The 144179-nt window shown below is 36.9% G+C and overlaps 5 protein-coding genes across 11 annotated transcripts in view; 2 read left to right on the top strand and 3 right to left on the bottom strand.

The window, feature by feature from the left end:
• The window catches only part of calret (calreticulin), a gene marked incomplete at its 5' end in the record, with an annotated part of 8794 nt that extends 853 nt beyond the window's left edge, over positions 1-7941 (top strand). The window contains 8 exon segments of the mRNA NM_214478.2: positions 276-380; positions 997-1200; positions 2591-2685; positions 3652-3861; positions 4697-4810; positions 5973-6116; positions 6992-7084; positions 7626-7941. Of these exon segments, the coding sequence (NP_999643.1) occupies positions 276-380; positions 997-1200; positions 2591-2685; positions 3652-3861; positions 4697-4810; positions 5973-6116; positions 6992-7084; positions 7626-7841 (1181 nt within the window). The 3' untranslated portion in view covers positions 7842-7941.
• Positions 7942-12291: 4350 nt separating this feature from the next.
• LOC115918984 (BRISC and BRCA1-A complex member 1-like) lies at positions 12292-23258 on the bottom strand. The gene is made up of 9 exons (XM_030996318.1): positions 23156-23258; positions 22016-22171; positions 21099-21321; positions 19150-19208; positions 18649-18769; positions 17957-18066; positions 14328-14451; positions 13355-13441; positions 12292-12790 (listed from the first exon to the last, which is right to left on the bottom strand). Exons 2-9 carry the CDS (start codon positions 22138-22140, stop codon positions 12623-12625), a joined length of 1017 nt encoding a protein of 338 aa, XP_030852178.1. The 5' UTR covers positions 22141-22171; positions 23156-23258; the 3' UTR covers positions 12292-12622.
• A 3975-nt stretch (positions 23259-27233) lies between these two features.
• On the bottom strand, positions 27234-39971 carry LOC588469 (membralin). The gene is made up of 11 exons (XM_030996130.1): positions 39744-39971; positions 37981-38378; positions 37203-37383; positions 36015-36287; positions 35266-35376; positions 34123-34245; positions 33518-33676; positions 33131-33214; positions 31160-31292; positions 30041-30140; positions 27234-29562 (listed from the first exon to the last, which is right to left on the bottom strand). Exons 2-11 carry the CDS (start codon positions 38353-38355, stop codon positions 28759-28761), a joined length of 2343 nt encoding a protein of 780 aa, XP_030851990.1. The 5' UTR covers positions 38356-38378; positions 39744-39971; the 3' UTR covers positions 27234-28758.
• A 4071-nt stretch (positions 39972-44042) lies between these two features.
• On the bottom strand, positions 44043-110908 carry LOC576159 (dual specificity protein phosphatase CDC14AB). Of its 7 annotated transcripts, XM_030996424.1 has the most exons (18): positions 110346-110908; positions 109418-109508; positions 107056-107131; positions 102059-102151; positions 99681-99760; positions 81602-81731; positions 76863-76950; positions 76157-76387; positions 75188-75326; positions 74278-74425; positions 71554-71675; positions 69162-69212; positions 67687-67713; positions 63310-63330; positions 58359-58487; positions 56206-56308; positions 51034-51098; positions 44043-47102 (listed from the first exon to the last, which is right to left on the bottom strand). In XM_030996424.1, the coding sequence occupies exons 1-18, from the start codon at positions 110392-110394 to the stop codon at positions 47054-47056; spliced, it is 1692 nt and encodes a 563-aa protein (XP_030852284.1). In that variant the 5' UTR covers positions 110395-110908; the 3' UTR covers positions 44043-47053. The 7 variants fall into 7 exon arrangements, with proteins under 7 accessions (XP_030852284.1, XP_030852289.1, XP_030852285.1 ...); XM_030996429.1 differs by lacking the exon at positions 51034-51098 and having other exon boundaries at positions 110346-110907; XM_030996425.1 differs by lacking the exon at positions 63310-63330 and having other exon boundaries at positions 110346-110907.
• A 4169-nt stretch (positions 110909-115077) lies between these two features.
• LOC115918998 (uncharacterized protein C3orf26 homolog) lies at positions 115078-120934 on the top strand. The gene is made up of 5 exons (XM_030996618.1): positions 115078-115200; positions 117080-117228; positions 117684-117813; positions 118200-118435; positions 119339-120934. Exons 1-5 carry the CDS (start codon positions 115125-115127, stop codon positions 119597-119599), a joined length of 852 nt encoding a protein of 283 aa, XP_030852478.1. The 5' UTR covers positions 115078-115124; the 3' UTR covers positions 119600-120934.
• Positions 120935-144179: the final 23245 nt, after the last annotated feature.

The raw sequence follows: 144179 nt of genomic DNA, 5'->3' as shown, positions 1-144179 counted from the left end.
TACACCCGCAGAGCGTCAAAGAAAAAAAGACGTCCACGAAAATGCGGACGATCCTTAATCTCGAACTAGGGCCCCTACTATGGATAGCATGGGGAAGGTAGATGTCGGTATTTCACACTACAACTGTACCAGTGAAGTGACAATGTGCACTAGCTCTGACTTTTCAGCTTCCCCCTTCTAAAAAATGCTCTTTAATTGTTCAGATTTGTCAATTATAAATCTAAAGTGCTATTAAGTATTAATTCATTTTGTTTTTCCATCCTTTTCTCTTGCAGCTAGTTGGGAATCTCGCTGGGTAGAGTCTGTACACAAAGGCAGTGATGCTGGCAAGTTCAAGTGGAGCGCTGGAAAATTCTATGGAGATGCTGAGCAGGATAAGGGTAAGCCTAAGGCCTTGTTCAAACATGATGCTGCAACATCAAAGCGTTTTTTCATGATGTAAAATGTAATACACATCTCATTTCTGTATCTTATGATACAGAGGCAGAGCTAAGTCAATATGCATAGGGCCTTTCACACTTAAAACAAAAACACTGCTTTTTTTCTCTCATCAATATGTTAATTTACATTGGTTAATCATTAACATAGTCTAAATGTTGTGTTCAATAGATGTGTAATGATGAAATGGCATTAACCAAACCATCTTTCGGGGCTGAGCAAATCCTGCTGAGAAAAATGCTTTCTGATAACATCTGTTTACCGGTATGCTAAATAATGCTAATCTTGACCACAGATGATTATATTTCATTTGTAAATTAGTGTAAAGTGATTCTTGTTCATTTTTAACTGGACCTAGTTTTGATGGTACACACACATAATAAGGGCGTGCAATTTTCAGTCATAAAAATTGTCATTCTAATTAATGATTCCAAATCCTCACCGTAAACACTGATTCATGTGTTCTACACATCGCCCATTCAAAGTTGTTTCCAGACAATTTTATTCACGATATTACCGCATGCCAAGAAGTCACCCTTATCTTTAATCAATCTGCAGGTATCCAGACCAGCCAGGATGCAAAGTTCTACGGCCTCTCTGCAAAGTTCACAGACTTCAGCAATGAGGGCAAGGATCTCGTCATTCAGTTCACCGTGAAGCACGAGCAGAAGATAGACTGCGGAGGTGGCTACGCCAAGATCTTCCCTGCCGACTTGGACCAGGAAGATATGCATGGCGATTCTCCTTACAACATCATGTTTGGTAAGGCCAATTCAGCATTTCGTTTTCTGCTCTGACTTTTGCCGTGGTGACATATTGTAAACCCAGAATAATTTGTGAATTACAAAAAAATAAGGTTACTTCAGGGCAGGACACTGATGAGATAATGCCTCGTGGCTCTCACCAATATGTTGATTTAGATTGGTTGGTTATTAACATATCCTTTATTTGGTGTCTAACAGATGTGTAATGATGAAATGGCATTAACCAAACCATCTTTCGGGGCTGAGCAAATCCTGCTGAGAAAAATGCTTTCTGATAACATCTGTTTATGCTTAATTATGCTAATCTCCAATTCAGCTCGTTTTCTGTGCTCGGACTTTTGCCTTAAAGACAAATTGTAAACCCAGAATCATTTGTAATGATACTTGGAACAATTTTGAAGTATTCCGTGCTGTGTCGCTTGTGATTTGATCATGTTATGCAATGAAACTGTCCCGAATCTTATTCCCTAGCAAAGTTTGTTTACAGTTTGTGCACACACAAGTTTCTGATGCTACATTTGGAGTGTAAGCTTATGACTAGGAATGCGCTGTATGTTAGGTTAATGTCCAGTTGTCAAGATTAACTTACTATTGGGTTCAATTGTGTTGTCTGTAGACTTTTACATCAATTAATTCTTGAATCTGGGTAACATAAGGAAATATCAAAGGAATTACATAAGAGCAATGTCCCAGACCTAACAGAAGAAAGAGAAATGCAGCTGACTGGTAGAGCTTTTACCTGTGGCCTGAAAATTTATCTGGTCCTTCCTCATGGACTTTTTACTGGTTCCTGGTCGGTTAAGTGGAAAGAAAGATGAGGTTGGGGTGGGGGCTACAGTAACCTTAGGCAGGAAATCACATCTTGGTAATCTCCAATTTCCTCATCTGCAGTACATCCTCAATAGCAGTCATAGGCTTTCAGGAATCCAGCTTGTACTTGGGCAACATTACAGTAGCTCAATTTATATATTTTTTAGCACTTATTACAGAGCCAATTCTTAATAGATTTGTTATGAATGAACAAACGGAAGCAATTTTTCTCTTAAACTTTGTTCCTAATGATGGACATATTTTTATTTATTTATTTATTTCTAATCTTTTATTTGGGTAGCCCATTCACCAATAAGAAGTGGTCTTCCATGGGGCCCTGAATAATTATGAACATATAAAGCAAAATGTTTAATACAGAACATATTGATATGTATCATATTGATATGTATCATATTTTATGTATCATTTTCATTTCATTGAAACAGGATGTCACTGGAGAGTAGTACTGCTATCCTTGTTAAATCGATTACAGCGACGCATTTTCAAATAGTTCACAACTTGACAAATTATTGACTGTGTTTGACTAATATTTGTGTTTTGTTCTCTTGAATAAACAGGGCCTGATATCTGTGGACCCGGCACTAAGAAAGTTCATGTGATCTTCAACTACAAGGGCAAGAACCTTCTCATCAAGAAGGACATCCGATGCAAGGTCAGTATACCTTCAGCTCAGACGTTCATTAATGCTGGGAGCACAAAGGACACTTAACCCTTAACTAACGCCCTTCTGGCTCTCAATGACATTTCATGTTGCATTACACTATGAACTTGATGGACAAAGAAAGCGCACAAAGTATACAGTTCCTCAGGTAGACAAAGGATCATCCCTTCACTGCTATTATGTAAAAATGTGTAGAACAGGTGTCACCTGTTCTACACATTTTTACATAATAGCAGTGAAGGAATGTTCCTTTATCTACCTGAGGAACTGTATATTTTGTCCGCTTTCTTTGTCAGTCATGTTCATAGTGTTAGTTGGTCACAGATTATGCTGAAAGTCAATAGAGCGTTAAAAAAGTATACACTTAAAGGTAAAACAAAGTTTTGGGGGATTTTAAATTTGGTAGATAGAGATTCTTTACAATTTTTATATATTTGGATGCCCCTGTCTATGTATTAAAAGCACTAGAAAATTTAGCCCCTAAAACACTTCTGCTTTCGAGAAAAGTTGAATATAAAAATGTACCGGTGCTCCCGGTAAATTTTGATAAATTTCAAATAGTGCCTACGGCAGTACAATGGTGGCTGCGACCATGAAAATCTCAGAATATGTAGTTGTGATATATAATTTCCAAACGGGAATAGCTAATTGGTCAATTTCAGTCAAGAATCATTGTTTATAGCTTAATTAATATATTGACCTTGAGAGGGAGCTATACAACATAAAAAGTTTATTATTTAGAATTTCATAACTTTAAACTCGATTTCAACCGTGGAAACGATCACTGAATATTGTAGGATCACATATGCTTCCAATATGTTCATTTGAACCAAATTCATGACCCCATACCAAAACTTAATTTTTTGAGAGGGGGGCATTTTCAAAACTGGTCTTTACCTTTAATGACGAGAAGAACTTTAATCATAAGTGAATGTCCTTCTTCATCTTTCACTACAGGATGATGAATTCACCCATCTCTACACCCTGATCGTCAAATCTGACAACTCGTATGAGGTCCGCATCGACAACGAGAAGGCTCAAGCCGGCAACCTGGAGGAGGACTGGGACTTCCTTCCATCCAAGATGATCAGGGATCCTGAAGCTAAGAAGCCAGAGGACTGGGACGACAACGAGAGGATCGACGATCCAGAAGACACCAAACCAGAGGTAGGTTCAGGGGGTTGCTTGTTCTGGAGAGGCAATGCTGTATCAATGACCTGGGCCCCATTTCACAAAACTTGTCATCAGTAACAAATGACAGTTTATTTTATAAGCTATCGAAATCCTTGCTTCTGAGTGGTTATCAGCAGATTTGTTACTGATTTTTGTCATTTGTCATTGAAAAAAGGCTTTGTGAAATGGGCCGCTGATGTTTTCTTTTGGGATATGAGCTCCTCTCTTTCATAGGGGTCCAGATTGAAATGTGTAAAGGCTTGTTTGTATGGGGCCGTGGCCCTGTTTCATAAAAGTTATTATCGATAACAAGTGACAATAACTGTTAAAAGCTACTGATATAGTGTGGTATTTGATTGACTGTGAGTACATTTGTCATAGATGTGTGGCAGTTGTATGAAAGAGGGCCCAGTTTGGAATATTGAAATTGTGGGGGTCTGGAGTTTGGATTAGGGGCACCATGTACATCGGGCTCCTGTCTAGCCCTGAATTAAGGTTGCGATTGGGATTTAGGTTAGCATTAGATAAAGTTGAGAAATCAATAAGTGTAGGACATTTAATGTGGAGCAATTATCACTGGATCTTGGATAATACCCATGCAATGTTGTATGTTTGATTTTACAATTGACTGTGACGTTCCTGGCCTTACTTTGTTATATAGATATAGGGGTAGGATTAGGTTTAGGTATAACATTTAGACCAGAGTTGAAGATGAGAATTTGTTTATTGACTATGGAATAATCATCCCTGATGCATGTGTTGTACAACCCACAACAACACCTCTACATAAAGATCGCCAATATATATATATATTTTTAATTTTGTGTAGGATTGGGAAGTGGCCGAATTCATTGCCGACCCTGACGCAGAGAAGCCAGAGGATTGGGATGATGAGATGGATGGAGAATGGGAACCACCAATGATCAACAACCCAGAATACAAGGTCAGTGAGTACCTATCACAAGGCACAGTCAAACATTATTCTGGAGCCAAGAGAGGTTTAATTAAGCCTTGTGTGGTATTCTGATAGATGTTATCTTTAATGTCAATGAGAAGTACAGTATGTTACCTGAATAGCTGCCAACTGTTTATATTATGGAGGAACGATTCCCTACGTTTTCTGACTAGTGTTAGGAACCTTATATTCCTTTCACATCTGTAGTAAAGCATTTAAAACACACTGTATTCCTTTTTTTGGCTTAGGAGATTGCTGTGGAAGGTTGGTAGGTTTGTAATTGTCATAAAACAAATCTAAAAGCGCTCGGTTTCTTCAGATGGTGCGCACTGTAAACGCACTGCAAGCGGCTCGTTCACAGAGCGGCACCAATCTAAAGAAACCTCGCGTGTACTGCGATCACCGCTATTGCACTCTGGGACATGCGTTATTTGTTTTATAAAATAGCGACACAAATAGCAACAAATGAAACTTTAGATCTTAAGTTAGAGTCTACGAGAGTTCGATCTAGATCTAGAGCTATGTTGGTTCTAGACTAAGACCTTGCAGGCTTACCAAAAAGTCAACGGGATTCATTGCCTTGATTAAAAATAAAATCTATACAGTGGGTCTAGAGACGAGTATACATCAGACAGCTGAAATTCCTGGCTTCATTATAAAATCCAAAAGTCAAAACAGACCTAAATCCAAGGCAAAAGTAAAATGAAAATTTGCTTTTTAATAATACCCCGCTCTAAGCTCTGAGCTAGAGCTAAGCTATGCGTACGCTGCGCTGGGGATCATGGTGGAGCATACAATATTAGCTACGCGTAGCCTACAATAATTGCAATGCACTCGAGGGAGCGCGTACTACACTTCCGCGCGCGCGCTGGATATCCATGGTAACGTGTATTATAACTTTTTTTGTGCTTTTTTCTGCAAAATCGTGCTTGCATCAAAAATTTGTACATGTCATGTGACGCGTATTGACCAATCACGATGCTTAAAATACTAGAGCCATTTTATAATACAAATTATTAGTCGTCATGTAGCTGGCTATTTATTTCTGTTTATGCATGTTGACAAGTTTTGAATTCACATTTTCTTAATCTATCCATCTATTCTCGATGATCGCAATATAATGTATGTTTTTCTTTTTTAAATCCCACAGGGAGAATGGGCACCTAAGAAAATTGAGAACCCCAACTACAGCGGAAAATGGGTACATCCAGAGATTGAGAACCCCGAGTATGAAGCCGATGAAAACCTTTACAGCTACCCAAGCTTTGGAGCTATTGGCTTTGATTTATGGCAGGTTAGTCAAAATGATGTCTCCTCGCCCATACGTTGTTTCATTTCGTCTGTTGAATGCCAGAAGGGAGTCGAGTCCTATTATCATTCCACACACCCTTCTTGCCACACTCAACCCAGGTGATGTAAATGGGTACCTGGCAGGATTTAATTCCTTGATATGCTGGAGCGCTGTATAAACGGCAGCTAGGCTAAAGCCGGGGTAATAATAAATGCGCCTCGGAATAGAATTATCTAGATAGACCCTGCTATAGAAATGCCTATTATTATTATAATTAACTGACGATAAAAGGTCCTGGTTTTATGATGAATGATGATTTGCAAACACCCCCCTCGATTCCGAAGAAATCAATCAAATGTGTAAAGCAGGCTTTATTAGGTGCCCTTGACCTTCACAAACTGAGTCTAAGGCCAAGTATAGTGTGCTCCTCATTTTCCTTGTTTTGAAAGTAAGGAGGGGGGTTCCATTTCATTTGATATTTTTTAATATTTTTCCTTACATACAAATGCCATTGCGTCAATTTTAACACCGATTTTGTTGAATCAATTCCATTTGTTCCACACTTTCACGCCACTTGTATGCTTAATCCCATATACACATTTCTGTGTATACTGTACAATACATACAGTGACTTACAGCAAGACTGAGTCTGTCTCTTATCACTTTGGTGAATCCGAATCTCGCAGTATACAGGACGTCAATTTTTTATTAACAATGGCTATGACATTAAAATTGTCAAAATTGCTTCCAGACAGTGTCTTTAACAATGCAGTCCCACAAACAGAACTCAGCGTTATCTTTGTAAGTCTCTCAAGATTCTAGTAGAGATGTCTAAGAGATGGTAACTTGTATCGCTTGTGATGCTTTCTCCCCCACAGGTTAAATCTGGAACGATTTTTGACAACGTTCTTATAACAGACGATCTTGAAGAAGCAGAGAAACAAGCAAAGGATTTATTTGAAGTCACAAAGGTAAATATTATTTGAATGAAATGAATCTATTAACCCTTAACATTTATGATTTTTCCTTCATTTCATAATTCTTATTTTCATTTCTTCTTGGTTGTTATAAAAAATGTATATGAAATGAATCGATGTGAATTTAAGATTGCCTGTTTATATGTGAAAAGAGTAATTATTAATTTTCACATTGTGTTGCGAATGTAGTGTCATTGATGATCAAATGCTTCTTATTCATGAATAGCATGATGTACTGCTTTCCTGCTCCTGTATAGCAATTATAGTTCAAAAGATATCCCAAGAGATTTAAAGGAGACATCAAATCAGTATTGTACAACTCTTCTACCCTAAACCTATCCTAAACCTATCCTAACACCCTATTTCATCCCAAAGCCTGACCCTATATTTTTAATGTAATAAGGTCCAGAGCGGACGAAGGTCGGATCACATAAATAGACACCTGTCCCGTTCGATTTGCAAGTGTTTGGTCTTAAATGTTGGAACGCCAGACTTTTGTAACCCCCTTTTTGATCCGGTATCTTTGACATTGCAGGTAGCAGAAAAGAAAATGAAAGATGAGCAAGATGCGGAGGAGAGGAAACAGCGAGAGGAGGAGGACAAGAGGAGGAAAGAAGAGGGAGGCGATGATGAAGAAGGTGATGAAGACGACGAAGACTTGGATATGGATGATTTAGATCTGGACATGGGTGATTTTGAAGAGGAGGAGGAGGAGGAAGAGGAAGAGGAATTGCAAAGGGATGAATTGTAAAATGATCCTTGGACTAAAAAGAGACTTTCATACATCAAAGGGAGATTCTTGCGCAAAGATTAATTATTCCTTGGTTTATCAGGATTGAACATGTGGGAGGGGGAAAGTAAGACGGTTTTGGGGAGGGGGAGGGGGTGAGGGGAGTGCACTTCATTTACATTCAACCTACTTTTGTATAGCAAACTTCAAAATATTTTATCAACTTCAAAATATTTTCTTAAAGAACCAAGTACTAATATTCAGTGGTAGGTTCCTTCATTGTAAGTAAGTCTGGGTTTTTGATGTCGATGATGCTGGGAATGGACCGCAAGTGTCCATGTTGCTCTAGAGGTGGGACGTATGATTTGTAAACTTTGTGACGTTCTTGCTCAAGAAGTTGTTACCCTCTAATAACACAAACAAAAAATATTCTCAGTTCTTTTATACCTGTTACAGATTATTCTTGATTCTTTTATAACTGGTATCGAGATCATTCAGATGCATCCGAATTTCAAATTTCCTGTGTGAAGTATGGGATTATAGGCTGTAGGATTGATGAGAAATATGTTCATTTAAGATATCAAAATGACTGATTGGATATTATGATGGTCCATTTCTACAGTGATACTATTAAAAAAGATGTTTCTTTGTATGGAATAATGGTAAATGGCATCATCGCATCGGGGGAAATTTTATTGTCCTTTATTGGGGATTTGGAAGTTTACATCACTTATTTTCTTTTTTTCTGAAAGAGCAATACTTGTTAAATTATTATCACATTTATTGTCATGGCAATTTTTCCATGTTATATGAATCATGTAATTTCTGGCACTTTGCTTTCTCTCCAGAGGATGATAACCTTTGGGATAGTGATCACTGCAACTCTCATTAATGTATCATTTCTACATTAAGAAGATGGGAGTAATGTATGCGCCTTTTTCGTTATGCATCCCATTCAGATTTTTGTCTTCTGCAATTGTCCAATTTTTTTATGCGTGATTGTTCTTTATTGAATTACAGATCTGTGATGACCTTTTTAATGATCTTATCACAAAGGTTTACATTTTAGTGTACCATTTTAACTTCAGAAAAAGGACTCTAAATTTGTGATACATATATTCCCCATAATTCATGGTATTTTCTTGTGTTTTAGAACTAGAAATTCTGTTGGGTCTCACTTGACCGATATTTCATTTTATTTTCTGTGTTGTGATTGCAGGAGAATAATTTTATGTAGGTATTTATGTTAGTTTTTCTTCTTTTTTTAAATTTGTCTACCAATCGCTGAGAGGTTATCTATTGAACAAGCTGCATTGTTCTGATTCATTCATGAATAAAATTTTATGTTAGTCTGGGAACTTGTCCCAAAATATAGTCGCCCCATTTCACTTATAAGATTCGACCCCTCAAAGTTTCTTAGACCAATAGCTGTAGAGTTTAGCCCCCAGAGCCCCTGAAACAGATGCCAAAGTTGGGTCTGTTTTGGGGCTTTGGGGGTTGAACCCCACTGCTATGGTTGGACTGATGACCAATTTGTTAATGGTCTTTAGTAACTTTGAGGGATTAAATCGTATGGGTGAAATGGGGCGACTATTTCATGGCAGGCTCCTTGCCTGAAAAGAGAAAATATATGAACTGTTCTTTTGTTTTCATAATAAATGGTATTGTGATCATTGATGATGCAGCATTAACATTTTCCGCCTGTTCTTTCTTTTGGAAGTACATGTACCTGTATCCCCTCCCGGTCAAATACCCCAACCCTGGTTTACTACCCCAACCCTGGTTTACTACCCCATCCCACCCTGTACAATTACCCTTCAAAAGTTACCCCAAGGACAGCCCCCCCCCCCATCTTGTGAATGGCAGAGAGTATACACTACACCCTATTTTCAAGACCCCCCCTTAAGGGCCCCTTTTCATATCTGGTGTCTTTTCTCATCCGATAAGTGCCCTTTATTATCGGTATTTAGCAATGTCAAATCTCGGGCTAGGAATAAAAAAAAAGCACTCAACGTTTTTAAAAAGGGGCACTGATCAGATTAAATAAGAGGCACTTCTCGGGGGTACTTTTGGGGGCACTCTGCCACCTTGCCTACAGGTAGCACTGCCTCTGCTCTTCATAAGATGGGAAAGGCAGTCCTGGGGAAATCGGCTCACTTTTAACTTCTTGTTTATTGAGCACTAATAGACCTCTAAATCTGTAATATATTCAATTTTTTTTCTTTATTTAAAACATCCCGATTACTGAGACTGCTCTGTCCTATTAAAATTTTCATTTCATCAAACATGTCATCCTTGCAATTAAATGGCGAGTATGTAACATGGAAATAGACCTAGAGTAAAAAGAGTACTTTGCCATTAAATACATTTATCAAACTACCGTAGAAATTGCTTTTTGCAAAGAAAAATTAGTGCCCTTCTAACGTCGAGTCAAAATGACATTCTGTGTAGTGTCCATAACACAAACAATCGTTTTTTCAGGGTCCAGAGAATATGAGGTGAACATCTGCTCAGGAAGTCGTGTATTAAGTGTACCTGTACGATCCTGAAGAATGTAATTAGAGAAGTTGTTTCTTTCACAGATCATGAATACCCAACTTGGTGTTTGCCTCGTATTCTCTGCTGTCAAAAAAACATTGTTCTAAGTAGTGTCGACAAAATTTTCAATTTACATTTCAATTCTATTTCAGTTTTATTATAAATTTGCTTTGATCACCATATAACTTTATAAAGGCATAGATGAGAAAATCCAAAGTACACTGTAAAGGGCTCTAATATAGCAAGGTATCTGCTATAACATGGTACTTTTACTGGTCCCAGCTCTTTGTTTTTTTACCCTGATATATAACAAGATTCCTGATATAACAAGGTGATTTCCATGGTCCCAACGACCTTGTTATGAGTTTCCTCTGTATTTGGTCATTGGCTATCCCAAACCTTACCAAGAATGGAGAGAACAAAACAAAAACGAACATTGAAGAAAGTACACTGTATCGTTTCCCTTGTTATTTGGTCTGATGCAAGCTCAACTTGATAGAATCATCTGGTATACTAATATTTAGATGAGTTTAGTATCAAACAAAATACGGTGGACTTGCTTAGATATCATTACACAACCTGAACATTATTCACTGTTTTTCATTGGCTAGCATAATCATGTAGAGAAAAAAGCAAATATAGAACTACAAATTATGCAACAGTCTGATTGTATGTACGGATAGAAACAAGAAAAAAGGAGTTTAGGAAAGTACAGTACATTAATTTATTGACGCATGAAAACACAATATGGAAATAGTGGGTGATTTCCATAATACATTTATGTATCAGATTACACTTCATTCAGAGCACTTCTTTGCCAAACAGCAAATTTCTGATAACCGGCTTGTAATGTTTGATTGCCCTCTACGTGTTGCACCAATTTTTTAAACATGACAAGGATTTTTCTCTTTATCAAGTTAATACAGAAGTAAACATGGATGGTAACTACCAAATTTGAGTAGTTGTGTATCAGATAAAGCTTATATCTTTAAAGTAAAAGGAAGTTTAATGCAGATAACTTTTCTTGCAAGAGTGAAAATCCTTTGTTTAGGAGAACAGCTACCGATAAACACAATACGGCATTCTGCCAGCCATGCAGCAACTTTGTAAGGATGGTTGTATGATCGTGAATTAGTCAAAACATATTCTTTTACATGATTGGTAATAAGAGCTTCAATTTCATTTTTTTAAAGGGGGGCGTTTCCAAAACTGGTCTTTACCTTTAAGGAACAATCCTCAAAAACCATCATCATAAAGGATGGCCTCAGCTGAGCTACTTGCTCTTCCCATCATGATCGTAAAAATGTCTTCTGTATCAAATTAATCCTCCAGGGTACCATGCAGCACAATGTCTGACCTATCATTTTTCTGTGTCCAGAAAACAAGAGGTGAACACCGTAAGTCTTCAGGTAGATCATCCATGGAAGTAGCAACTGCCTTCAAGGACAATCCTTAAGAAGCATCATCATCATGATTATGCAGCGAGATGGGAGTTAAGTCTTTGATGCTACTTGCTCTTTACCACTATGATCTTCTCCACCATGAAGGTATCTTAGGGAAGTCTAGCAATGTCTATCCTCGAGGACACCATGCAAAAAGAAAATGACCCATCATTCTTACGTGTTACGTGTCCAGAAAATATGAGGTGAACAACTACTGAGGTCTTCAAGTACATTGTAGGTGATCCATGGCATAAGCAACAGGTAAAATCCTTTAGACACCATACAGCAAAATGACCTGTCAATTGTTCCATATTCAGGGAATATGATATTAACACCTACTGACGTCTTCAGCTAGATGATCCCTGACAAAAGCATCAGGTTCAATCCTTGGACACCATGCTGCCAAAGGTCTTATCATTGTTCCATGTCCTGTGAATATCCGGTGAACACCAACTGATGATCCCTGACAAAAGAATCCAGTTCAATCCTTGGACAACATGCTGCCAAAGGTCTTATCATTGTTCCATGTCCTGTGAATATCTGATGAACACCAACTGATGATCCATGGCGGAAGCAACAGGTTCAATCCTTGGACACCATGCTGCCAAAGGTCTTATCATTGTTCCATGTCCTGTGAATATCCGGTGAACACCAACTGATGATCCCTGATAAAAGCATCCAGTTCAATCCTTGGACAACATTCTGCCAAAGGTCTTATCATTGTTCCATGTCCTGTGAATATCTGATAAACACCAACTGATGATCCATGGTGGAAGCAACAGGTTCAATCCTTTATAGACACCATGCTGCCAAACGTCTTTCTCATTTGTCGGTGTCCAGGGAGTACAAAGCAAACACTTGTTCAGGTCTCTGCAGCGGGTGAGCCACCAGCGATGCCATCCTGTTGTAAAGATTGGTTGTGTTTCGTCCGACCTCATGGATGTAGGATGTATTGTTCTTGTCAAGGTCCAGGAAAACATCATAGATATCCTGCAAAGGTATAAACATTACCCCCAAAAAAGTATCAAATCAACATCATTGGTCACTCACAATCACATACATTCAACCCTGCCTTAGCAATCCCCGTACAGAAAGACCACCTATCTAAAAATACAATTTTTGTTTAATTGTAGGTTTTCCTTGAATAGTGTTTCTCATTGAAATGCATAATAATGGAATGAATACATAATGACCAACTGTCTATAAAGACCCCTATTCTTTATCTCGCTTAATTTGTCTTTACAGTTTTTATTGTAATAAAAATTGTATATTTGGAACATGACCTACTACACAAAGCCAGCACATGAGGACAGTGCTGACTAGACCTTGGCAGTGCCATCTATAAAGTCTTGCACAAGAACAAGTATTTACAAAATTAAAGGGCCATGACAGAATTTACAATTAATAGTTTAACCATAAAGAAGCTCATGTGATTTGTTTTTTTTGTGGATAAAAGACAATGGTGTAAGGAACTCAGAAATAGAATAAATGGGATACTATTTTGATATGGGACCAAATCTCAAAGACTGTATAGCTGATTCTGAATAAATTTACCTTGCAGCAGTTTTCTTCGGACGGTGGTTCATGAAGATAAAACACATCAAAGAAGAAATACGGTGAGGCGGATAGCGCTACTTGAGCCTACACCAGGGGAAAAAAACAAACAAACATTTATACATCTTACAGAGTGGTTTGCTTATAAATCATAGTATTGTTAGTCTGTCATAAAATTACCTGCATGTGGTGGACAAATGAGCGTTCATGGTTTTGTTTTAAGTCTCATTCAAACTTCCAAATTTCTATGATTGTCCTAGCTGAGATAGGTTAGTCTAGAGTTGCCATGAATGTTAGAAAATTGACTGCAAAGAAATAATTGCTAGAGCATGAGTCATTAATGGTATAGACCAGTTTTGGAAATGCCCCCCTCTCAAAAAATGAAATGGAAGCTCTCATTACCAATCATGTGAAAGATTATATTTTGACTAATACGTGATGATAACAATTTTGCCAGGAAACCGCCTAATAATTGATATATTTTGTAAATTATCATATCTATCCGGCCTGGATAGATATCGCATTGTCCCATATACATCCTTCTGTGTACAGTGCTTGTAACTTTACCAAGACTGGGCCAAATTTCTTATCATTTTGATGATTCCAGAACCATGCAGTACACACCAATACTTATATGCTAGATGATCAACCTTTTCTTTCACAATGCAATCGCATGAACTGGTCTATAACTTTAAGCATACAAGTGTATTCAATAACTATTCACCAATCTACTTAAAATAATTTCAATTGAAGCTTTATAATGTGATATGGCATTATTGCGAAATATGGAAACCACCATGCACTCCGCACAGTAGCACTTCATGGCGTCACATGAATTGGTCTCCTATTCCCCACCCCACAGACTCTACACACATACCTATATATGTGTGTGTGTGTGTGCCAATGAATGAGCGGTTTCTAAAACTAGATATGGCTGCTTCTACACATACAAAACTGTTACACCGGCACTCACCTCTCGGCCGTTGTCAAACTCGGGTATGAGAGCTGACCTTCCGTAGAAAAACAGCGTTCTGACGATGTAAGGAGGAGGCAACACCTCGATGTCTTCAATCACTGGCAATTCTACTTTATGTACACTGTAGTAAAGAGAAGAAGATAGCTTTAAGAATCTAGTTCCAGTCATTCCTTTATAAATGCCAAGAAGAATATTTTCTCAATGGTAAAGCAGTGTCTTCTTTTCCATCTTACATCTGACACATCTACTTAAAGGGATTGGGTATCTTTGCCTCAGATTCTAAACAAAATCCTGGATTTAGCTCATGCTACAATCATAATTATCAACCTTTAGGTCAGTCAGGAACCCCATGACTTTTACAAGCCGATCGCCTGTCTGATTATCAAGATATATATGATTGGAAATCAAAATTTAAAAAAATGTTTTCCCAACGTTTTTTATAACACCACAGTCTATTGGGAAAAATGAGTATGGTAAAACCGGTCACTCAAAGACTTTTACTTTTTTGAGGTACTTCGTGATCATTTTGGAGCGCCATTTTTTAAGCGCTTCAATAGTACAGCATATAATAATAATATTCATTTGTAAAGCGCAATAACTATGTGGATATATTCTATTGTGCTGCAAGAGCTCGTAAATGCTGTGCTATACATACTATATGAACAAGTGAGTTTTCAGTTTTGATTTAAAATTATCTAGTGATGGGGCTTTCCTTATTTCTAGTGGTAATTTATTCCATAATCTAGGGGCAGCACAGAGAAATGACCGGTCCCCGAGGGTTACTTTGGTTTTATATGGGGGTATTTGCAACATAAATGTGTCTTGTGTACTACGAAGGTTACGACCATGAGTTTGAGACTTGATGTGCAACAATTCAGTAACGTAACTAGGAGTTTGACCATTTAGAGCTTTGTAGACTATCATTAATATTTTAAATGTAATTCTCTGGCGAATTGGCAGCCAATGTAGTTCCTTTAGAAGTGGGGTTATTCGAGAGAATTTTGGGAGGCTGCAAATTAGTCGTGCACATGTATTTTGGACCCGCTGCAACTTGGAAATTTGTGAGTCTGGCAATCCATACAATAAACTATTACAGTAATCTAGTTTACTAGTAACACATGCATGCATGATAGTTTTCATGCTGTCCTGATCAAAGTATTTTCGAATGCGTCTCAAATTATAAATCATGAAATAGGCTGATTTGCATATTTTAGTGATATGTGAATCCATATTCAGGTGGGTATCAAAAGACACACCTAAGTTTCTAACAGTATCAGATGGGGTTATGGTTGAGTCACCAACTGATACACTACGCGACCTAAATTTAGAAACCTGGCGTGGAGTACCAATGACCAAAAGTTCTGTTTTGTTATCATTTAACATCAACTTGTTTTGCAACATCCAAATCTTAATATAAACAACACATGATTCTAATTCAGAAATACAATGATCTTCAGCCGGTGTGTTAGGACAGAAAGATAGGTATAGTTGGGTGTCGTCTGCATAGCAGTGACAACTAATACTAGGAAACTCTCTATGGATATTTGTAAGGAGTCTGCTTGTATACAAGGTAAACAACAGAGGGCCTAATCGCGACCATTGAGGAACGCCAAAAGGCACATTGAATACATCAGAGACAACGTTATCAATTTCAATTTTCTGTTTTCTATCTGACAAGTAAGATTCAATCCATTCGATAACCTTGCCATCAACCCTAAAATGGCTTCTTAGAGTTTTCAGTAAAAATGAGTGATCTATTGTGTCGAAAGCACTGCTCATATCAAGGAGAAGCAGCAGACTTATTTTCTGGTTGTCCATTGACATAAGAAGATCACTTTTTATCCTAAGAAGTGCTGTTTCAGTACTGTGAAATTTTCGGTATGCTGATTGATTGAGCGGCAACAGTGAATGATGTTCAATGTGCTCAAGAATCTGTTGGGTAGCAGCACCTTCTACCAACTTAGAAATATACTGAAGATTACTAATGGGCCTTAAATTACTCAATTCTGTTTCGAGGCCCGGCTTTTTCAATAGTGGTTTCACTAGAGCGACCTTCCACAATGCAGGGAATTGCCCTGCTGATAGAGACAAGTTCAACATAGAGGTAATAACAGGTATCAATTCATCAAGACATTGCAGCAATAGTTTTGTGGGCATTGGGTCCAATGGACAGGACTTCTTACTGAGCTTCATTATCAATTTTCTAGCGTCTTGTTCGGACAGTGATTTAAAACTTGTCAGCGTCACTATCTGCGAATCGACTGGAACGTCATCATTGATCAGTTTGTCTACGTGTACATTGCCAAGTTTTAAATCTATATAGTTATGAATTTTCTGAACTTTATCCAAGAAAAACTTGCCCAAGTTGTTGACAAATGATTTTGAATCAACGTTACAAGGTACAATGGGTTGTTTATTTGACATGTTTAGCAAACCCTTTACAATATTGAACAACGCTTTCGTGTTTTCTTTATGTTCAGACACTAAATCTTTATGGTGACTCTTCCGTGCCTCATACAATGAAAAGGAGTAAGAGTTACGAATTGACTTAAATGCTTTCCAGTCTTTGTCTGTTTTTGATTTCATCCAAATTTTTTCAGCTTTCCTCTTTTTTCTCTTTTCTTCTAATATACTATCGGTCAACCATGGCGCCTTAGGTCGCAAAACAAAAGTTTTTGTTGCCTTTGGCGCATGCTTGTCTAAGAGGTCATTGAGAGTTGTGTCATATAACATCGCTAATTCAGTGACATCACTGGGTGTTCCATCACAAAGACGACTTTCAGTTAAGTCTTTTCTAAGTAACTCAGTATTGATTGCAGATAGTCTGCAGACACTGATAACACGTAGGGCCATGCATCTCAGATTTAAGATTGTTAAACGATGCCTTTAATGTACGCAATGAGCTTTCTAATTATTGAAATGCCATAACAGCTAAATGAAACAGTTCGTCACTACCCAAACGTGTACAAATTTGAATACATTACGATAATGGTTATTGACATTGAAATCAACTTCCAACATTTGGCATATTTTCTCAACTCCTGGGAAATTTTGGTTGTCAAAACTATTTTTCTATGTGTACTTTCATCTTTATTGACATAGATATAGATATATTTCCTGGTATAGATATTCTTGGTTACTACACATATTTGGGGTTCTTAGCCAATCACTTTGTGCCCAGACCATGCTTCCTCGAGAGGACCTTTTCCCAACTTCATTTTCTTGTAGATCCTCTTAAGAGCATTCCATTTTTACAAGTCAGAAACAAACTTTAAATTCTTAAAGAGCGTCCAACCATGCTCATATTGCACTCTTTCACAGAAAAGAAAATGGATTTTTGCCTTCACATTTTCAAGTTTTTATTTTATTTATTTATCTATCTATCTATCTATCTATCTATCTATCTATCTATCTATTTATTTATTTATTTTATTTCATTTTATTTTAATTTTTATTATCATTATTATTATTATTATTATCTTTTTTTTTTTTGAGGTGGGGGGGGGGGGGGGGGGGGGAACGCAGCATGTGTCCCCTTTGAACCCCACCCCCATCTGCCACTGATGTGTCTTTCCATTCACTACCACAAATGAGTTTTAAATGTTGAAAGCCACTGCTCAACTTACATGGTTTCAAACAATGACGTCAGGTCACATGACTCACAATCCCGCGTCTCACTGGTCAGATCAAACATCACGTTGAGAAATTCCTCCACATCGGACGTGAAGTCTTGCAGCTTTTGAAAGCAGAAATAAAAATCAAAAATCAGGATGAAGAGGATCGAGGAGAATGAAGTTATGTATGTAATCTTGACTATTCATAAGGCATACAAAACTTCAGGTTTACGTTTTGGTGCTTATTTCATTTCTTACTAAAGCAGGGTTTTTCTGACAGTGACATTGTACTACCAAGATGCCTTGCATGAAATAACTGATGTAGGGGTGATAGTGAGCACTAAAAAAAAGTATTTTCCCCCCCTCAACCACACCACGTACCCTTGAGTAAAAAAAAGAAGAAGAGGATTTGGGGGTAAAAATGGTATCTAACAACATTTGCCCCCTTTTGAGTAAGAAACATTGGGAAATAATAGGGAAGAATAGAGAAAATAAGGGAAAAATCTGGAAGAAGAAAGAAAAAAAAAAATCTGGAAAATTTAAATCAGGTTTTTATCAGGCCTGTGATGACAAGTTTACAACCAAATTATATAATTCAAAGACAGTTTGAACAGAATACAAAGAATTCAGTGCACCAACATTGTGCAACCTGTCTGATTTTTGACAATGCCATTTTTTAAAATGATCAATAAATGGACTCTTACCCATACTGCACTCTCCTGTAGCACCACCAATGCGAATTGGTGTCTGGGGTTGATGTTACTCTTGGTTCGTATAAACATACTCAGAGCCCGTTTTACCAGCTCAATGGGTAGATGTTTCGTCCTGTTCAAATGAAAGAGGGAATAATTGTATAACATGTACAGTATATGCAGTTCAGAATTATTTCCTTTTGAACTCTATGAATACATAAATTAATTAGATGTGATCTGTCTTTTTCCTTTCTATTCAAATGAATGATATACATGTATTGGTTTCATTTCAAGTAGTGAAATATGACCTTATAGTGAACAACTTACGATTGTTTTTTAATGAAGTATACACAATTCAAAATATAAGGGCAGCATTTCATGAATCTTTTGCCGACATCCAAATTGAAGCAATTCATTTTTAATACACACGTTTCAAAGAGATGTCGGAAAACTTGTACTTATGACAGTTTTGTTGAACAATGCCCAGGACGTTATTCCTTTGTTTGTACTCACCCATCTCTCTGTAGAAAAGGCACTCTGTTGACTTCACTTGCAAGGTCTAAACAGATAATCTATGAGGAGATGAATAAAACAGTTCAATTAATTTCCATTCTTAAAACACATTTGAATATTTATAATTCCACGATATATATTCCCAAAAGGGTATTACGTAGATATTTCAAGTGTTTTTGTAATTTAAATCTCATGATAGCTCATTGTTAAGAACAAGTTTCCATCCTCTGGACTAACAAATAATTCCCCTGTGCTTCCAAAATTATTTGCAACTACCAGAGCACTCTTAAAATTAGTTTCATCTCTTTTAAAGCCCGTCTGCACTAGTTTGGCCAGGAAGGATTAGACCACCCATCGTGGTCACTGACAGGTCTTTATCTCATCAACTCAGCTCTCTATCAACATAAGGAAAAGAGGATCATGGGGGACCAACATGCGCCGCTTAGGCATTGTTTTCTATATAGACGGAGCAAGTAGCTACAAGTAGTGCAGTGGGGCTTTAAACTGTTCCCAAGTTTACTCCTTCCCAATGTATAACTACATGTCTGTTGGATTGTGTGTTGAAACATGTCTTTCCATTTCCTTTCTCCTTTTGTAATGCTCTGTCTTGTTCCTTTTGTCTCCATTTTAAAGGGAAAGTCCACCCCCAAAATAAGTTTGTTTCGATAGAGGCAGAATAATAAGAAAATCAGGTGAGTAAAAGTTTGAGCAAATTCTGAATGAAAATAAGAAAGTTATGAATTATTGAAGTTGTGATCAATCAAATACAAATTGGCAACTCTGTGACTTATTATACGAGCTCTCCTTCATTTGCTTTGTGCATAATATTCCATAAAATCATGTTTTCTTCGTTATTGATGACGGAATATATATTTGTTCCTTGCAGGGGGAGTATAGAAACATATTTGCAATTATTATATTTAGGGTGCATGTATGGTTGAATTTTTCTTGAGGGAAAATGAAAATTTTAGATTTTTTTTATTACTGAGCAAATGGAAGTTGAGCTCGCATGATATGTCATAGAGTTGCCAATTTGTGTTTGATTGATCACAACTTCAATAATTCATAACTTTCTTATTTTCATTCAGAATTTGCTCAAACTTTCACTCACCTGATTTTCTTATTATTCTGCCTCTTTCGAAACAAACTTATTTTTGGGGTGGACTTTCCCTTTAAAGGGATCCGGTAACTTTGCCTTATATCCTTTAAAAAAATCCTTTAATTAGCTCATGCTGCAATGATAATTAATAGACCTTTAGGTTAATCAGGAACACCATGACTTTTACAAGCCAATCGTCTGTCAGATTATCAAGATATTTATGATTGAAAATCGAAATCAAACTTTGTGTTTGCCAAACGCTTTTCATAACACTACAGTCTAAAGGGGAAAACGAGTATGGTAAAACCACTCACTCCAAGGTTTTTACTTTTTTGAGGCACTTCTTGATATTTTGAAGTGCAATTTTTTTAGGGCTTCAATATAACAGCATATCACAGACACTGATAACGCATAGGGCCATGAATCTCAGATTTAACATTGTTAAACATACCCCTTTAAGCTCTTTTCGCTTCTCGCTCCCTCCTCCCACATAGCCTCTGCTCCCTCTCTCACTCTCCTCTTGACCTGTATATACAAACAATCTATATTTTCTCTGAACTCTTGACAGCCGGGAGCTTGGCCCCTTCTCATAGGCCTGCCACTTCCCTTCCATTTTTGTTCATCTCTCTCGCTTGCCCCTATTTCACTCTCTTCTTGTTGCTCCTTCCCTCCCCTTATCTCCCCTCACCTTTCACTCTCTACAGAAAACCCCTTACTATTTTCTCTCTCTCTCTCACCCATCTCTCCCAAATATCTATCTCTCTATCTCTCCCAAATATCCATCTCTCTCTCTCTCTCTCTCACTCTCTCTCTCTCTCTCACCTTTCACTCTCTACAGAAAACCCCTTACTATTTTCTCTGGACAGTTGACTCCTGGTAACCTTGGTCCCTTCACAATACTCCTATCACCGTCTTCATCACTGGCCCCTGCCTCCGTCTCTGATGGACCTCTTGACCTGAACTCTGACCTCCCAGCCTGGCTGGTCGTTCTCTTGGGTGGGGGCGGGGTCGGCCCCATCTGGGCTTCGTCTGCACTGTCTGCTTGCAGCCCACTGCTGCTGGCCTGATCAATCCTAGAAAAGAATGAAACAAAGATTTTAATAAAATCAGCGACATAACAAATGGTTTCTGACACATCAAATTAATGAAGTTGTTCTATAAAAAAACAATTTCAAATTAAATCATAATCACATTGATTAATTTACACTAAAAAGGCCAGCAGGACATATCTACATTTGGCTCATCATTACATCATTTCATCAGTTGGTGCTCCCATGGTGAAGTCTACCATACAGCTCTCCACTCAGCAGACAACAAACAGATTGTTTTCTACATACCCTGTATATGTATACTCAGTTGTAACTGTTTTCAAAATGTGTGGACCCATTGAAATAAACTTCTGTTTGAAGGGTAATCAGCCCCTTATGTAGACATTAAAATGGAAATAGTAAACAAGATCCCTCCCCCTCCCCCTCCCCCTCCCCCTCCTCCTCCCCCTCCTCGGATCCTCCTCCTCCTCCTCCCCCTCCTCGGATCCTCCTCCTCCTCCTCCTTCTTCTTCTTATCATTATCATAAGTAATTTTCCATCAGCTGCACCACCATAATCCCTAACTTTCTTTTTAAAAGATCATGAATTTGGAGTGACAAATACAATGCAACAACACTGACATTAACACTGATAAACAATCCAACAACTACAAGCACAAAAATAAACAAAGAAAAAACAACAAGCAAACAAGCAAGCAAACAAAATAGTAACCACTTACACAACCTCTGAAGCATTGTCTGGTTCCTGTCTGTCCCTGACATGATCAATGTTTCCTGTATTCTCATCATGAACATCAAAATTCTCTCCAGATTCAGCGGGCATTTCTTCTCCTTCTTTCTCCATTTTATCCTTTAAGGTCTGTCTCAGGTCAGTACTGATAATGAAAAGCACCAATAAAAAAAGTGGAGTGTCTTAATAATATCCTAACGTTAGATTAGGAGTTATAATGATAAAAATAAAACATAACAACAAATAGACTAAGGAAGAAAAAAAAAACACTAAAAATCAAATGAATCAATATTCTCATTTCTCGGTCACATCATGTGTCTAAAGACTAGCACATTATACGCAATGCATGAAGGCTCCTTCCAAAATGATGCAGCTAAACCGCGACGTTAGTTTAATATGATCTGATTCTGAAGATGTGAAGCCGTAAAGTGTAATACGCTCATATTTCTGCATGTTTTTATGTTAACACAGTCATCAATGACTATGTGAAAGTTCTTTCTAGCATGCAGTTACCATTCATTTACAAACCGCAGCAGCTTTTTGAGGCGATTTACTATGCCTTACCTAAACAAGCCGGGTTTGGTCGTGCTAATAAATTGGCCTTTCAAAGAATAAGGAAATCAAAAATACAACATTAGACCTAGACTAGTCTAGACCCTATCGTCTAGGTCTAGAACGTTGAATTAATCATTAACAGTTTGAGTTTTACTTTGCCCAATAAAATATAAAATACTTAATTAAGATTAAAAATGATTATGTGAAAAGGAATTAGTTACAAGGGCGGTGTTACATATAGTCTAAGCCGTCTAGAGCGCACTGTATACCGGAAAGTTTAGACAAGAACTCGGGTCTTGCCCCACTGCATTACAATCACCGGTTCAGCGAGGACAACGTCCCCCAAACCTCCGGGCACAGAGCATGCTCACCACGGTGGTAACCCCTACAAACCACGCCCAATTTCCACCATAGAAAAGAACGTTATTAGCTGCCATCACACACAGAAATTATTATTTTACAATAAAGTTATCGAAATTACACTTGTACTTCATACACAGGTAAACATAATATCACATACCTGTACAATTTAAACACTCTTCACTTACTCGAAAAAAAAGAAAGGGGAACTCACCCGCATCAGATTCTGTGTATGGTAGCGGTTTCGGTAAAAGTAAATGGGAAAAAGCTTCTCGCAGCATTATCCAATCTCGATTCTCGATGTGTCCCGACTCTAGGCCCGAATTCACAAAGGAGGTTTGTCGACAAACCTTGGTTTTCGTGCATCATATGACGCCTTTTTACGCGTTTTTTTTTTTTTTTTTACAAACCTGGCTTGTAAAATCGCGTCAAACAAAGGTTTGTCGACAAACCTCCTTTGTGAATTCGGGCCTTAGAGTTTTCTTTTCTGGCAAAATGTTTACATGTGCTTCCATATGTCTACTCCCTGATACATTCATATCTAATAATTTTTGTATGAGTAAATTTGATGCAGAATTTCATTCTTTGATGGGATTCAACCTTCATTGAATATCTTTATTTCTTTTTTGTTTGTTGCTCTCTTTCACTTCATATCAAATCTCTCCACAACTCTTCTTCCTTCCAAACTACTCCCTTGTAATAACCTCAAGGAATTTTCATCTTGATCATCTACTCTCTTTCTCTTCAAAACTTTCTCTCAGCATCAAACAAAATACAGCAAAATACAAAGAGTGTATGACATGTAATAAATGCATATTTTAATCAGAGGAGAATTAATTAAGAAACAAAGAAAAAGTGTAATATTAAATTTTCTGATATCATTAATTCTGGCATAATGACAATCTGACAAAGCATTGTTCAGTCCTGTGGAAAGCTTTAACCGCATGTAAAAGTAAAATAACTGACTTTTCATCTGAAGTAGTTTTATATAGTTACATTTAAAAAGGAAAGTTCCTAGATTAGGAACTCATCCGAATCTTAATAATGGCTTTCTCTTCTTTAATAGTGCATATTACAAGTCAAGGCATAGCTAAGAAAATGAACAATTTAAACCTAATAAGAAGATTTCTGAAAACCTGGCAGTAGCATCATGCAAGCTAGGTGACATGGAAATATGAAAGGATAGCATGTAAGATTATCTTGCAATTTGAAAATTCAAAATAATTAGTCCCTTACATTCAAAAGTGAATTTCGGTACATAATCAACTGCAAATACTATTTCTTGAAGGAAATCTGATATTTCTCAAATCAATACAATATAACCATTTAAAAAGGAAAACTAAAAACCAGTGTTTTACAAGAACTATTCAGTAGAATAGGGTGTATTCTGAAATTTCATCATACATGTACCGGTGCATGTACTTAAATATCAGTACAAATTGGCAGCTCTAAAATAGAGATGAGTTATTCATGGAGGAAAAAGACAACCACCTAGCACCTTTTCATAGTTTGGCACCATGCCAAAAATATCTCTGTTCATTCAAGTTAATCCAGTTTGTGTGCAGATTTGCATGACATCGAATCAAATTAGAACATGTCAGGTACAATTAAACTTGAAAGAGCAAACTCATGTATGGTTTTAAAAGTTCTGATTTATTCTGCACAAAACAGAGTTCCAGAATACTGTTATTCAGAAATGTTGTTTAAATACTGCCACTCTTTAGGGTGCAAATTCCATGAAAGTATTCATACTCCAATGGAAATTATGTATATATTCATCATATTACAACAAAATGGATTGCAGAAGAATTAATCACGAATGAGATAAAATCACATTGTGTACTAACTCTCCCTGAAAAGTAAGATTCAGCCAATGATTTGCATGAGTAGCCACAATTATTTGAACATGTTCAAAACAAGAAATATACCTTTTCTATCACACCACATACTTTGAGTGTCTCTTTTTATCAATATTTTCCTGCACCTACAGTTTATTTGCATGATAAAAGAATGGACAGCTATATGAAATGAAAAGACCGGTATATGCACAATGGAGAAAAAGAAGATGATTATATTCACCCTCGATAAAATATCTTGTTATTTTCTAAAGAAGGTGGCGGGGGGGGGGGGGGGCAGGCTATTTAAACTAATGAAAATAATCGTAAGAAGGAAAAGTATTGCCTCGGGCTTACATATACACTATACTCAAAGAGTTATAATGACTATTCAAGAAGCACCAATAGCAAAATTGCCCCAAGGCCCTGACAAATTTGGGTGTTGTGTTCTCCGATTCTTAACCTTGCTGTATCAACAAATTATGTTTACGTATACTTTATCTATTACAAGGTACTCTTCTTTAATACATATGCAAATGAAATATCTCCTTAAAAAAATACTATCTAGGGGCTGGATGAAATGCAAACAAATACAAATACTGTAACCTCACTTTACTTCAGGTCTGAAATACTGGAACAGAAATATATTTGAAGGCTTAAGCTATTATATATCCATTTTCCTTGTTTTTTCCCTTGTTCATACAGGCCGGTTTTAAACAAATAGAATACAAAAAAGCAGAAAGATTACACCATAATCTTGCTAGCACCATACTAACAATATATGAACAATTATGTTCAAACTTTTCTCATCTTTTCCATTTCAGAATTATATCACAGATTTGAATGCTGAGTATCTTATCCCATAAATATAGTGTATCCTTTACAAAAAGTAATTAAGAAGAAAAATTAATGACAGTACAAAAGACGACAACTGATAATTTTGATATTTCTGGTAACAGCTTTATCTAAAATTTTGTCCTTAAGAACTACGATTGTTATATTTGGACTTATATTGAAATAAAACCATGCCAAATTTTTCATACACATCATTTTTAGTTATCTATTTTTCCCCTTTGAATAGTGAATATAAATCTTAATTAGATGGTACGATATTCTGTCCTAAAACTGAATTAGACTCCATAGATTGTGTCAGTGGAATAAAAACGGACCAACAACAGATGGAGGGCCCTACAACACAATGTAAACACTGCCGGAAATGGAAAAGCCCAAGATGGTGCATCCAAAGTCAATGTTGCCAGTTAAAATGAACAGGACGTAATGTTGTGCCTGGGTCTTTGACTAAAAGAGAAGTTCAAGACTTATCGCGTAAAGGAAATGCACGACATTTTAATAAATAATTGGAAAAACTATAGTTTATGGAAAAACATTCCATGTGGTAAATTACTATGTTACACTGTGACAAAAGGGATCAATTTCTTGTGATACATACATCATACAAATGACAATATTAAACTTACTAGTACAAAGGGGGTAGGCAATGAATGATGTTTGTTGTTGACTTTAAAGATACTATAATGTCCCTTTTGCAGCAACATCAAATTCTGTAGAACTTTGCAGGAATTATGAATATGTCATGTATGTCCTATCTGTGAAATTTAAACGTTAGCAGTGTCCTAATATTCAAATTATGCAAGGAAACCTGTTTACTTGCTAGACTTCACTGTCAGACACTATTGAGTGACTGACTGCCTTTTTTTCTTCTTTGGTAATAACATACACAAAATGAGCTGTACATAAGCATTCGTCTACATCAATAACCCACTTCTTGTAATGGCCAAAATTAAAATGATTGAATCTTTGCGCAGCATAAAACGTACAACCATTCGGTGCAATGGTCTGAAAATCAGACTATTACCGTACTTACTGGCTCTATAGCTCTTAAGTCAATTCGACAACTTATAGTTGTTATTTCCCCACATTTTCAAGCCCTCCCCCCCCCCTTTTTAGGGAAGTTCTAAATTAGTATTCTTTCAAATGCCGTTGAATTTAACCTTTTCATTTTTTTGGCCTGCAAATGGGACATAGTACCTTTAAGAGCAGCATAAAGCTGGACGACCAAGCTTAAATGCAGGTATAAGATCTAACAATTTGATTTATGATAATTGCTTGTGGAAAATTCAGATCGGTGAATTTTGAATATAATATTCAAAAGAATCCAATGGCAATTAACAAAGTGCTAATTTCATGAAAGTGACAATACATCTTGTTTTTAAGCATGTAAAGTATGAACAATTTTAAAAGTAGAGTGTGAGAATGGCTTACTTATGAGCATCATGAGAACTTATTTAGCTACTGACACCTAATGCATTTGACACAAGTATTGGACTAGAAAATTGTTTTAAAAAAACGCATACTGGATGCAACCATTGCAGGTAGAAAGGCAAGATGCAAGTCACCAACATGATTCAAAACATGAACTCCAAGAAGATATATCTATTGATTTGAGGGAACAAGGTACCCTTTTCTGGTTTATTGACTTGTTAAGTGTTACTTACCACTTCCCTAAATGTGATTTGATTAAAACCATATAAATGTATTAAAACCTCAAAAGTATCGCTTTGAAATAAAGCTATCAATATAGCGTTTCAAGACAAATAAATGAAATATATCAAACACTGAATAGGAAAACTAAATGCCTCCACGCATTTTTACTTTTGACATACCGGTACTGCTTGGCATTTTTTAAAGGTATTATTTCATGCTGAAAGTACAGCTCCTTACTACAATGATAAGCATAAGGAAGTTTAGTGCATTTGTTCTCTTTTGAACAAATACATCATCTCTGTATTAAATGCATTACAGCCCGTTACCACAATGACAAGCATAATGACGATTTGGTGCATTTGTTTTCTTTTGAACAATAAATCTGTGTAATGCATTGATATAATTCAATGTTTATTACAATATTTCAACATTTAAATCCCCGGTTTCACCATCGTAATCAGACATCCTAGATTTTAAGCATATGAACACAGTAGAGTTCATGAATCTGTTTCTTCTCACTATAGAATAAATGCATCTTTCAATAACAAACAAATTATTTCAAATCCTCAAAGTTTCATTTCAAAGAAACGTAATTTGACTGGTTAGATATATATTTACATTCCCATTTCATACCTAAATTATCAATAGAGTTTATACTGCAGAAAACCTCAGATTAACCAATACTTTTAAACATACTGGTCAACTCTAAATACTGCTGAAGGCAAGGTATTACACTGACACTTCTTCAGATCTAAGTATACTGCCATCTGCTGCTCACAATGTCCCGATGTGTCAACAGCCATGTCCCACAATGCACCACTAACTGCATGACGCAAGCATGATGATGCTTAGGTACAGGAACCGAAAAATGGAGCTATTGAAAATACAACATAGCAGTGGTAGAGACGTCACTAAAATACCCTGTATATAAAGGTTCTAGTTTTAATTGACTCTTTTGAACTTTTCTTGAGTTAAAAGTCATTCTAAAAGAAAACTGGATATATATGATGAATCATACATGTATATATAGAGTGATCAATTTTAAGAAACTAATATTATTCCAATTGAAAAACAACATGACCTTTGCCTATATAAAAGACTTCTTAGGACTTTCAGGTATTTTATGTTTTTACACACAAAAGCCAGCTTGGCAAATATTCATTGTATGTCAGTTTGGAAAAAATATCACAGTTGAAATGTCCCCTGAAAATTATTGATCTTCTTGTGCCTTTAAGTTCAAAATATGACAACAAAGAGCTTCAATGTTTGGACTTTCAAGCCACATAGTCACATCTATCTATTTCTGTTTTCCCAATTGCATGAACAGTACTCAACTTTATCCTAAAAATAGTACCTTGGCAGAGAGCAGTATTGGTTTCACTGAGGTTTTCTGCAGCAGAATATGATCTACCTATTCTACAACCTAATCCCACGTTGTTTCCATTGGGACTGGCTTTATATGCACCTTGGAGTACTATCAGTGTTCTTCAACACTAGATTTCATGGCTGCAGCACTAGATGCTTGTGATATACTTTGCAATAACATAGAATCCTGAAGCGCATTACTTGGCAAAGGTTGAGTTGTAGGTAAAAGGTTTTCACACAACGGTAACGTACTGCTTCCTTTCGACGTATCAAGTCTACTAGAGTCTGATTGGCTCGTATTCGATGATGAAACGGGATTACTCGTTTCTAGTTGAGGGTTTTGCAACAACGAAGTGTTGCCAATTTCAGTTTCTCCTTGTGAGGCTTTGCTTTGATTGGAGTTACTAAGGTTTGTAGCAGCTCTGCTACCGGGGGATTCCCCATTTAGACTATCGTCTGTATTTGTTGTTGCATGAGTTGCTGAGTTTGTGGTTGATGTTTCTGCTGTAGTAGTAGCTACCCCAGTTTGCTGGCTAACCCCAGCATTGGCCGTTCCTTGCCGCCGATTTAGTAGCGCCCCAAGGTACATGCTGAATAGCGTGCGACGTTGCCGCCACACTGGACGTTGTACAGCAGCGACAGCAACAGGTACAGGCTGCGCAGCTTGTTGCTGCTGCTGTTGATTTGGCGTGCCATTTGGTGTTGCGTTACCCCCTCCTTGGTTGTTGGCCTCCCCTCCGTCAGTGGTGCCTGGTTGTGGGTGCTGTTGTTGCGGTGCATTCTCTCCAAGGTTGATGTTGATGTTGATGCGTGGATGCATGCCACCGTGCTGGTTGCGTTGCAGTAACACTTGTAGCCTGGCTTGCTGTAAGATGGCAGGTAACTCGTAGTGATGAAAGAAATAGATCATGGAGTGCTGGAAAATGCACAAAAAATAACAAATTTAGTAAAATTCCACAAAGTTTTTAATCTATTACTATTCTTATGATACTTCATGTAAACAATGACCTATTCTAAATTCTGATTCAAATCATAGTTTGAATATAGGATGCAGGTATTCTTGAAAATTTCATCTTCTCAACTTTCATATCACAGGTCAATCTCATGCAACAGAAATCAAAAGGTGATAATTTACTATTCATCATAAACAATAACAAGAAAAACATGGAGCAGACACATGACAAGGTATCAACAGGTATTCGAACATACTCAGCACAGAACAAATTCTATAAGCTTTGTATTTTAAAATTTCAATTTATGATTTCATAACTAGTCGCTGGAACCATAACGTTTTAAGTGCTGTCATCACAATCCCTTAAGCAGATACCATAAGTTTTTACATCATTTTATTCTATAGATGCTATCCATAATAATAACACAAAAAAACAAGTTACCTGAATAAAAAGCCAAGATGTAATGAGTGCCAAGCCACTATACTGCCCATTGAAGCGATAATGGTATGCATAAAATGCAAAATGGTATAGGTAGAAAAATCTGGAAAGGAATAATAGAACAGCACAGACAAGGTAAATAAATGGCAAGGATTGAATACTGGCACTAAAATACGATTTTGACTGTTTATGATCTACATATGACCAAACTCTAAATAAAAAGAGTGAGAACTGAAAAGGCTTGAAAATGTATTTTAACGATAAAGGTGAGTTCTGGTCATGTGGTTGCATTGTGAAAGAAAAGGTGTGGAATGGATCAGAAAAAGTTGAGCATGTAAGTATTGGTGTGCACTGCAAAGTTCTGGAGTCATCAAAATCATAATAAATTTGGCCCAGTCTTGGTAAAGTAACAAGCACTGTACATAGAAAGATGTGTATGGGACTACACAAATTGTGTCGGGGTTACCTACCTTGATTTCCTTATCTTTCTATGCTCATTACTCATCCAGTTCACATTTTCAACCAAAATTGTTTCGCAAATAACATTTATTTGTATTGTAACCTTGAACATTCAGTGTAAGTTTCGTTTGATTTTGTGAGAATTCATTTTCCTTTTTATACTAGAACTCAAGTATATCTTTCAGTATACAACACATTGATGCATAATATATTTACTTGGAACTATGAATACTGGAACATAAAGTGGGTGGTTCAGCAGCTCCCATGAGCAGAAGGTCATAATTCACCGACACCAGACTTGGGGGAAGTACCATTAATAGGTGTATACAAGTCTGCACACAGCAAACTCGTAGTCCACTCAACAAATTACCTCTCGTCTCGAGAAGAGTCTTTGGATGGTGCAAATGTGAGATAAGAACTTTACCAATATGGGGAAAAGACAATGAATAACATAAATCTACTTGGTCATAACATTGAAGGCTAATCTGGTGATTGATAACACCTATTATTTAGTGAACCCCAGAACGGTGTCAAATTCCCCACGAGACTTCATTTTTATGTGCCTTTAAACACAATTTTGACTGTACATGATCTACAAATATTCAAAGTCTAAACACAACGAGTGTGAAATAGACAGACTGGGATCTTGCCATCGGATTTTACCTTAGCCAGTGGCGCTTGGTGATCTGAGTATGACAACAGATGGCATCATACTGGTCAGCCACCCATACAATGAGAATGATGTAGAAGGCTGTGGTCGTATCATTGAAGAACTCGGACATGATCGCTTCCATACCTGATACACAATTAGTGGAAAGGAAGTGATCAATTTAATTATATTTCATGCAAGAGGATATACAATATACAGAACTCTGAAATGATCGCTTCCAGTCCTTATACACAATCACACAGTATGAGTATCTTCTCCGGTTCGGAGGTTAATAGCAACATCTCTCCATTTCACTCTATCTTCTGCCATTCTGGTGCACTCTTGCAGTTTTAGTCCACTCCAGTTCTTGACATTCTCTTCCCAGTTGATTCTGGGTCTCCCTCTAGGTCTACTTCCTTCCACTCTTCCTTCCAATACATCCTTTAAGAGGCTTTGGTGCCTTTTAACGTGACCAAAGTATTTGATTTTTCTCTCCTTAACTAATCCTACTAGTGCAATTTGTTTACGCCCTGCCATGTGCAATATCTCTTTGTTGGTTTTTATTCGTTTCCAGGATATTTTCATCATTCTTCTGTAGATCCAAATTTCAAAAGATGTTATTCTTTTTTCCACGGCCTTGTTTATTGTCCATGTTTCTGCTCCATACAATAGGACAGACCAAACATAAACAGTTTACTAGTCTCAGCCTAAGTGCGCGCAGTATTGTATGAATATATGAAGGGAATGAAAATAAGAAGGGGGTGAAAGCTCAAACTGCCTAGCATAAATCCCCTGAATGTCTGCCTTTTTTTATTCGGTCTACAAGTATTCATCGAAGGCCCTAATTCAACAAAAAGAAGAAAAAAACACACATCATATTTACAAGGTGTATGAATAATTTAGTTGCTAACTGTATATCAAAGGAACAACAACAAAACAAGAGTCACAAGTTACAATGTACTATGTAAGAACACCCCATGTACTATGTAAGAACACCCTATCTTGACCCTTGGGCCTATCGTATCCATAATCCCTAGCCCTAACCCTCACTAAAACCCTGATTCACTATGTATATGATGCGGGGTTGTATATTCTGTACTTAAAGATGAAGTTGAGTTCTGGTCATACGATAGCATTGTGAAAGAAACGTTGTGGAATCGATCAGAAAAGGTTGATCATCTAGCATATAAGTATTGGTGTGCACTGCAAGGTTCTGGAGTCATTAAAATGATAAGAATTTGGCCCAGTCTTGGTAAAGTTACAAGCACTGTAGACAGAAAGATGTATATGGGACTACACACACATTTGGCATAAAATTGCATCCCGATTTTTATGATACATGCCATATTTAGAATATTAAGGCATTTGAAGAGCCATGCTTTTCAGGAAACATTTTTTATCTGATGTTCTTCCACACTCGCATAAGGCAATGATAACGTTCACAAATTATTTTTCACCTCTTCCCAGAACTCAACCTTCTCTTTAAGCCAAATCAGTAGGAACAATCCAATGTGAGGGAGGTAATCAATTAGATTTTATTTCCTGTGACATAATGACTGAAGCTTCTTCTGTTACCAGGAGGGACTAATACTTACAACAGGCAATTACCTGAATCAAAATCCAAGTATTGTATAAGAACATGGAGGGGTGAACACTTACAATGCCACGCATAAATCCCTTAGATATCCGCCATTTTCTTTTCAGTCTGCCTTTTGTCAAACCTTTGAACTCTTGTAATTGTTTATGACAACGTATTGCAATAAAATCCACGCAGAAGATTTTGGAAATATCATTAAAAAATCTCTAATTATAACAGAATTTACAACTTTGGGGTATGTTTTTGTCGACGACGTGAGTGATTAATACAGTTTTCATGTGGCGACACTGATATGACAGGTCTGTGGTTATGACCAGAGATTTAGTCAGGTCAAGAATTCAATAGCATGTTTTGGGAAGAAAGGTTTGCATGAGGTATCCCTACTTACCAACTAAAGCTAGGATGACAGTGAGGAGAGGAGCAGCTGGGAAGGCAATTGTTGTATTCATCTCTAGCATCTGAAGAAGATCCACTGTACAAAAAAAAAAAAAAAAAAAAAAAATCAGTTATAAATCACAAATTAGTTGGAGCTAGGGTTCAATATTTGACAGACGCCTAGGATACGTGAAAGTGTCTGGACCGCATTATTTCCCAAATGTTAACATAAGGCCCAAGCATACAGACCAAAGAAATTTCAATCCGAATCCCCTACATCAAATGTAACTAAGCAGCCATCGGGTGGAGCTCAGGGAAATGAAAACATAAACAAGCAGAATTAGATCAATAGTTTACTATATATCTAAATTGTGAAAATTCCAATTGTGGTTCTACTCACCGATGAAGACGAAGATCTGGTGATGAGAGTATCTTAGCAGCATAGAGATGGAGATGGTGAAGATGAGCATGATAAACCCGGCAGCGATGTACGAGGAACGAGCCATCCACATGCTCACAAAGCGGTAGTGCTCTCCAGTCACAACATTGCGCAGGTAACCTGAAACGAAAATGTTTAAAAAGGAGAAGAAGCTAGAGATGGTGAGATATTTTTTAAATATTTTAAACTGAAAGTTGTGCAAATAAGAAACTGCTATTTAGCTAGAGGAGTAAAACAAGGTCCTAAAAATTCTTAAATAAAAAATAACTTGAGAAAGAAACTTGAATTAACCAACATAAATAAACTATATTTCATTTATGGTCACTCTGCAAGATCACAATTTTAAAATGATGAATGATAGCCTGAAAGCCATTGATAGCTAACAAGCTGAGCATAGGAATTTTTTTTAGAACTAAAAATTTAAATTTAACTGCTTTCACTTATGGGACCTGTTTACTAACTTGCCACAAAGTATTTAAAAGCCTTGGGGATCTGAATAGAAGCATTTGACTACAGGAATTATCAGACACTTGTTTCTGCTTTGCAAACATTCATTTTGAACATACCTTTATTGTCTTCATACTCTGCCAAGCTCTTAACACTGGACATCAGAATATCATCGTAACCAAGGAATTCATCCAAGAGGAATCGACTCAGCGAATCGCCAAAGCAATCGTCTTGTGTGGGGTCTAAGAATTGTCAACAAAGATTTTATAAGACATTAAGATTCCATGTTGAGCAAAACAGCATAAACTTCAGAAAATGTGGTTATCTATACGCTAGAATTATCAACAAAGAGATTTTCTGATGTTATTCCATTAAAATATTGAAGCATATAACTCTTGTTTCCTTTCAATTCATTACTTAATAAAATATTGTCATTCATACATAAAAACTGCATGATTGTAATTTCAAATCGAATCAAAGAAAAACAACATTAAAAATGACAAGTAAAAGTAATGAATCAATTTATGATAATCAAAATATTTGCTACACGTAGTCAAATAAACTTTCATGTATTGGCATAACCTCATGAAGCTGATTGCACGACAGAAAGCATATTTGTGTCCCTGAGAAATAAATACATTACATGACATACACAATGACATCTATCTATCTGACCAAATAACAAAATGATGGCTTATTTAAGATAATATGTCCTATCTGTAAAATTTAAACGTTAGCAGTGTTCTAGTATTAAAATTGTGCAAGGAAACCTGTTTACTTTCTAGACTTCCCTGTCAGACACTATTGAGTGACTGACTGACTTCTTTTTTTTTGGTAATAACATACATAAATGAGCTGTAAAGGTACATGGGCATTTGTCTACATCAATAACCCACTTCTCGTAATGGCCAAAATTAAACTGATTGAGTCTTTGTACAGCACAAACTATATGACCATTTGGTACAAGGGTCTGAAATCAGACTATTTACCTAAGTGATCGCAATCACTTATGTCGATTTGACAACTAATCATCGTTATTTTCTAACAAAAAGACATTTTCAAAGCCCTTTCGTTCAGACAGAAGTTCTAAATTAGAATTAGCTTTTAAATTCCATTGGAATTTAACCTTTTCATTTTTTTGGCCTGCAAATGGGACATACTACCTTTAAAGAGGGAAAAGCAATATCATTCTACCTCTATTCAAATACTATAACAAATTATCCAAGGTGATCTGAGGATGAGTTCTTTTCAACGAGTCTTACCCAGTTGAATGACCATAACAGGTATTCCTAGTCTCTCCCTTGTACCGGATGATAGCCTCAGGAAACCATATTCCAATGAATACTCCATGATGTACTCATCCACAGGCCAAACTGCATACAAAGAAAACAAAAAGACATTAAGTATATATAAGAAAGGACAGGATCTCAAAGCATCAGACAGCACAAAACTGTTAGAAAAATCACTTGGCTTATTACATGTATGTCCACACAAGTAGATGAAACTTGTCCAGGAAATTTGTAAAGATGGGATTAGCTGAAACTCCAGGATACCTCTAACAAATGAAGTTTCTGTATCAAGACCTACTTCAAAGCATTAGAAGTTTTATTTAAAAAAAGAATGAGTACAAAATTCATGTATACCAGATTTTTTTGTTAAAGCTTTTGGAAAAGTATCTAATACTGTAGGCCTAACTGTCATGTAAGGAGAAGAATAAAGAGTTTTAATTTTCAGTAAGATGACATACAGTATATTAATTTCTAGCAGTCATGTGGATAGTTCTAGTATTGTTTCAAAATCAGAGCTTTCAATTACATACTGTAGGACAAGAAAGCATGTAAAGGCTAGTACCTCAATCACACTGCTAAATCAACTTCAAACTGACTCTAAACTGACAAACTCTTGGCCATTACGGGTATTGTGACTTAATTTTCAATCTTTTGTTGGATTGGTGTCATATTCTTAGTATAATTGTGTTATTATTAAGAAAGGAAAAGTAACATGAAGTTACCTGCTCTTGTAAACATTTCAAACTCTGACACTGTCTCCTGGAACGGCTGCATATTCTTATCGAGCTTCTGCGTGGAGGGCAGATCGATGGTGATGTTCGTCGTCTGCCACGAGAGACCGTTAAAGAACGATGTCTGGACGGTGTTTGCGCTCTCTTCCTCCCGCCTCCGCAGCGCATCCTCCGCTTTTAAAATGTCCGGGTATTCCCAGTAAGGCGGCATCACGGTCATATTGGCATACTGCGTCTCGTCGTCTTCAATCTTTGTCATGCCTCCTGTAATGGGCGAGTTAAAAAAGAATATTACCAGGGTGGTCCACAAACAAAATTCAAACATGCAAATTTGTAACATATTGACTTAAAGAGAAGGTTGAGTTCTGGGAAAAGGTGAAAAATAATTGGTGAGCGTTATCAATGTTATTATGCAAGTATGGAAGAACATCAGATAAAAGATGTTCCCTGAAAAGCATGGTTCTTCAAATGCCTTCATATTCTAAATATGACGTGTAACAGCGTAAAAATCGGGACAGATTTTTATGCCACATGTTCATGGAGTCCCATATACATCTTTCTGTGTACCTTGCAGTACACACCAATAATTATATGCTAGATGATCAACCTTCTCTGATCGATTGCACACCGTTTCTTTTACAATGCAATCGCATGACCATAACTCAACTTTATCTTTAATATGTTGCATATCACTTACAATAAAAATAATCTACACATATAAGTTACATGGGACTACACAAGCATAGGGCATTCAAAAATGGTCAAAACTTGGTCAAAGTTGGGAACTATTTCTAGCAGTACAGGTATTTGCAATATATGAGTGCTTCAGGAGAAAAGACCCTTTTCATTGAATATAACTATTACAATATTTTTGTACATTGGAATGAAAATAATAAGAAAGCTCTATTTTTCACTTTTGCTACATGTAGTACACAACATTCTTTTGAACATGTCTTCTAGCTGGATAGATAGGAAATGTCGTTCTTATTGAGTAATTGTAGCAAAACAAACAAAAATTAACATACATGTACATAAAAACTTGGATATTACTTTTATCACTCTACCCCTTATGTTGCTCAAAACCATCCCATGTTTTCCCCCCAACATATTTGAATAATTTAAAGTACATCATTACCACACTAGAAGGCTTACACAAATGGCAACTTTAAATTCACATACCCAATTTTCTTCTCCCATACGAGACTTCGTAGATGGGACTTTCATCGCTGCGATTCCTCACGATTTCCACTCTAAGGATACCATCACGTGGCCACTTGTCACGATACTCCGCCAGGCAGTTGATTGGTGAACGAGAGAATGTTCGGTGAATGTACGCAAGGACAAATAGGGCTGTCAAGGCCTGTTTTAGGGATAAAAGTTAAACATCAGAATTGTTAGATTGCTGTCAATTAAACTGTCTGCAGTTATATATTTAAAAAAAATCCCAACAGGATCAACATAAAATCTTCATAATGTAAATTCCATGAGACTTTGGACATGAACGATAATGGAAATAATAAATTATAACATTTGGGTAATATGAAGGATATTAATTAGAAGGAGAATAAAGTCATTAATGTTTTGATATTTGAAAATATGTTTGGTTATGATAAATTGATAGATTCCTAACATGTTTGTTTCCTATGCTTAAATATCAGGTCTATAATTGCAAATTTCAAAACAAATCCCCCAGTTTTCATGGTATTAAAGCTTACATTGCTACCTCTAAAGATCTTGAATACCAAATAGCAAAATTGATTGACAAACTTGCCTCTCATTTTTTGTAAATAGAGGTTTGAAATTAAATTTCTTTTGTGGCTGCCTGCATCCCTGCTATACATATATCTTTGATCATTGTTACAATTAAGGCTCTGACATTTATTTGTCTTAAGTTTTGTATTGTGATACTCTTGAATTTTACTGACTCATAAGAGCATGTTAATTTATCTTACTGTACCTTGAGGAGGATAGCAAATTCAAAGAATCTTCGAATAGAAGGAGGGAACGCTCGGGCATAAGTGATAGCAATCTTGAAGAAGAGAGCATGAAAGAGACGATCCCTCACGTTGAGAAGAGGGTTGTTGTTGTTATTGTTGTTGGCTCGGGCGTTGTTTGCGTTCTGTGCGGCTGGGATGTTGGGCAACGCCTGCTCCGCATCGACTTGTGGTGCGGCGGTTTGTTGAGGAGGTGGTGGCGGGCTCTCCTGTTGTGCCTGTTGTTGCTGATTGCCAGTTTGAGGATTGGATTCTGGAGTGTTGGATGACGAGGGTTGCTGGTCCTGTCGTGGTGCATCTGGACCTGGTCCAACAGATGTATCAGTGTTTGCAGACATTGTTGAAGGAAATAAATCACACCCTGGAAAAAAATTGCAGAAATTTCGAGTAATTGCAGTTTCTTTGGGGGGGGGGGGGGGGGGGCACGGGGGGCACATCCCCCCCCAAATTTTTTTCCAAGATCAGTTGAACTTTTTTGAATACCTCCCCACGACGTCAATCAATTACATGTATGTGCCCCCCCCCCAAACATCAAACTCTGGCTACGGCCCTGTACTACCATTTAACTTCATCCACCCCAATCTGCATCTTCTAGCCACCGCAATCTCACATCCACCACCACTGTTTGTTGTATCCCCAAGATGACAAAACTTTTCAGTAGGGGCGCTGGTCCTCAAAAATAAGGATCGTCCACACTTTCAAGGACGATCCTTATTTCCAATCCACGTGTTGGCGATGCGAAAAACGGATTCCGCAATGACTTTCTCAATGCACTTCACATTGACTTTGTACAGAGACTTTCACGTTATGAGCGCTAAATCCTCGGGAAGACGGACAGCCCATAAAAGTAGACTGTGAACTGGTGGTATTTTATTATGAGGAATCTGTTTTTTCGCATTGCTAGCGTGCGGATCAGGAACCCTTCACGCGCAGAGCGCCAAAGAAAGAAAAAAACACTTTTTTTTAACGACCCAATTTGTGTGCGTTTACGAGGATAACCTCGTTTATGCGGACGATCCTCATTCTCGGACCAGCGCCCCTACTGCTTATGAACCTTTCACTTGATTGAAAAGTGATATATAAGATATAATTGATAATATTATTATGGATCTTGAGTTCTTGAATCCCTTAAAGTTAATTCAACGTTTAATTACTTTTCACTTAGCCTTGCGCAACTCACATGTTTCTGGTTTCGGAACAAATTTACTCAAAGGTATTCCCCCTTTTCATTGGTTAATTAATAGATCCAACTTAAATCTGCCTAACTCAAGTTAAAACAGTTTATGAACTGAAAATAGGCAGTCCTTGATCTACCCGATAAAATATCAATTTAATTAAAGAAAATAAAAACCATGAAAAAAGAAAGCAACAGAAAGAGAAATGATCCCCTGTCCCTGAATCCTGAGTTAATAATAAAAATTGAAATAGATTATTCATAAATCACATCATTAAAATTACCAGGAAAAACTGCAGCTGATCAGTTCTCTTCACCTGTAAGCTTTGTAAGCAATATCATCACTCAAGTATGAAGTATCAATTAATGATTAGAACGAAGTCAATAAGTGATTGGAATTGCATGACAATTTACGATTGACTTTATGCACAATGACCTGACACTGCACAGGCTGTGTAGTGCAACTCGCGGAGAAGGCGAGCAGTGTGTTTACAATATGTAGAATCTCTTCGTCTACAACCTACTGTGTGCGAATCAATGAATGATACGTACCGATAAGCCGATTGCCACTCCTCTTGCTTGTTTTTCCCGAATTACACTAAAAAATAGACTTCTGGCTTCGATAAAGTGGCACAAGATGAGAACATTTCTTACAGAAACATTTATGGGAGACTGCCTGAAATAGAGATATTTCTACTCAAAATCAGGTGCTTTGCCTACTACTCGTTCTAATCAGTGGCCATTTTGCGTGTGAGGACACTTCCACTGTAAGAAAAGGGTAGGCAGCTATATTTTGCAGAGGGATATCTATGTGACAAAAAAATACTAGAAGAACGGGAGGAGGAGAAGGAGGAGAAGGAGGAGAAGGAGGAGGAGAAGGAGGAGAAGGAGGAGAAGGAGGAGGAGAAGGAGGAGAAGGAGGAGAAGGGGGAGAAGGAGGAGGAGAAGAAGGAGGAGAAGGAGAAGAAGGAGAAGAAGGAGAAGGAGAAGAAGAAGGAGAAGGAGAAGACGGAGAAGAAGGAGAAGGAGAAGAAGGAGAAGAAGGAGAAGAAGAGAAGGAAGAGAAAGAAGATATTTAGCTCTTAAAATATTTGTTATCCCCCCCCCCCCAAAAAAAAAAAAACTTCACCTCTATATATATGAAAGATAAGATATATGATCAAAATATATTTGTCTTTTGCAACAAATTCTCCTTCAATTTGTATATTTCTTTTTCTCGTTCTTAAAAAAAAAAAATTCTTCATGTCCTTTATGTCGTGTTCCTTCGGATTCCTAACATTCTGCTTCTTAAATTGAAGATTTCTTTATGTGCCTATGAAGGTTAGTTAATCTATGTGGTATATTGTTTTCCCTATATAATTTTGTTCATATTACTTGCCAAAGGCATAAAATGGACTTCAAGTTACCAACTTATGTAATCCTGATTTCCCAACCTCCTTCTAGCAACAGAAATATGCGACACAACCACTACCAACATTACAACCACCACTTTCTCCAACACTGCAACCACCACCACCACCAACAACAACACCATCATTTACACCACAACCACCATTACCAATACTGCCACCACCACCACCACCACCAGCACTGCGGACATCATCACTCACATCACCACCACCACCAACAACAACACTATCATTTCCACCACAACCACCATTACCAATACTGTCACCACCCCCACCACCAGCACTGCGGACATCATCACTCACATCACCACCAACAACAACAAAAACCACCAACCCCACCAGAAGACAAAGTGTAAACATAAACAAAAAGACATAGACAAAACAAAACAGACAAACAAACACGACATATCAGATGAGAAAGAAAAACAAAGATAACTCTGATTAATATGCAATAACAAGAGCTTTGTTTAATAGCAAGAGTGATATTCACAATCAGTCTCAAATACCATATACAATTGCAAAAAATCACTGTTCTTTGTGATAACATGTTTGGAATAGAGCTTGCATGTTTCCTTCAATATTCTACAGAAAACAACACATTATTTGAAACATATCTCAGTCATCCCATCACAAAAACAATTTGCTCTTCACTTAGACTAATTCATCTGTTTATATACACATAATATAGGCATTTCAACTTTAATGGTACAAAAATAACCAAGTCTTTTGTGATCATTTTGCTACATCCTATTAGACAAATAACAATTTGCAATCAAATAAAGCATAGATTTACAAAGCACTTTAATTAAAAACCACCCAGCGTTACGTAAGTCCTTTAAAAACAAGATAAAACACCACACAAAGCCAAAATAAAAATATACGATAAACATATTCATACTGGTATGTGAACTTAAAAAAACAAACTATACATAAGATGTTTTTAGAGTCATGCATTGAGAGCCAGAAAAGTGTTAAATCTAAGTAAAAGTATATGAATTAACAGCCTCCTGCCTCTCAACAGACATGTTGGCATTGATAACAGAAGTATCTCCACCTCCCCCACCTTTTTTCATTATTGAACAAATTTTTTACGCCATAAATTCCTTTGCCCTCTAAGCATTTAAAAACCATCCTCTTACATAGTCTCAAACAATTCCAATAGAAATAAAACAATGTACTGTTAAAAAAAATATATACTTTTCAAGAAACTGCTTAATCTAATATATTATTAAAGTAGGAATAGTACACACGAAAAATGAAATTTTGATCAGTAAAATCATATCATTATTAATTACAATCATGGAATGATCTTGGCAATAATTGTTCCCCAAATTAAATGGCTCTCTAACTTCCTGTCGCAAACCAACACTGCAAATTTAATAAGGGTATTTGCGCAGACTTTCGAGAAATCAAATCACTGGCATTCTCAATAGCCTACTGAATCTCCTATCAACATAATATTCTGACTGTGTAATAAGTCATTGCAATGTTGACACGTTTAAAAAAAGTTACGCACAGAGCTATCATCACCGAGTCAACCTCTTGAAAGCCTTTGCAATTATATTCTATGAGGAAGCACAATTCTATTAATTGCATTCAAACTTCTATGAGCATCTTTTTCTTCCTTTTTTGCTTTCCTTCACAGCAAATGAGAAAAAGCCAAGCAAACTTTCTGAATTCCCAATGGATGCATAATCCAATCGGGTTATTCTACTGCTTATAGCTTGCAGGGGGGGGGGGGGGGGGGGGGGGGGTTAGAAGGAAAACACGATCGTAACTATTTTCCCCAAAATCAACTTAAGGGCAATATCAATACCCTATTGTATATCCAATCAAAATAAATTTTTGGATTACCGAACATGCCATTGTAATGATTGCAAATTTCAATAGGTGACGCACAAGGCTATTGAAATATGCCATAGGTAGATTTTTGGAAAGTAATTTTGATTGTGTTGAATGTACTCAATACATTTAGGATAGCATAAAGATGCAATAGTCAATGGTCCATAATCCATACTCAAAGTGGAATGGCAGAAATGGTCAGCTTAATTACCCATTTGGTCTCGTTTAAGGGAGTTTCGCACATTTTTTCAAAAATACTTTATGTATATTTCAAGATGAGCAGAAAAACAAAGGAATTGCTAAACACTAAATTTCAAGTCAACTCTTACATAATGAATATGAATATTTGAGGAAATCTTGCTGCACTTTTATTATTGAATAGCTCTTGCCAAAATTATTTTCATCCGCTACCGGTTTATTCAATTAAATCATACCCTCTAGAGGCAGTGAGAAACAAATTCCTTGTTTTACTATAACAAAAAATTTGCCTGTGTAATATAACAAAGATTATATACCTCATACATAGATTGCCATTCACTGATTGGTCAAGACTATATCACATGTCAAGGAGCATTTCGATCTATCAAGTATCATTACGTCAGAGGGGTTGATAGCTACTATCAAACCCTGGGATAGGACCCCTAACCCCTCCCGCGACTTAGTTGCGCACACAAATTTTTTGAGTTGCTAGGCTACCGCAATCGCGCGGTTACGCGCAGCGCGTAGGAATTCAATACTCTTGCCTTGGACTTGATGTTGGATTTTTCTTATTTGGGTTAGTAAATTCCTCTTGATCTCGTTTCCTATTTTTAGAGCTAGATCTAGACCTACAGCTAGACCTAATCATGAATCAATAAAAAGGATGAGGTATATAAAACAAATATGGACTGCTCTGTAATCGGATGATGGTGGGAACTACCACTCCCTCGGTGGTGTTCACACCGGCCCTTCTATCACCCCCTCGGCTTCGCCTCGGGGGTGATAGAAGGGCCGGTGTAAACACCACCTTGGGAGTGATATTTCCCACCATCATCCTCATGAGCAGTCAATATTTGTATACTATTGATTGTTAAGAAATAGTTAAGATACATAATTGTGTAATGTGATATATTTTAAGTTGATGCCATTGTAAGCACAATACAGGTGCTAGATATCAATTTACACTGCAATCTAAGCTTCGTAAATGTAGTTAAATGATGCTGAAATAGAAATAATACACAAATGAACATTGTAGTAAGAGATAGCATGATATTGAACTCTCTGTGAAAAAAAGAGAAAATAACAATACATCTAAATATTCTTTGGCATTGCAATCATGATCTACATGTATACCGACCGGTAAAGTATTTACTCAATTGAACATAGTACACGAATACACAAGAGAGAAGTGAAAAATTGTCACATGCAAACTACAATGCAGAATTGCAGGTAAGATTAAATCAGGTAGAATAAAAAAGGATCGATCCTATGAAATAGTTGAACTACAGAAGGGATAAAAGGTTTTTTACAAACTTTGAAAACAAAGTTGAGAATTTGAAAACAATGAGCAATTCTTGAATTCCTGAATAGAAGGTGAAATAAAAAAGAAGTCATCACGTCAATTGAAATAAAAACCAGTGAAGAATCACGCTATTAATTGTAGTTATTACCCACTCGATGTTATTATCAATAAAAATGAGCAAGACAAAGCTATTTTGATCTTACCCAGAAACTTCTCCTCTCTTGACTGTAGTAGAGCCAGTAAATACCACAATGAACATTCAATAAAACTAGTACCATATCAAAACTAAAATGATTTAACCAGCAACAAAATACATTTCAATTAAAAAAAAAAGCCATCAAGAGCAGAATACAAGCAATGTAACCGGTTTTGCTAAAAGCAAGTCTTACAAAAAAGAATACAGCAACAAAATTGAATAACATTATCTGGTCCTTTTTTGTAATACCATACATGTATGTGGACAAAACAAAAATTACGAGCACAATTATTGTACATCAATACTGGATGAACCCATAAAATTCTATTATTTCATGTTCTGCAAGTTTCTACATGTTTTTGATTCCCCTTCAGAGTAGACCTTTATATGTTATAAAAATATTTCCAAGAATGATACAGTATAGGACACTATAAACTCTACTTGAACAAAGTATTTTGACTGATTATGATATGTATATTCTGTGCATAGTCTGCTAAAGCTGCTACATGGATGGACATTATTTTCTATACTGCCTAACAATGATTAAACTCTCAAAATTAGACTTACTTTGAAGTTGAATAAAACACCAGGGATTACTGTGAGTATATTTTGTGGCCAGAAAAAAAAGTACATGAACGGTTCCAGTCCAAGTAGTAAAAATATTTGTTTTCTAAAAAGGACAGTTTCAAACTGTATGTAAAAATTGGCTATGATCTCATAATAGAGTGTATATCCAAAAGGGACACAACACCAAATTCCCTGGCTTTTTGAATGGAATTAAAGAAAGATTTCTGGTGTGTTTCACACAAACAAGCCCTGAAGTGTGTCCTCCACTATTTCAGTCAAAGAAAACACATTTGGTCACCACTCATCAAGTCATAAATAAACTGAATGTGGTCTCATGTTTCAAATATCTTCATCAGCATGCATTTAAAACATGGTCATTGTGCAAACAGTGTGTGTCTCCAAATACCGCAACATACAGCTTTACACCTCTTTGTTTCGTTAAAAAACACTGGCAGGTTATAGAGGCATCCTAAAAAAAAAACCTGCCTAAAAAACACATGGAATGATTCCAGAAGATCAAAGGCACTCAGAGCTATATTATTTCAATTGATCGCGAACAAGAGGTACCGGTACGTTGTCTCTCCATCTCTTCTCTGATTTTAGAATTTCAACCGTACTTCCACATCTTGCTGACATTATTCAGATGCGCACACTGTAGGTAATTTAGTTTCCACTTTATACATGGTTCACACAAGTTAAAAGCTATCACAAGTAATAAGAGAGCCAATGATTCAAGAAAGCAGAACAAAAAATCTTCAAAATGAGGACAAATCTGCTAAAATAACTTGCTTCTATGTCTTTGGCAAGAAACATAAGGTATTGAATACATATCACAAATTACCATTTATTGTAAATAAACTCAACTGAGAGAATAACTCTTAGAAGAAGGTTATACTACAGCCTACATTTGAATTTTCAACCATGGAAATTTCTAATGCAATGTGCTTGTTGCAAGTTACATACTACAGCACATACATGTATAATAGCCATAGGCTAAATCTATATGTGGGTCCAAACCGTGCAAAATTTGTGTCTAAAATGTGATTTAAAAAACACACACCCCTCTCTATATGTGTCTACTGAAATGTCAGGCAATCTTCTCTAGGTATCTGAAACACACACTAAAACACACACTATTCTTTGAGGCGTCTCCCGAGAGCAATAAGGACGTTAGCTCCATGCCCAAGGAAATGATTTAAAGTCTTTCTGGCTGGCTGGCTCTCAGCAGACGATGTTCTCTCTCTATCAGTATTCGTAATGGAATGTTGTAATATAACTTGTCAATGTAATAATGAAACAACCTCCATACCAAAGCTTCAAATATTTTCCAATTATTTTCTCCTTTTTAACAAAGTTTTTAAATTCCAACAGTAAACAGTTTCTCTTTTTGATGAAGGCAGTTGGATACATGAAAACTGAGCTTCAATCACACTGTATTCAGTGCTATTCACATCACATCAAGTTACCCATCTTCACAAGACTGAGGTATGTTGAATATTAAAAGGATGCAGTATACTATCCTTCTCCCTTTTTATGAGCCATTGTTGAAAAAGACTGGTATGAAGGCTTTCCATTTTTTTTTATTGGTCAAAGTTCACTGTTTATACAGCTGGAAAAAAAGAAGAACAAAAATGGTAACAAATGAAAATAACATGATTCTAAATATTAAAAAACAATAAAAATATACCGTCTATGTGTATTTCGATCACTTGAGCATTACAGCTGGAAATCTTAAAACAGTGCAATGAAACTTATGCCTGGAATGCATTAAGATCTGATCAGAAAATCAAAATATTTCTTTAAATCTGTTAACTCTATACACGATAAGCTGAAAATAGAAGCTAAAATAGGAATACACACAGCCGATAAATTAAGAATAGCCAGACGATTGATGTGATTTCATAAAAAGATCGAAAGTTCTATTTACAATGAGCAATACTAAAAAGTCAAATCATATATATATATATATATACACACACAGGCTAAGAAAATAAATACAAAACACTCTGATTACAAGAAAGGAATTATTAAAGAGGGGTGAAATGCGTCACCTAAAAACAGTCCTACACTAGTCAATGGTATCTCCAAAGAGAAAATTTCACAAGGCACTTTGGGCAATAGAATACAATTTCCTAGGAAATACACAATCCATAATTACGTAAAAATGTCTCAAGATAGTGTCTATTTTCTTGTAGAGGTTTTGTTTTTCCATCAAAATTCCTGAGAATGAAGCAACATTTTTTTTCTTTTTCGGTCATTCTTCGTAAAAGTCTAGAAGAAAGGCCACAGAGATAAAGATGGCGGATGGATGGTAACAAAGAAAGAGACGAGCGAGCGAGGGAGCCCTCTACCGAAGAGCAGCAGATTTAGTAGAATGAATACGTGGGCTTGTACGACTGGAGAGATAAAAGGGAAGATAAAATAAAGAAGAGAGAACATTTGTTAAATTAATTGTGGTAAAGTGGTTACTACAAGTAAATTCCTTTGAAGTATTTAAGTCAAATAAAAAGATTGAAAACAAAAAGTAAGAGCACAAAAGCAAAACAAACTGAATAATCAAACCTTGATATGCACACAAATCAAAGAGTTTAGAAAAATTACTCTGGCATTCCAAAGTGCAAGTTTTTTGCTTGCATGCAAACACTTGGATTAGTTATGACTTTTTTTTCTTCTCTAAAAAACAAAAATAAAAAACAATTGTGAATAGAAATTGCAAATTAAACAGAATGAGAAGACGAAAGATGAATAATGGATTTTACATGTATGTTGCTCATGAGAACCATTCAAATCCAATCAAAAATATATCAACAAAAATTCAATTGTGAATATAATTTTTTTTTAAGAGAAAAGGAAAGAAAAATAATGGATTATTTTGCTCATGAGAAACATTCAAATTCAATTCAGACTAAAAAGAAGCAAAATCAAAGTAAATTAACAGTATCATAGTACATGTACATTCAGTGACAGCAAAAGGAAAACAGAGGTAGCAAACTGAAGAGAAAACAAAAATGTGTCATGACAATTTGGCAAATAAAAATTTGCATAAATCAAAGAAAATGTTGTTTTTACATATTAAAGTAGCAACAGGGCTCAGCAGTAGTTGTTGCCTGCGTTTCTGCGCGACCAAAAACAGTCAAACAAGAACATTTGGTTGCTCACTCAGCCACAAATTGACTCACAAAATAGTATGTAAGTCAATTGTTTTACTTTGGGCACATTTATATTGTAAAATGTGAGCCAGGCAGAAAGGTACTAAGTCATGTGCATACTTTAACACAGATCTAATGCCCCTCTGGCTCTCAACAGACAATTTCAGTTTAGTGCTGAGCCCTGGGGGGTGTTTCACAAAGATCCTAAGTTGAACTTATCTCTCAGTTGGACTTAAAAATTATGGAAAGCCATTAGCATCTTTGAAAATATTTTGTAAAAGTTATTTTGAAAGGCATTAATTGTTTATTCAAATCATTCTTACTTTCTATCATCAAGGAGATTTCATGTTCTGGATGTGGAATTTATAAAAGTCTAAAATACTTGAATTTATGCTTTTAAATATATTTCTTTTTAAGACTCCAATGGCTGTCCATAATTTTTAAGTCCAACTTAGAGTTAAGTTCTACTTAGGATCTTTGTGAAACACCCCCCTGGGCCCCGTAGAACAAAGGTTTGCTATCAATTGCAGAATGACAATGGCCAATCAAGATCATCGTTGCATGCACATAATGTTCAAAAGGCTGGACATTAACCACTCAGAATCTTCGGTTTAAATATGCCTGAATTGATCGCAAACCTTTGTTTCACTGGGCCCTGGTGTTGGAAATTTTCACTGACTGAGTGAAAAAGAACATTTCCCAAGTCATAATTAGCATACAGTGAAAACCCATGTCAGTGTGAGAAAAACACACAATGCAAAAAATTCAGTTTGGTTTACAAAAATCAGATGTTATTATAAGATACTTGTAGCTGAGAAAAACAAAATGCAAAATGCTTATGAATGACTATACAACCTGTGGGAGAAAAACGGCTGAAATATATGTACGGCAACATAATAGAAACCAATGAAAACTGACAGCTATGGGTCACACCGTCACAATACACAATGTGTATCATGCATTTGCATAAAAAGACCCCTAAATAGTTATGACTATATCATCTGTTCAGAGAAAGAAGGATGTTTCATAATCTGATATACATGTAAATAAAGAGGTTAAACACCCTTCTCGCTCTAAATAGATGATTTACTCATGCCGATTTAACAATTAGCTTCCAAGTTCTTCAACTTCTAGCTTTGTTGTTGTACGGTGCTACTAGGAATACATGTAGAAGCATGAAGAACTCATTCTCACGTAGCATTTAACACTAACTTTAAAAAAGGTTCATGCAGTTGCAACATGAGGACCCCCCCCCCCCCACCCACACAAACATACAATGAAAACAAGTTTGATGGCAATATTGCAAGATGTTATTGAAAGAGAACTTGTGGAGAATAAATCTCTCAAGGAATCCAGTGAAATTCACACAGGAATGGTATAAAGCACTGAATGATATCTGCCTGACAAACTTCATAGAAAATGCATAATGGCAGAGTAGAAAGCAAAGACAAATGTAAACATCAGGGGGTTGTTTCACAAAGATTCTAAAGTTCCTAAATCCAAGTTAGACTCAAAAATTATGGAGAGCCATTTGTAGCCTTAAAATAAAATATATTCAAAAGCAGAAATTCAAGTATTTTAGACTTTTAATAAATTCCACATCAAACACATGGAATCTCCCATGATAATGCAAATAATACAGTTTACATGAATTATGTTCGTGTTGCTTTCCAGTATGCAACTGCAATTGGATTTCAACAGCAATTTTTCAAATACCGGCTCTACCTTACCTTTTTGGTATATATAAACTTATTCTTTGAAAAGAATTTCAAGAGCAGAACTTGAGATGACATTAAAGATAAAGACCAATTATGGTCATTCGATTGCATTGTGACAAAAACATTGTGGAATCGATCAGAAAAGGTTGATCATCTAGCATATAAGTATTGGTGTGTACTGCAAGGTTCTGGAATCATCAAAATAATAAGAAATTTGGCCCAGTCTTGGTAAAGTTACCAGCACTGTACACAGAAAGATGTATATGGGACTACGCGACACGTGCTCGATATCTATCAGGTCCAAATAGATATAATAAATTACCAAATATATCAATTAGTAGGCGGTTTCTTGGCAAAATTTGTTTCATCATGTATTAATAGTCAAAACATATTCTTTCACATGATTGGTAATAAGAGCTTCCATTTCATTTTTTGAAAGGGGGCGTTTCCAAAACTGATCTTTACCTTTAAGCTCATTATCAAAGAAGAGGGGGGGGGGGGAATCCTTCTGCATAACACACATTGTAGAAAGCAGATGTGATGAAAGAATTATCATAGCATGACATCACACACACAAAATAGACGTAAAATGAAGTGATGCCATCGTGTGAAAAATTTGAATGAAATTCATAGAAAGAAAGTCAGATCAATAATACTTATATATCTGGCAAGAGAAGAGTAGTCTATGAGCACAACCCTACCGGTATGTGGCTTTGAAACACGCACTAAGACATCTAACAGCTATTTGTCTCACTGCAAATACATGCATGTAGCTTATACAAAGAGGATGAAAGTAAATATGTTGTGCTCTATCTGGTATACCGGTATATGTAAACTTAATGTACTATGGAATTTTAATTGTTCTGTATAAACGTTATGCTTTTTGATGTAAATATGTTTAATCATTTGTATATAATGTATGGATATACTGTACATGTCATGATGGAATTTGTTTTGAAAATAAACAACCCTGTGGAAAGGGGGGGGGGGGGGGAGAAAGAAAGATAAAAGTTGATGTATGAATTGAGCAATATAAAGATGAGCAAGAGCAAACTATAGTGTGATACTGTGATAGTGTGGTGATCCGCAAAAAGTCAAATGAATAATGTGAAGAGATTTAAAAGAGGTTGCATATATTCATATGGTTCTATTAGATTTCTAAAGGGGATGGAAGTGCTCAAATCCAGACCAGTACAGGGTTTCAATCTAAAGCAAATAACGAGTTACAAGACAAACTTTATTTCCAATTTTTTTTCCATTTCATTTTGCGCATTTGCAACCAGATAGACACAGAAAATTTTGCATGATGCAGCTTCCCAAGACATCAAAAAAACAATTTCCCTTTTTTTTGGGGGGGGGGGGGGGGGGGAGGGAGAAGGTTCTTGGTTCTGGTTTCAGCACTGTATAGATCAAAGTGAGTGAAGATGATAAGAGGTTTGTGTTGTGATCTATGCACTCACCAAGGATACTTGACCGAAAATACCTTGTCTGTTGATGATGTAGTAGAGTATAGCTGCTGAATCACCTGAGAAACAATTCATGGATGGATGGGATACATGCCTGTTATCTTGTTATACAGTCAAACCTGCTTTAGTGACCACCTGTCTACAAAGACCACATTTTTTTGTTTCCCTTGAAAATGGTTTCTCATTGAAACATGCACCAAAGGAACCTGTACATAAAGACCACCTGCCTATAAAGACCACTTTTCTTGTCTCCCTTGGATGGTCTTTATAGACAGGTTTCACTATACTACACTGTATGATCTAGTGAGATCAGTCTCTCTCGGTTGTGATTTCTTCTTGTTTAGGATGCCTACATCGTAAGATTGTGTGAGTGTTGAAATAGTTTGCACACTATGGTGCGAGCATCACAACGTTACTATTAAACATTGTAATGTTTTTTTACCGTGATAGAAGGGCCGGTATGAACACCACCTTGGGAGTGATCATTCCCACCATCATCCTCATGAGCGAGCAGTTAATATTTGTATACCGTATGCTGTATGCTAGCTATCAAAGTTATTATGAAGTTTGGACTACAATGTGTCTATTAGAAATGATATAAATGGTGTTGCCGTGTTAATACATGTACATGTTTTGAAATATATGTGAAACATGAATGCAAACTACTGGGAAATTAATTGTGTGTTTGGTTGGAATGTTGTTTCATGTTTTCGTGTACACCCATAGCGTATTGAGAGAGAAAGTTGTGACACACGCATCCACGCATACGTGAGATGGGTCTGAGGTTAAATCATGTTGCTCAACATAGTTCTCTCCTGTACGTACAATCTCTTTGAGAGGGAACTATTTTGGAGCTTCGTGAAATGCCTGACCAATGAGAAGCAACTTCCGGTGATGTAACTATGTCTCTCAGGTAGCTACAGGTATGTGTACACCTACCACGCTGGCAGTTTAGTACTGAATTATTAATGCAACGTGAATGTCAATACTTGGTTTGATATGTCATCTCATACACTATGAACATGACGGACAAAGAACGAGGACAAAATATACAGTTCCTCATTCTACCCTCAACAATTGCTGTGGAAGACAAAGGACCCTCCCTTCACTGCTATTATGTAAAAATGTGTAGAACAGGTGAATATGCATGTGACACCTGTTCTACACATATTTACCTACTGTATATTTTGTCCTCTTTCTTTGTCTATCATGTTCATAGTGATACTACACAACATCATCACTTTGGTAACAAAAAAGATGTGTGTTCACATGCACATTCTGACTAAAATACAACAGCAGGACAATTTGTCACTTACACTGTACATGTATACAAACCCTACACACTGAACAGTACATTTTCAGTAACTTCTTATTACGTCTTAAGTATCCACACAGACTGCAACTTAAAGAAAAGAAAGAGCTTAAGAAGCACTGTATACTAAACAAATTAATGACTCTGTGATTGACAATCCGTGCTTTCTGTGAAAGCAATGAATGGATACATTCTGCGTCAGGCAACATGCTATAATACCGGATGCACATAAATAACCCATGCAAAATATACTAGCATCTTCATATCAAACAGGTTAGACAGCGTATGGCAAGCCATTCAATCATCTCACATGGAATGTATCGTCAGCAACCTGTCATCACCCCCACAACACAAGACTCAATAGGCCTGTCTTCATCAGCTCAAGATTGCCAAATTGATTTGAAAAATAAGCCCAGAGTTACAAATCGCGCCTTCATCAGCTCGACACTCAACCTCGAGCTAGAGATATTTTGAAGACGCAAATAGCGGGATATTTTGCAATATAGCCCAAGATATCTTGGGATGATTATCTCGACCAAATATCCTGCTAACTGCAACTGCGGGCTGATGAAGACGCACATTAGCTGGATAATTTGCAACCGGGATAGTTAAAATAGCGGGATATTTGGCAATCTCGAGCTGATGTAGACAGGCCTAATTTCACCCTTTCGATGTTGTGAGAAATCATGATAAAGCACAGAGAAAACATCAACCTAGGATCTGACCCTAACACATCAATATACATTTTGAAAGTCGGGTATATGCATGCGTGCGAGCAGAGGATCAATGGCCATGCTTCTTTGTTTTTTTACCAGACTTGGACCAATTCGTAGCAACGACACATGGCGGGAGCTATGCGAGAGCGACGGGAGGACTGTCACAAGGAGGAGAGAGGAAGCAACAGAGATTATAAAAATACATAGCAGAAGTTGGGTGCAAGGTTGGAATACCTTAAGCAGAACGCATCACAAGAGAGGACCTGAAACTGTATTTTCCATGACAACATGAACTCCGCATTCAATTCGTGCAGAATTTGGTACATTTTTTTAAAGGCTAAGGATGATACAAATTAATTTCTTATAGGAATAGTATTCCTGCTTATCAACTGAAATTTCTTATCTTAAAGTTTTCTAGAATCCGATAGTAAGTTTGGAATTAAAGTTTAAAAAAAGATACATTTCCATCACTTCTCAAGCTTACTTGGAAAGAATCCTTCAAAAGTAGCTGGAAATCTCTGATTAGCACATCCTTTCACCAATAATTTGTTTTTTTAAATGTCAATATCTGAATAAGTCTTATTTCTGTGTAAGTACAAAAAGCATCCATTTCAGGTCCCTTCTGGAGATTCACATTATTCCATACATAACACTGATAAAACATTCAAGAAGAACAAAAATGGCTAAACAGCTACAAAGTGAAATTGAAAGGCACTTCTTGTGAATTCTTTTAACAGAATTACTGTCTTTTCCTGACTTACAATGTCAGTAAAGAAAAATAATATTTAGAACAGGTGACAAGCAAAATGATCAGCTTCTTAGCACGTGCCATCTCTTATTTCTGTAAAATAAAATGCAAATTAGATCAGGTACAATGAAAATAAATTGAACAAAGTGGGTACACATATAAATGCACAATTCAAGAAACTGAAAGATAGTTTGGCAAACGGCGACAACATAAGCTACAATAAAATGCTGCCCTCATGAGACAAGAAAAGATGCTTTGTTGCTTCAACGAGCTGCAAGGACAGGAAGAAGAAAGAGTGTTGTGATCAAGTGCGCCATTACAAGTACATACACCATAGTTGGAGCAAAAGAAATCTAAATGCTGGATGACATGAAATTGTCACATTCTGGCAAATAATATTTATTGGGCAGCTCATGTTTGTTTTGACCTTTGAACTTTGAACTTTTCAAGGGCTGTTTCCATTGCACAGAATTTGTCAGGTGCAGTGCAACACATTATTTGCTGGTGATCGTGACATTGCCAATTCCACTTGCATGGCGGTATGATGCATGTGAGGTTGAATCGCTATTTTAGTTATATTCCTTTATTTTGCACAAAAGCAGAATTTTTTTTGCTCAGGAATATGAATTATTGACCTCATGACTCCAGATACTTTGTTTAACATCTAAAACCTTTTATTACTTTAGCAGTCATGTCAAATGACTGTAATTCACAAAAGTTCGATAAATGATGTGAGTGCTTGTTCATAAGTGCCCAAAACTCACATTGTAAATCGATATCCATCAATTTCCCCCTGTAAACTGGCATAATCTATTTCAAAATGTCATGAACACGGCAGATAATTGTATTGGAAACAGCCCTTGGTTCAAGTTTGCCCTTCTTTTTCAAACACAATTTGCAAAAGAGAAATGAAAGAAAAACAACGCTGATATCTGCCTGCCTGCCTGCCTACATGTAAATGTATCTCCTTGGTTGATACGCTAACTGGCTTTCCAGATACTGTAGCTTTCCGCTAGGTATTAATGGCTTCATTATTTGAAGAAAAAAAGACAAAAGGAAATAATGAGATAAGAGTGAGTTAGTGAGCTGTAGATATGATGTGAATATTTTAAAGAAAGCTCCTCAAAATTGATAGCAAACAGTCAAAGCCTATTTTTATATATAAAGACCTGTGATTCAACTTGACTACAGTCCTCCGATCAATCACATACAGGTACACGTACGTACAAACGCCTTCGGTACTGAATAATGATTGATATGAGGTTGCGCTCATTTTGAATCAATTGTAACTGTTTATAAGATAGGGAAGAAAAGACTGTTATTTTTTAAAACAAGTCATTTGACCCTGTTGGCATTAGTATTGTTGTACAAATACTTTTCCATCCAAAATCTAAGCTTTTGGAATGATTACATTTATAATATATAAGAAAATTACAACCATGAACATATTTTTGTCAAATCCAAGTTCAGATCTACATATTCCTTGCTATACAAGGAAACAGTGGAGTGAATAAATAAACACAAACACATCAATATATTTGTAATATATGCAAAATTGTTGGATTGGCATCAAAGCAAAATATCCAGTGAAGTCCACGGCAAAGGGATAAAAATGCAAGCAGAAAAAGGGGGTTAAAGAGAGAGAAATTTGAATAAATTGAAGAAATACCATTCTATTCATAGATAGTTTGATCTTTAATCTTTCAGTTCGTTCAGAATGGTAAATAGTTTAATTCAAAATTAGTAACAAATATAATAAACCAGTTGTTAGTGAAGTAAAATGTAAAATAAGAGTTAGAATATGATTAGAATCAACCACAGAAAACACAAATAGACTGAAAATTAACTGCATAAAGGGGGAGGGTGGGGAAAGCAAGAAAGATCAATCTGAAAACACCATAGATGGTACTTCAAATTATGATATGGGAGATGAAAGAGAGAGAGAGAGAGAGAGAGAGAGAGAGAGAGAGAGGGGGGGAGAGGGGAACAGAGACAAATAAGAGAAGGTAATTTTAAAGAAATTTGAGTGCTGCAAATTGCTGTTCAAGTTCAAAAACTAGGGTAAGGATCAATACAAAATACGAGGAAAAAAAAGAGAGAGAAAAAAAAAGAAGACAAGAAAAAGAACAGCCAGATTGACGTAGATATAAATAAAAATATTAAAAATCTATACGACAGATATTAAGAGAAACATGTACCAAGCAAAAAATACTGAAAAAGAAAGAAAAGCAATGCAAAGTTTAAACTTGAGTAGTTCTTCAGTGCAGGAGTGTGGGGGGGGGGGGGGTGCCAAGAAGGAAATATATAGAAGAGTGTAGGCAGAGGTGAATGGGCAAGCAGGCAGGGGAAGGGGGAGGGGAGGAGGAGGGGGTCATTCAAATCCTACTTACTGGTGTAGAGCGGGTATATTTGAGTGAAGAGGAGGTGGTGCTAGTGGTGTAGTCGCCTGCGTTGTGTCCTGTGCTATACTCTTTGTTAATCCTCGATGAGCCGCTGTGAGAGAGAGAGAGGGGGCGTAGCAAGGCGGCAGAATGAAGGGGGACGAAGGGGACGGAGAGGAGAGGAGAGGGGGCAATGTACAAAATAAAAAGAGTTCTTATAGGTTTAGAAAAAACACCCCACACTGCCCAAAAAAGTAACAATAATGTTAGTTTTCATATTCCTCACATATGACCTGTTATGATTGGAGACAGGGTTTTCTTATCTTTACCCCCTCCCCCCAATTAAAAAAAATTATTTAAAAAAAATAAAAATCTCACTCCAAATTTTGTGAATAGTAGCAGCCAAGTACAGAGAAATAATGTTGCATTTTCTTGTATTCTACAGTGCAATAACATGCTACTACATGTATATATATATATATACATGTATGGTAGATGTAATAATAACTGTCATTTTGCCAAACACTGATTTCATTCCAACTCTTCCTGCCCTTTATTCATTCTAGCTCAATTCATCAAAAAAAAAAAGAAAATACATGGCTACCCTTCCTAAAGACTAGTTACATGTAAAACAAACAATACAAAAAACAACTACACCTTTTTTTGCTTTGGACAGTGACATGCTTCTTCTATTTCTAAATACTGAATGTCGATCTCTACATTTGTGGGGAATTTGTGAGACATGAAAACTGCACTACTCCTGTTACAAGTTACACAAACATCAAACAGACAAGTAGATTAGGACAACTTTTAATCCAGCCACCAAACGAGAGTCTTGTCATGATGTTAACTTTCCACATAAATATACAAATTGAACACAAAAAGAAATGTACCATAGACATTGATGTCAACAGTATTAGAACATCACACTTAGATAGGGAAGGAGATTGGATAGTTTTACCTGTTCAGTGGTTTTGCAACCAGGGAAACAGTTACATGTAATGTATCTAGGTCTATGCCTTAAAACCCATCACACACTGTATGGTCCGACAGCGATGCAATTTCGAAGACAAGGCAATAAATAACGTGTACAGCACAAAGTACCACATAAATACCACAATACTTGTGCCGGAATTTCAACTAGGATTTTAAATAGAGCTGCTTTAATCTTTTTAAAAGAGCCAACACAAACTTGGTGCCCTCCACAACTTTGAAGAGGAAAGCAATGCAAATGGCATGAAATAAATACAGCATAAATAAGAATAGAATATGGTATGCCTTGATGCACAGTTCAAGAACTGCAATATTTTCAATTCATTTTGCACGTTGTTTGTTTGCTTAATTTTTTTTAATGCAAGATGGATGCTATTATAAATGGAAAAATGAAGAAGAAAAAACATACAAAGACCTCTTGCAACATTTATGTCCCATCAATTCAGGACCCTCGAAATTGCATAATTTTAACATGTGGCTTATAATGCACACAGAACCAAATTAATGAAATCTGGACCCCCTACAAAATAAAGGTTAAAGGGAACAATGCATACAATCCTATTTCGGGGATTGAATTTTCAATTATAGTACCCTGTCTCATAGATCATCTTTGTACAAAACCCTATTCTACCTTTATAAACTATGTACAGGATGTGCCTCTTCTACATTTGTTGAAGAACTACAAGCTGTTCTTGTCCCTTACTGTAGTACAAGAATTAACCCTTTGTTTGCTTCCTTTGTCTCTCTGCATGGTCCCTTGTTGGCTACACATGCAATTTTGCACAAAACGATAGGCACCAATTAATGGAAGGATTGCTATGTGCAACACAATGGCTTTGCAACATTACCCATTTTCACTCTTGATTAGCTCCATGACAACCCTTTCAACACCTGGGACCCATTTCACAAAGCCTTTTTTCAATGACAAAGACAAAAATCAGTGACAATTCTGCTGATAACCAATCAGTAGCAAGGATTTCAGTAGCTTATAACAAAAAACTGTCATTTGTCACTGATGACAAGTTTTGTGAAATGCCCTCCAGGATAGATTAATCTTGCACTGGACAAAGTTAGCTTATAAATCTTGAAGCGTTGGGTAGTTCTCTATCCCATGATGGATAAGGAGGGATATTATTTGCGTGGCATGGGAAGAGTCCAAGACCACTCACCTTTTGAGGCCAGTGGTTGCGGCCGCAGAGTGCCTGGTGGTCCGCCTGGTACTAGTGGAGGTGTGCGTAGGGGAAACCACTTTGGAAGATTTGACGGGGGATGTCGATGACGTGGTGGCTGAGGAAATTCTGCAGATTGTTGAAAGATAGAAAGATGGCATGGTTTGATTATTATTGTGTCATACACTTAAGTGTACAAAAAAAAAGAGTCTGCAAGCACAGACAGGATTCCAGTATAACAAAAACCTTTTACGGGCACCCTTTTTAGTTCGCTACAAAACAAAACAGATGTGAGTAAACACGCACTTCTGGGCCTCTTCTTAAAAAGAGTTGATATCAATTGCAACTTATTCGTAATTGATATCAATCGCAACTATGTACATACGAGATATGGGACTGCAAACTTGCGATTGATTACAGGACTTGCGATTGATTTGGATCAATCGCAACTCTTTATAAGACGGGGCTCAGGGACCCATTTCTCAAAGCATTTTTTAATGACAAATGACAAAATTCAGTGTCAAATCTGCTGATCACCAATCAGAAGCAAGGATTTCACTAGTTTTTATAACAGCTACATGTATCATTTGTCACTAATGACAAGTTTTGTGAAATGGGGCCCAGGTTGTTTTAGTTTGCAGGCCCACATGGTATTTGATCATGATGCAGGGATGCAAATTACTCATTCTCTGGCTATATTACAAGACTTTGAAATCAACCAGTATTCACATTAAGATAATTAATGGATACATGTATATACTTGAGAATGTATGCATTCATAGAAAATTTGCAGATGATGATGGTAATAACAGACTTACAGAGTCCAAGGTGTTGTAAGACCATGGAGCTATATTGTTAGCAATGGTTACAAGCAGTACATATTTAATATTTTTATATTAGAAAGCAACTCACAGTGAAGAAGGTGAATATATATACACTATACAGTTACTTACAATTTATGTTTAAAGTTTGAGATGCTTTCACAAAGTAATGCAAGAATGATTATAGTGATCATGATTATAGTATGATAATAGTTCAGTTCACACGACAGTTAGTAAAGTTAAAGATCAGGTATGTGGTTTGAAACTTTAAGGTTATATTGTAGGAACGGACAAACTTGTTGATTTGGGAATGTAGAGTTTACTCTAATTTTTAAACTGAGAGATACAGGCCTTAAATTAAACTAGACGGCAAGGCGCAAGTGTTTTCCGTGAAAATGCGCCCATAAATTATTAGAACAGAAAAAATACACGAATCACGAACAGTTTGCCGCCCACGAGCTCTCTTCTAGCTTCGTATTTAGTGCTTTAATAAGGCGCAAGTGCCGTGAAAATGCGCCCTTTGTTATTATATAGGCAATGCGCTAGCGCACGTACGTTCATGCGATCGCATGATATGCATAATTATGGTGCATGTTGTTGACGCACGCACGTACGTACGTACAAATCAAAGGCCAGGATCAAGAAAACAAATCGTCAAATGGAGAAATAAACAAGCATTCAAATAGTCATTAGAGATCTGTCGAGGTTTGTTTGTAGGTCTAGTTTATTATTTTATCTCAAATAGAATTTAGAATTATCTTATTAATAAGTTAAGAACACCTACGATGTTCTCGATCGTAATTACTCTCATTTTGCCACCAGCCGACCTCGCTTCAAAAAGCTACCCCGCCAGCCTCCCAAGACGAACGTTTCGAGTCCCGGTAAAATTACGCGCTGCGAGTCTCCGAGGGTGCATCGGTTTCGCTGGCAAACTTCCAGCCCGACAGCTTCCCACCAAAAGTGGCGAGAGTGTGTGTGCGAGGAACGATTTTGGTTTCGTGAATGCACGTTACGCAACTGAGCTGAGCGTGTCACTTTCAGCTGTCGAATGTCTATAAGGACATTTTTACATCTTATTTCATTAGTTAGGCCTATCTAGACCTTTCTATACAAGAGTTAAAAAGATAATTTCTTCAAATTTGCTCCTAGTCCTACTACCGAGAGAGTGGCGGAAGGTTTGTGTGTGAGGTGCGATTTTGATTTGGGATACCCGGCCCGGTAAACTTGCCAAGTCCTTCTGACTTTCGATGTTTGTGAAATTGACAATTTATTTATTCATTTGCTCATCAATATTTTTAGTTACTTTAGAATACTGTTTAATGTGCAAGTTTGATGTTCTTAATCAATCTTTCCTGTTCATATTGTTAAGATTAAGAAGTTATTAAATTGATCGTTCGATCTATTCACATTATGAAATTAACAACTCTCTTTGAACTTATGATTAGATAAGGGGCCTATCTGTTTTTGGAAAATTGCCCCTTGCTCTGGTAAATTCCTGTGGCAAAGGGCGACTTAAAAAAAAAATTGCCCCTTGCTCCTGGCTGCTAAATCTAAGGCTTGCGGGCCGCCGCCTTGTTTGTATGTACCGTAGACCTCTATACATTCTGTGAAGAAGCTGGTGCTAAAAGTCATGGGAAATTGATCCCACACAAGTTTCATAAAATACACATGACATCTAACAAAAGTAGAATCAATTTTTTTGGCCTCATACTCGATGCCCTTTTTGTAAAATATTTTGGCCTCGATGCCCTTTTTGTAAAAATATTTTGGCCTTGGTGCCCTTAAAAATATGAGGTACTCGAGGCCAAACTGGCCTTGCCCTAAAAATGACGAAATTTAAGGCCTGGAGATATCTTATGGTTAGCATGATAATAACAAGATGATGGGAAAGGGGTCCTCACTCATGTTAACCTGATAAAGTGTACGTTTAAAAGCAGCGATTTGATTTGATTTTGAATTCCAAATTCTGGCTAAGCAATGTAGTTCATGGAATCAATGTAGTTTGTACGCACAGACTCTTGTCAGTTTTAATGTGCAACTGAGTGTATGGACTGTTTACACTACCATTTCTGCATGGTATACTAGAGTCCATAGGCCCTGCAGTAGCTGCACCTGACACAACAGCCAGAAGACTGACAAATTTAGGCTAGGCTACGCTCAAGGTTTAAAAGGGGAACCCAACCTTGATTGCAAACTACTCTATATGAGGAAAGCAGAAAAGTCAGAGAAGTAGACTGGTGAAAGTTTGAATGAAATTGGACAAAAAAATGAGAAAGTTATGAATGTTTGAAGGTCATAATCCCTATCATGGGCATGGGCTCTTAAAATTGGCTGAATCTGTAATGTTCCTATGATGTACATGTAGTGGGAGACAACTTTCCCATTTGTTCCAACACGAAAATTAACAAAAATTTCGATTTTTCAAAAATGTTAGACTCTGGAAGGTCTTTTTTCTTCAGAAGATACATATATGTATGCTATCCATAAAATATTATGAGTAGTGCTCCAATGGAGAAGGCACTCAGAATAAAAACAGATATTGTGTACAAGACAAATGGAAGAGCTGCCGATATGAGATCCACAAACTAAGTGGTTTCATATTCAACCATCCATAACATTCTTATTTTCAGTCTGATTTATTTCAAACCTGCGCCATTCTGTTAATCTTATGTTTATGCTTTATACAAATAAACTTCTTAGAAGGGTTGGATTGCCCTTTAATGGAATCATGATTAAGTTTCATATTAGAGGCTGTGCCTGTAGACTAGATCTCAATGCTGACAAATCATATCTGACATATAATAATACAGGAACATGATTTGCTTCTGTGAGTGCAGCACAGCACAATGACATTTGAAAGCATTTAGAAGTACAGATGAAGAGAGATACACTCTAGCCTACATGTAAGTGGGAGATAGAGAGAAAGAGATAGAGAGAGAGAGAAAGAGAGAAAGAGAGAAAGAGAGAAAGAGAGAGAGAGAGAGAGAGAGAGAGAGAGAGAGAGAGAGAGGGCAGAGAGGGAATGGAGTAAGAGAGTGAGTGAAAAAGGGACACAGTGAGAGAGGAGAGAGAGACAGACAGAGAGATACCAGTAGATAGACAGATACTAGATAGATAGATAGATAGATAGATATAGAGAGAGAGAAAGAGAGAGAGAGAGAGAGAGAGAGAGAGAGAGAAAGAGACACAGAGAGAGAAAGAGAAAGAGAGAGAGAAAGAGAGAGAGAGAGAGAAAGAGAAAGAGAGAGAGAGAGAGAGGGGCAGAGAGGGAATGGAGTAATTAAAGAGAGTGAGTGAAAAAGGGACACAGTGAGAGAGGAGAGAGAGACAGAGAGATACCAGTAGATAGACAGATACTAGATAGATAGATAGATAATATAGAGAGAGAGAGAAAGAGAGAGAGAGAGAGAGAGAGAGAGAAAGAGACACAGAGAGAGAAAGAGAAAGAGAGAGAGAAAGAGAGAGAGAGAGAGAAAGAGAGAAAGAGAGAGAGAGAGAGAGGGGCAGAGAGGGAATGGAGTAATTAAAGAGAGTGAGTGAAAAAGGGACACAGTGAGAGAGGAGAGAGAGACAGAGAGATACCAGTAGATAGACAGATACTAGATAGATAGATAGATAATATAGAGAGAGAGAGAAAGAGAGAGAGAGAGAGAGAGAGAGAAAAGAGAGAGAGAGAGAGAGAGAGAGAGAGATAGTGAGAGAGAGAGAGATAGAAAGAGAGAGAGAGAGAAAGAGAGAGAGAGAGAGAGAGAGAGAGAGAGAGAGTGGGTGAGAGAGAAATAGACAGATACAGCTATAGACAGAGTGAAACCTGAATATTTGAGGCAAATGTTTTGTAAATCTCAAGTGAATTTTGCATTTATGCAAGGCAAACTTTGTGCAGTCAAACCTATAGTGAACAAAAAGGGGGGGGGAAAAAAAAAAATCACGTTTGCATCCATTTACAATCCACCCAGTGCAAAGGAAAAGGATAATACTTCAAACGTTAACAAAGCTAATGTTAAGTGTTCTATCTTTTTAAAAGTGGATAGCAGAGTGCTGGCAAAATGAGAATACAATAAAAGTATCACTCTGTAAGTTAGATTCTAAGCAATAACAGCAAACAGTTGGAAGTGATGCAGGTAGCTTACTTTTTACTACTTGCTTTGTTCCTGTTGCCATGCCGACATCATCAGTTGAAGGGGTAGGTTGGGATCGGAGTGATAAATATAAAGGGGTGGGGGGTGGTCGGTGGTATAAAATGGTAAAGGGGAAGGGATTTGGGGAAGAGGGAGGATGAATGGGTCAGAGAAAAAAATAGAGAGAGAGAGAGAGAGCATAAATATGGGATTTTTAAATATCGATCAATGCATTTCATGCCACACAGCAACTCAGGGGAACGTAAAAATCCAAAGTGCAGGACTTCCAAAATACCATCAAAATATAAACCTATTCCCGGTTACCATTGCAAGAAGATTGCAATTAAACTTTTAAATAATGCACCAATCAACACGAAGCAGTCAACTATTTGTTGAAACAAAAGGTGTTGATTGGTTGATATCTGATTGAGTAATGATAGAAAATGGAGATTTCAGTGAGAAAAGTGATTGAGCTACAAGAGCACAAAAACCCCCACAATAACACCTTTCTATTCAGTTATGACAAGGTAAACGGCAGTGGGATTTTCACGACATAAAGTATAATACGCTTCACTTTTCTGTATCTTATAACACAGAGCTAAGAGAATACATCGTCGGCCGGGTGGCAGAATGGCGTTAGCGAGTCGAAAACTACTTTTCGAAATATCCGCATTTAAAGATTTGTTTTATATCTAAACTGCTTTCCGTCCCGAATATTGGTTTAAAACATAAAAGACTAATAGAAATGTTGTAGTAGAACACGGCCACATTTTTTTCTTCTCGGAAATAAGTCAGTTTTATGAAAGTTTGAAGCGATTTAGTGCTAACGCCCTTCTGCTTAAAGTTTCATTATTGACCTGAAATTTGAGCTAACGCCCTTCTGCCAGCCAGGCAACGACATGTGAAACTGTTGTTGCGTGCAGTTGCCTTTCATTCACACGTTATAAAACAAAACGTTGTTGTTTTGGAGCAGTTTATCCTTTGATTCCTTTCATATCTGAATCAGCCATAAGAAACTGTCAGGCTTCAACACAAGTCTGTTAAAGGGAATCAATACAGATAACTTATTGTTAAAGAAATGAGGGTTATGCTTTATCTCTTTGTTGTGACCTCTGTATGAAGGGGTTACTGTGAATTTTAGATGGTCCTTCTGCCTTAGACTCCATTTTCAAGCCCTTGTTAAGATCAAGTGCTTTCCTCACATTAAAAAGCATTGGTTCGAAATCAAGTACCGGTGACACTAGAGTGATTTCTTTGAACCACAGAAAGAAATGGTTTAATCACGAGCAGAAAAATCCTGTTTAAATCGACATTCCCAACATTGAAACATCTACTTTAAGACCAGAAACTTTTACATCCATGAAATGTACATGAATTTAAAGTTTCTGGCCATGAAAATGGACGTCCTTAATAAAGGCACAAAGATGTCATGATCCAAAAGAGTCATGTTTGACTTTACTGGATGTGAAACTAATACAAGCTACATTTATCACACTATCAAAACATCAATGACAGATACACTTCATGTTCATGATGACACAAACAATCCATTCAAAAGCTCCTGTAAGATGTTAAGAGTACTTATAGTAATAAGTTAGACCTTGGCACCGTCTTGCGAATGATTCAAATGGATCACAACTCAAATTTTATTGCAACTCCTATCTCTTCAGTACACAGTTGTGATTAATTTCAAGTTGCAATTTATTTGAATCAATCGAAACTCTTTATAATACAAGGTCCTGGTAGTTGAAATTTTTGGTATTAAGAGCAAGCAACAAAAAGCCAAACCAACTGATCTTTATATCGAGCAGGATTCATTTCCAAAAGGTACATCCGTAATCTAGTATCACAAGACATGTCTGAAGGAGATTGTTATTGGTATAATTTCCTTTTGATATGTAATAGATTTATATTTACAATCATTTGATATTACTTTCAGTTTCTTTTATAGCACGAAGGATCTCAAACGGTTCTGAACTTGGAACTGATTTTCTTTTGACTTTTCAGAATATATTTTTTCTGTTTAATTATAACCAACAAATGAGTTTTCTGCTACTCGATCAGCCAATGTCTACAAGTAATTTTTAATGGAAATATTAATAAGGTTTGTTCAACAACAGAAATCTACATTTCTATTCTCTTTAACCTAAACAGTTACTCTACAGTTACATAAATTGGTCAACAAACTTGTACTTAAAGGCATTGTTTAACAATATTTCCAGTATTACAAATCTGAGACGCAATGGCCCTACGTGTTATCAGTGTCTGTGATATGGTGTAATATTGAAGCCCTAAAGAAATTGCACTTGAAAATGATCATAAAGTGCTTTAAAACAGTAAAATCTTTGAGTTACCGGTTTTACCATACTAATTTTCTCCAATAGACTGTAGTGTAATAAAAAATATTGGGAAAATGGTTTTTGAAATTTCGAATTCCAATCATAAATATCTTGATAATCAAACATGCGATCGGCTCGAAAAAGTCATGGGATTCCTGTCTGACCTAAAGGTTTATACATGTAATTATGATTGCAGCATGAGCTAAATCCAAGATTTTGTACAGAGAATCTAAGGCAAAGATACCCAATCCCTTTAACCACACATAACAGTTTTTCCCCATCTTTTAACACAGGAAATGTCTTCCTACAGCAATGCACTCCAAAAAACATCAAAGAAGAATAAAAGAAGATAAATTGAATTTACACCATTTTTGTACCAAAGAGTGTTCATTGATTTCATCTTGTATGACAGCACTTCAAATCACCACAGTAGCAATGTCTTTTGAGCCAGAATAGGTATCTTATATACATGTAGCCTTATACAGTATTAACAGTACAGTATTTACATCATCACTCAATAGAAATCCCATAGATATACAAAACAACGGTCCAAATCCATTGCACAGCAAGGCAGCTCTGTCATTCTTGTAATTGAATTTTGTCACTGCATGCCATGCAAATCTGTTGTGCATTCACAAAAAGGTTTGATGGAACGACTGATTTCTTTGAATGCTTGATTACGGCATACAACAATCAATATTACAGCATTTGCATAATATGTATTTTCTACTTTTATTCACACTACTGCTACTGCTACTACTACTCCTACTACTATTTATAACGATAATGCTGCGGCTACAACTACCACTACTATCACTTCTACTACTACTATCTCTACCACTATCACTACCACTACCACTACTATTACTTCTACTACTGTCATCATTACCACTACTACCACTACTGCTACTACTACCACTACCACTACAGCTAATGTTACTACTACTGTTACTTCTTCTAGCTTTTACATTTGTTTTCAATGTTACAGACAAACAAATTTCAACTACTGGGTTCTAATAAGAAATGTTAAACGTAAACATTACATCAAATTCAGAGCTGCCAACCTCCAGAACAGAAAATCAGTAATCACAAGGCTCAAAATCAGTAATTTGGGGTATAAATCAGTAATTTCTTATGCGGCGCTATGAATCTAAAAAAACGACACGCCAACACTGCGCGGACGCATGATTATCTGAAATTTTTGGTGATTTTACTCACACAAAGATGTTAAGTATTGAATTTCAGGTCATCACAACACAGTTTATCATGAAAAATGGCTCCTATTCACAGCACTCGCTACGATAAATCATATTTTATTCATTAAAAAAAAAAAAAAAAAAAAAAAAAAAAAAAAAAAAAAAAAAAAAAAAAAAATTTTTTAAATCCGTAATTTGAGACAACATTCCGTAATGGTCGTTAATTTCCGTACCAATTACGGAAAATCCGTACTAGTTGGCAGCTCTGCAAATTGTATCTTTACTTGGTCACTTCAATTGGCCTAAGGCAATTAGTAATACACCCTTCTCTTGTTTTATTAAACCAACACAAACATGACATAGTTGTTACAAAACAAGACCTCTAGATACTACAGGGAATAATTTTCCTGGTATCGCATCGCAATTTGCTATGCATTTTTGCATGACTGCTATACAAAATATCTTTTGTGTAGCAATTTTCTTCCATAGAAATGTACAGAGTTTCATTTGAAATATTTATCCATTGGCTGAAATTGCTAATCAAAAAATTTGAGGAAAATTATTCCCTGTACTACACTAACAAAGAACTTTTTGGGTCCGAATCTGGAAAACTATTACAGAGTCAGTTATGCTATAATATTAGCACTTCTTTAACGAACAAAAAAAAAAATGTGCCTTTTTATATTTTAAAATTAGTCCTGACTACCCATTCAAAGAGTAATGCAAGTTAAAACAAGAATATATGGTTATAAAGATTTGAGCTACATGTAGTATCATATTCACTGAGTTAATATTTAGCATATAGCCTTGCAAAATATGCAGGCAAGGTGCTATGTGATGCGATAATACGATACCTCAGAAACGTCCGCAGAAACTGAGGACTGCGTTGATATATTTTTAAAGGAGTGATGTGAATTTGATAAAAAAGGAAAATAATAAGATAAAGCACAAATATTATATACCGTAATGCATTTGAAGAAAATTGCAATTTGACTCACATTACAGTTTGAGGAGTATTTTGTGATAAAATATGTACTTTTATTTGGTTGAACAAATCTGGGTTAGTCATGAGTGTTTTTAAGCAGGAACTTAGAAAAGTATCAACAAATAGAAAACATGAGTTTCCTTCAAATGAATAAGCAAGGCTTGAATTTAAATGCTTCAATCAGTAAAATAGTTCAAAAGTGTAATTGGCAGATGTGCTTGGTATAGGATTCCAAAAATGTGTAGAATCAATAAAATATGAAATAATATTTTTTAAAGTTGACTTTGTATACTAATCCAATGACAAATTATTAGCTGATGAAAAGCATGTCACACACAAACTCTGAAAAGGCCATATGATAAAGAGATGATTAAAAACTCAAATCATCCCCTTCTCTACAAGATTGCTCACTCCTTAGCTTTTCTTCTTTGATGTGATATGACACCAAACTGTGGAGACGGAACACCTCTCAAAAGCAGTATAATTTGTACATTACTTTTACCTTGTACCTTTCACTCATGGCTGTGAAAGATAATGTGTGGTGTAAATCTATTGTCCAGGGCCGGTATTCAATTCAATACTTAGCATAAGTAGGAAATTTACTAAGTAAATGGCTAAGTTAAGTAATTTACTTATCTCGTATTCAAATCGCATTTTAGACTTATACTTACGCAAGACAAAATCTAAGTAAAATACTTTAATACTGATAAGCATTGTGACGTCACACGGTCAATCAAAAGTAATGCGCGATTGATGCGTTGCAATAAATGCGCGCTGATATAATTGTGCGCAGGTTTATAATACTGCGTAAGAATACCATATGCCTGCCGATCAAGGCCTCAAAATAATTGACTTAAGTCTTGTATGGAGTTGGCTTAGATTTAGAGTAAAATACTAAGTAAAAAGCTTAAATTTTGTACTAAGTATTGAATTGAATACGGGCCCAGGTCTTGCCTTTGCTCTAGTGAGTTTACTAGACATAAATGTGCCCACCGTCACAGGCTTTTTGAGATAGAACCTTCTGACAAGTTCTCTCTCATTTTTAAGCCTGCCACATACGATACTTCAATCTGATTTTGCAAGAAAGTGTTTTGAGCCATAGGTGTTTTTTTTTTGGGGGGGGGGGGGGGAAGGGGGTGTCATATATTTTGGACAGTTAATTACGCCGTCTTGTCTAAGAATCCTGGCTCTGCCACTGCATATAAACACAAGTTCACATATAACTGTATGAAGACGCCTTTAATAAGTAATGGGAAGAAACACGGTTTCAAAGGAAAGTTTAAATGATAGAAGTACAACTGGGAAGCATGTACATGTACATAAGAAACCATACATGGTACTAACCTTAATGGCTGTGAGGAGGTTGATCGGGTGTGAATTTTGCCTTCATCTAACCTACAAGAAGGCAAGTAAAAATAACAATACAATGACATCTTTAAAACAATTATTTCAAATGCATACAAATTCGAAACACCTTGGCTGTACTTGACATTGAGTGTAGTTTTAACACCCTCCTGCTATGATATTCCACATTTATATCATCACTGTTCACAAATTTAATAAGAAGTTCACAATTCCACATAAAACTTACAGGTGTACATGTACACAAAATTACATTGCAAGATTATTTGAATAAACTTGTAGATTGCTGTCTTCCATAAAATAAAAATGTCTTTACAAAGTTTACACTTTATTTTTTATTTTCAACCTATTCCTGAGTCCATGATAAATTGATTCAATCAGAATAAGATTGTAATAAAGAGATGATGGGTCAGTCTATGTTTAACATACATGCAAACCTGTCTATAAAGGCCTGCAAAAGGGACAATGAGAAAGGTGGCCTTTCCTAGACAAGTTATAAAAGACAAATTATCATCCGAGAGGGAGACAATTAAGGGTGACCACTACCGTATATACAGGAAGAAATGAAAGGTTGCCACTACGGCAGGCTTGACTGTGTTAAAATGTTACAAAAAGACAGTGTACACTTTATCAACTTCGTATTAAATGAAAACAACATTTTCAACTCCGTCTCTTCCCCTTTCTAGATATTCCCATCAAGTTTTCCAATGCTAATTTAAGGAACACTCTTTTAGATTACCATAGCTTGCATTTCTGGAGATCTTAACGGAATTAGTTTCAGGGGGATCTCACATTGGCTCCGGGGATAGGGATAAGTGCAATGAGGTTTAGGCTAGATTTAGGGTTAGGGTCGAGATTAGGTAAAATGCCAAGACCAGGGTGGACGTCAGGGGTTCGGTTAGTGTAAAGAATAAACCACAGAGCAAAACATTCTCGCAAAACTTGTACTGGAGAAACTTTTTCAGGCTGAGGAAATCGAGGGGTCCATGCAGCCACATATCAGTTACCTAATTTACCTCGACATGTTCATTTTCATCCCACACACACCCAGGCCCATAAAAAATATTCTCCCAGGTCTAGAAGATGGAGAGAGAGAGAACGAAAGGAGTATAAAGAGAAACAAATAAATATTATAAGAGACAAATACAAAGCACAAAATGAGAGAGAGAGAGAGAGAGAGAGAGAGAAAGAGGGGGAGAGAGAAAGAGAGGGGGGGAGGAGGGAGAGAGTAGCGAGAGAGAGAAAAGGAAATGACAAATACAAAGCAGGAAATAAGTAACAGAATGCAATAAGTGAGAGAGAGAAAGAGAGAGGGGGTGGGAGGGAAAGGGATAGAGAGAGAGAGAGAGAGAGAGGGGGGTGGGAGGGAAAGGGAGAGAGAGAGAGAGAGAGAGAGAAAGAGAGAGAGAGAGAGAGAGAGAGAGAGAGAGAAGGGGGGGGGGGGGGGGAGAGAGAAAGAGGAATAGGGAACAGACATTGGCTAACTCAAACCATTAGAATACAAGAATTATCTCGTTTTTCATTACTAAAAGTACCAGCATTATTCACTGATTTTGAGCTCTTCTACCTTACGATCCTGAAATTGCAGTATCAAATGACAACAAATGCCTATTTTTGTCTTCATATATTTTACCAAAAAAATAAAAAATAAAACAGTTATCACACTAATGGCTGCACCTCACAATGCAAAAGTTATCCCTTTGCTTCTCCAGGTATTCGCAGTATAAAGTATACGGGAATGATAAAATACAGGAGCCACTAGTATAACAAGATTATATGGTGTAAAATGAAGATAATGAATTTAAAGTAAATCAAATTAGTGTAAGTAACCTGACGCATGCTCTGGCAACATTGCACTGGGCTTTATCGAGTCCTAAGATGCTTAGGGTTACGAATAACATTTGGTACATGGCTGAAGTTGGGGATTCGGTAAATGTAGAAAATTGACTGCTGAACAATTATCACCAGAGCATGTATCGTAGGATCTCTTGCTCACATGAAAATGGATAGATTTTTTTCTTTTTCCCCCAATATCTGTGATATATGAATATTTATGATATAATAATGATAATAATAATATTGGATATTTATATAGCTCACATATCCACCCTGCAAGGTGTTCAAAGTGCTCCAATATTACCCTGGCTCTGCTAGGCTACCGATTTCGGTGCTCACAGCATTCAAGGATTTCCTTCCTACCGGTACCCATTTACTTCACCTGGGTGGAGTGTGGCAAATGTAGATCAATGTCTTGCCAAAGGACATTAGTGCCGCGGCGGGATTCGAACCGCGGACCTTGTGATCGACAGTTCTGTGACGTATCCACTCGTCCAGGACACCTCTACATATGAAATGTGATATGTGTGATTCTTACTTGAGACTGCCCGTGGTGGCCGACCTTGCCTTCCTTGAGACCTTGAGCTGTCGAAGCTTGTCCCCTTGGGTCATGGCTTGTGAGCCGCTCAGTGTGGACCGAAGCTTGTATTGTTCACCAGGCTGTGTGGTTGAAGGAATCAAAGATATTAATTGTCTTATTGAATTAAAATCAACAAAAATAATAGCATGTTTGATATCAAAGATTATGTCTGATAATGTTTTAAAAAAAATGTAATTCATACTACAGAAAGATCTTATGGATCTCAGCATACAACATGCTTTTCTCAATATATAACATACATGTATGAATGAGTCAATCTTTCAAACTGATAAATTATTAAAATATTGACAGACAATACACCTGTTTGCCCCAATTTACAAAACCATGTCATTGGACTAGATTAAGAACTTATAAGTGATGCCAATGCACTTTATTTAGATGATAATACAATGGCCTAGTTAAGGAGCTAAGAAATAAAGGGAAAGCCCTAAGAAGCAACAAAAGATGTCCTAGATAAGAAGAGGGATGAATTTTTTTTTTTTATGGCAAATTAGAGAGGGAGGGACATCCCCCCTCCCCATTCATGAAAGATAACATCAGCAGGTTTGGGAGAACATGTGAATTGTGACTAAAACCCTCTGTGATCAATGTTCTAAAACAGAGTGCAATAATGGAGCTGTCAGAAGATCATGCATGAGCTCATCTTGACTGATAGGATAACAATTTCACCTGGGGAGAATTTGTAAGATGAAGGCAAATTAATAAGATTCCCAGATTGATTTTGAACATTAAAATAAGACTGTTACAAAGATGTTTAATTAACTATTGTACTTGGAGAGAGTTTGGTACATAAATTAACCTCGACACAGCTCACAGAGTAATTTTGTACATTTTAACAAGACTGTAAAAAGGTTTTAATTGAAGATGCAAGTTTATAGACCCTCATCACATCCTCAGTAATCATCACGAATCCCACTTAAAATGCCTTTTCTCAAGGAGTTTCTATTAGAATCTCTACCCTTGCATACGATCGCAGGATTAATAGCAGCAGATCAATAATCAATAATCAATAGAGCTTGCAGGGCAGCCAACCCAGTCACAATAGACCTGGGTTCTAAGTGGGTGATTCTGAATAGAAGACTCAGACTACTACCTCTCCCTCTAAACAAAAGTGGGATACCAGTAGCTTAGGACTACAGTCAATATTGTCCTCATGTTTGGCATCATATGACTCTCCTACCATTGTCTCTTTGAGTTATATGGTGTATGTGATCTTTTGATCAAGAAATGAAAGAGAGAGATTCTCAATGGAGTTTCGGTCCAAAGATTGATTTGTATCATTTGAACAGCGAGGTGGCTCAGTCGGTAAAGTGTCTGCCTGTCGAACCAAAGATCTCAGGTTTGAATCCCACCCAGGCGGATGACTGAAGCCTGCATTGTGTGTTAACGTGCCCCTCCCCTTGTTTCATAGACGCAGGCTATGTTAAGTGGAAAACACTCTGTCCCTCAGATAGGATGTTAAATGGAGGCCCCATGTAAAGGAGAGTCACCAACCCTTGCACGGAACCCACTGCGCTATTCGTATAAGAGTAGGGGGGAAACCCTGGTGTGGTGGTCTACCTGAACACCCCAGTATATACAACTGCAAGAATCTTCAGGATTGAAGGAGGCAGATTATCAATTTGAAGAAGAAGAAGAACATGGAACAAGGAAAGAGATTAAAGATTCATTCCAGTTGATAAGACCCTGTGCTCAATAGTAAGTATTGAGGATGTGATGAGGGTTCTGTCTTCAAAGACAAATTCTACATGTATTTGAAGAGTTGCTCTGTAAAACGAGAGGGCGAAAATGTTGGACCATGCTCACATTGTACACATTTCGGGCATACAAAACTTGTATAAATATGTGTGCAAGTCATATGCAGAAAATGTATATGATCAGAGAAAATTGTAAAGCATAAATTATTGCGCACCATACATTCTCAACATGGACCGATTTGATCATGACAATCTTTATTAAATCACTGATATGTGACCAGCCTTTAAAGGAGGGTGGAGAAGAAAAACATTATAATCAATGAAATTCAAGAAATTTAGAATATTGTGCCAGATTAACACTTCATAAACAAGATTCAATTCAATTAATGATTTGAAAAAACCACTGACACTGAAAAAACAATCATTTAAACAAGCCTCCACGAGCGATTCGAAGCGAGAATGTGAAGGCGATCGTTTTTGGTCTAAGGGCTGTGACGTAAGAGGCAGCGATGGAGGTGCTACACAAATAGCCTTTGTTTGCCCTTTTCTAAGAATACTTCCACCTGTGTGTCATGGAGTGCACTGCTGGTGCATAAATGAATAATAATTACATAACTTTCATGAGCACGTATCCATTATTCTGTCTCCGTGTATTTCACAATTTGGTCTGCAATGACCTTTATCTGCTCATGCTCAGACTGCAACTATGAACTGGCTTCTTAGCGGCGGGTCTTCCCTCTTACGTCACACAAGTCCCGGATGTAAAAACAGAGTATAATACACAGCGGACAAAATTTAGAGTTGCAAATCGGTCACTTCAAACGAAGATTTCTTGGCTGGATGACATTGTTTGGCTTTCATACTTTATTTCATTTATAATACTTTCTTCTTTATATACATGCTAAATTTATCAAAATCTGACAACATTGTTTTTCTTCTCCACCCTCCTCTAAGCTGCACCTACCCCATAGGATATTCCTCTATCGTCGTTGATGGAGATATCGTCTACAGCACTACAGAGTATCCTGGACACGCTGTTCTTATTTGCAATCTGCCCTTCCCTGGCCTTCTTCCTAAAGATGTCTCCTTGCACCCACATCGCTGCTTGCTTCCTGAAAGATTGATCAAATTAGAAATTAACAATTAATAAATGAAGAGAGACTTACTACCTATTGATCATTAATTTCCAAAATATAAACTCATTGAAGGGGAAGTCCAAACTTATAATAAGTTGGCTTTAATAATAACAAAAAGAAACATATCAGTGAAAGATTGAAGAGAATATGATTAACAATGAGTGAGTTACAAATATATAAAATTGAAATTGATTACAAATGCAAATTGGCATATCTCTAACTCATGTATATAATAAGTTTGAGTACCTCTTTCATTTGTTTTGTACTGAAATTTTCTCAAATGACGAATTCCTCTGTTGCTGATGAAGGATTAGCTCTATTTCATAAATGAGTAGTGCAATCATGCAATAATCATAAATTTAAATTAAAAAAAAAAAAATCCCCCGTTCCACAGGGTTCTTTATTTTCAAAACAAATTCCATCACATTCAGTATATCCATACATTATATACAAATAATTAAAGACATAATTTCCATACACAATGGCTAAACACAGATAATAATCATCACGACCAAAAAACTTTGTGGCAGATGAAAATTAATGAAAATTAATATAAATTTTGATATTGGTTAAATTATTCTAAAAATCAGTTGCATAAGTTGTAGTCTACCAATACTTTTTCTACACATACATTGTATATCATACAAGTATAGTGTCGCTAGTTATAAAGCAACTCTCAACAATCAAAGACAAACAGGATACTAATGGAGTGTTCGGGTAAGAAGACTCTGCACTCACTCTTCCATGTAGTGTTGCTGAGGCCCAATGACTGAGCCTGGCCGACATATCCTCATCCAAGCTATCACCTCTGCTGCTGTGAATCTGAAGTGCTTCATGATGTAACATCCTATCAGTGTGCCCGTCCTGCCAAGACCAGCTGTAACAAGACAAACAACATCAAGAATACTGCTTTATAAATACAGTTTAACCTGTCTATAGCAACCGCCCAAGGGAAACACTAAAAGTGGTCTTAGTAGACAGGTTCATTTAGTACATGTTTCAATGAGAAATCATTTTCAAGGGAAACAAAAGATGTGGTCTTTGTAGAAAGGTTGTCTCTAAAGCAGGTTTGACTGTACAATACCAATTTCATCGTTTCTTAATCGAAAGAAAAAGAAAATCATTGCAAAAAAAAAAAAGAGTGCAGAACTATATGCCAACCTTTACATTCAGCTTTCAGGGAGGATTCATTCAGAAATCATGGAGGTTCTTATCAATTGCAAACAGCATAATAGGAGTAATCTTTCAACAAATCAGGAGGCATTAAAATTTGTATGGAGTGAGTATAATTTTTGTTGTTGTCTTTTTTGTTGAGGGAGCCTCCCTGAAAATCAGGAAGGGTTGGCATCTCTGAGAGTGTGCCATCTGTGTACGGGGAATGTTATCAAATTTTAGTGTTATCAAAGAATTCCCTATATCAAATGGTTACTTCCTAACTAATACCAATGGTGCAGTGGGCTTTTAAATGCATTTGTGATGACTGTCCTACACACAGGACCCCCATATACAGTGAAACCGGTCTATAAAGACCACCCAAGGGAGGCAAGAAAAGTGTCCTATACTGTATATGTACAGGTTCCTTTAGTACATGTTTCAATGAGAAACCATTGTCAAGGGGAACAAAATGTGTGGTCTTTGTAGACAGGTGGTCCTTCTATACAAGTGGTCACATAAAGAATACCCAGAGCATCAATACGAAAAGCCTACCTTTACAATGGACAGCGAGGGAACCTTCCGAACTCTCTGATATCGCAAGGAATTTCTGCAGGATCGAATCGCTGGGCGTGCTACCGTCGATAAAGAACAGGTCATAGTGATCGAAGCCAGCATCGGTAAAACGTCTGGCATCGTAGATCTTCTTGTTCAGTCGGACTATTGATGTGATATTGTGCTTTCGGAAGTAGGGGAAGTATGCCTCAGGTGCGTGGTATGGATAACCTGAAATTGGTTATAAAAGAACATCATTCAATATCTTCTTTATGGTTTTAATCATTCCCTACAAAAAGTAATATTTCAAACACTGGTCTTTTGCATAAAAAACATTTAGACAGTAATGAGATGATTCAGAACTCAACTTAAGCAGCTCCTGGACGTTACTTCGTTATATATATTTTTTGGTAAAAAAGAAGGGGGGTTTGCAGAAATATGGATTTACGTGCAGGTGGAGATTTTTTCCTCAACTTTCTCAAATAGAACTCATTTTGTATTCACAGCCAGCCTACAGTGTATATCTGTCTGACATTTGGTTGTGTCATACACAGCTGCAACATACAACAAATGTAAGTAAATGTAGGCATGTAGTCTACAGCTAAAACACTGCTCAGACCCATTAATGCTACTTACAGATGTACATGTAGATTGGAAAAGGGTGGAGAACACTACAATGATAATAACCAAAAGTTTTGAAAATTACCGTTTTCAATTTTGCTCTTTGGATGAGGCCCACTGAAAGCTAGGTACTTGTTGGGTACTATCCAATTGAAGTCTCCATTCTCTACTCTCTGTAAATATAAAGGATGAAAAGAAAAGGAATCGTATTAAATGTAAGGTTACATTGGTATTTGTACACTTCATAGTGTAAACAGAATATTACTCCAAAAGAAACGCAGAATATTTGTTTATTTTCACTTTTAAAGGATTCGTTTAACAACGCCAAATCTGAGATGAATGATCCTATGTTTTATCAGGATCTGTGATATGGTGTAATATTGAAGCCCTAAGAAATTGCGCTTAAAAATGATCATGAAGTGCCTCAAAAAAGTGAAAATCTTTGAGTGACCGGTTTTACCATACTCCTTTTCCCCATCAGACTGTAGTGTTATAAAAACTGTTACAAAAACGGTTTTTGGAATTTCGATTTCCAATCATAAATATCTTGATAATCAGACAGGTGATCGGCTTGTAAAGGTCATGGGGTTCCTGACTGACCTAAAGGTTTATAATTATGATTGCAGCAGGAGCTAAAACCAGGATTTTGTTTCAGAATCTGAAACAAAAATACCCTATCCCTTTAACACAAATTAAGGAGGAATACTGGATTAAATGATCAGTAATCATGAATCTTCTGGAACCAACCGAAAATTCAACCCAGATAGAAGTAGTCAAACCTGCTTTTTAATAGTGACTACCTGTATAGAAAGGCCACCTGTTTACAAAGACCACATGTCGTGTTTCCCTTTAAAATGGTTTCTCATTGAAACATGTATTAAAGGAACTTTTACATAAAGACCACCTGCCTATAAAGATTAATTTTCTTGTCTCCCTTGGGTGGTCTTTACAGACAGGTTTCACTGCATATCATTGGCAATGTCTTGTACTCTGTGAGAGGTTTATAATTATCCGATGTGATTTATTAATGTCAAATGTATCTCTTTAACACACAGAGAGCCATAAGGATATTCTTAAAAACAAGAGTTAACCTTTTCTCGTTCTCAATAGACGATATGAAGCGGAAAGCAATTTCCTCAAAATGAAACTAATATGTATGGGAACTTATTCATTCCCTTGCGATCTATGTCAACAACACATTGTTAAGTTTCTGCACAATACAATGATAATAAAGCTACATGTGTCAATGATTTGTGCAAGTGCACAAATGTATTGCACCACAGATCTGTAAACATGGTGAGAACAACGTTTTTCTGAAGGGGCTTGTTTGAACTTCATACAAAATATGTGTAGGAGATGAAAGAGAAACTGAACCAAATACTACATGTACCTACAATGTACAGTTTATAGAGAATAGTTTCTTTAAATATCTTGCCATACATGTAGAGTTTACTTGAAACTTCTGTATTCTAGATAAATTATGGAATATTCACTAATAATAGTATGTACATTAGTATTCATAATAAAATTCTTGCCATCAAATGTCAACATTTCCTTGTCAATGATATCTTCTTAATAAACTCAAATATCATGAGGGCAATTTCAATGAAAAATAGCAAGCAAAATACATTGACCTGATTATGGATGTACATGGTGGGATTTCATTTCCGTTAATAAGGATTTCGCTTTAAAATGTCAACATTTCCATATGATATGACTGAACTCATATATTATGAGGGCAACTTCAATGAAGAATACCAAGCAAAATACGTTGACCCGATTTATCCATAACAGTACATCAGACTTTAGTTCAATGACCAAGAAATATGCTAGAAAAGAAACATTTTTCATCTCTCCTCTCCTCTTCTCAAAAACTGCCTCGAGCGGAACAAACATCACGCTCCAGCACGTCACACCGCATCCCTCCCCTGTTCACGGGAGAAAGCGGGATGCCTGTCGCTAGGCAACGCGCAATGATGTAAATTTGCTGAAGGAATCAAATCAAATTGGCAAATCATACTCATGCATACAAATCAAGTGGCGCCGCCACCACGAAAACAACAAGGAATTCTCAATTTTGATATGGAATTCAAAGGGGTCCCCTTGCATGTTATTGCTTCTAGGGCATGGTTTTAAAACAAAACTGCTGAATAACAAGCTGACTGCTTTCTACATGGGCATATCATCTGCTGAGAGCCAGAAGGGCATTAGCTCATGTAAAGCGATACGCGTTAACGTCTTCCTAGTTCTCAGTTGCCGATCTCATGCATAAACCTCCATGGTAATTCTCGCTACCCCAAATAGCGATTCTGCCGAGATCCGGGGAAAATCCTGAAAACGCGCATTGCATTATGGGATAGCTTTTCGACATTACAGCTTCCTGTGCAGGCGCTATATTACTAGGCGCGATAGCGCAAACGTAAAACACAACGTGTATACACCGAATATGTCGTCTGCTCGGTCTTTTTTTTTTTTTTCGCAAATATTTCAACGTTTATTTGAACATTTCATTCGTTGTTTTTTGCGTCTTTTGACATCAGTGACGATGGTTTACTTTTGTGAGGCTGCACAGTGCTGGGCTCATGATTCCAAGCGTAAGAACCCTGATTTTAGCGTGCGTGAAAACTCTGCACAGCGAACACAGGCGCTAGCGCCAGCGGGATGGGACTCTATACCGGAAGTTGTAGTGACGACCCGAGAGAGTGAAAATTACCTCGTCTCGCGAATTTCGAGATTTTCGTACCTATTTAGGGTAGCGAGAATTGATACTTCATCAATTGACATTGTCATTTTGGCGGGCTCTATCTGTTTCATGGATTTATTCATGAGCACTTTTGTCATTCAATCACCCGTGCAGTCAATTTAAAGCATGTTTATCCCGATCCCTCTAAGAGATGGGACTACATGAATGTATGTGCAGCAATACTGCAACAAGAAATAATGTTAATCAAACAAAGTAGAATTAAAATGTTTGTAAATATACTCAAAGGATACGTATTCAGAAGATAAACATAGTTATGAAGAAGCATTGATCTGATTATTTGACAAATTAGTAACCAAAGTATCAAAAGCAACAGTTCTACATGTTATTCAAAGCGTTATTTAATATTTAATAAGCACTGTTTAATTATTTATTATTATTTACAAAATATAGCGTTGAATGTGTACCTGTTCCTACTGAAAATCATGTAGTACAGAACACATATTCTATGAACGACATAACTTGAGAAGAAATATGGCAAAAATTACATTGAATAATGCCCTTCTGGATGAGGCAAGTTCCCTTTTCAAATCATTGCCAATCTAAGCCTGTAATCCAAACAATTTAGAATGCAGGCATTACAAGAGATGCAGTCAGACTCCTCTGGATGTTGAAAATTGTATTTCCAAATTGGAATTTATTGGACTTCAATCAAAGCTACTACGGTCAAACAAGTCATGATTGTGAGTAGCTGAATTTTGAAAATTGAACCAAGTATTCATACAGATTGCTTTTCCTGCAACCGAACTGGAGTCATGTTAATCAAGGAAAAGAAATTGACTCAACTCCCTATTCAGTAAAACCTGTCCCCTAAACAACAACCTGTATTACCCAGCTGCACATTCTAGTTTCCATTGAGAACTTTTTTACTCCCACACAGACTTGACTCTTCTTTTTATCAAAATCTTTCAAGCAGTAGGCCTAACTAAAACCATATTTGAAAATTGGGAAATAGAAAGAGGCTCCAGCCCTCTTCCGTTTGTTTGAAGAAAAACAAAAATTCAACGTCCACCAAGAGCAAGAATTTAGTATTAAAAAATAATGCAAATCTTTATTCATAACTTTGACTTTGAATGAATAATCTAGGGCAATGATCATGAAAAAGAAACAGGCTCAAATAGTAATCTTGATGTATCGTAAACAAACAAACTTGTAGATTTATGGCTTTCCATTAGACCATAAAGGGATCTGACCTCATTTTTTTACAAATCTAAAACGCTTCTCTTTTCAAATGGATTCTTCTCTTCATACAGCGGTCCAAATTATTCCAACTCTGGAGGCCCCACCCCCCCCCCCCCCCCTTGTCATCTAACTTTACAGATGACTACAGATGCCTGTCCATGAGCGAGACCCAGAATGTAGGGGAAAAGAAGAAAAAAATACGCCCACATCGGTCTCGTCTCACCCTGGCATTGACCTTGGCGTGCCTCCGAGTCGACCTCTAGATAACCTTTAGATTCCTCAGAATGATCAGATATGAAATATTGCTGGTTTATTTATAACCATTTTGGAGTATTTTGTTATTGCGGTCTTGGTCGGAAACAATCTGATAGGAATGGGTTTTAAATAGTTGGGCTACTCTTGAAATTTAGTGCTGAAACTGGAGCTTTTAGGTATGATAGGACTGTGTGTTTAGGAGGGCAAAGATACTTGCCACCCAAATTCTAATAACAAAATAATATCAATCTCTTTCAAATGTAGGCGACTGAGGTACCAGTTAAAATCTACACAACTGGTGTGGGATTTATGTGTTTGTTTTTCTTGTGCTCATGAATTTAAAGGTTTCAGGATTTTCATTGTTTCAGATGGGTAAACGGAAGATCATCCACGATATCCAGTTGTTATGACTGAAATTGAAATCATTGTCGAACATAACATTGACTACATGCTTGTAATAGAAGTTTGAAAGAAACCCATGTTCATGTACAATGTTTGCTTGCTCAAGCGTTATTCCTGTGAAGCTAAGCAATAAATAATGGAATCAACACTTCAGCGATTGCACTCTGCGGTATCCCCAGACACGACAATCTGACGAAAGAATCTGAATATCAAATCTGGCGTACCTCGTAATGCTCGTACTCCTCCACATCAAAGTTCTCAAAGTCGAGGAAGCCGTGCGTGACTGCCTTGTCGATGCCCTTCAAGCAGTCCAATAGTGTAAGGTTGTACGTGCATGCACCAAACGAAGCGTCCCTGCATTAGAAGACAAGAAGAAAGATAGATGTTAGAGGCAGTTTCAGGGAAGTGACGTTTGTTGCACATGTAAGGTTAAAGTATTCACATTTGATATCAAATGAACATAAAAAAGAATACTGTTTTAATCCACTATATTTCTTTCAGGATGGGAGAACCATCATTTTAATTTAACACTGACCGGAGTTATGCAACAGAAAAATCTGGAAAAAATTGATAATCAAACATTCAAGGAAGAGTGCAAATTGATAAAAAAGAAAAGGATAAAATGGAATACCAGTTTTGCTGACTTTGCTAAACTTCAACTTTATACAATCATACAGGGAACTGAGAATTCCCATATGATCTCTCTGCTACAATGGCAAGTACATCAGCTGGTGTGGCGCTTTCTAACTTTTCAGAATTGTTTACAAGCCAATGCTAGCATATCTGAGAGATCGGGGATAGTCCAGCTACTCCAGCAACAATTACATACATTTTATGTTTTGCCCCATGCCACGTCAACACACACTATTTGAAACTTTGAAGCAACAGTCTACATCAAAGACTCCAATATCGGACTGAGTGCTGTGCCTATGATATTCCACAATTTTGAATTTTAAAGTCAATCTATGTACGGGTGCTTCAGCAGCGCCCCTAAATTAGGGCACAGTGTAAAATGACTTTTAGTCTTAATGTGAACAGGGTCTAGTGCTGGTTCAGCTGCAACCCTTTTACACCCACACTTATAAATAACTGATACAAGCAAACACACAAGAAGTACCTAATAAGGGCCTCCGTCAGGTAGAGATAATGATTATACTGCAAAAACCACCTGTTTGCATTGAACTTTAATTAAGGATCTAGCTAACCCTTCCCCCTTTATAGAAAGGCTTTCTTCATACAGTGCATGTACCTCAGACAACAGTAATACACATCAGCTACATGTATTAAAGACTATAAAGATTAAGTCAAAACATAAAGTGTATGTATAAATTGTCTATAAAGGCCAGAGTTGTTACAAATAGCAAAGAGTAAAAAATTCTATGAGGATCTATGACATACTCAAAGGTGGGGGGGGGGGGGGGGGGGGGGCAAAAACAGCACAGGTTTTTTGTAAATAATGCAGATCTCAACGTCTTTGTATCCACACCAATAGACTCTGCAACATTGTCATGAGGTTAACGTTACAAGTGGTCTGTATCAACAGGTGGTCACTGAATGTTTGGAATCTCCATATTATATGCCCTCTAACAGTTTGAACTTCAATAAAGAAAAGCCTACCCATGGGCATTCTCCCCTATTGGCCTGTACCCCACCACGCCCCCCCCCCCCCCAACCACCACCTTGCCCCATCTTCGTAACCACCTTCGCTGCAAAGTTTCAGTAGTCCATTAACTCATTATTTATAAGAACCCACTTCATGCAGGACCCCGTCCAGAAGCCTTGTACCCCATCAATATTCATTTCTTGCATGAAGATGATGACTGCTATGGTAAGCTGGCATGCATGCGAGCAGCTTGGCTTGGGATTAAGGGTAAAATCTATCAGCCTCTGTGAATGTCCCCGTAAATTGATTAGAGAAAGATGAAGGAGAAGAGAGCATACAGGTGCATCTTAGGGTTGGCTAGAATTTCCTGCAGGATATATAAGTTAAGTAGATGAGCGAGGTCTAGTGGTCTACATACAAAAATGGATTCTGACTGTAAAGAAGCAATATATTTATTGAATTTAAAAAACATAAAAGTTAAAACCTACCCCTTTTTCAAGTAACCTTTGCATTTTTTATATCTATCAATAGTCTATCCTCTTGGCCTTCTGAATAAAGTTCATAGTTTCTTGTTTTGAAAGTTGGATGGTATTCGTGACTACCGTTTAGAAGTACCTATAAAACCATATCGGTAAAACGTACATACATAGCCTATTTCTGTCATCGTATTGATGAATCTTGTGACCTTTTATTGAATTCTTGCACTTTTACATCTATGGAATGTTGGCTTTTTGTCAAAGTTTCTTGTTTTGAGAATTGGGAGGAAGATATCCCATGGTTACATTCATTTCATACCTTTATCAAAATGTCAAAAAAACTTTACAAAGGATTATAGTATGTACACATATATGCACACATAGGCCTTTCCTATTGGAAATTTTCTGCCCTCTTGCACTATTGCACTTTTTACATCAATCAACGGTCCACATGATCATCTTGGCTTCTTGTCAAAGTTTCTTGTTTTGAGAGTTGGGAGGAAGATATTCCATGGTTACTGGATGGGCTTATGGCAGGACTGCCCACTCCAGTGAAGCAGAAATAGAAATGATAGTTTTGATATTCAAGGCTCTCAAAAAGTCACACAAAGGTCTACATGCGCTATCTCCACAGTCAGTAGGTGGGGTCGTGAGTTCAAACCCCGGCCGCGTCATACTAAAAGACGTTAAAAGACGGGAGTTGCTGCTACCTTGTTTGGCGTTCAACAATGAGGATCGTACAGTGAAACCTACATGTACCCTAGCGAACACACCTGTATAGAAACTCCACCTGTCTATTATTGTTCCCCTTGAAAATCATTTCTTATTGAAACCTATACTAAAGGAACCCGTATGTAAAGACTACTTTTCTCATCTCCATTGAGCAGTCTTCGTGTACTGTAATCTTAAACTTTTATCATAGGAAATTCTTTATGTCCGTAAGTTGAGGCTTGCGAAAGTTACTGGCATTATCAAGTCCTTAGCAAATTTTTGTTCTCTGTTACCAGTTAAAATGAAGCTACACGTATCATTAACACAAAGTTACAAAGGCAGATTTCATGTCGTCTGTAACATGTACATCTTCTACTTTGAAGAAAAGTAGAGACAGGGAGCAGTTTATACTCTAGATTCTGTAATAATTATTTTCATGAAAAGTGAGAAAATATCTTTCCTGGAAGCCAGACTAACAATAAGATATCATAATGATCCTTTAGCTTGGGTATAAAACCACAACCGGACATCAGTTGAGTTAACATATATGGCACTTATTCCAATATCATAGTTGGTTATGAACAACTGCTGGTGGATTTACGAACAATAAAAGCCATCTTAATAAGTGAGGTTCACACGATAGTCATCTAACTTGAAATTAAGGTCTTGTTTTTTAACTTCAAAGTTATCTTGAACGTGGTTACCAAACTTAAATCAAAATTTACATCAACAGGTCTTAAGTTTAGCGTGATAACTAAAAGTAGCGATGGGGGGGGGGGGGGGTCTTGACTCAAAGTTATGTATAATGCCAATGCAATTAAATATGAAATTACACATGATTGTAATTAAAATGCATGCTTTCACAGACATTGAATTCTCATTCTTTCTGTCCCTTGTGAACACTCATCTTTGCTAGTGGATTGTCGTTTATAACTTTGAAGTTTCGCAAACGTAGAGTTTAAAACTAGGATGGTATGGTCCCGTGTAAACATAGTCTTTGAAGCCTAGCAACAAGCGATTAAAACGTAAAGTCTAGTATTTACTGTGATTCAACAACAATAGCCCCTTAATAGCTGAGCTCTTAAGTAGAAAGTGGATGTTTGCACAGAAGATTTTCTGACAAGAGGGTTGTAGTTTTGTAAATTTGTTCTGCTCAGTTCTTATTTTAGATTTCTTGCATACCGAATTACCGATATGAACAAATGTAAGCCCAACAGCTTGTTATTTGAAATCCTTAGAGGTAAAATAACATGCTTCAAACAAGTCTGTTTTGCCTACAACAGGATCCAAAGACTATATCTTCAGACATGTACATATACACCACATACCAGTACTTAAGGCTGTAATTTCAACATTTATTTGTTATCTGTTTTAGTGATATGTCACCTAGATGATTTACATACAAAAGCCTTTCAGACAGATCATCCCCTTTCAAGTACTAATCACAACTATGTAAGAAGCCCATTATCTTTCACTTCGGAGGACTTTTCGGGATAAATGAACGAGTGCCTTTAGAAACAAGGCTATAGCCACATGAAATTAATATATCAGATTCGAGCTAATCTAAACAATGTATCAGTCACAGACAAACACAGAAGCCCCTAGAGGTGACGCCACATTAGAGTTCATCCCTGTTTGACCTTGAATCCATCCAGATTCTAAGGTAACACGGGATTCAAAATAATCGACTGGAAGGCAAACGCGGCTAAAGTTTCTCTGCCATTTTGTAGATTCAATGTCAAAGGCACCACGAGAGATCAGCTTGAAATGTTTGTGAGGTTGTGATTGTACCAATGGGCTTTGGATTCATTTCAATACATACAACATGTACATGTAGGCTATTGTCTGGGATATTCAATAGAGTTGTTTGGAGATACATAGCTTCAAGATCTTTCTTTAGTTTATTACATGACATGATCAATTGAACGAAATGTTACAAATTATGTACAAAAACAATGACACTGATTTTAAAGGTAAAGACCAGTATTGGAAATGCCCCAATTTCAAAAAATGAAATGGAAGCTCTTATTACCAATCATGTGAAAGAATATATTTTGACTAATACATGATGATAAAAATGTTGCCGGGAAACCGCCTACTAATTGATATATTTGCTAAATTAGTTTATCTATTGGACTGTGAGAGATAAACGCATGTGTCGCGCACGTACACGTAGTCCCATATACATCTTTCTGTGAACAGTGCTTGTAACTTTACGAAGACTGAGCCAAATTTCTATCATTTTGATGATTCCAGAACCTTGCAGTACACACCAATACTTATATGCTAGATGATCAACCTTTTCTGATCAATTCCATGCACATCGTATCTTTCACAATGCAATCGCATGATCTATTTACAACTTTATTACTCTATATGGTATCAGTCTTGGAGTAGATATCAATGATGAGAAGAAATGAATTCAAAATATAAAAGCAAGTATCAAAATGATTGATACGTACTTTCTTGAAACTTCACTAAATCTGAACTCACATATGTACATTTATATTTGTGAGAAATCAGTATCCTGGGCCCTGTTGAGTTGATATTAATCGCAACTTACAGTACATGTATTTGTGATTGATATCAACAGCGACTATGTACATTAAGAGAGGCTTGTAGAAGACTGCAAACTTGCAATGGAGGTGAAAGAAAGAAAGGGGAAAAAAAAGTGGGTGGGATGCTAGTTTCTTGAACTTAAAGGTAATACAAAGTTTTGGTATGGGGTCATGAATTTGGTTAAAATGAACATATTGGAAGCATATGCGATCCTACAATTTTCAGTGATCGTTGTCGCGGTTGAAATCGAGTCTTAAGTAGTGCAATCGTAAATAATAAACTCTTTATGTTGTATAGCTACCTCTCAAGTTCAAGATATTAAGCTATGAAACAATTTTTCTTGACTAAAATCGACCGATTAGCTATTCCGGTTTGGAAATGATATATCACAACTACATATTCTGAGATTTTCATGGTCACAGCTACCATTGTATGGCCGAAGGCGCTATTTGAAATTCATCAAAACTTACCGGGAGCATCGGTAAATTTGTATATTCAAGTTTTCTCGAAAGCAGAAGTGTCTTAGGGGCTAACTTTTCTAGTGCTTATAAGACATCCACATGGGCATCCAAATATATCAAGATTGTAAAGAATCACTATCCACCCAATTTTCAAAATTTCCCAAAACTTTGTATTACCTTTAAGAGATGCATGTAGAAGACTGCAAACTTGCAATGGAGGTGAAAGAAAGAAGGGACAAAAAGTGGGTGGATGCTATTTTCATGAACTTAACCAAGTTACCTAGGTTCAGTGTCACAACTGAAACCGACATGAGAAACCACATTGCAGAGCCTACAGGTAAACATGAAGATTTCATTACTCCTAAATACCAACATGGACACGGGTCAATCTCACCGCTATGTCAATATCAAATCACTTTAGTAGCAAGTGTTGAAAGTTTGGTGTCTCTCCATTGAGAGAGAAAAAAGTAAGGCAAACAAAAAATGAGGCCACGACTATATCCTTATTCTATAAGTTCAAGTTATATTTATTACCGTATTTGCCGGCGTAAAGGCCGCACCCCCGATTTTGTTTTTGTTTTGTTGTTGTTGTTTTGCTGCCGAAAACCCACGCGTGGAAGGACCTTCATTTTACATCGAGGTGCAGTTAAAGGCGCTGATTTGTGCTTGTAAACTTGTCACAAATAATAGTAACAATGTCGTTTTTAGAAGAATGTGTAAGATCATTAATGTGAATTAAAAACAATAAAGTACCTATGGTACCAGTGGTGTACCTTGTGGTACACCATTTGTTATAGAAAAAAATTTGAGGAACTATTATTATAAACTACATATTGAGATCTATTAGAAAGATTACTTTCAAACCAAGATGACAGTCAAGTTTTAGTGTTGTTGTAGTTTCTGAGTGGTGAGTCAACACACTGATTACTGAGCTGGGAGACATTGCCAGGCATAGCGCCATAAATCGAAACTAAAAAAAAAAAAAAAAAAAAAAAAAAAAATTTACTCTTTCGCCGCATACATGTAGCCGCACCCCGACCTTTTGATATTTTCTCTTCCAAAAATACTGCGGCCTATACGCCGGCAAATACGGTACTGGTTTCTGATCCAGATTTTGAAAAAGTGATTAGGGGGCTTTCATGATACTGTACATTAAGGCTGTGCACAACAGTGTAATGAGGTTCCCGAGTACACTTCCAGGCTTACAAGCAAATACTAGAATATTCGGATGCCATATTTTTTTATAATTTTTTGGAATTTTTTTTTAACTTTTTGATTTTATTTGAATTTTTTGATTTTTTTAAATTTTTTGCCACCACCATACTACTGGTGCAATATCCCAGTTTCGCCGAAAACGCATGCAATTTTACTTCGAGTTGCCGATTTAATAATAATAATAACAGTAAACAATGCTGTTTTAAAAAAACAAAGATGGCAGAATAATCCATTGTCTTCCGAGTCCAAACAGAAATCCGGACATTTGGTCCCAGTTTCTTGAGTGGTGAGTCTGACAGTGCTCGAGTTGGGAAACATTTTTACCGACGGTACCATGCCAGCGGCCGCCACTCTCCCTGGCACAGGTAAGCATCGGCTTGGACAATTTTTTTTTGTTTTTTTTTTTTGCGGCTGAATATTCGGGTACAAGAAATCGTACCCGAGTAGTTGTCAACTGTGCGGGTACTCGAGCATTCGACTATCCGTTGCAGCCTTACTGTACATGTATTAATTATTATTCCTGAAAGTGCCGTTTTTCTTGATACATTTCTAGATTTTACAAACACATAAGAAAATATGCACTTAATATATGAATCTATTTCTCTTGGCCTAAATTCATGTATGTTTTAACAAAATACTATTTGCAATTTTTGCAATGAGGCTTGTAGACTGACATTATTATTATTATTATTATTTACATGTATTTGAACAATCAGAAAACATACAATGACAATCAGATAATACATAGACATTTCATAATACATTCAAACCTTAAATTAACTCTCTTTTTTGTTCATCTCTAGCTACATTTATATAATTATTTCGGCTTAAATTGAGTAGTCAAGATTCAATTTTCAGGTCCACTTCATAAAGAGAGCATGCATTGTTATTGACACGATTTTAGTACAGGGATCACAAAGCACGGATTTCAGGTGACAGAGTTCAACTAATTACAGTATCTCCTAGTCCCCATAGAAGCTAAATAATACATTGCATGATTGCCTCAATATCAATGGTCAAAGTGCAATAACGGCTTTCATACATGTAGGTAGATTCACTTTGGTTAATAGAGTATATAGTGTAGGATGAAATTATAATTGCCATCATTTACAAGCAATCCTGTATAATACAATTTCAATTGTTTATTGTTCGGGGGCTCATCATAAGACATTGTGAAATAAAAAACAGCTGTGAAAAATGAACTTCAAGAGGGGAGGGGGGTTCCTACAAAATATCATTGCTTGTTAGGTTAGTACACCACATTACAGCCTCTGGTTGATTACGATTACATGCCAAGATTTATAAAAGAAATGTTCCATTTCACAATTCAAGGACCAAAACACAGAGGGTAAAGTGTACAGAAATCTGTTGGCAAATGACTTTAAATTCAGCTAAGACCTAGGGCTAGGACCCCCCACACACATGTTGTATTTGTACAACTATTCAAACAAGTTGGATTGGGGGGGGGGGGGCAGGGGGGCTACATGTACATGTATGTATGTATATATGTACCAGGACATGCTTATTTCATTTTATTTTTTAAAGGATATCCTTAAATGACCCCATGTATGGAATCTTGTCATGTATAAATTATCTCTGGCGAAATGAGGACAAATAATATTTTTCTTTGATACAAGACAATTTTGCTTCCTCTTATAAACAGTGAGACCCAATATAGATTTCACTGTAACTTCTTAACTTCTTGCACAACATAGAAAAGAAAAGTGACCTTTAAAGGCAGGTAGACTTTACATACAGGTTTATTTTGTTTGGTTAAAAACAAAAACAAACATACCCTGTACATGTAACATGGTCTTTCCAATTTATACATGTATCTAGGGGGAAATAAGAAAGGTTATTAGCATGTTCCCCAGTACTTTACCTAATATATTTTATGGTAAAAGAATAATTTCATTGAAGAAAAAAAAAATTCATACCACTGTATGAATAACCTAAAAATTATAGCTTGCAGAATCATTTCAAAGAAATTCCAAGTTCTATACCAGTAACATTGTCTACATCTACAACTTGCACTGCCCTTTGAACAGATCTATACATTTACAAAAGTTAAATAGAACCTAAAAATAATTCTCTCAACTGGAGCATTGCCAAAATATCTTGCAAATCATGAGAAACAACATCCTTCTTTAAAACAAGGCAATTTCCTTCCTGAAATGTTAGTGTAAGTAACAGAAAATCATCAACAGTGTCAGATATGCATACAGTGTAGATCTTAATTCCTATCAAGGTAGGGGCATTGAGAAGGGGTAATTTCTGAAAGTACACTTGCAGAATTAAGACAGGCTACATTTGTGATAGGAGAAGGGGGGGGGGGACAAAATAAAATAAAAGAGAGAAACAAGAAAAAAAGTCTGCCAAAGGGCACATGCACCTGTCCACGTATCTATCAAGTTATCAAGTTGGCTCTCTTCTTTGCTATTGGTCAATCGCGGGCCATGATGGATGCCCTCAGAGCACTCCTAAAGGTCACCTAGCAACAAACATCCTCAAATTATCACTGATTGGAAAGCGAGCAGAGAGGGAAGAGACAGGCATCACGGATATACATGTATATGGAAGGACCACTTGACAGAGATAGACTAAAGACAGAAGTGTCCATTCCTCTAAGTACATCTAGAATATTGTCCTATGATTTAATAAACATTTCATTTTTGTATGTGTTTTTATAGAAAAATAGTGAACAAATAATTACCATTTCATATTGGGTCAATATTAGAATTCAGGATAATATTGTTGACCCTTCACAGTAGCTTACAAGTTAATGATGTTGCTCTACATCCATCTGTCATCATTTTGAGTAAAGTACTTCATACTTTTGCATCATGCATACATGTCTATTGCATAGTAATCCCAGAGTGCTTTATGGGTTTATTGTGACAGGAAAAGTTGACAAAACAAAATTGCCCATCTTCTTTCTTTACCCTTGTTTTAATACCTCTCTCTATCCATGGAACTACAGTAGTAGGTCCATCCTCTATCTCTCTTTTCACCTTTCTCTCTCTCTTGCTTTATCTACCTCTCTAATTCTTTCTCTCTCCATCTCTCTTATCATCTTTCTCTCTTGCTTCATCTCTCTATTTATTTCTCTCTATCTTCCTTTTCATCTTTCTCTCTTTCTCTTTCTCTCTATCTCTATTCATTTCTCTCTCTCTGGCTTCATCTCTCTCTCTCTCTTTTCATCTTTCTCTCTCTTTTCATCTCTCTCTCTTTTCATCTTTCTCTCTCTTGCTTCATCTCTCTTTCTCTCACTCTCTCTCTTCATCTCTCTCTCTCCCTCTTTATTTCTTTCCATCTATCCCTCTCTCTTTCTTCATGGGGCATACCATTTTTGGCAATTAAAGCACAGGATACCCGTCCCATAAGGCCCTGGACATCATGACCATCCTGATGCCCCTTGCTTGCAATGAAAATGCATGGCGACGAAAGATGGTCACTAACTGTTGCCTGGCATTCACGGCAACACGAGCTCTCGCAATTATGATGGCCGCACGGCTCGGCAATATTACCCCCTCGGCAAAACGTAATCAAAAGTGGTGCAATTCGGAGGGCCGGCTGAGGGATAGAGGCTCTCGAACAGGGATCTTCAGGTCATTTTTTTATTTAGCCTGAGATTATCTATTCTAACTATCTATTGCCATAAAGTGAACGAATGACAAAGCTTATTGGCATCGATATTAATTTTAGCATACTATAGTAGTATCACGTTTTTGTCCTCTTTTCAAGCAAGGCCACTCAAAATAAAATGAATAAATTCACTTTATAGAAAGGTTGTCAGCTGTAACAAAATAAATAGAGATTTCACTTGAGTTTGGGGTTTGATGGAAATATCCTGGAGTTATTTCTGGCGTGGTGAAAACTGAAAAGTTCATGAACTTTATCACTCGGGCTGCCTTGTGCTTAATGACGTATGATGTAAAAATCGCATGCTCCAGTGACATCTGAATAACAATACATGGATGAAAACTGAAGCATTGATTTCAATTTCCTGTTTACATTACATACCCAATAGATCTCTAAAGTAAATACTGAAATGTATTCATTTCTGTTTCAAATAATTATCTTATGTTAAATGATTTAAACAAAGACGCACAAGGCTTGTTGATCTAAGCTTAATATAGTGGAATAATGGGTAGGTTTACTACAGGTACGTTGTACAAGTAGAAGAGATAGACCTACATGTACATGTAGACCCAGTCACTCTAGTTTCAAATTCTGATACTCATCCATAGTAGAAAGAACGTTGCAATATTGATTCCTGATCGTGTAGTTACCCTCTATAAGAAAAGGAGTCAAGGATGTTGATGAATACATGGCAACTCAGCCAGGCATGAAACTGTGAAAGAAGACCTTCAACACAGTTTGAATCTTTTCAAACCACACGTACATGTACATGTAGGCAGGTGTACAGTATAAAAGAACCTCTTTGGAAACACCTTGACATACTTTTCCAAAACTTGTTGCAATGCAAGTTATGTTTATGGAGACGTTATCTGATGACTTATGAATTTACTGCCCTACATGTACATGTACAGTATCTGTCGATAGTGTAAACAGATCTGAGTTGGAAAATGCTCAGGGTGCAGAATTGTTGATGAGAAACAAGTGTGTACATGACCAGTGTGTTGGCTCAGTCAGTAGAGCGTCTGCCTCACAACCGGGAGGTCGTGGGTTCGAACCCAGGCCGCGTCATACCAAAAGACGGGAGTTGCTGCTACCTTGTTTGGCGTTCAACAGTAAGGGATAGAGCAACGTCGATCTGGCGCTGCTCAGTGGCTGCGGGGCTCACGATCAATTGGGCAAAAAGAATTTCCATTTTCGGTTTAACTTAATAAAATTTGGGGTGGACTTTAAAAGATTATTATTATTATTATTATCCATGTAGGCTTCCATATATTCATATTTGACTTTTTGTCCAACATCTAATAACATTTACTTTTTCTCATTTTGATGGAAGAACGTAAAGGGCCTACATGTACGTAATCTTTCCTACCCTTTCCCATTTTAAATGAAAATGTTTGTTTATACTCAGCTTTAGGGGTACCTACAAAGATGAAGAGACACTGATATTTACACCGTCTACAACCACCACCATCATCATGATTTAATCAAAATTTACCCTCCCTCCCAACATTGCCACTTGGCACTCAATTCCAGGTAAAGTTTTCCAGTGGTAGTTTTTTCTGACGCTTAAATGCAGCTCAGAGTATATCTTGTCAATATGAGCTTCACCTGTCACAAAATGGTATATCAGCTTGCTCATAAAGCATGGCTGAAAATCATTGGCTAGGATTTTTATTATTCTTTTTATAGATCTGTCATTTGCAATGATCGGCAGGGAGGGATTGGGGTGAGATACAGATCAAGACCTTGTTCTGACTGACAGTATGAAATTATTCGCTTGAAAAATGTTTTAGTAGAAAAAAATGCTGCATTGTTAAAAAAATCTAACGATAGGATGATATAGTAATGCAAACATGTACATGTACATGCGTCATACATGAGTACACATGTATATCATTAGTTTTATACACACGTAACAAAATTTGTTTAATAAAATGTGACTGGAATCATCCAAACTTGACGTGACCTTTCGCAACAGTGCAATAGTCCAATTACATGTAATTTGCTTATCAACATCACATTGTAATGTGACGGAACATACATGTAAGTATCTTACATTTATATACCATATTTCTTTACAAGAATACTTCAATACTATTTTACAATTCTATCACCAACATTACACCGGATTTCAAGCCTGCACACGGGTGTGCACCATCTCCAATCATTAGAGAATATGCCTACCATCCTGCACTGTGCATGCATGGATGTAGAGCAATGGAAAAAACACAGATTAAAGCAATATCCATGTCTGAATGGGAACGCAACTGTACAAACTCTACATGATCAGTCAATTCACGCCGTTCCAATCTGCCTTCCTGATCGAAGGGACAGTTGGTTGGATTGAAATAGCTCACATCACAGCAGCAGCGTGCTCACAGCCAGCCGGCACAGGTTGAAACCTGTACAATCACATCAGACCATCTGCTGATACATGTAGCTAGAAGGGCGTTCACACTGTATTAAATCACATGGGTTAACGTCCCTTCTGGACCTGAGCAGACAGACGCCATATCACCATCCATCATGTCAATCCAATATCACGCCTACCTGATTCCCACACAAATTGAATCGGTGTTCACACTTCACATGAAATCAAGCTCACTTTGCTCATTAGGATGCTGAACATAGTGGCAAAGTATCAAGCTCAATAGTATGACCATTACAAAATGTGCTACAGGCCCATAGGGACTTTGTGTGTAATTCAGATTCCCAACTGAGATTGTATATGTGCAAGAAGAAGCTCTTGATAGGGTAAGGTCTTCCTTTTTGCCCCCCCCCCCTCCCATACCACTGTAAAACTTGTTTCAATAATGACTTATTTTAATGCAGAGAACAACTACATGTACATGTATCTTTTAATAGGATCATTCAAATCATAATTCACCAAAGATAAGAACTAATGTAGGAAGGGGTACGTGTTGAGTAGGTTCATTTTTGGTTCGAATAAAGATTAAACTAATTAAGGTATTATAGCTTTTGAAATAACTCATTATCATTATAAAATTACCCCAAAATGACAACCTGAACAGTATCGGCTTAAAGATAAAGTTGAGTTCTGGTCATGTAATTGCAATGTGAAACAAACGGTGTGGAATCTATCAGAAAAGGTTGATCATCTAGTATATAAGTATTTGTGTGTATTGCAAGGTTCTGGAATCATCAAAATGATAAGAAATTTGGCCAAACCTTGGAAAATTTGGCCAAATCTTGGCAAAGTTACAAGCACTGTACACAGAATGATGTATATGGGACTACACAAGCACCTGGCAAAAAAAACCTACCCCCCCCCCCCGATTTTTACGATGTTTCATGTCATATTGAGAATATGAAGGCATTTGAAGAGCCATGCTTTTCAGGGAACATGTTTAATCTGATGTTCTTCCACCCTTGCATAATAACAATGATAACGCTCACAAGTTATTTCTTACCTCTTCCCAAAACTCAACCTTCTCTTTAATGATCACAGCATATTGTATTGCATTCAATACTGCAGGATTGTAAAACAGTGTACTGATATTTTAACAAAATGGACTATTCACAAACATCCATTCAACATCCACACTTAAAAACAACCAAAGAAAAAGAAAAAGAAGAAAAAGAAGGCAGAATATTTGGTATCATGAGAAAGATGGGAAAATAAATTTTCTAGCATGTGATCTAAAATATAACTGATGCATCTGTTTATCAAACGTGTAAGATCAGCAGTGCATGAACGACAAGACATTATGACCTTTACCGCTTCACATGATTTACGACCAGAATGCCCCCGCACATGTACAAGACCAACTCATCATTTTATCACTGTGAGCTGAGGAGTAGGTCATAAAATGGAACTCGTGTTAGAATAGATTCAATTTTTCTCTGGATCTCAAGTTGGTGATCATTGATTTCATGATGGGAAACTGATTTGGGGCAGAAATAGTCTAAATATCATTATCAGTTGCTTAAATATCTTACAAAAACTTTGTTGTTCAGACCAGCAGGCCATGAAAAGAAAGAAAAAGAAGAAAATTTAAAGAACATAACAGGTGAATGCCCCCCCCCCCCCCAAAAAAAAACACAACAACAACAACAACAACAACAACAACATGTACATGTACAGTAGTTATTCAACTTGGTTGCTCAAGGTGTAATTGGTCAATTTTCTTTTCTTTTTTAATACCTCATATATTTTTCTGTTGTGATCTTGTTGCAATTATCATTTATTTATTTAGAATTACAACCAACAACTTCTACAGGTGTATGCAATTTCCCCTTAAAAGATACAGTGTACAATAAAAAGGTACAGTGTACATTATACACTCTATTATCGGATGCATAACAGTTTGAACCCAAACAAATGAGGCGTAGGAATGGAGGATCCATATTAGGAATCACTGGTCTAAATCACACAAAAGGGCCTACACAGGATCATTCACACAATAGGTAAAGATTTGAAATGTAATCAATCCTATTGTGTTTTTATATAAGCCCACTCATTGATGGGATGTACACTGAGCTACATGGGGTAAAACAGAATGCAAGGCAAATAATCAAGGCTACATGTACATGTACAACAAACTAAAATGTGCAATTTTAGTGCCGTTTTGCAATTTACATGTACATGTACATCTCACATACCACTAACAATAATTCTGATCGCTGTTCAAACTTCATTTTTTAAATCTCACAAATTGCTGAGTGAATAACCCTTTTTCAAATCCCAGACTAGACTATCAGCTGTGGTGAGCAGAGGGAAGAAAAGTATAACAAATCCTGATTAGTGCATCAAACACAAATAGCTTAAAATATACATGTATGCCAGCTATTTTGGATTTGATGGGTAATTATTAATTAACAATGTCCTTCGCAAAACAGAGCTGAAATTGTTCCCTTCATCCAAGTGGATAAACTACATTGTACATACATGTACTTGCAGACTACAACATAAAATATCAGAGTAACTTGTGATAGTATACAACTATACTCAGCTATGACTAGTTGATTTCTGTAAAAATGTCAGTTTTGAAAAATCAACTCAGGGGAAATTTCAAGGACCTGAGCATTGTATATCCCACAAAAATCAAATTCAGATGTTGTAATTTGGCACTGGCATTGTTGCACACTTCAATAGGTAATGGATTGCCTTAGGTTTATTTGTTGATAGTCTTTGCAAGTTTAAGTGTTTAGTTGCAGAATTGGCTAAAAATAAATATGACAATAATATTGACATAAATGCATGACATTGCAACTTTCAATCATTCAATGACATGCACAAGTGTTTTCATATTTCAAGTACATGTATATGTAGCTCACTCACATGACCTAATCACAACTGACTTTCACTTTTAGTCTCTTTCTTGTTTTTGCTTTTATGAAGGACTATAGAAACTATAACTATTACCACTTGGGGAGTCTTGTTTTCCTCTAGGCACACACAACTATAAAACAGTATGGGACTACAAAAAGTGAAAAGAATCATGGCCAATTAGCTTCACAATCCAGCTCATCTTATATTAACACAGTAACCAAAGCTAAATGGATAATAATACTCCCGTTATATTTAAAATGGCTATTGTGTGAGGAGGAGGAGGAGGAGGAGGAGGAGGAGGAGGAGGAGGAGGAGGAGGAGGTAGATGAAGGAGAAGAAGAAGAAGGAGGAAGAGGAGGAGGAGGAGAAGAAGAAGATAAACACACACTGAAATTGAAAGAGAATTATCACTGAAATTACAATAATTGCCAATGGGTCATTTGCTAAATTGCAGTAAATCATTTATAAAACAAAATGGTTTTACTAAAAAAATACCCTTTGTGAATAAAATGTCAATTTAGACTCTTTTGAAAACTTTTTTCATGAACTTTAGATCCATCTTGCTCCAAGCACACAACATTCTTCACCCATCATTTAAGCCTACTACTAGTACTATTCATAATACCACTTCTAGAAACTTCATTCTGGAAGGGGAGAATTCCAATTTATTTGCGGAGGAAAGCAGACGGACCGTCTGGAAATGATTGAAGCCATCTCAATAGCAAGATTAGATGCATAATAAATTGATTAATCCGCCACACTAATCAATATGGAGAGAAGGCAATCTTCGCATCCCTAAAAATAACCAAGGAGATATCCACCGTCTGAATGGAGTAATCTTAGTTGAAAGTACTTTTTAATTAATACATCATCCAAGTTCATGAAGAAAGAACTATATCGTATCTGTAATTCATTTTGCACAAACGACACATGTTAACCAAGCATGTTATTTTGTTGTGTGTTCACAAAACTTTGTCTGATATTATTATAATTGGAAGACTGGAGGCTTGTTCAGACATGGAGCGGTAAATCGTTGCAAAAAAGCATCCATGTTCTTTTAACGTGTAAATGAACAGCAACAAATGATGTGTGCGTACACTGTGCACAGAGCACTGTGTCATAAGATAAAGAAATGTTAAGCATATTACACTTCATTTTTTTTAAAAAGCAGAGATTTTGCAACGTCATATCTGAACGAACGAGCATTTACATGTATTGCACATGTAAAGGTGAATAACAGAATTTCAGACGTTCTTATTTTATGAAAATACAGGCCAGAGAATATAGTTTTTAGAGAAAATATTTAATCGTGAACTACATGTACATGTACTTACTGTACATGAATGGGAACAGATCATCATACTGTATGCAGTTTACAGAATACAGAATGATACCCTCATCTACTGAACACAAGTTGAAAAACATCTTTCTAGTTTACCTTTCCTCTCTCACTTTCTCTGGTTTTTATGTCTGTCTCTCAAGATTTATCATTCTCTAATCTTCCTTTTCACTGAAAAAGTACAGTAATTTTCCTAATGCCACCTGCCTCCCTATCCTCTCTAACCTTCCAAACATTGATAGTACTCAGTCGGACCCGTAGGAAAGTCCATTGACCATGGCTGGCTCATGTTTACTAGGAATCCCAACTGTTACAAACATTAGATTGCCTACTACATGCTAGAGGATCATCTATATCAATCAACCACCTGAATGTCAACAAGCTGTACAGTGAATCTCCCCCCCCCCCCATCGCCCCTTCCCTGCTCTCTACATGTATCTTGCTCGTGCATCCTTGCAAAATTGCCTAAATGCTACCTTCAGTATAAAGAGTTCTACTTCTTAATCTCTCCTCTATCTGCTGACCCACTAATCTGACATATTGTATGTGTGTAAACAAAAACTACCAGTCATCATGATACAAGCAAGAATACTATTACTACTATGTTTTATTGTAGCCCATCCAGGCCGTCCGCTCCTCTCATTCCACTTTGATGTTGTCAACCTATCTCGCAGGACGCCTACCAATTCAACACTTCCTTCCACATAAAAATGCTACGACCATCACAATCATCAGCATATAAAATTGCTAGAAGTGTATGGAGGGGGAGGGGGGACATTCTCCCCTCCCCTTACATGTATGCATGACCTCGAACATCCATCTGAATTGTACATATTGCTAATGGTTCCCCTCCCAACCCTCATCTTTTTCTTACCCCCCCCCCCCCTCCCCTTCTCTCTCTCTCTCTGTCTCATTGTCTTTCTCTACTCGGACCCCCCCCCCCCACTCCAAACCAATAAAATGTTCATCCCTCCCCCTCCCAATGAATAATCACATACACCCACCTGAATGGTAAATATGGAGGATTGGTGCCTGCCACCAGCGGCCTGTACGCCTCCTCAGGAATCCTCCTCAAGTAGATTACCTGTAATGAGCAACGTTAATCACTTTTATTTGTGGATAATTCAATACAAGTGTCTGGCATCACACACATTCATCAATCTAATTAGCAGGTGTGTGTGTGTGTGTGTGTGTGCAAGGGTATTGGGGCCATTTGGGGGCTTGGTATTTGGCAGTCGCTTATTTACAATCTGGGAGCTGAGAATAGTTTAACTTAAGCACCGTAGCAATTTGAGCTTGTAAGGTACAAGCCCATATTACAGCTCATGCATAATATTTGCACAACAATTACAGTTTTTTAATCAGTGTTCAATTTTCATGTTTCCTTGTAAAGTGCTATTAAAGTATATCTTCATTCTACACAGGTGCTACATGACCTTCAAGAGTGGGAGCATAAACACAAAGAGCTGTTCTTTATTAGATTAAAGTCGTCCATGTGTGTTGTGTGACAGTATTTTTAATGTCATTTGACAGATCTCATAATGCATTTCTAAGGCCTCACCATGTATTCACAGACAAGGTGTGAATAAGCTAATTGTATACTACTGAAGAGTGTAAGCAAGGGCAACACCATCACCAGGGGATATTACATTATCATAAATTGTGGCATTGAACATTTGTCAATGCCTTGATGAATATATGAACTGCTTAATGCATTAAGTGATGTGCTAAATCTTGAAAATTAAATGAATCTATTTGGGATTCTGAAATTTGTATTGACTTTTCACTCACACATGTACATGTACATGTACATGTAGTGACATATCCTTTACGTAAATATTTCATACAAAAATAAAGTAAGAGAGAGGGGAAAAGTGAAGGTGGGGAGAGGGAGGGGAGGGAGAGGGAGGGAGAGGGAGAGGGAGGGAGAGGGAGAGGGAGAGAGAGGGAGAGGGAGAGGGAGAGGGAGAGGGAGAGGGAGAGGGAGGGGAGGGAGAGGGAGAGGGAGAGAGAGGGAGAGGGAGAGGGAGGGAGAGGGAGGGAGAGGGAGAGGGAGAGGGAGAGGGAGAGGGAGAGGGAGAGGGGGAGGGAGAGGGAGAGGGAGAGGGGGAGGGAGAGGGAGGGGAGGGAGAGGGAGGGAGAGGGAGAGGGAGAGGGAGGGAGAGGGAGAGGGAGGGAGAGGGAGAGGGAGAGAGAGGGAGAGGGAGAGGGAGAGGGAGAGGGAGAGGGAGAGGGAGAGGGAGGGGAGGGAGAGGGAGGGGAGGGAGAGGGAGGGGAGGGAGAGGGAGGGGAGGAAGAGGGAGGGAGAGGGAGGGAGAGGGAGAGGGAGGGAGAGGGAGAGGGAGAGAGAGGGAGAGGGAGAGGGAGAGGGAGAGGGAGAGGGAGGGGAGGGAGAGGGAGAGGGAGAGAGAGGGAGAGGGAGAGGGAGGGAGAGGGAGGGAGAGGGAGAGGGAGAGGGAGAGGGAGAGGGAGAGGGAGAGGGAGAGGGGGAGGGAGAGGGAGAGGGAGGGGAGGGAGAGGGAGGGGAGAGGGGGAGGGAGAGGGAGGGGAGGGAGAGGGAGGGAGAGGGAGAGGGAGAGGGAGGGAGAGGGAGAGGGAGGGAGAGGGAGAGGGAGAGAGAGGGAGAGGGAGAGGGAGAGGGAGAGGGAGAGGGAGAGGGAGAGGGAGGGGAGGGAGAGGGAGGGGAGGGAGAGGGAGGGGAGGGAGAGGGAGGGGAGGAAGAGGGAGGGAGAGGGAGGGAGAGGGAGAGGGAGGGAGAGGGAGAGGGAGAGAGAGGGAGAGGGAGAGGGAGAGGGAGAGGGAGAGGGAGGGGAGGGAGAGGGAGAGGGAGAGAGAGGGAGAGGGAGAGGGAGGGAGAGGGAGGGAGAGGGAGAGGGAGAGGGAGAGGGAGAGGGAGAGGGAGAGGGAGAGGGGGAGGGAGAGGGAGAGGGAGGGGAGGGAGAGGGAGGGGAGGGATAGGGAGGGAGAGGGAGAGGGAGAGGGAGGGAGAGGGAGAGGGAGGGAGAGGGAGAGGGAGAGAGAGGGAGAGGGAGAGGGAGAGGGAGAGGGAGAGGGAGAGGGAGAGGGAGAGGGAGAGGGAGGGGAGGGAGAGGGAGGGGAGGGAGAGGGAGGGGAGGGAGAGGGAGGGGAGGAAGAGGGAGGGGAGGGAGAGGGAGGGAGGGAGAGGGAGAGAGGGAGAGAGGGAGAGAGAGAAAGAGGGTGAGCGGGAGAGAGGGTGATCGAGGGAGAGAGGGGAAGAAAGGGAGGGGAATTAAGAAGGAAACATAACGTTTGACTGCTTCTTTTTAAAAGAACATTACGGCAGCCAGAAATAACTCTTTAATACAACATGCCATCAATGTCCTTCTTGCCCTCTGGAAAACATTTAAAAGGATTTACTTACAGCATAGCATCCTATTAAACAGGCTGCATTGGTTCTCTTTTTACTGTCGAATGAAGTGTAGTGAACAATCTTCTTGCGGCTGAGTGATGTTGACTGAAATTAGAAGAAAAAAAAAAACACATAAAAATATTGATTAATGCGCTTTCGGAAATAATCAAGAGTTGCATTGATTTGCATGAAATTTCTATTAGCAAAAATTGATTACAAGGCAACATTCATGTAAATGTCAATATTTACGTGTAGTACATGTATATGTATTTGGGCATGCAGTACAGTTAATGAACAATTAAAATAAAATCAATTAAAAATTTTAAATGAACAAATAGAATAAAATCAATATAAATGTACGCCAAGACAAAATCAAATACTGTATATGTTAGTACAAAGACTTCATATTCAGATGGTGTACAGTGTACTTTAAAACATAACTTTGTACAAGAATCAAGAAGTAATTAACAAAACAAAAAGCCAACTGACTTCAATAAGGTACATGTACATGTAATTCCGTCCAAGAGTTCAATAGCTCCTAAAATCTTAAAAAATGAGAATATGAAAACTAGACTGAATAGACTTTAAATTTAAGAAAAATAAGAATGGATAGTTGACATGGTCATGTACATGTGTGTGTGTGTGTGGAAGGGTGGAACTCTGCTTTTTCAAAAACAATCTCACTGTAGCTTGCCATTAAATGAAAAAAAAAACAAGTGAAACTGAGCATATATCGCAAACTGGCATGCATTGCCTGTACTGTAAGCCTATATGGTAACTGTACCAATTTAATTATAACCAAGCAATATCAAAGCTCGCCATCAGAGCATCAATTCCCTAGATCTGACCTGTTGGTTCGTGGGGTAAAAGAAAGTTGCATGGTAACAACGACGGTTACTACAGCCCTGCAGCTACAGCATGTTATGCTATGAACAACCGATGACCATGTCCAGGCAGACCTTTTCAATTTCCTCTATATTAAATCAAACTAACTCATGATGGAGAACTGAAGCAGAAACAGCCCACATGCAGGAGCTGATCATTTAACAAAATTCATCGACTGCAAGCATACTCAAATAACTAAACTATAAATAGTGTCTCAATTTTACAACTTTATCTTTTAATGGATATTATCTACAGTACTGTATGTACAGGTACATGTAGGGTATACTAAGAAATTTAATTGAAAATTCAGGTGAAATTGTGAATGTAGAAATTGTTTTGTAGTACTAGTACTTCTTTCAAAAGTCTTATACAATTTCATGAAAACAAATTACATGCGCAAAAGTACATTTACACTTCTTTAGTACACTTCTTTGTTTTACCTTTTAAAAAAACATTGGTTAATTCAGGTTTGGGGGAATCAATTCAAATCTCTTTATACATGTAGAACTGTACATGTTCATGTTCATGTACAGTATACTACACATGCAGAAATAAACCTTTCCTTTCAGTTTCGGGATACATTGCAAGTATTTGCAACTAAAAATATCTTCTTCCACATACCAGTATTATACAATGTACAGGTATGAACTTCATTATCACTGTTAAAGGTACTATGTCCCTTTTGCAGCCAACCTCAAAAACCTGTAAAACTTTGCAGGAATTATGAATATGTCATATACTGTATGTCCTATCTGTGAAATTTAAACGTTAGCAGTGTCCTCAAATTCAAATTATGCAAGGAAACCCGTTTACTTGCTAGACTTCACTGTCAGACACTATTGAGTGACTGACTGGCTTTTTTTCTTCTTTGGTAATAACATACATGAAAAGAGTTGTAAAGGGTACATGAGCATTTGTCTACATCAATAACCCATTTCTTGTGATGGCCAAAATTAAACTGATTGAATCTTTGCGCAGCATAAAACGTATGACCATTCGGTACAATTGTCTGAAAATCAAGACTATTACTTTTTGGGCTCTATAGCCCTAAATTCGATTTGACAACTAATAGTAGTTATTTTCCCATTTGAAGACATTTTCAAGTCCCACCTTTTTTAGGGAAGTTCTAAATCAATTATCTTTCAAATGCAGTTGGAATTTAACTTTTTCATTTTTTTGGCCTGCAAAAGGGACATAGTACCTTTAAGGCTATGCACAACAGTGTAATGAGGTACCCGAGTACACTCCCAGGCTCAAAAGCGAATACTCCAATATTCGGACGCCATGTTTTTTTATAATTTTTTTGAATTTTTTTGAATTTTTTTGATTTTTTTTTTAATTCTTTGATTTTTTGCCACTACCATACCACTCGGCAGTTTCCCAGGTCCCTCGCCGAAAACGCATGCAATTTTATTTTGAGCTGCAGTTGAAGGCGCCGATTTAATAAGAATAATAACAGTAAACAATGCTGTTTTGAAAACCAAAGATGGCAGAATAATCCATTTTCCTCCAAGTCCAAACAGAAATCTGGACATTTGGTCCCAGTTTCTGAAAGGTGAGTTTGACAGTGCTTGAATTGGGAAACAATTTTACCGATGGTACCATGCCAGCGGACGCCGCTCTCCCTGGCACAGGTAAGCGTTGGCCTGGTCATTTTTTTTTTTTTTAACTTTTTTTTTTTGCGGCCGAATATTCGGATACGAGAAATCGTACCCGAGTAGTTGTCAACCGTGCGGGTACTCGAGCATTCGACTACCCGTTGCAGCCTTAATCACTGTACAAGTGTACACACTGTACATGTATTTCAGCATGTACATTTAAGTACATTGTAGACTCTGGACTGGGACAATGCTTTGCCAAGTGTAACCTTTGACTGTGTACATGTACATGTACCTGTACATGTAATGTTCATGTATTTGCATCTTTCAAAAAGGATGTAAAATAACATTTTATCAAATAAGAGCAAGATAATCAATCAAGGAGGTAAGGGTCGGCCAGTAAGCTTAATATTTTATCAGCTACAAAGTACATGAATAAATGTTCAAGATATTGGACGTGGTTCAATTACTTGTAATTTGTAAGGCATCCCTAGATTGACCATGCATTCTCTAATTACACAGATTTATAGGCTTTCTGAATGGCTAATCATCAATTCACTGGGACTTCATAGTCATTTGCAAGCAATAGTATGCTTGCATTCACAAAATATATACTGTCTAAAGAGGGTAATCCCCTAACATCATTATTCTCAGTGGGAACATTCCAGTCCCTAGATACATGCACATCAAGCTTTCCCTGTTTTCACAGATCTATAATTCTGAATAGCTAATCATCATTCCACTGGGACTTGCAGACACTAATGGTATTGGATGAATGACAAGAGTAAAATCATCTGAAAGGCTTGATCATACCAGGCATCCTTTTTGATGATTGCCATGTATTTATTTTCCTAATTTGTACATGTAATCAATTGTACAAATTGTACATACATGTACAGTACTTAAAGGGCAAGTCCACTCCAAAAATAACTTACTTTCAATAAAAGCAGAAAAATCAGACAAACCAATCAAAAAAAGTTTGAGCAAAATCGGATAACCAATAAGAAAGTAATGAATTTTTGAAAAAGTATGTAAAACCATGGAACAATGAGAATCACAACACAAATTGTCAAGATGGTTATCAGTTTGTGACGTCATGTCCTCACAACTTAGTTTAATACCATTAATTTCCCTTTTTATCTCCCAAAACTTGATTTCCCCATGCCTTTGCCCAGGTTATATGATTTGTATCATATTGCGTGCATGACATTTCTCAAAAACTTTTATGAATTTTGAAGAATTGATGCTATTTTCTGAATATTGTATTTGATAATTATTGATTTTTATATAAATAGTTTATCAAAATTCGATTTTTCATGATATAACTGGACAAAATTATTTGTGCATCCACACAAAAACATATTACTTTTCATTAAACTTGGATGCTGGGTTGAAGAAATAAGATTCTTAGGGGGAAAATAGGAAATTTATATTATCAATATAAAGAAAATAATTAGTAGATAGTGAAGACCATACGTCACAGACTCATGAGTGAGTTGCCAATTTGTGTAGTGATTTTCAAAGTTTTTCATGTCATTACAAATTCATAACTTCCTTATTAGTTATCCGATTTTGCTCAAACTTTTTTTGATTGGTTTGTCTGATTTTTCTGGTTCTATTGAAAGTAAGTTATTTTTGGAGTGGACTTGGGCTTTAAGGAACAAATAATGCCTTTGAAGCTCCAGCACCACCTTTGGTGGCAGAGGCATCAAAACTTGTGCACAACTTCACAAGAACTATTCCAATACATAAAACTTATCTACACTGAACTGTATGCATGACATTTATCATCAGGGTAGAACATACAAATCACCAATTCTACATCAAAATCTCTGCAGCAACCACACATTAAAAAAACGCACAGGGCATGGAAATAATGACAGGTTTGAACTGAAGTTCAAGAGTTCGGCATCTCATGCGCAATTGCACATCATGACTTTTCCACTTTTTTTTTTTGTAGTACACCCCTGTATGTTCGTGTCTGCCAGCATGATTGATGTGCATGTTATCTTTAATATAAATTGTCAGAGAAAGAAATGTACACCATGATGAACAACCAAAGCATGTGTAGTACACTTCATATTCACAGCTTCCCCGTCAAATTTTCATCGAGCTATTAAATAGTCAAGGTGAAAAAGAATGAATTCCTATTTCCTTTTAATTCCCGTTATTTGTCAATGAATGAAAACTTTAAAAAAAAAACTTCACTGTTTCCCAGGCCCAAAATGGCAAGAAGAGGAAGAGCTGAATAAGAACATCCAACAAAAGATGCCATCACTACACATACTGTACGTACATGTTGTAACATAATCATGGACAGATCAAATCATGACGAATTGAAACTGAGAAGTTGACCAATATTGAAGCAATATACTGAACATTAGTGGACAATTATCTCCTTGAGCTGCAAGATAATTTATCATACAGTGAAAGGCATGCCATAACAGCAAAGAGGAGTATTCAACCAGCCTTCTGTGATCAATTTTGATAATCTTTCAGACTTCAGAATTGTGATGCAAATCTCACCTTTAATTTCTTGTTGAGCTTACAGCAGTATCTGTACAGGAGAGCTAGGTTTAATGGTCCAAAGTCTGCGTAGAAGCTGCAAATAAACAGGAATCAAAATATCATGTTTATCACCATGTTCTGAACACTTAAATAATCAATTATGGTTGATTGGTTATCAAAGACAAATCTGGCTTATCATCATTCAGTTACATGTATGTTGAATATTCAATCATATCTTACATGTAATCTTTCATCATAATTGCGCCACAAAAGGGGAAAAAGGAGATGATGACAACGACTTGCAAATCCAAGCATTTGCATACATGTATAAGAAAGGAATGAAATAAAATAATGTGATTAAAAAGAGAATCTTGATTATCAATACTGACAAGAGATTTCATAATTGTGGAATGTGTGAAACATTAAAACTGTCTTGTTTGTGAATTTTTCTTCAATGTTCCAATGTTGCTGACATTTTCATCAAATTTCAACTGTTTCAAATATTATCATAACAAAGAGAAAAATGATAAAACCATGCATGCAACTTCCTGTTGTGTATAAAGTGAATGTATGCCATACTTGATTTATAGAAAATTAGTGGTGGACTGGAGGACTCAAACTTTTACACATCAGTGCATTAAGTGTCAGGATTTAATCTACTGTAACTAGGTCGATGTTTTTGCTGTGTTAGTTCATATACAATGCAAGGTGCACTGTGCATAGAACAGCTTAGTAAATAGTCAGCAGGAAAGCAAGCAAATACAGAAACCTATGTTTGTTTTAACAGTGCATTCAGTGACCTAATAACAAGGTTCTTTACAAACAAGTCAAATAGAAGTTTTGGGTTGCAAATGTAAATGTATGTGTGTCATTGAGTACATGTATGTCTTTTAACTTTTACAAATTTATCTTGATAAAGGAGATCTCTGTGTATATGTACATGTACATGTACTACATGTATACCGGTTTATGTATCTGAGAAGTGAAGGAACATCGAACACGAAACATTGAATTATTCAATGTGAACTAATCAGAGAGCAAAAGGAATTTAACAAAAAAGAAGACATTTAAATAATATACATGTCATGTCCGATACTGGGTGATTAAAGTTGTCACTAGATGACGAACACAGCAAAAGAATGTGAAGTAAAACAGCTTGCAGATACACATGTAAATGTGGGACCAAGAAATATTGTAAATGTGATAAAGTACTGTAAATTCAGAAGAAATTTTAAAAAAAGCTAGAAAGGGAGAACTAGACTGCAAATTCCAAAAGACAACGAGTCTGGTAAAAGAATAGAATGAGATTAATTGAGAGAGTGAAGGAAGGAATAGAAAAACGAAGGAGGAAAAGGAGAAGATGAAAAGAAGGAGAAAGATGAAAAAAGGGAGAAAGATGAAAAAAGGGAGAAAGAAGAAGAAAAAAAAGGGAGAAAGAAGAAAGAGGAGGACGAGGAGCAAATAAATAAAAACAAGTTAGGAGAGGAAGAAATACAGAAATAGAGAAAGAGGAAAATTTGAGTAAAGAGAGAACATGAGAGAAGAGAAAGGAGAGAAGAGAAAAGAAAGAGGGGAGATATACAGAGAGAGGGATAGAGGAGTAGGCGAGGGAGACTGAACGAGAGGAAGAAATGGGGGCTGCGTTGAAAGAAAGGGAGAAAGACCTTGCATTTACCCTAGAGAGGTGGCCGTAAATGAGCCACTTCCTGGCTAGAGTACACTGGGGTTGGGGTATCCTGTTCAAATTTATGAGGGCTGAAGATCTGGCACTTTTTTTTTTTCTTCTACATCTCCATCCCTTTTTCACAATGTGTACACAATACATAACTGTGTTGCAAGCGCATTGACTGGATTGCACTCAGGGATTTTTAATCACTGAATTAACTTTAGCAGGTGGAAGTGTTCATAATTTGTATACACACATATTGTACATGAAGGAAGTTAGGAACAATTTTTGTTTTCCACTAAATGAAGAAAGAGGGAGATTTGTTTTTACAAACATTAATATTTCTCTTTTCTAATGATGTACATGTAGGCCTACCTTAATTATAACTTTGGATAGATAGGCCTACATGTACATGGATTGGCCTAAAATATCTTCTGATTTTCTCTTCACTTACTGCATTTGACACTTGTTTGTGACTTTGTGTAAAACTACGGTCACAAAGGTTTGTACAAACGATGTGTTCGTACGAATCTCTGTTTTTCCATTGTCTTTCCGAATTTCCATTGTCTGAAAATTGTTTGTACGGCGTTCTTAATGGCATTTGTGACCGAGGCTTTAATAGTTTGAAGCATGCATTTCTCTATTTTTTATACAATTTTACATTGTAAATCCCCCATGAAACTACATTTGACATGAAACAATCGTTCAGCTTACTTTTCATATTGAAATTCATCATCAATACAGAAATAGTGTGTGTTTGTTGTGCTTCTTGGTTTGTTCCTTAGTGTTGCAAAGTAAAGGCGATCTGAAAAGAAAAATTGAGAACATGTAGTTAAAAATCATTCTTATCAATACAAGCTAACAGTAACACAGGTACATGTACATGTACATCATGACATGTAGTATTATACTGTAAATGTACATTCCTGTTCATGTACATGTAGTTTAACATAACCTACTGTACTACGGTAGATCTAGAGTCTACGGTAACTAAAGCTTTTCGACATGCACTCATCAGACTCAGAGTAAAACGCAAGAATGAAACAAAGCCAAAATCGATCAATATAAACGGAAACTAAAAGGAAACTAAAATTTATGTAGAATCTACTTCACAATGATGGTGCTCAGAAACGTTGGTAGACTACTGTAGATCTAAATGCTGTTATTTTTGCATGATTAATTTTTACGCGCTGAGCAACACAGAAAAATATTCGCTGGTTCTTAAATTCGTGTTGCACACAATCCAGCCCGTTCAAAGCACGCATATATTTTTTCGAGCGTTCTAAAATTAGCGCTTGCCGATCTTAGTGCAAAATTCGCGAAAATTTCTAGATCTAGATCTATTTTTAGTTTTAGTTAGACTAGACCTAGGCCTACAGTAAATTGTCTCTGGATGATAAAATGTTAAATTCTCTTTTGAAAAAGTTTTATTCAAAATCTATGAACATCTCACATCTGTTTTACAGTCTACTCAATTATTTCTCAATTATAATTCTTCAGCATTCATTCTTAATTAGATTCAAACCATGTACATGATGCATGCAAATTGCAAAACAAACAACACACTCTTGAATTTAAAGGGCCAACGGCAGGATCAGCAATGAGCAAGTCAACTGTTGCACACTTCTCATTCAAATCTCACCTTGAATAATTTCTGATGCACTCATTAATTCGTTATCATCTGCCATCATGATTCCAGTTTCCAATTTCTGTGTTATTCCTTTTTCTTTTATTTACACGCCACCAGATGGGAAATCGTTAGGTGTTTCTGCTTGAATTTCAGTCTTGATGTTGATGTTGGTTGCTCCAAATTTTTAGTCGGTTGCACGCAAAGTTCACACACTCAGTTTACACACACAGAACACAGTGCAAGCAATCGGCCCCGTTCGTCCAGTCACAACACCAATTCATTCATATGATGCGGATATGACTGCGGTAGATCTTGGCTCGTTTCCCGTGCAATTCTGGCGACGAACAAGGTTCAAAAGGGTCCCGATTTGAGATAGCAAGGTCTTTATTGCTCTTGTGACACCTGAAATTTTCGGTAGCTAAGATGTTAAGCCACCTAGATCCTTGGCAATGAGTTCCGAAGTGGTCCACAAGTTATGTTTCCTTCATTTTAGTTGCGATTATGTGTTTTGATACGTACTGCTACCTGTTCCACTGATCAGCCATGTTTGAAGATTGAGGGTAATATGTGACGTCACACTCACATGTAGGCGATTTAGCCAATGGGAAACTTGGATACCAAACTTGTGTAGTGATATGCTAATTAGAGAGCTCGACAACATAACAAACCACACTGAATTGAATGGCATTATGACATATATACTGCAGTAATATAACACTTAACATCATTGCATGCTTAATTTCACCATAATTATTCGATTGTTGAGAAAAATATTAATTTACAACCCTTCGGTATATACTAGGCTGCAAATACTTATTAAAATTACGCAGAGATTAACAAAATAATTTTGGTCGGCATAAACCACGTAAACTATTAAAAGCAATGCCGAAAATCAGAAACGCCCGAAACGAATTTCTTAATCGTGATCTATAGATCACGATTAAGAAATTCGGGTGAAGCCGAGATATAAACTCAGATTTAAAAATTGGACGGTACATAATGAAGTCTGCATTTCACTTTATAACAGGGGGCTTCTTTAGATTAGGTTTTGTAAATAGTAAAATCAAATACTAGTAGACAGATATATAATCAATAATTTATTACACTATGGATCACACCTCCATGAATAGACTTGAAAGTTCCCGTAATACTTTTGTAAAACATTTCTGCATGACAGAAATAGGATCTGAAGTTGATCAAGCATAGTAATCTCCATGTAAATAATTATTGTGTATATCAGGAACAGTGGCTGGCATAAGACCCAATGGCTATTACAGTCGCACTGTAGAGGAAAATGAAAAAGTTTGGAGAGTATATTCTCAAAAAAAGTTGACTGATACACTAAGTGAAAATTAAAGAAAAAGAAGAATGATAATAATAACAACAACAGCAGCAATATTAATAATATCAACAATAATCATCTTTAACAATTCGGTAAGATGGACAACAGAACAGTGAAGGATAACATGAAAATCTTAAAGTTTAAACAAACCTAACGTCAGTAATTTAGAAAAACTAGAAAATGTTTACAGGGATATAAGAAGATGAATTAACAAAAAGTTTATCGTTTTTAAGAAAACAAAAATAGATAGTTCTTAATCATTGATTGTTCCACTGCCACTGGCTGACATGATCATGCTTAATGGGGACCCCACTGGAAATAGGCTCGAGTTTTCATGGGTTATCCTGTTCAAGCTGACTTAATTTTGATCTGTTATTATTGTGTACGTTGGACGCTTGGCGAATATCAATCAATCAATCAATAAAATGTTTATAATAAGCGAGAGATGGCGTGAGTTCAATGCACCGAACTTTATACAAGGCTAAGTAATGTATATAGTTGAGTTCAACGCAGCACTTTGACTGACTATTATGTATTAAACAAAATATGCCGTTAAACCACTTTCAAGGCAAAGAGATTTGATCCTCCGTATTTATAGGGCATCTCTCTTACGAACTTCTGCCTGCCTATTATGACCTACTCGATATAAGGTGGCTCTTTTTTTAATTAAATTTTTTAGACGAGCGAAATGTAGACACTATACTACCAAATATAACAACTTTTTAAAAAAAATCCCGAAAAACAAAATTTGTTTTATTCTGCTTCTTATTTTGGTGTGCTTTTTTGAAGACTGCCACGCCTTTCAGTTTTGCTCATAGGGGACGTTCACCTTAATCTAAAGTTGTTTTCAATAGAAGCAGAAAACGATTAGAGAAGCAAAACAGTCAACAGTGACAGTTTAAGCGAAACATTAGGGAGTTTTGGATTATCGAAGTTTTAATCAATCAAACATAAAATGGAAACCCAGTGTTGTATCTTGCGCGGTTAACGTCCTTTTGAATTGTGTTGTCCTTGCTCTGGAATTAAAATCTCTTAAACTTCAATTTACTCTCGAGAAAATATTTATCAACATGCCCCCTGGATATAAAATAACTGCACATACGTTTCTTCACAACTCCTGTGTTAAAAAATAAAATTATTGCTTCATCAGTAACTCTGATGAAGTAAATCTGTTAGACATTCTGGCCCGGACATCTGGAATGATTTACCCGACAACATAAAGTCTTGTTCAACCATCTACTCCTTAAAAGCTACACTTAAACGACAAATAATACAATCATATGCTCCCCCTCTCTAAATTAGTATAACAAAACCGTGTCTTATTTATTCTTTATCATGCAACTGCTCACTGCACCTGCACTTGCACCGCACGCTCTTGATCACTCAGTTTTTCGAAGAGAGTTATGTCGCCAATTCTTTTTACGAGGCCGCCATCCATCTCCAGCCTAACCGCTCACGATGGTGGTATCCTGCGTTCCGAATTACCTCTCTAATTTATTGAAAATATTTCATATTTCTTATGTTATTGTATGCTTCGTACATGTTTATCGAATGATATAATTGTACATGATTTTTCATTTAATTACTTTTGTAAACATTGTATTCATTGTATTTGTTATTGTTCGAAATTTTGTACTTTGACTTTGAATTTGTATATTTTTGAACGCAGAAATAAAATCAATCAAACAAACAAACAAACTCAGAAAATTGATATTTATGAAATTTTCTGTACATGACAAAGCAAATGGGAAAGAGATGACTTCAAAATACATGACGGTATTGCCCATTTTTGTTTGATTGAATATAACTCCATAAAACTTCATAAATTTCTTATTTTGGACCGATCTGTTCGCTCTCACTTTCTGCTTTTATGTTTAAAAACACTAAATGTGGTAAACTTACCCCTTAAGAAACATTTTTTTTTTGTGATCAACTTAATTACGTAAACGCGACGATAAGGTTTTGGAATCACCAAAGGGTAATGTAAATAAAATGACATCATCATTGGATCTAGAATCTAGAAAGAATCCAAATAACTAATGAAAATTCACGAAGACATGAAATATCCTTTGAGGGATATATCTAAGATTTCAGAAGCTCTAGCATATCAATTATTTGTAAAAGTCAAGGTTTTGTGATTCATTTAGTTGTTTACTTGATTGACTAATAATTGTAGGACTTCTGCACTTGATACAAATAGATTTTAATACTGACGTGTAAAAATATGCGTCATTAAACAAGAGCTGGCGCTATACCAAATATTAGGTTGACAGAAAACCGAAAAATTGTACGCATTCGATTCACTGTAATGTTTAAAACAAGAGATGGCGCTATACCACTTGGAGGACACATCATGCATGATCAAACGTTGACTTGTTAGCTGCGAAATCATATGCCAGTTTGTAATTATCTACTAAATGATACAGAACAAGAAAATCAAATAAGAATGGAGATACTATGCAAGAAAACAAATAAAAAAAAAAACAACTGCAGCAACGTTAAGCAGAAATATACATTTTCAATGTATTCAAACTTTAAAGGTAATTATAATACAAAGTTTTGGTACAGTCAAACCTGTCTATAGCGACCACCCAAGGGAAGCACAAAAAGTGGCCTTTGCAGACAGGTGGTCTTTGTAGACAGGTTCCTTTAGTACATGATTCAATGAGAAACCATTTTTAAGGGAAACAACAATTGTGGCCTTTGTAGACAAGTGGTCTTTGTAGACAGGTGGTCACTAAAACAGGTTTGACTGTAAATGAATTTGGTTAGATGAACATATTGGAAGCATAAGCGATTTTTTTACAATATTCAGTGATCGTTTTCGCGGTTAAAAGTCTAACGTGATGAAATTGTAAATAATAAACTAACATGTTGTCCCTAGAATAAAGTTCTGAACAAAGTCCTGAAAGCCTGTACACAACTTTTTTCAAGCTACACATTCATTATACAAGTGCATGCTCCCTTTCGGGTGCTCCTCATTTTCACAGTTTAATTGACTTCACTTAATGCTCATGCATTTTTAAAATGAAATGTCTATTTTGGGGGATGCAGTTTACATTCATTTCATTTAGGAAGTGGCATGCTGAATTGCGACTACCAACTTTGAAGTTCGGTCGATCATATTTTGGGTTATGCGCGTTGCCAGTCTAAAAATTTAACTCTTAAAAAAAGTGTGTTTGTAAGGTATTTATTTCTGATTTTGCTTTTTATTTATTAAAAATAAGTACAATTAACTTTTTTAATAATAATAGATATATTTTCATTGAATATAATAAAAAGTTAAATTAAATAAATGCCTCTTAGAATTTATTTTTATTTCACAAACATTTAATTATTACTAAAACTAAAATTGGCAACATCTAAAGTCAACCTGAAAATAATCGACAAAGCTCAACATGTATAGCGTAGTCTAATTTCAGCTACAATATTTATTTTATGTTAGCAGCATGGCAGACGATCTTGGCGACGAATATTGGTTGGATGGTGACACAACTGGAGGACAGGGCGATATAGAACCAGATGGTACGTTTGCACGTCATAATAACGTATTCACAGTGTTCATATCAATGCATATTTATCTAATTTCTGTGATTGTAAGCACATTTACTCTCAGACATTGGGCTGCGTGAATTTAGTGCAGTCCCACATCGTTTAGAAATATGTTGGTTGAACATAAAAATTGGGTGTAAAAATGTAAGCGACCAATGCAATGATATATGATATTCGGTATTAGGTTTAACTATGTTATCATTTGTAACAATAATCGGGTCTTAATCTTTTGGTGTTATCATGAAATAGGAAACTACTATTTGCTCTGCACAGTAGCGTTCATTGCGTCACACGCAATTGGTCATGGTAGACTCTAGGACTAGATTCTAGGCAAATTCATGCAAAAAAATATAGAACTAAGTTAGACCCCTATTCAAAAAATTGACTTGAAAACACATCAGACAATTAGTCTGAACCATGTCAGGAGCAGATTTGAAGAAATTATATTTTTAAATGTTGTAAAACCAAAGATATAAGAAGAAAACTGACCAAGTAGACTATCTGTTCTAAAAATCGTACATGTAAAATTGGTCGTACACATTCGACAGCTCTAAATGACGCGCACGGTTGCGTTACGTGCGTTCTCGAATCCAAAATCATACCTCACACACACACTCTCACCATACCGCGAATGGTCCGTTGTGGGGAGCTAGCCGGCTGAGAGTTTGCAGCGATACCAACGCAGCTTCGGAGCTCCGCAGCGCGCCATTTTAGCGGGACTCGGAAAGGTTCGCGGTGGGAAGGCAGCGGCCTAGCTTTTTGCCCAAACAACGCTAGATCGGCTGCTGGCAAAATGAAAATAACTATGATCGAGAACATCGTCGGTTTCTTAACTTTTCAGTGAGATAATTCTGAATTCTAATTGAGACTATATAATAAATTAAATCGACAAAGAAACCTCGGTAGAACTCTTATAACTATACAAAAGCTTGTTTATTTCTTCATTTGACATTTTGTTTTTGACCATTTTTTCGTGCGCGAGTCAATGCAAACTATGTATTACCAAACTTTCAACACGCAAGGAACGGGGAACACTCGCGGACCTCGTATCAAATTCGTTGCAAAAAAAAAAATCAAGGGTGATTTTGAAGCAGTGAAGAATATTGGCGCTGCAATGCGCAGAAATATAATTGAAAGAAACTTAAAAAATCATACCTGAATTTTCAGAAAATCGTATTTGTATTAGTGTACCTAGATGTGAATTGTTTATAACTCAGATTTTATGAAGATTTGTCGGGAAAAAATGTCAATTTTTTCCGTTTGGTGGTCATTTCTAGGCTAATATTTTAAAAGTTACTTCAGTAATGGTCCCGATGTTTCTCTTATCGTACTCGCATGTTATTTCTACATAGATTAAACATAGGATGGTTAAGGGTAAGACCGGATAACATTATAAAAAAGATATATCCTTCCAACCTCCCATATCCAAGTTTTGGGCTGATTATTGCCGACCCACCGCAGCAAGGCCATTCAGATTTTCGTACGCGACCGAAGCGCCCTCTAGTGCCCCATGAATGTGCCTAGTCATGGTCTTTAGTCTTTCCCCCCCCCCCCCCATTCCAGTCTCCTCACTCGACACACAACTCTGTCACAACGGTGTGCATGCTGACGAACAAGTGGTTCCCAAAACCACGATATGATCAATCTTTTTATAGATTCAGCAAAATTCAATTGTTAAAAAGATATGATTCTGTCTAAATAATTTAGACTAGAAGGAGAAGAATTCCTACAACTTACAAAGTATCCATATTCTTCACCGGGATGGCATGGCAGGTGGCAAATGTTTTTTAAAGTAATAACTAAAGCACAAATATTCTGATTTCGTACTATATGATTAATTTCTCAATCACAGTCCCTCCTGGAGTCAAACATGGACAGAAAAAAGCCTCAACTTTGAGGAAGGAAAACAAGCAACTAAAGAAGAAGAGGAAGCAACCCCCTACCTCGGAAGAACAAGAGAACAAAGAACAAGCAAAGAAAGCAAAGAAGAAGAAAAAGAAGGTGCGTTCATGAAAAAAGACGTAGCAGTAACACTCAGATAGTTGGCTTAGGACAAACATTCAAATATTTTGATTCAAGTAGGTACCAATGATTGGAACAAGATACTCACTCAGAGTCACTCTTGAGTAATATTTATCCGAATGAAGTGGATACTGGATAGTAATTAAAACATATATTTAATATTCAAATATTATGCAAGAAATACATTTTCACAGAAAATAAACAGGATGAAATGACTATAAAGTGATAATTCTCAGAAAAAACTGTAGAGGTTCAAGAAAATTGAATAAATGCCATATAGAATTTTTAAACACATATTTTAAGCACTTGCCAGAATTTTTGCAAAGTTCATTTGTGAGAAAAATTGAATGTTGTTGATTTTTGTCAGTTTAATTGTTAATTTTCCCATGACTTGGAACTATTTAAATAGTTTACTTATATCTTAATTCCAACAGAAAAATTTGACCACTCATTTAGCATCAGTAGGTGACCAGCCAGGAACCAAAGATGACCTGCAAGTATCCATGGCAACATACTACCATGATGACTTATCAACCGTTGAGATGGAAGAACTTATACTTGATGGTATGTATATCTGGAAGAATGAAAGGAAACTCTGCTTCTTTAAATTCTCAAGATAAATCAATACAAAGAAGACATATATTATAAGAATAGGTTAAACATTCCATAGTAATTGATAGTTGTCTTTTTCGTTCAACTGAAAATTTCCACATTGCCCCCAAAACTTTCAATAGCTAATAATTACAAGCCTTGCATACATTTGTAAAGTTCATGATTACATACTAAAGCTTACAGAAGAAATTCTGCAGACGATGTGAGTTTCCCGAAAGGAAAATTCTGAAAAAAAGTCTTTAAGGACAGAGGAGAAATTCGATGAGAGAAAGCTTGGCAGACATGATGAGACATCCCATATCCATAGCATCGATTTGTTTCCTTACTTTCCCATTCAGATGACTGCTTCTTAGCGCCCAATTATGACAAGGATCCAGTATCAGGCTACCTCTCAAGGAATATACCCACATGGACGGACATGGTTGATGAACACAAGAAGGAGAAGACCTCAAACCATTCTAGCATCGTTCTACTTCTAACGTCTAGCGCAAAAAGGGCAGTGGACCTGAATAGAGATACGCAGGCGTTCAAGGGAACTTGTGTCACGGCTAAGCTCTTTGCTAAGCACTTACGGGTAAGTGGATATTTGGTATCATTTATTTTCGCGGCAGACTTGTAGCCAGGAGAGCTGCTTTCATTGCATACATCTTCTTGAAGATGCCCTATATATTTTTTTTTTCAATTTCATTTCATGGATGCTCTCTTTCTTTTTGATGCCAGGCTGAAAGCCTGTTGGTAGGGGATGGTGTACTGGAATACCAGAAACACATGCATGCTTAATGAGATAGTTAATTGTATAGCATCACAACAATGAACTGAATCTAATGAGCCAGCTTGTAAATAGCTTCAAAACGCATGACCCCAAAATATCCACAGATCTTTTACCCGATGGATATGTCCCACTTACGCATTTTAGCATGATCACTGCAAAGGTGATGGAGTTGCTTCATGAATACCTTTTCTTTGCCTCTTGAGCAGAATACTTCCACCTGTGTATCAGATAAATGTACTGTCGGTGCATAAATGAATACTGATTACATAACTTACATGAGCACGATACCAGTATTCCTTTCGAAGTGTTTTACAATTTGGGAACAAATGACCTTTTTCAGCCCATGCGTAGATGGTATTTACGAGCTGGTTTATACCTGAAGTTCTTTTTTCATTACATGCTAGTATGAAATCGCTCTCTAACCAAGATAACCAAGATATTGAACCTGTGCTCTAGGGTTGACAGTGATCTCAGTTTTCCTAGTTTTTTGCCAATTTTCAGGCTTCTGTTAGATTCTAAACCTCCGATACATTTCTGTTTCGAGCTTTTTCAAGCTTCATGCTTTTCAGAAAGTACAGGGCTCCGACATGCTTGGTTCTCTTTTTAGAGGAATTATGTGAAACCAAATAGTATCCCCTGCTATGAAATAACCTAAACACTAATCAATCAGTCAATCAATGTATCCATTTTCTCTCTCATTTTCAGATCAGCGAGCAAGAGAAATACCTGAGCAGTCACAGAGTCCAGTTTGCCGTAGCGACGCCCCACAGAGTCTCCAGCCTTCTTGAATCTGGATCATTTACCATGGAAGATATGAAGTATGTCGTACTGGATTGGAACTGGCGCGATGCTAAGCTCAGGAGGTTTGTGGATATCCCCGAACTGAAGAAAGACCTCTTTGATTTGTTGAGGAAACATTTAGTACCGGCAGCCAACAAGGGACAACTCAGCTTTGGACTGTTTTAAGGACCCTGCATGGTGCTTGAACTACTTCGCTGGCTCCAGGTCTGTGTTTCATTCCTGTGCATTCACACATGAATCTTACAACTGAGTTGGAGTCATCTAAAACGTGTCAGAATAAGATGGTCCAGGAAGCTCAGGAAACCCCATTCAGGATTTTCTGTATATTGATCAGCTTGGATGAAGGAGAAGGTCTCACAAGGTTCACATTGTGCTGCAAAAGTTTTGTGTCCATCCTCAAAAACATTGAATGAAACCTCTCTATAAAATTGGCTATATTTATAAGCTGCTACTGGTACAAATTCTTCAAGGCCTGGGCCCCTCTTACAAAGAGTTACGATTAATCAAAATCAATCGCAAGTACTCTATCGCAAGTTTGCAATCTTCTATTTTTTATGTACATAGTTGCGATTGATATCACTTGCAAGTAAGTTGCGATTGATATCAACTCTTTGTAAGAGCCCTAAATTTCAGAAAGTATACAAAGTAATGCACTCTGAGGACTCAGTGATGGAATGAGCCTATGGATGCCATTTTTAATAATCTTATATTTTTCAGTCACTACATGCCCCAAAATGGCCAGTTCTACTTTGCAGGAGACCATTCATTAAATTTGTTGCTGTCTATTATGTAGTATATCAGCCCGGAGTCATTTGTTCACAGAGTTTGGCCAACTTGGTTTCACTTGGTCACAACATGGCTTATATTCTCTTGTTTTGTGCTTGCCCAACAAAGCAGTATTTCCCATATTGTGCCCAAACTATCCTTATCAATGGCTCATTACCAGCTTGGGGTCTAGCGCCATCTTGTGTCCCTTACTTTGAGAGATTCCCAAGTAATTTTGTATTGATAGCAGTATGTTACTGTGAATGTACTATGAAAATAATTGAATTAAAACAAAACATAACCTATTTTTGTTTTAAAAAAACTACTAGGAGTTGCATAAAGAGGAATAAGGATCAATCTTTAATGAGGAGGAAAAAAATCTTTGGTTTCCTCTTCTTGGCAATGTTTCTCCAAAGGTCAGGATTACTCTAACTTTGTCATATGAGTCTGAAGTGAAATATTTGGGGTTGAGTTACACCTGCCCAGTTTCATTTTAATATTTGAGTGATAATGATAATGTTTCTGTCTTGACCATGTTACTCAAGTACTCTTAAACACATGTCATAAGATTAGAAGTAATTTCCATGGAAATCCATGATTTTGTCAACATCCTCATTTTTTGCTTCCCTTCACTAACAGTTGCTTTTTTTAAAAGTTAGAAGTACATGGAAAAAGATGTGTTTCAATGGAAAAGACTTGCATACTGTGATACCTCAAATAAAGTGAAAAGATTTTTTTAAAAATGTGAAAAATAAATAACTGAAATAAAACATATTTTTTAAATTTCGCAGTGAGTCAATGGCTTTAACATATTGAAGCGTGCAACTGTAGGTGTCAATTGGTTAATGAATTTGGGTAATATTCCTCTATCAAGTTAACACTTATATGCCTTATTTTGGCAGAGGTGTCATGGTCGAGTGGTTAAGTCGCCAGACTGTCGATCACAAGGTCTGTGGTTCAAGACCTGCCACGGCACTAATGACTTTATTAAGACATTGATCTACATTTGCCACACTCAACCCAGGTGATGTAAATGGGTACCTGGCAGGAATTAATTCTTTGAAATGCTAGAGCGCCGTAATGGCAGCACAGCTAAAGCCGGGTAATAATCTCCAAGGTTGGAAGCGCTTAGTGATTGTAATAAGCGCTATATAAAAACTGAGTGTTATTATCATTATTATTATTATTATCAATTATGCAATTCAGACTTGATGTTATCTCTCATTATAGTTGTAGGGTGTTTCATTTGTAATTCCTTGCCAAATATGTGATGAACAAAAAATCTTTCTAACATTGCATATGTTCAAGGTACATATATAAGAGACTCTTTTGAACTGATAACTATTATAAAAGATAAAGAGTAATGATTTGGCAACAAGATATCCTGAGTCCAAATTTCTTTGAGGTAAATGTAAGGGAGCTTAATAATAATAATAAATAATAGCTAGTTCTTATATAGCGCTTTTCTCAAAGCGCTTTACAGATATATATATTATTACCCTGGTCATATAGGATTCAGGCTTACCCGCACACAATGTATGCACATTCTCCACTCCCTGGGGAGCATTCCAGCCAGGCGTCTTTTTTACAAGCACACACTTGCTAATCTAACCACATTAGCTTTCGCATCCTACCGGGTAGCTTGAATAAGTATGCATAGTATTAAACAATATTTTTTGTTCATGATCTTCTTGTATTACTAACTGACCTAGGCCCAAAATGAGATGGAAAGTTTCGTCATTGAAAACCTAAAGCAGATTGAAAAGCTTGCATGCATTTGAAATTACATGTACATTGGAATACAAACATGTATCAAGTATCTTATTGATAATCGTAATCATTCATCACACATGAATTTTCATTGCATATATTTTCTTTTTCCATATATGTAAAGAAAGAATTAACAAAATGTATTTTGAAAACCATACACAAACTTCTCTTTTATGTGAGTTGAAACCATTGAAAGTGCCGTTTTTAATAATAGAATGCTTAGTTATTTATCAATGTATAAATAATAAAAAAGGACATCTCATTTCCTGTGTATATTGTTATTTGTCTTGTAAAGTTTTTATTTGTTTAACTTCTTCCCCCAACCATAGTCCCTATCACTAACTAGGCAAATCTCTATATAAAATGGCCTTTTAACCCATATGGTGTAAGTCGCAACTCTTTAATACTTTTTTTTTTAACATCGGCAAACTTTTTTTAAAGATCTGTCTCATCTCATGATTTGTTTGAAATTTCCCAATAGTTTTTTTTGTGGTAATAATTGTTTGCTACAAGCATTTAGATATATGGAATTTCTAATTACATTAATTTCTCTTATGTATAATGGTAGCACAAACTTTGCAAGAAAATGCTTAAACATAGATTAAATTGAAATATATGCAAGTGTTTCAGTCGTTCACAACAAGCCTCGATAAAAGTCAGTTCATGATAATCTTCCTGCTGTTCATTCCTAGCTTTGGCAAAAAACAAATAAAGAAAGAACAACCAAAACAAAACATTCAAACGAACAAACAAATAAAATCGGTATCAAAGGTAATGTTCTTAACAGTAATTCACTCCTTCCATCCAATCAGTCTGCATATAGACAGTTTCATAGTACAGAAACGGCACTACTCAGGATCAAGAGTGATATTCTGATTGCAATGGACAGACAGAAAATCACTCTCCTGTTATTACTTGACTTGAGTAGTGCCTTTGACACTATTGAGCATTCCAGATTACTAGATATTTTGAAGATATGTTGCGGTATCGACGGTGTTGCTCTCGGCTGGATCGAGTCATACTTGTCAGATCGGCATCAAAAAGTTAAAATTGATGGCATTGTCTCTGACTCTTTCCAGGTGCCCTTTGGTGTGCCACAGGGCTCTCGGCTCGGCCCTTTGCTTTTTATGTTATAAACGAGTAATCTAATCAAGAGCACTCGGGATAATTTTCCTGAAGTCTCCTGTCACTGTTATGCAGACGACACACAATTATTTTTATCCTTTAGACCATCCACTAGTACTCAAGATGCAAGTGTTTCAATGTTGGAAAAATGTGTTAATTTTATTCATAGATGGATGCTTAACAATAATCTTAAGCTAAACGATAATAAGAGTGAATTTTTGGTTATAGGAACTCCACAACAGATCTCAAAAATAAGCATTGACGGTGTAAGAGTTGGATCCTCCAATGTGATACCCTCTGTTACAGCAAGTAATTTAGGAGTATACTTTGATACTAATTTAACCATGGAAACACATGTTAAAAATATATGCAAATCAACATACTATCTTCTGTACAATCTCAGACGTATCCGCAAATATTTTGATCAAGAAAGTATGAAATCGGTTGTACATGCTCTTATCACAAGTAAGCTTGATTATTGTAACGGGTTGCTGTTTGGAATGCCTGATTCTCTGATAGCTAAGTTACAAAGAGTCCAAAATGCATGTGCAAGACTTGTCTATCGTCGGTCGAAATTCACTTCAACCGCACCTCTTCTGAGAGAACTCCACTGGTTGCCAGTCCGTCAAAGAATCTCATTCAAAATACTGTTAATTGTCTATAAATAATTGAGTGGTCAAGCCCCTAATTACATCACAGAATTACTTCAACTCAAAGTCCAATCACACAGTCGTAGCCTGCGCAGTTCCACAGATAAATTATTGTTTCAGATTCCCCATGGCAAAACTAAAGTAACTCTTGGGGACCGTGCTTTTGCTATTGCTGCCCCCAAACTATGGAATAGCTTGCCAATAGAAATACGAAGCACTCCATCTCTCAATGTTTTTAAATCCAATTTAAAAACTTATTTGTTCAACTGAGTGATCTTATTTTGTAGAATTTAGTAAAAAGGAGCTCTTAACCAGCGCAGCTGAATATATTTTGTATAAAAGCTGCGCTATTTAAATTTATTTTTATTATTATATTTAGTCCATAATCTTGAGTTTTGGTTATGACAAAAGAATTCTCAAAGATTCAAATGAAACTTGCACGGAATGTTCTCAACTATTATGGTAGAAAATACAATAACTTCGAATGATTCACTTGCTAAACATGGCCCCGTTGCATAAAACTTAGCATTGATGATAACTTTGCCATCAATGGTAATTAGTAACATGGAAACCTTGATTTTGATTAGATGTTGAGCCCTGTTTCCATCGTAGTTACCATGAATGGTATGCAGGGGCGAATCTAGCTATTTACCAGTGGCGGATCCAGGATTTTCCAAAAATCGCACCGTTTTACTGTTTTACATCCCCCCCCTTTTTTTCCCTTCTTCCCCCCTTTTTTTCCCTTCTCCCCCCCCCTTTTTTCCCTTCTTCCCCCCTTTTTCTTCTTCTTCAATTTGCCGCCCAAGAGGGGGTTTAAACCGCCGAACCCCCTCCCTAGATCCGCCCCTGGTATGTTTTATGAAACGGGGCCCAGCAGGTATGTCATGTATATGTGTTGTGCTTTCCGGTACATGCGGTTTCTAGCAAGTATTTTTGGTTAATGGGGACCCCAGTCACACAATCGAAACCAACCATCTGTGCCCTGTTACATTGTAAAGTGATTATATGTTTATAAACAGAATATTGATGTACTTCAATGAAGTTTAATAAATACAATACATACATACATGAAACTTGTTATCAATAACAAGTTGCAATAACTGTTAAAAGCTACTGAAATCGAGGCATTTGATTGGCAAAGAGCATATTTGTCATAGAAATTTGTCATTTTTTTAATTGATATAATTTTTTTTATGAAACGGGGCCCAGAGCAACGATAGATCGCTGAAAATCAAATCGCCACGAATGGAAAATAATCGGTCGGTACGGGATGTGACTGGAGTATCAAACCTCTGTCACACCGCCAACCCGATTCCGAACCGACCGATTCTGTTGTCCACTTTTTTTTTCTTTCATTCATTTCGGTTTATTGAGTCAAAATTCCATGTTAAAACAGTCGTGAGACTGATACAAACAAAGATTACAAAGTTTAAAAAAATAAAGAGAAATTACAAATACATCAACATGGAAACATCACAAATTAGTTCAAGGAATAAATTAGCGATAATAATAATGGAAATTTCAATATATTGCACAGCATACGTAAAATAAATCGAATTTACATACATGGATGAGTGGGGGAAAAGAAGCTAAAAAAGAGAGAATGGACAAAGCATTTCATTTCCTTTTCTCGTAACATTTAGAATTTGAGCATTTACATTTTAAACACAAAATTGGTATGTAAAACGTGATGGTGATAATATCGGATATACATGTTTTAACAATAAACAAATCTACTAGCAAATTTAATAATAATAATGATATTTTAAAGCCCACTCCAAATTTTATTAAAACGAAAATGGAAATTCTTTTTGCCCAATTGATCGTGGGCCCGGCAGCCACTGAGCAGCGCCAGATCGACGTTGCTCTATCCCCTTATTGTTGAACGCCAAACAAGGTAGCAGCAACTCCCGTCTTTTAACGTCTTTATGAAGAATATGAAGAGAGTTGGAAATTAAGAAATGAAATGGGCACCTGCAGAAGATCTAAAGAAATAAGCGTGTGTAAATAATGTATACACAAATTTGTAAAAGCTAACAAAATTAAACGCAGTGTCTCATTCTGGCATTATTATACTATATATATATATATATATATATATATATATATATATATATATAGAGGAGAGTAGAACAGTGGGAGGAGAAAAGACAACAACAACAACAACAAAGACAACAGCTAGCTACGGCTCCAACAGCACAGCCACAAATGACTTTTATCTGCAGCAACTGCAACAGGACCTGTCTCTCTAGGATTGGACTGTTCAGTCACAGCAGGAGCTGCACACCAAGAAACTGACAACTATATAGCGCAATATTCTATTGTCTTTCGAGACAGACAGATGCCGAAAAAAAAAATATATATATGCTACAAATTAAAAAGTTGAAATGGGTGCATAAAGCATGTAAACGGAATAAAGTTGTTTCATTAATATATGTAGGAACATGAGTATTAACAAATATATATGTTTAAGGAATTTAAGCCACGTGTATATTCAGGGCACACCACCAGTTGTAGATCTCGATCGTGCGACCGGGTTATTTGTTTATATTTTGCTGATCATAACATCCCACGTGTCAACGTAATAAACAATTAAAACCAACCTTGAGCTACTTTCTCTCGAAATGAAATTCAATCATCGAAACAAAACATTGGCTTTAAAAAGATGCTGCTGATTACTGGTGAAGCAAAAACGATGTCAAGTACGTGTCAAATTTCATTGTGAATGGCCGAGTCAATAGTTTTAGGTAATTAAATAATGGTGTATTGCAAGGTTCTGTGGTCATCAAATCCTAATTGACTTAAACTGACATTGAAAAGTATTGAAAACAGATTTGGGTATGCAAAGGGGTGAACAAACACGTGATATCAACATTTCGTCTATTTCTATAGTCATGTTCCAAAAATGAGATCATTTCAATTGCAGCCCTTTTAATGTAACTTCACGAGGATTGCTACTATGGGAATCCTAGACATGGGAAATAAAAACATTGTGAAAGCTCATATTTTGTTCATCTCCACCATAAATCACCTTTCTCGTTAAAGCCTATCTGTACTAGTTTGACCAGGAGGGATTAGACTTACCTGCGTGGTCATTAGCTCTCAATTAACATAAGAAAACGGGGACCATGGGACCAATAGTTACCGATTAGGCATTGTTTGCTATAACGGGGGCGCAAGTAGCTATAAGTAGTGCAGTGGGGCTTTAAATAACACCCTGTGCCAGCCAAATTGTTTGTTATTTGCTCATTGGCCTTGACCTAGACTTTTATTCCACACACATTGGTTGAAATTGCAATAAAATAACAATTCAAGAACTTATTAAGGTCTAATTACTGTAACAAAAAGCACGAAAAAGGAAACACAGGATTTGATAACAATGACGTCGATATTGAATAGGATATCTATTTATCTCCCTTGCGATTGACTGCTTCGATGGCTCAGAGTATGGAAGAGCGACAGTGACCTTGAATAGTACAATGGATACAAGTTATTCTATTCTTTCTCTGATAACAATCTTCCCGTCGATCATCCCCTTGATCCCTGCACTTGAAATGAATCTTTTGATCCGGCCGTCTAGGTTACGTGACTCCTTCCATGCAATACGAAAAGGATATTTGTATTGGCATTTCTTCAATGAACTGGATCGGACAAGTTTTAATTGACTAATTAACACGATTGAAAGAAACTACCTAGCAACAAGAAACGGATAATAAACACGCTCTTTTGTCAGCTATGCATGCCTAAAATTCCGGGGGTTGGTTTGGTTTCAGTACATCAGAATGATATGCAGGCCCTAATAATTCGTCCTTGTTTTCACGAAGTGACGGTAGTGAGGCAAATCGTTACGCAAAGTGAATGCAATTTTTGCCAATTTTTGCAATGTGACTTGCCATTTCCTCATTGACGTTACATCTATCGATAGGCCATTGTCCGTCCAAAATTGCAAGTTACTAAACAATTTCAAGAAACAATGTAAACAGTTCTCTAACATGCTTTAACAATTATTATTTTTAAAAAACACGAAAAAACAAGACAATCTGGCTACTGGGGGGGGGGGGGGGGGGAGGAGGGGGTCCCGCCGTACATCCAACGTGCGCTGCATGAATAGTTAATTTAAATGTAAAAAGTTTTTACAAATTGACGTGTATTTATGTTTTAATTCATGTGTGAAGGGCTCGGTTGGGAATCAATTTCTTTGAACTGAATCGGACTACCCTCCATAAATAATAAATAATAATAAGGCCAATATTGAATATCTCGGGGAAGTAAATCCAACTGAAATTGTCGGTCCGTCTAGTAACTCCTCTTGTGGCTACATAAGAAGGCCCGAGAGACTGTCGGCCTAGTGGACTGTAGTCATGATGAAAGGACCGACATTGGCTCGTTGTCTCATCGACTTGCTTGGTTACAGAAAGTGGTATGAACCATGCTTCATAAATACAACGGAATGGCTGCTACCGTTTGGAAAATTCTGGCACCTGTATCAAAGTTACTCTTTCTTTTACACTTCAAGTACACGGTCACTTCATGTTTTCATGATAGACTGAGAAACAAGAGGGAGAAACACAACAGATATGCACCCTTTAAAAGTAGGGTAATACACAACATTATTGTCGATGGTTGTTTGAATTTGTGATGAACCACCCTATCAATGTTTCGTGATATATTTCAGTTTCAAATCGACCTCACAAACAAAATAAAAGATTGAACACCAGTAGCTCTAGTTTCATATCTAAGTGAAAAAATTAATCTCGGCCATCAGAGTGCCCCACGCCTGAGGGCAGACAAAGAACTGTTATGGGAATATCAAAGGCTCTTTTTTAAAATACTACAACATCAGTTTTCCTATTGATGACAGGTCAATACAAAGTCCCTTTCTTCTTTAACACAAACACGTTCCAAACTTATTGACCTGTGCATGTCGAAATTCCCGGTTTACCTTTCAATATTTTTCTTTCAAACGACACGGCTTTATAAGAGTGCTCCATCAAAGTAAATAAAGATCTTACGATAGTTTAGCAGATAATAAATGGGCAAAATAATAGCACGTCGTGTATAACGTGACCGACATAATCAAAGTCTGTAATGAAGCATTACAAGGAGTGCCAAATTTGAAAAGCAGAATGAAAATCAGTGGTTTGAATTCTTTTGGAAGATGTTTACTTTAATTATATACAGTTTGTTTGAAATGTCGAATAACAAATTTTTGTGGGAAGAAATGTAGGTTGTCGGATTTCAACCTATAGACATGTCATCGTTTTATATAAAGTAATCAATAAAATCTTAGAATGATCAATAAAATGACACAGCTCCACTGTACTAAAAACTATTATATTAATTCAGACTAGTTATAAGTTCTTCTTTTTCCAGCTACCAACCCACACAACTCATATTCGCGCCGACATATCCTTACATAAAAACTCAACATTTATATTAAAGAAATTAGAATTGGAAGAAGAACACTAATCAAAGATGTATTTATTTTGGGAAAGCAGCCCCAAACAGAAAAGATATTCATAATTTATTGCGTTATTAACACATGCATTCTTTTCCTCCCCCTTCCCTTTCCTCCTCCTCCTCCTCCTCATTTTCCTCCTCACACCTTCCCCCTCCTTTCTCCTCAGTACCCTCCTCCTCCTATCACTTCTAAATTAGAACCTCGGGACCAGATAAGTTATGTTATATTGAAACCTTTTGCATGTCGGGGCCTTAAAACACTACAGAGTTATAGAACTAATCGACGGGAGTTCATTTCATTTCATTTATTTAACCATTTAAAAATCATTTAAAAACTTTTTTTTTAAACAAAGTAATAAAAGTTAGGAGCCCTAAAAAAGCAACAGCTTGTACCAAGGGCCCCTTGAGCAAATTATACATACATAGAATACATCTTATAATATTACAAATATTCAGTCATCAACACACATACAAATACAAACATTGGCACAAACACAGCTAGAAGGAAAGAATAAGAAGAATAAGAAGAAGAAGAGAAGAAGAAGAAGAAGAAGAAGAAGAAGAAGAAGAAGAAGGAGGAGGAGGAGGAGGAGAAGAAGAAGAAGAAGAAGTAGTAGTAGAAGAAGAAGAAGAAGAAGAAGAAGAAGAAGTAGAAGAGGAAGAAGTAGTACAAAACGAAGAAGAACAAGAAAAGAAAGAGAATTGTATCTAAATGCTGATGACGTCATACAGTTCAATACTTCATGGTCCCAATACATGACTATGACCACTGCAGTGTTAAAGGTAAGAATCTATAAGCCTTGTAAACAAAATCTAAAGAAAGGTTACTCGGCCAGTCTGTACTACAATTATGTCAACAAGAGATTTACGTCAAAGCGTTTTGAATATTGACAACGTACTACCCCGAATATTCAGGTCCAGTTCACTGTTCATTCCAATTCATTCGCAACCCACATCATGACGGCCTGTATTTGTTGCACTCTTACAAGTCTTAGAAATATTACGGAAAATAATAAATATATTAATCCGAACACACGATATAAGATAACATGATAACTTTGAATCTTTTTTTTCATTATCCTTCATTTTTAAGTAGGGCAGCTAAAAATTAGAAAAGGGTGATAAAAGAATCTCGTTACATTTTCACAATGAAAAGTAGGCCAGCTTTAGAAATGCTACAAAAATTCTCATGTAATCTTTTAGAATACAGCTCTCTTCGTTGCGACCGCACATTCTGCAAACATGAATGACGAACAAAACACGAATTTACTGCCTCTGGGCCCGTCTGGGATCAAGATGACAAAAGAGCATGCTTTCCTTAATGGGGTGTCAATTTTGATTTAGCGACGTTCTTTCAATTTTTCTTTTCATTGTTTCGATTGATTGTCCTGTAGGACGTGATCTATTCAATTAATATTCATGAAAAAAAGTAATTCGTCTTTCAAAAAGATATACATGTACTTCCTTTGTATCATTCTTATTCCTGTTTTTTTTTTAGATAGGACCATTTTTCAAAGACATATTTAAATAAACATTAAATAATGTACCGGTACCACAAAGATTTTCATATGTAACGATAAACCCAGGGAAATATATTAATAAATTAATCGGAAAATAGCAAAGCATGGTACACATGTAACTGAATCCAATGACGTGGGTAATGTAACACCGTAACAATGTTTTGATGGTGATAGTAAAAATATGAATATTCTTGTTTTATATAACGCTTAATATATCAACAATGTCTCTATGCGCTTTGCAGATACATTATTAACCCGGCCATCGGATTCAAGCTTACCCGCACACAATATATGCACGTTCTCCACTCCCTGGGGAGAATTCCAGCTGGGCCCCATTTTACAGGTGCTCACTATATGCTGATTAAACTACACTGACTTTCACATCTAACCGTGTATACCCATTTAACACCCGGACAGAGAGTGGCAAATGAGGATTAATATCTCGTTAAAGGACATTAGTGCCAAGATGGAATTTGAACCCCAACCCTTGGTTTGATTGTCAAGTGAGTTAACCACTATACCTCCACATTTAATCACTTGCTCGTAACTGAGAAGGTGTTTCATTTCCGAAATTGCATTGAGTTTGTACTGAGTCCAGCAGCCTGATTTATGAACGTATTATATTCTATTGGAGACTAGCATAGCCTATTATTCATAATAAATTGTTTGTAAACTTTGCTTAGATTTGATACCAAGCCTTTCATAAAACACGTGTATGGACTCCATTAGAAGATTCTCAAATAATGATTATGTGTATATGTAATACTGCAGTGCATCTGGATTTTTTCCCTTCTCTGTAATGGTTATAATAACTGTTTCATGTGCCCTTTTAGAAAAATAAAGCACCCTGCTAGTTAGAAGCAACTGATCATACATTATTACCTCGGTCATTTGATTCAAAATACACACTCTTCACTCCACGGGGAGCATTTAGGCCAGGCGCCATTTTACAAGCACTTACTTGCTAATCTTATCACATTACATGTTGCATCCTAACGGGTATCCATTCTTTAAATATGGGTTGAGAGAATAAGCGGAGGGCCTAAGTCAGAAAAGAGAGGTTTGCCTGCTATTACCGCATAAACTAAGCACACCTTGTTTATTCGAAAGATTTCATCATAATACACAATATTTCAGAGGTGTTTATTTTAAATTTGTAGGGGACACTCCTATATTGGAGGGGGCGTCCATAAAAAGCGGCTCTTTTGACGAAAAATAGTATTTTGCAAACTATATTTTAAAAGAACCTTAAACTACCATGATTTTGTTGTCATATGAAAGGAACTATCATTCTTGTGTTCCTTGCTGTTATATCTTATACCATTGTTTATGTTTGATTTGGTTCGAATAACCTTGAACTTGAATATCTTGAAGAAAAAAAAACCTCAGATTATCTACATTTCAATACCAATTTCAACGAAATTTGGATGAATTTAACATTGCGAATTTAAGTAAATAACATGATTTTTGGCAGTGATTTTTTTCGAAATATTAGTTGAATTTTATCAATAAACGTTATTTTCCATATATCAAAATCGGAATGGTGCATTTTGGGGTAACTTTCCATGAATTTGCCCATATACAAGGAAAGTTCTCTGTGAACAGGACAGATTTATATCTCTTTTCAATAAAAAGTTATAGCAACCCAAATATATTGATTTGATTTCCACAAAAACAACATTTTGCCCACAAGTCATGTGTATTGACTGTATGCATAGACGTGTATTAGTGTATTGAGGGCCTGTTTGGTGTGTTTACATCGAGTTTTAAAGATAACTTTTAAGTGAAACCTCTAATCACCATGGATATGGTGTCAAAAGATGGGTAATTAAAACAATTTCAAGTTGATATCAATTTCATTGAGTTATGTAGAGTGGGAAATATAAATTTTGAGCCAGAAAGGTGCATTTTGTAGATATTTTGTTCTCTCTAATTTTGCCAGTATCTCGGTATACAAACTGGACAAAAGTGATCGGACATATTTTAGTAGTGCAGAAAGTTCAAACGATTTGGAGTGATGGCTGCAATTGATAAGTACTGCTTCTGTACTCTGGGATGTTTCAGGAAATATAGGCATTGGCAGTTGACCCCCCCACCCCTTCCAGCCGCTTGTTATAATGTCAGAGATGGGAAGTGGGACAAAGAAGTCTGAAAATGGGTTAGGTCCATTGATGCCATATCTTGTCATAACTGCAGCAAACCTTTCAACAGATGTACCTCAACAATGAACCCAAACGTCAAACTTGAATACTAAAATATGCGAGCGACACAGATAAGCAACACTTTGTAGAGGGAGAATTTCAAAGGATTGACAGATCAAAACTTCTACCCCAATAACAGTTGTCAATGTCGATGAAATTCCGTCATTAGGGACTTTTAGATTTGCGTGGACTGATACGTGTGACGTCCATTCAAGGCAGTGTATTAAAAGGACGTCGACCGTAGCAATCCCCATTGTCTTCATGCGTATCTAAAAGTCCCTATTGCGGTTTGTGGGTCACACCTGAAAGGCAATTATTCAAAGGTGATTAAGTACGTCTATCAAAACATAAAGGCCCGGTCACACAGAGGGGACGCATGGGGGACGCACGGCCGGCGCATGGAAAATTTGCAATTTTGGCCAGTGCGGTGTCGTTCGCTAGGCGTGCGTCATCACTCGTTACTCGTTTGTCGAGCGCGCTGGACCCACGCTATGCATTCGTCGTCATTCGCTGTGTGCGTCGGGATTTTTTGAGCATGCTCAATAGTGTGCGCGGAGCTCGACGCATGAATGTACACGCCAAAGGCACGCCAGACGTGCGTTGAGCGCGCTAGACCAGCGCCAGACACACGCGGAGCACATGCCCTGTAATAGCTGTATACGCACAGCGCGCTCGCTACATGCATTTTGTGTCAGCTCGCTGGCTTTTCCAAGATCATGAGAAAAGTTAGGCACACGGCCTTTTCCGATTTCCAATGCGCTGGCCGTGCGTCATAGCACGCGGTGCATGCGTGGACCATTCGTCCAGCACGCTAGCAACACTCTGTGCATTCGTGGAAGTTGTTATCATGTGCGCTCTGGGTACGGTCTGTATGCGCCCTGTATGCGCTCAGCGCGCTAGCATCACGCTATGCATTTGGTGTCAGCTCGCTGTGGCTTCGACAAAAGTTGGGCGCACGACAACGCACTGGCCAAAATTGCAAATTTCCCATGCGCTGGCCGTGCGTTCCCCATGCCGCGTCCTCTCTGTGTGACCGGGCCTTAAGCTACGCAGTCATTATCATTATCACCTAGTCTGCGGGCAGACGCCATTTGACTCTTGTCGAATGTAATTCCATAAAACCTTGAGCGGAGGCTAACTCTGTCACTCCGTTGCTGTGTCGGAAGAAGCTACAGTATAAAGCCTAGAGAGTGCATTAGACCATGTAGTAGTCTACATGGTTTCACAGTTCAGACATGCAGTTACGCACTAGCAAGGGTTTGTTCCTGCAAACTATTGCACGTTTAACAGATCATTACCATCAAGTTCAAGGAAGATTGATTTTAATCGTGAACAAAGAAAAGCATCGTCCTATTCATGAAGCCATTAAACTAAATATAGCCCGATTGACGCTTGAGCGCTGGTAAAGGTGCAAAGTAATATACCAATTCTCACAATTCTTTTATTCTCAAATTAAAGGAGTAAAATAATATCACAGCACCAACGTCCCATTACAAATTATTGCTCTAGAAGTGCAGTTCTATGACATATGACATGAAACTTTTTACAAATTCTGACTAAATTCTGATGCCACATGTCTGTGTTGTCCGATATTTTAAAAAAAATCCTCAGTACTTGTAAATTTTAGGGAGATTTAGTTAGTTTATTTCAGATTTGATGATCCAAAAAGGCCACTTTTTCAAGTTCCCTAAAAGAGTCCCTTTCTACCTAGGAAAAGTGCCCCTTTGACTTTGTAAGAAGTGCCCCTTTTTACAAAGGAAAAGTGGCCCTTTTACTTTGACAAAGGCCCCTATTAATTTGTAAAAGTGCCCCTTCCCTTTTTCACTTTTGATAAGTGTCCAATTAACCTTTGATATTTGCCCTATCGAAATCTGACAGTTGACCCTTTTACTTAGACAAGCGGCCCTTTTCCTTTGTAAGAAGTTTCCCTTCTCCTTTTGATAACTACCCCCTTTTTAACTCGGATAAGCGCACCTTATCTTTTTACATGTGCACCTTTTCCTTTCTGATAAGTGTCCCCCATTTAAAAAAGAAAGAGCCCTTCCCCTTCTCGTCATCTCAGATGAGTGTTCCTTTCCACCTCTAATAACTGCCCCTTTTTAGTTTGACACGTGCCCCTTTACCTTTTAATAAATGCTCTTTCTCATTCTTATAAGTGCCCCTTCCCCTTCTCATAATTACCCCTTTTTATCTCTGATAAATGCCCATATTACTATCTGATCGGTGTCCCTTTTCTTTCAACTAATGCAAATTTTCCTTCATTATAAGTGCCCCTTTTTCATTCTCATAAGTGTCCCTTTTCATATTTGGTCAGTGCCCTTTTTCAGGTGCTATAAGTGCATTTTTGTACTTCTCTAATAAGTGCCTAATCCCTTTCGATAAGTGTTCCCTTTTCCTTTCACCATTTAAACGCGCCCCAAATGTCAGGCAAATAAGAGCAATTTCCCCAAAGTATGCTCGCATTTTTAGATGATATAATTATGTTACTTATCAACAAAGGACGTTTAAGTCTACCGTTATGAGAATGTGCTTATAACCCCATCAGGCTTGTTTTTCCCCTCTATACAAGATGTAATTTTTTCGCACTGCGACCTCACAAATCTATTTTTTTTATCGCTCGCTTCGCTCGCTCGCAAATGGATCTTCAGACCAACAGACCAAGCAGCAAAGTATGGAGTATATACAGAGAGAGAAATACTAAAATCATCCCTAATATGTATTCAAAATGAAGGGGTATATACCATTGTCTAACAATTTGTATGTTTTTGCTTTGAGATTTCCCTTTGAAGGTGCCCTTTTTTAAAACAGAAAGTGCCCTCTTCTGTTGGTGCTCCCCCTCCCCATTTTGGAGGTCACTCCACCACCCCTGCCTACTATATAATCAACCATTTGGAATAGCTAGTTTCTTTTAAATTTATATAGCTTTACCAGATATATAAAATATTAAACAAGAATGTCTTCATTCTAACATGTCTAAGTCTTTGCAACGAGAGTTATATGACCTTGAACCCCTCAAGAGAAAATAATGACAACATAATTTCTTTTCACTGATATAGAGATATACGCCTGTGAAATCGGGAGCTTTCAAGTATTAATGTTTTTTGTATTAATGCTCTAAATTGTTGTAATACTTTTAAGATGATAATATTGATATCGAGCAAATGAGCATTGTGTTGCCGTAGAAAATTATTCCCGATAATGAAAGGCCCAATTACAAGGAAAGGAAGGAGAACGGTGAAATAAAAAGATGATTGTTATTCGAAAAAGATTAAATAAATGATGAGTGACTACCTGCTATCCATCAATCCACAATAAACACCACCGCAAAATCTTTCGAAAAACCAGCTTAAGTCGATTGCCCTTGAGTTGATTTTTCGAAAATAATTGCGATCGAGATGATTGTAATAATTATGATAATAATTAATAACAACAGTAATAACTACAACAACCAACTAAACACTAACACACACTTCAAAATACAAAAATAACTTTATAAGAATACACGTTTCTGCCTTCATTGCCTTGAACCTTATCTTTGTGCTGTAGAGTAAACATGATTGATAGAAGACATTTATCTAATCTTGTTGTTGCTCTGAATATTTTCATATTTTCGTCTTGTATAGTTGAAATCTCTTTTATTTTTCCAATGTTGCAAGGAATTGAGATCATACAAAAGTACACATCAATCATATTGTGTTATAAACTAATTCTTAATTGACATGATAATTTATTTTCAATTATCTAACTGAATCACCTAACTGAATGTACGTGGTCAATTATTTTTCCTAATCTTGTTGTTGCCACTAAAATAAGACACTGTATTTAGTAATCTATATCAAGAAGAAAACACTAACATAGAGTAAATTCTAAACCGATGGATTAAAACGGTCATGGGAATTCTGGTATACCCATTAAAAATCAAATGGGTTTGGACACGGGTCTTTACACAAAATAATCGACCATGCACATACATTTAGGGGACAGACGATAAATCGACACAAACAGTTAAGATTACTTTATGACACCTTATGAATGATGTATTGTTTTGTATGATTGTAATTCCATGCAACACCTCATTTGGTACCGCTCATATTTATTAGTTTCCCCAAGGTATAGACTAACGAGATTTCCACTATACAAGACAGAAATACGAAAATATTTTTCATATCTCAATAAAGATACATGTTTACATAGTTGCAATGATAGATATTTATTCATAGGTGAATTTCGCAATATATCAACGAATAATATTCCTATTACTCGTGAGACTAACCCGTTCTCCACTCATGTGGCACAGGGCCTCGAGATTCTCCCCGTCGAATGATGGCAAAAGGGGAAGAAATAAAGAGAGGGATTGCGTTGGTGTGCGAGAGAGAGAGAAAGAGAGAGACAGACAGAAGAGAGGGAGGGAGAAGAGAAGAGAGAAAGAGAGAGAGAGAGAGAGATAGAGAGAGAGAAAGAGGGACATAGAGAGAGAGCAGGGGAGAGGGACAGATAGGAGGAAGAGAAAACTTCATATTTACAAGAAATCCTTTTCTTCAGGCTAATTTAAGTCTGGATAATTTCATTGCCAATTTCATGGATGGCTAACCACTGACATGTTGTTAGGAAAGTTGCTTAAAAGTAAACAAAAAGAAAGAAAGATTGCTACTGAGCGAAAGATATTGACACTACATTATACAAAATGGGAACTTTTGAAAGTATCACAGATCAGCATGAAACGAAAACATACAATGGATAAGGAGTGGAGGGGTCCTCCAAATTCGCGATTGTGTGGAGTTGGCCGCTCTCTGTCGCTATAGACTCCCTTCTTCTCTTCTCATCTCTTCTTACTGTTTGAGTTTGTTTTTGTTCTTTGTCGGGGGAGGGGGAGAGGGAGGCTGTGTATTCAACTATATCATGTATTCCTGAGGGTTGTACAATTTTCTTTACATTTTGATATGTTATGTTTATCAATGAAGATGAATGATCTTGTCAATTGTACTGAATGAATGCAATAAAGAAAGCTAAAAAAAAAAACTTAAAAAAAAAGAAAACAGAAAGAAAAAAGTTTTGAGCTAACAAGTTATTCAGATCTTCTCGACAGATAGCTTCTAGGAAAACGATCATACACTGTTGAAAAATTGATCTATTTTTGAACATGTTCCCTCGACAAGCGCAAAGAGCAAATGCTTCTTGAAACCAAGGGAAATAATCTACAAATGTACTTATTCAAAGGAAAAAAATTATCCTCATCAAATTCTTGCATTTATGTACAAAGGTATTATGCGTATAGTACCATTTCAAATACATATCAATTTCTTTGTTTGGTGACTTCAATGAGACAACTTTTAACAAATTTAGTGGAATGGCCGATGTTACTCTGTTCTTCTCCTCATTTATTATATCTCTTGTCTACAGTATTTCTATAATATGATGTTCCCCATTCTTTTGAGAATTTATTTTCAAGCAGTCATGATATTCATTTCAATTCAGAGCAAAAAACATTTATTACCCACGGACTGCATAACTTGTATTCGTCAACCTAAACAGCGGGTGTCGACAGTTGACGTTGATTTTCGTTGTTATCATTGTTCCCTAGGGAACAACGAGGGTACAACGAACAATAACATCTCTTGAATCTAGAAATGTCAGCATTAAACATGTCAGTCTGTCTGTCTGATTCATGCATTTTCTTTCCCTTTCTAATACCCCCACGATCTTCTTCAATCTTTTATAACAGATCATAAATTCCGATGTCTCGCATGCCACATGAACCAGATTTCCTCAAAGAAATCTCTCCTCATGTTTGGAAGATAAATATGAAAGGTCTTGACATAGGAGAAACACCTTTTTTTTTTAGGGTTCGAAACCTGGTCGAATCTTTCCAGCGATTCACTTTTAAGGTTGACCCCAGACGTAATGGATCAGATCTAGTCGATACACGTCGGTAAGAATCCATACCTCACACACACACCCACACATTCGCTAAGTAGATTATGCATCGCCTTCCGATTGCTTTGATAAGCGCCTCTCCGCCGCTGTTTTGTACAAACACAATAGTCACATCATCAAATAGATATTGACATGTAAACAACAATTCAAAGAAGGTAGTACAGTTATTGATTTTGTTGCATAGAAAGGGTGAACGAGCTATTGAAAAGACATTCGCAACGTACTAAAATCAAGCAAATATTAATATGAATGCAGGGATTGTAGAGTATTACCTCCCCGACGGGATCCTGTGGTGCCTTGCATTGATACCGCGTAAAACGAGACACCCACTCGGCACTTGCGATAAAAGGCCACCGGGTCGAAAGGTACCGGAACAAATCTTTTCCCACCTCACGACAAAAGCAGCACTTATTACAAGCGACATACATTGTAAACACACTGTTTGGCTTTGCATTAAGGTGGCCCTTAAACTTAACTTGAACTGTAGTTCCTTCTAACGTTAGTTTGGTTGGCTTGCTCGAACCTTGATTGTTTTAACTTGTGGCTAATTGGCTAATTGAGATAAAAACTTTGAACCTTCAAGACGAAATGGAAAGTACATCTTTGTCACATCTGCCCATTCTAATAATCGAAAGTTCAAAGTTAAATACGAGAAATACATGTATCCTACAAGTAGCCCTTGTTTTTGTAAAAGAACTGTTACAATTGCCACCTATGGAATTATAATATAGGGAATCTAATTATCATTCAATTCTACAAAAAAAAAACCTGATGGAGTTGTAGGATGATATAGCTACAGTAGTTCTACCACATAAATAAGAACAACTAAAGCTACAATGAACCCAAAAGCACACACACAAAAAAAAAACAGCGATTGGATCAACAATAAGTATACTTTGATTACCGAGTCTGAATAACAGTTATTTCACATAAACTACATTCAAAACAATGTGAGGTAACAAAATAAAGAAATTATATTTCGCAATATCATCTGTAATGACTGTAGACTGTAGATAATGTACATACAGTTAGCAACTCAAATATTTATAACCCTTATAAAATTGAAATAGAGCATTTGTTGAATACTTTTAGATGTGAGCTTTAATATTTCTCATTCTAAAGAAACATAAATCTGGACAAATCAATTTATTCAAATACTTTTAAAAATTACAAAAACTTGGTAAGGGTATGAACTATTCATTTGTTGACTGTATCTATTTTACTACTTCATACCTGAACATTCAAGAGACTAAATCAGAAGGAAGGTTACCATAATAAATCATAGACTTCCTTCGTTGCACATGTCACAGAAGCAATATAATGGTGATCACGAACATCGTTCTATGAATACAGAATTATGCGATTCAATTACACCATATTTTTTGTGGGTATTGTTATCGAGATACGTTCAGCCTATAAACGGTTATGACATTTTGTTGTAACCGGTGTTAACTTAACGCTTTTCTAAGTAATTCGGTAAGAAGTTGAAATTGATAACATAATTTGATAATAATGATAATAGGCCTAATAATGATAATAATAATAACAATGCAAGTAATGAAAATAACTATTATTATATAGCGCAGCTACCAGATCAATATACATTTATAATTGAAAGTATCATATTATTCCCCGGCTGTAGCTGAGCAGCCATTATAAGCCTTAAAGCATTCAAGGAATTTCTTCCTGCCAGTTACCTATTTACTTCACCTGGATGGAGAGTGGCAAATGTAGATTAGACTCGAACCGCGAACCATGTGATCCACATTCCGGTGACGTATCCCCTAGACCACGACACCTCTACATTTAACGTAACTTTGTGAGTGTGTGCGCGTAACGTGTGTGTAACACTCACTTTGTGAGTGTATTGAATGTTTGTGTGTGAGTGTGTGTGCGTAACGTGTGTGTAACACTTACTTTGTGAGTGTATTGAATGTAACTGTGTGAGTGTGTGTGCGTAACGTGTGTGTGTAACACTAACTTTGTGAGTGTATTGAATGTAACTTTGTGAGTGTGTGCGCGTAACGTGTGTGTAACACTCACTTTGTGAGTGTATTGAATGTAACTGTGTGAGTGTGTGTGCGTAACGTGTGTGTAACACTAACTTTGTGAGTGTATTGAATGTTTGTGTGTGAGTATGTGTGCGTAACGTGTGTGTAACACTAACTTTGTGAGTGTATTGAATGTAACTGTGTGAGTGTGTGTACGTAACGTGTGTGTAACACTAACTTTGTGAGTGTATTGAATGTAACTTTGTGAGTGTGTGTGCGTAACTTGTGTGTAACACTAACTGTGTGAGTGTATGTGAGTGGGAAGGTGAGTGTGAAATTAAGATTGTACAGACGTGTAAAGAGAAGACTCGACGTCTAGGGACCGACCTTTCACAGAACCATCCAAAAGATGGGACTCAGGCTGGAACCATCGGCCGTAGCATGAATAGACCAGCAACCTGACCACTGAACCAACTCATGTCCGTCGTTTTCATCTTACTTTACATTAAGGATCTACTACGCATCTTCCTAAAGTACCTTCTATATATATTACAATCAACCGATACTGATATCTAGTTTGCCAATTTGACCACTTATCAATACAATTGAATCATACTTTGTTATCAACTACTAAAAGCCTTCCATTTCAACACAATATATACTTTAAACAGTTTAAGTTTTGTACTCATAGCGATATAAGCACCACCTATAAAATGGAGTGCAAACATTGACCACCTCTCTTTCTTAAAGATAATTTTTTAATTAATTACTTTCTAATGCCCGCACAAGGCTACTACTGCGACGTAACAATTCTCACCAATTTTTCTTAACCCTACAAAGTTGTGGAATACCAAAACCTTTCTTTTTTATTTGCTCAAATTAATGTCCCTGAAAATTAAACACACACAGCATTAATTGACGCACCTATCATGAGCGACAGACACACAGTCTGCCGACCGAAAAAGAACATAACTTTTTCCCACAAACGTCTGATTGTATTTATGAAAGGATCGATTTATCCAAATAGAAGCAATCAACATATCATTGAAATTATACTTGTTGAGTAATAAACGCACTAATTATACTTAAATTACTCAAACGCATCCACCGAATCCTGCTCAACGGATCTCAACGGATCACCTGGAAACAAGTTTCTATACACCTATTGGATTAAAGGTGCACATCACTAAAAAGCGGCTATGTCGAGATTTCGCAGTCGAGTGGTTTAATCACTGATCTTTGGATGCGAAGGTCATGGGTTCGAGTCACAGTACGTCACTAGGGTCCTTTTGCAATACCTTAATCTACATTTGCCAATCTCCACCCAGGTGTTAAATGAGTAACGGTAGGAAGGAGTTCCTGAGATGCTATAAGCATCGAAATCGGCAGTCTAGCTAGAGGCAGTGTGATAATGGTTACCTTGCTTAAGTTTAATATCATTAATATTATATCAACTGACGCATCTTAACAGAAAGTGTATAAGGCATTTGCTCTTCTCGGAATGCTTAGCGAAATATATACGTGAAAAAGTGGAAAACAATCTTGAAAAGCCAGGGATATCAACGCATTCATTTCTAGCGGAAGGAATTCGTAAACCAGGAGTTAGTCGCTTTCAGAATGCATCTCCTCATTAATATTAATGTTTTAACCTGTGGTCTCCCGGTTCGAGCACAATAACACTAACCACATAGCCATTTTATTTCAATTCCTCTTTCAGATTTTAGGTTTAGAATCGAGGCTTTTTGAAACAAAACACCCTAAGCCGAGGTCGCAATGGCGTCTCATGGAGTTTGGTTAGCACAATACAAGATTGCAAGTATCAAATCATGCATTTGTCTTACGGGTCATCAATACTACTGATAAAATCTTCAGATTACAAAATGATTATTGAATAATAAAGAGAAACGGACATATTAACCAATTCTTATCGAGGTCTCACATAGGATATCAGGCAGTCTTTCCCATATTAAGAAAATTAAGGGAACGTAGATCTTTGCCTCTGTGTCCTATATTCAATTCAATTCAATTCAATTCAATTTTTATTTCGAAATATAAAATCAAAATATACAAAGTAAAGTTAAATTTTTACCTATATTTACAAAGGTTATGTGCGGGGCTTTCCACGAAGGTTGCGAAAACCTGTGAAGTTGGATCGCCCATTACAGAATGAAAAACATAAAAGTTGACAACGTGAACTAACAACCAAATACCTGTCATATATTATGTTTAATCACTATGATCCGTCTTTAGAGGAAATGATGTTATTGTGCTTTTAAAAAGAAAATACAAATTACCAGGTCTCACCTTTAATAACCCGCCGCATCGATTCAACCTCACGGCAATGCCAACGTAGGCATGCGGAAAAGAATTTAAAAAAAGGTATTGTCACACCAGTAACAATTTATTGTCCTGACGCTTACTGCCTGTCAAAAGATGGTTATTTGGAAGAGCGACAGAGAGAGAGAGAGAGAGAATACCAAACTACTGCACGTTTACCTAATCACACTGTCTTGAGCACATGCGTAGCGTGTCCCACAACCCGTATATGTTGATACCCACCACCGATAGACCTCAGAGTAGATTCCGCACTCAGTCCATCGCACAGGACCAGAAATGTTGTGGAGAAGCGTTTCTTCAGGATAAATATATATATCATTTTATATGCGAGTATGATCAGACATGATAAGCTACGCCAAGAGTTAAGGCATCGCACATCTGTTATGGTTTCAGCAGCGGCGTTTATGGCGACCGAGTCTACGTTATGAGCTTTCAGCTGGCAGGCTCATACAAGCTTTTTATTGATAACATTGATTAACTTTGAATACATTCATAAATAACCACAGTCTGGCGGGTCTTAATTTTACTTTTTTAAAAACGTTGTGGATTTTTAGTCGTATGGACATCGGAACTTACAAGGTAAGACCAACAATTCTTTAAGATGCAGTAGATGAATTATGTTCTGGAGCATATATATATATATATATATATATATATAAAGATAAAGAGAGGATGATTGGAGGGGGTGGTTGTGATCATGGATCAATTCGTAGTAGGTCCATGGGTAAGGAGAGAGAGAGTGAGAAAGAGAGAGAGAGAGAGAGAGAGAGAGTGGGGGGGGGGGGGAGGAGGGCACACAGTCTGGCCCCATCTACAATGAGCTTTGAAATCAATTTATCACACTGATAAATTTTACTACTACTCCTACTACTACTACTACTACTACTACTTCTACTACTACTAATGATAGCGGGTCCATGTATACCACTCATGTCTGTCAAACCATGGACGTACTGTCAGATTTGACACTACTGGCGCTCCACAATTATTAC

This window comes from Strongylocentrotus purpuratus, unplaced genomic scaffold (genome assembly GCF_000002235.5).
Source record: "Strongylocentrotus purpuratus isolate Spur 01 unplaced genomic scaffold, Spur_5.0 spur5_scaffold_3, whole genome shotgun sequence".
In the NCBI taxonomy this organism is placed as follows: domain Eukaryota; kingdom Metazoa; phylum Echinodermata; class Echinoidea; order Camarodonta; family Strongylocentrotidae; genus Strongylocentrotus; species Strongylocentrotus purpuratus.
This window is presented reverse-complemented; position numbering and strand designations above follow the sequence as displayed.

Coding starts and splice junctions, on each gene's coding strand:
- LOC115918998 (XM_030996618.1), top strand. CDS start 115,125: ATGGCAGACGATCTTGGCGACGAATATTGGTTGGATGGTGACACAACT. Junction 115,201..117,079: donor GGGCGATATAGAACCAGATG/GTACGTTTGCAC, acceptor TCTCAATCACAG/TCCCTCCTGGAGTCAAACAT. Junction 117,229..117,683: donor CAAAGAAGAAGAAAAAGAAG/GTGCGTTCATGA, acceptor TAATTCCAACAG/AAAAATTTGACCACTCATTT.
- LOC576159 (XM_030996424.1), bottom strand. CDS start 110,394: ATGATGGCAGATGATAACGAATTAATGAGTGCATCAGAAATTATTCAA. Junction 99,761..102,058: donor GTTTAATAGGATGCTATGCT/GTAAGTAAATCC, acceptor TGCTCATTACAG/GTAATCTACTTGAGGAGGAT. Junction 76,388..76,862: donor AAAGAGCAAAATTGAAAACG/GTAATTTTCAAA, acceptor AACCAATTTCAG/GTTATCCATACCACGCACCT.
- LOC115918984 (XM_030996318.1), bottom strand. CDS start 22,140: ATGGAGAAAGAAGGAGAAGAAATGCCCGCTGAATCTGGAGAGAATTTT. Junction 19,209..21,098: donor TCAACTGTCCAGAGAAAATA/GTAAGGGGTTTT, acceptor ATCTCCTCATAG/ATTATCTGTTTAGACCTTGC. Junction 13,442..14,327: donor AGTTTGACAACGGCCGAGAG/GTGAGTGCCGGT, acceptor CCCCTGGTGTAG/GCTCAAGTAGCGCTATCCGC.
- LOC588469 (XM_030996130.1), bottom strand. CDS start 38,355: ATGTCTGCAAACACTGATACATCTGTTGGACCAGGTCCAGATGCACCA. Junction 36,288..37,202: donor GTATGGGAGAAGAAAATTGG/GTATGTGAATTT, acceptor CGCCCATTACAG/GAGGCATGACAAAGATTGAA. Junction 33,215..33,517: donor CCAGATCTTCGTCTTCATCG/GTGAGTAGAACC, acceptor TTTTTTGTACAG/TGGATCTTCTTCAGATGCTA.